Source organism: Pelodiscus sinensis, chromosome 11, assembly GCF_052426305.1.
Source record: "Pelodiscus sinensis isolate ZL-2025 chromosome 11, ASM5242630v1, whole genome shotgun sequence".
Taxonomy (NCBI): domain Eukaryota; kingdom Metazoa; phylum Chordata; order Testudines; family Trionychidae; genus Pelodiscus; species Pelodiscus sinensis.
The window spans coordinates 20,522,762-20,666,940 of NC_143062.1; the positions used below are offsets into that span (position 1 = coordinate 20,522,762).

Consider the following 144,179-nt stretch of genomic DNA (forward strand, 5'->3'; position numbering starts at 1 on the left):
AAATTATCATAAAACTTATGTTTTTTAAAATTGTGTAAGAAAACTGAGAATTATCTGTAATTTCCCACTTTTTAAAAAGGTAGATATCCAGAAGGCGATAGCTCCCACTTCATTAAGAAGCAACCATTTATTTGAAATGGAGTTGGGATTTTCCTGTTGCCCTTTGAAAGGAACATCACAAACAATTACCCTTTGAAAACAAACAGTGTAACTTACCCCAATACAAATCCAAAGGGCCATGGTGACTACAAGAGGTTATACAATGGCTATGGGCTTTCCTTACAGCTCCTCCTGGACCTAGGGCATTTTTTGTAATGCTCTGGTAATCTGAGCCATCCAAGCAGTGGTGTTGGAACAATTTATTTAGTGTGGCTGCTGAGAGCCATTGAACAAAATTATATGTCTAGTATATGCTGGAAACCACTTCAAGCCAGCCACTCCATCACCCCTGTTTCCAAGGCAGTCATTGCCAGGATATTTGTGGCAACTGTGCCACTTCTCCTCCATGTATGCAAATGAATTGGAGAGAGTCAGTGATGAGCGGTTGATTATCTCTGATGTCCGCTCAGGCCGCAGCATGGGGCAGCAAATGTGATCAAGAGGTTTTCCAATGTTCCAGTTTTCCCAACTTAAAAAACAACAACAAAAATCCAACAACATACAACCCCAAAATACACAGTGGAAATCATTCCATTCACATGTTAATTAGTGGCTGAAAATTGGTTCAAACTCTCCATGGCATGTTTACAAACCACAGTTCAGAACAAAGATAAAACACTGAGGTCCCGACCCTGTAAAACAGAAAATTCAGATATAGCTTCTCCCTGCTGCAAGATCACATATTCATTCATTCATTCATTCATTCATTCATTCATTCTCTCTCTCTATGTCTACAATGCACTGGCTATGTCTACACAGTCTACACTGCAATTTGCATAGCTTTTTCGGCTTCTTTTTTCAGAAGAGGCTTTTCTGACATTTGACCCATCTACTCTGGGCCAAATGTTGGAAAAAAACACTTTTTTGGAACATCCCTTCTCCTCATAAAAGTGTGTCTGCTCATCTGAAATTTTTTTTGGAAGAGCAGATGCATTCCCTGGACACAAAAGAGTTTCCAACATAGCCTCTCTCTCTCTCAAATTAAAGTTGGAGTTCTGCAGATATTGCTGAATCTTATAGGGCAGGGCTGGGCAAGATGTGGCCTCGAGGCTGAATCTGGCCCACCTAACACTTTGATCCGGCCCACAGACTGCATCTGGCTGCTTTTGATTTATATCCTGCTGCCCATGCCACCAAACTTCCAGGTAGTAGGATTGTGACGGACCCGGTGGGGTCCGCACTGGCCGCGTGGAGAGACCCCCCAGGCCCTCTGGAAAGCGGCTGCCGCGAGCGCCGACAGCCAGCCGAACGGCGCGGCGCCAGCATGGACCCGCCGGAGAGGGCGGGCGGGCACGCGCCGCGGGGCAAGGACGGGGGCTCGAGTCATGGGGACACGCTTGGCCAGGGCGCCGTGATGCGCCTCGTGGGGCGGGGCCGCGGACGCACGGTGGGAGGAGGGGTGCGGGCAGAACGCCGAGGAGGCAGGGCTTACCCCCCAGACGTCATCCACCCGCGACCATAAAGGCGGCGGCGGGCCGCCCAGCAAGAGGAAGGTCAGGGAGCAGCCACCCTGGCTTCCAGGGGCGTCAGAACCCCGGCACCCCGGGCGATGAGGAAGGACGGCGCAAGCAGCTGGCGACTTGCCTTGGGGCGGACTCGGCATCTTCAGAGGGGTAAGTGATCTGACACCGGTCTGGCCGCTGGGGCCGGCTGGCGGGGAGTGGAAGGGGCCTGAGGCGGGGCCTTTCTGGCGCCCGTGGGCAGGCGAGGGGCGAGTAGCAGCCCCGCCGGCCGTGGAGAGCTGTGCGTGAGCACTGACTCCACTTAGGACCTTGGTCTGGGACCCGGAGGAGAGGGCGGGCCCGGGTCCCCCACTCCCCACACCCCCCGCCCTGAAGCAATTCCCCTAAGCGACAACCCGGGCAGCAGGGGCTGGGGAGAACAGTAGCCACATCCCAGCCCCATGAATGTACTGCCCCCCCCCCGAGGCTCCGAGGGGGAAAGGACCAAGGACCGAGGAGAAGGTCAAGCACCCAGGCTGCACCCCGTTGGGGGTACCGCCCAGAGAGACAAGGGGAAGGGTCCACCGAACCCCCTCAGCCGTCAAAGGCGAGGGGTGATCGCACCCTACCCAGCCCCTCAAACCGATTCCTGCGGGGGCCGAACAAACAGAGTAAGGCAGTGGGTCCGCGGAGCCCCCTCCTTCCCCTGCTTGGGGGAGCGGGGGTGCGGGGCTCGCACCCAGTAAACCCGCTACAAGGATCCTATGTCAATGGCTCATGACTCATGGTCGTGGCAGGGGCTGGAGTCACGAGCCCTTTAAATAGACACAGCTACCCCGGGTAGGTGCCAGACAATGTGGTAGTGGCAGAGTCACAAGCCCTTTACTGTGTTTTTAATTCAAACCATCTGGTCCCAGATAACTCTGGGAAGAGGTTAGTTCCCAGCCCCACCTCTTCTTGGGGTGGACCTGGCCCATAGCCATGTACCAAAATTCATTAAGTGCCCCCCTGCAAAAATTATTGCCCACCTGTTATAGGGCATGGAAACGAATTCCTAGATCCGCCACTGAACAGAACATAACCTTATGCCATGCGACAGGCAAGTCCAACTCAGAGTGTTCAGGTGGCATGATGCCAGGACTACTTCACTTTCTTCAAGTAGAGAGTCAATTAAGTCTACCTCTGAATCAAAGTTATTACAAACACGTACTGCACATCCATGTACAAAGAAAAGCTGGGCAAGTTGAGTGTAACTAAATAAAGCAGCTCATTGTGCTCCCTACAAATCAGTGATGCTTGTAAAGCAAAAACACTCAAGCGTCCCGTGAAAACAAAAAACCTGGTGCACAGCAGCATTCTCTCCTCTTCCTGTTCAGATATTCAGTGTTTTCTGTAAACGCATGGGTGCACTGATCTCGCTCTATCTGCTCTTACTTACATTTTAACCATGCCTTGTAGTTTTCCACTCTTGGTTTTGCTGCCCTTTCTCTTTTCTGTGTCCTGACAAGGACTCTCTCTCTCTCTCTCTGATACACCATGTCCTAAATAAATTTTTAATTATTATAGTGCATAACAGGGAACATTCTTGATTGTTTCAGAGTGGCGATGCACACAGTGGAAACCCGTAACTTTGAATTCCTCCTAAGGAGAGCACAACCACAGCTCATTCAGCAGGCTCCCAAATATTCATTTATAAAGCTCGATAGAGGGAGTACCAGCACTCTCGTTAATATTTCACATATTTATTTAAGCACTTCACTTCTTCAACTGAGTGAAGGCTCCCTTGAGAAAAATGGTCTCCTCTCATCCCCAAGTATGTTCTTCAAACACACACGTAGAATTGGCAATCCCAAGTGTACAAAAGTGTCAGTTAACCCCATCCCCCATCCCCATCACAAAATTTAAAAATATACATTTGGGGTTCTTTCTATTTGCCTCCTAGAATTAGACTCCTTAGAACTCTTGTTTTCATGGGGTTTTTTCTCTGCAACTATGAGGGTTCAAAATACATTTCATTTTTCTATGAAAGCTGAGATTCACTTGGTTTCACTTGACTCCACCAACAGAAACCACCCATCAAATATTGTGAGATTTACAATCAGATCACAAGAGTTGGCAACACTGTAGTAGCTACAAAACCTAACCTAGGCAGTCCCTTTGGCAACAGGCTAGTACTCAATTGGGGCATGATCAAGCGACCCTCACTTTGTGGGTTCAGATCCTTCATGTTTCTTGGCAAATTATTTCTCTCCCATCAGAGAACCAATGTTCTCTTAATCTCAGTGTCATATTCTTTGATTCCCATGGCAAGGATTATATCAGCTGGCTTAGCCAACACCACCTATTGGAAGATGTTAAACCATGCATTTTGGCTCTCTGTAAGCAGCCTAAGCAAAGCAATCAGAGTGACATGGGCTGTCCCAGTACATGTGCTTGCATTAGGAAAGCAGTTTTAACCCATTCTCAGCAAAAGAACACAAGTAAGAGAGTGCACTGGTATTCACGTGCCATTTAGAATGATCCTATCTTATTGTCACGTATAGCATTTAAACAATTCGTAAGTATACCTCCATGGGGATTCTTTCATGTTAGTAGCATTCAGCTTTTTTTTTTTTCCAGCATAAGCTGCGAGTTCATTAAAAATATACAAGTCAATGTGAAACACCCTTTGGGAATTATTCTATAGCACACAGATGAGAGTATGAATCTATTTAAACTCATTAGCTTGTAAAAATTCTAAGGAGTTAATTTAATAAACCTGATTTTTTAAATGTCTGCTTAATATTCTCAACCGCTTTCATCTTCTTCCTGCAGAGCACTCGTTTCCCTTCTGAGGATAAATAATTTTTACATGAGCAATAAAGCCAACTCCAGGGGGCATCATTATCATAAACTAAACACAATCCCAGGGGTAACAACCACAAGCCTCATAAAACGCTATGGGTGTTGTTCCTTTATCTTGTTATAATTTTGCTGCCTATTGTGTTCGATTGCTTAAACAAATGATAGTAATCAAATGTTCCAGCACTGAGATAGTAAATCTACCTGGCTTCTGTCTCCCGTAGCTATCAATGGCCTTAACCTCCAGGGTTTTTAGTTTGTCAGACCTAGTGATTGATTGAGCTCCTTTCTTGGGCTGTGCATTGGTGTCACAAATAAGTGAATGTGCCTTTCCCCTTGTTGGCTTTAAATCATATTAAAGCATTGGAAAGTCACATGATACAGTTAAAACTACAGTGAGCTAAATCCCTATTCTGTGCCGATTCCCCATGAAAATGAACAGGAAATTGTATTTCATGAGGATGGTGGGAGTCTGTCCATAAATGTTATAGCCCAGAGAAACGACCACTACTCGGCTAGGCCAGTCATAGAATTGCCGGATGGGTGGGCAATAATTTTTGATGGGGGGCCACTCCAAGAATTTGGGAAGTGGTCTTTTATGATATTAATAGAGGAGGTGCAGGATCTGGAATAGGGGTTGGGTGCAGAAGGGAGCTTGTGGTAAAGGATCGGGGTGCAGGAGAGAGTGTGGGATCTGGGAAGGAGTTTGGGTGAAGGAGGAGGTTGGGATCAGGGGCAGGAGACTAGGGTGCAGAAGGGAGTGCAGGGTCCAGAAAGGGGTATGAATAGGATTCTGACCTGGAGGAGGAGTGTAAAAGGGGGTGCCAGGTCAGGGAGGGGATTGTGACCTGGGGCGGGAGTGCAGGAGGGAGTTCGGTGATTTGGGTTGTGATCTGGGTAGAGGATTGGGGTGCAAGGTCTGAGAGGGAGCTGTGACCTGGAGGAGTGGTGTAGGAGGGGGTGCAGGGTCTGAGAAGAGGTATGTGTGCAGCGGGTTTGGGTTACATAGGGTAGAGGTGTAGGAGGGGTCAGAGGAGCAGTTGGGGTGCCAGAGGCAGGCTCCCAGCCAGCAGCCTTGCCCAACAGGCTCCTCAGACAGGTGGAGGACATGTGTGCTGCTCTGAAGGCTGCAAGCCCAGGAGGAGGGGGACGGGTACTTCATGCACCACTGTTCCTGCAATAGGCAGAAACTGACCAATGGGAGCTGTGAGATTGTGCTGGGGGCTGGGGCAGTGTAAAAAGCCTCTTCCCTCTGCCCCCTCTTTGTTTGCAGCTATCACAGAAGTAGATGGACATTGCAGACAGCTTCTCTGAGCAGCACGTGAGGGCAGGGCAGGGATCTGACTGAGGCTCCTGCTGCGCCCGTGGGCCAGATCCAACAGCTTGGTGAGTTGCATCCAGCCCGTGGGCTGTATTTTGTCCACCCCGATTTAGACCATTCCTGACAGGTGTTTGTCTAATCTGCTCTTAAAAATCTTCAGCGATAGAAATTCCACACCCTCTCCAGGCAATTTATTCCAGTGCTTAAGCACCCTAAGGCTATGTCTAGACTACATCCCTCTTTCGAAAGAGGGATGTAAATTAGACATATCGAAATTGCAAATGAAGCCGGGATTTGAATTTCCTGTGCTTCATTTGCATAATCGCATCACGGCGTGTTTTTGAAAAATGCTATTTCGAAAGTGAAACTGCGGTCTAGACACGGTTCTTTCTAAAAGAAAAGCCTTTTTCGAAAGATCCTGTAAATCTCATTTGAGGAAGTTTTTCCTAATGTCCAACCTAAACTGCACTTGCTGCAATTTAAGCCCATTGCTTCTTGTCCTGTTTTCCAGTGGTGCAAGTAAATAAACGCTTTTGACAGTTCAGGATGGGGAGGGCACTCCAGGTGAGGGAGGAGCATGTGACCGCCTCATGTGACCCCCCATGTGACTCTGCTCTGTCCTTAGCCTAGGATCCCCAAGTTCTTCTGCTCTTCTTTCCTCCCCATCCCACATTAGCTGGGGAAGGGGAACTTGTGGCAGTAAGACAGACAAGAGGGGAGAGGTGCAAGGAGCTGATGATGCATCTGTGTACCGGGCTGGAGGCAGATTTCTGCCCTTTTCTCCGCTGGGTGGGGCAATGGGAAAAGGAGCAGAACTCCCACCCCTACCCCAGTCTCCCCATGGATCATGACAAAGAATAAACTGCCTTTTTCCCAACACCTAGTTAACGGTGCACAGGGGAAACTGAGACACACACTGTATTCATACAAAACATTAAGACAATTCCCACTTTGTCCCAGGAACTTTCAGGCCTTTTGCTCACTAGCACTATAACAAGACAACTGAGAGCTGGAGGAGCATTATCGGTGAAGTCACAAGGGCCAGATCCCACGAGACCTTCCTGAAGAAGAATGAGTGTTTGTCTCTCCAAGTAAAGTCAATGGAAACTGAGTGCTCAGCAATACTCCGAGAGCACTGATCAGACCACAACCAGCAAGCCACACGTCCACTCAGCTGCAGAATTCCAATAGTCACCATGGCCACCGAACGGCTCAATGCAACAAAGCACTGAAGCACATGTTTAACATCATTTCAGTGGGACTTAAGCACGAGCTTAACTTTAACACACACTAAAGGGCTTTTCTGAATTGGGGCCAAAATGAAGTGGGATTTTAAAAGACTCCTCGGTAAACTCCAACAATCTGAGTTGGTGAAAATAACTAAAAGTCTTTCAAAATTTAGTGGGTGAAGGTGGGGAGAGACATAGTGAAACATCTGAATTCATCATAACAAGGTCACACAATTAAGTCTATTGTCAGGGTTCAACTCACAATCATATTTTATAAGGGCTGGAAAGTGGGAACAAAGTGGCAACAAAGTGGCTTTTTCATTAAAAAGAAATCTTTATTGTAATTCTGATACTAGTGTGCAAAAATATGTTTTTTTTCCTGGAATGTTTACAAAAAGAACACAGGTTAAAAGAAGTTTGCAGTCATATGAATGTGTAGTTGTTATCAGTGACTTTACATGAAGCAAATATACAAATAGTTACTATTTCTCTTTATAGTATTTACAGGAGAATATTATATTCTTGCCGTGATTTTTAGCACTTTGTAGAGAATGGCTACTTATTGTAAGCATCAACATTCATTATTTTATTTAAATTACATCTGGAAGCATTTTTAAATAATCTTATGTATAAAATTTTCAGATTCATAAGAATAATTAAGTAGTTTTCTACTCAGTCTCTTAAGGCACATATTTCTAACCATGTTTCATTCTGGTCCAAGACAGCAAATTCTTTGTTTCTGACATTGACTATCCAGGTATACGAGAGATGGGTTTCTTATAAATATCCTTATGTCCATAGACCTCGGCAACATGTATTGTACTCACTGTATGTATGGGAATGATTTGATCTGACGATATTTGTTTATCAGGTGCGCTACTGCTTGTGTTTAACTTGGGCTGATAGTCATTTTCTCTGCAGCGTGCAGAAGCTACGATAGCCCCAGTCTGTTCTTGGTGGAATCTGCAAGTAAGAAGGCAAAAGTTATTTGGGTTTCACTTGCTTTAGCAGGGTCAGACCTTTCAATTCCATTTTATTTGCACATCAGGCATTTACCAAACAGTCTAGGCTGTAATTTATGGACTACTTTCTCTAGCATTAACACAGCGGGCAGTAGTCACCGAGGGAGCAAATAATTATATCTCAGCTGAAGCTGTGAGAGCTGCATAATTGTGAAGGATGCACAGCTTGAAGACAACTGGTACCTGCCAATGTAATGGGAGGAGGGGGATGGCTCTTTCAATTTGGTTACAGTTTTGTTAGCTGCCCTACTGGCAACTCATGCGAGTTGCCTACCCTATGTTATTGATTCTCACATATGCTCACGTCCCTTTGCACTATTCTGGGAAGCATGAAGAAGCAGCCTTAAAACAGGCATAAATTACAGCTACACTCACTCATCAGCTTTTTACTCTTCCAGAGCAACATAAAGGGACCTTAGGGTAAATGAGAATGAGGGCTGGTCTCTACACCAGGAAGTTGTACTAGTCTCACTAGTTCAGTTGGGAATGTCTGTGTGACTTTTTTTACTGATATAGTTGAGGATAAGCCCCAGCAAGGATGCAGTTATACAAAGATGCCTTGCACTGGGGTAGCTTACTCCCCTTCCCATACAGTATAGTGTGCAGACAAGCTGTAACACCTTCTTTCTGCTTGCACACAAATACATACACTGGAACAGGGCTGGCGACAAGATGCGGGGACTTGGACCGCATCACACAGGACACGGGGGGCAATTTAAAGAGCCCGAGGCTCTGGCTACTGCAGCTGCCGCAATAGCAGTGGACAGCCCTGGAATCTTTTAAATCATCAGTCCCTAGGGAAATAGCCCCCTTTTCTCCCCTCCTTCTGCAGCCCAGCACTGGAAGCTCTTGTGGCTGTAAGTAGCAGTCATGCAACTGCAAGGGAATCTGCAGGGGTTAGTGCTGCCGGTATCGGTTCCTGCTAGGACACCTGCTTGGCTGCTCATGGGCTGAGACTGCCATAGGACACAGGAGCTCCACCAACCTCTAGCTCTCACCCTGTCTCTAAGACATCAGCGGCCCCCTTCCAGAGGGCGCTAATTCAGAAGGGCTTTTATGAAGCTTGTGGCTAGGAAAGGTGCCAAGGAGAGAGCATCCCCTCCTCCCCCTTCTAGGCAGGCAGGAGTAATCGTGGGATTCCCTCAGCACATGACCAGACCAAACTCTCTTGCCCCACGTCCACATGGATTCCTTTGTGCCAGCGAGCTAACTACTCATCGTTAATGCCACCGTGCTTTTCCTTCGCCACTGGTAACCCACGGGCAGCACTTCAGAAAAACCTCGCTGAGGCACATCAGAGACCGAGCTGTTGCTCTGAAAGCACCTCCACCCTTCCGCTGAGTTAAATGTGCATAGCAGGAGAGGAAATCTTGCAGGAAACACCGCGGGGGCGTGGAGATCACATACCCATGCAAGACCGAGGTGCTACAAAAACACCAAAGTCAAGAGCTGGCGCTGCATGCTGATGCAGAACATACAATTGTAAAGAATTTCTAATCAAGTGCTAGAAATGCCCATGAAGTAAAAGGAAGCAGTTACCGGCACCATTTGTTGCTAAGGGCATCTGCTTTTTTTCTTAGTGCCAGAAACTGAACTCAGTGCTCTTTGGGTGATAGGCAGTAGTTACAGGGAAAAACAATCACAGCAAAACAGCAAATACAGAGAAGGCAGAGACAGGCCAGAGGTGAAGGAAGAGAGTAAATCTGGGATGGGAGAAGTGAAGAGGAACTCCGTAAAATGCACCTTTCTCTACGAGTAGTTGCATGGAGCGCAGAGTGCCTGCATTTGCAAGACTTGTCAACAAACAACGTTAATACCACAGCAAAGGCTTTCAAAACAAACCATTTTGCGTATCTGTGTATTTAATGTAGAGCTTGCTTTTGCAGCTGATCCCATAGTGAGGCTATTCTGTAAGGGTCTGTCTACACAGCAGGGCAAAAGTCAAATTAAGCTATGCCACTTCAGCCACCTCAATTTTAGTTTGTAGTCTGATTTACTGATGTGTCCTCCATTGCATGGATGCAGTGTAACACAGGTGATCCCCTTTTGTAATTTAATAGTGCTTCACTCCAGTTTCCAGCTGGAATATCCAAAGCTGCTTAGGGTATGCCTACCTGGCAATCAGACAGTTAGTTTGTGTTAGCTGACTCCAGCTCATAGGGCTCAGCCTACGGGGTTGCTTAATTGTGGTGTGGAAATTCTGGTTCAGCCCAAGGTCTGGGACCCTCCCACCTCACAGGGTCCTAGAGCCTGAGCATATATGTCTACACCAAAATTTAACAGCCCCTTAGCCTGAGCCTGGCAAGTACAAGTCAGCTGGCTGGCACAGCTGCAGGTTTTTAGTTGTAGCATAGTGAGTGACTTTGGGCCCATAACACCTGCTCATCTTAGCACGTACTTGAGAATAACTCAAACCTTGTTAACCCTGGTGATGCTGCTGTTCTCACATGGCTATGTTTGACTTTAAATTTGGAAAGGACAGATGCAGGGGGGGGGGGGGTGATCTGCTTGGATTTGTATGCGTGTGGGTTTTTTGCATTCTTTTCTCAAATCTATTTCTATTACAATATAAAATAGAAAGGCAGCACACCCCCACAGCTCTTGAACAATATTAGAAAACAGTTAATGGGGCTGGTGTAATGGAGGGGGGATGAAGAAATACAGATACAGCCATTACAAGGAGAAAAAAGGAACCGTGCCTCGATGGCTTTTAGATGAATTGAACGATTTCTCCCTTGTGAGCGCTGAGAATTGTTCCTACCTGGAGGAGATGAGAATGCTAATAGGTCCTCCTTGTTATGAGAGAATTCTAGCACAGTGGGACATTAGAAGCACATTTTGTATTTCCCATCTCTTGTTGGCAATGTCTTTGAAAAGTGATTTCTAATGGGAGTGGGAGGAACTTTTCTCTTGTTTTATGTCAGGTGACTTTGCATTGTTAATAATGAAGTCATTATGAAAACAATCATGGAACCTTTTCTGAAAAATATACACACACACACACACACACACACTGGAGTAGTTGCAACGATTTCCAGCCAAAGGAAAAAAATAATATAATTGAGCAAATATATATCTAGGGAATATTATCATCTCTCTTTTACCACTGGAAAACTGAGGGAGGAAGAGTAAATGAGTTGCTCACAATCACAGAGCTCTGGAGTCCCTGATTCCTAGGTGCATGTTCAAACCCTGACTAGCCCATGTCTCTCTCTGAAGGCCATATTAGTGAGTGGAAGTGGAGAGGGAAAAAGAATACTACGTTTTGGAGCATTCCCCGATTTGAGCTAAAATCACACTGTGACAGGGTGCAGTCACAGATGACCCCTCGGGGTGCCTCCGGGGGTGCTGACACGGCCACTGTCACTCGCCTTCCTGCTCTCTGGGGCTCCTCACTGCCCGGTCCTGCTGGGCCAGCTCTGCTGGTCTCCTCCAACCAAGGCCCCAAGCTGAGATCCCTGCCCCCACAGAGAAGCAGTACAGACACTGAACCACTTCAGGTCCAAGGAGAGTGCAGTTTAGGGCCCAGCCTCCTAGGAGAGAGCACTCCCCAGATGGGATCCAACCCCAAAGGATTACTAAGCCCCCTTTAGCAATGAAAGCGGGAATGTGCACACTGGTTGCCCCCCCAGGTAACAATCACTTATACTGGGTTTGATAGAAAATAAAAATGGTTTTATTAAGTTGAAGCAGTAGGATTTAAGTAGTAATAAGAGAAAGTAGGCAGAGCAAAGTAGGTTACAAATAATCAAAAGAAACAAAATCGCTGGGCTAATTCTCCACTGAAACCTCAGTGCAAACTTAAACTCACCCTAAACTCTAAACACCCACTCTAAACCAGGGCTTTCTTCCCTACCCTAGGGTCTCCGGCTCCTCCTTCCAGGTGTAGCCCAGCCAAAAAGACCAAGGCCTCTCCTCTCCTATCCCTTTTGTTAAGGAGTTGCGGCCCCTCCCTACCAACCACAGCTCAGACTTAAGGACAAAAGATTGCTTAAAAGAGGCTCATCTAGAAGTTGCAGGTAACACCCTTCATGTCTCCCATTCATACATTTGAAACTCACCAAGTATTTCCCATTCCATGTGTCTAATTTTCCACACACAAATGATACATACGAGTAAGATAAACAGAACCAGCAGATTATTACATGAAGATGGATGGGTTACATGAAATATTAGCTCAAACCACCTTTGAGTTATGTATATTCATGACCATGAGTAAATTTCCAAAAGCTTGCCGTGGGGGGTTGGGGGGGGGGGGGGGACACCGGAGTCCGTCACACACACATCCCTTTGCCCAGTCGTCCCAAGATTGGTGACTGGACTGGGTAAGATTGATGTGACAGACTGCATTTGGGGCCCTGCTGTGGGATTTAGATACTGATCCACATTGGGAGTGGTGCAGAACACCATTTCCTCCCGGGGAGAGCAGTGGCTAGGATTCTGCAGCGTGCTTCCCCTGGGCTACGTCTACATTGCAGGCTTCTTGTGCAAGAGTTTCTGCACAAAAATTCTTGAGCAAGAGCATGTCCACACTGCCATGTGCATTTGCACAAGAGCGTCCATGGCGTCTCTTGCGCAAGAAAGCTCTGATGGCCATTTTAACCATAGGGGTTTCTTGTACAAGAAACCCCTGTTGCCCGTCCATACTGCCTTCTTGCGCAAGCAAGCTTATTCTTTGTGGGGAGAGGAATAACTCTTGCACAAGAAGCTCTCTTTTCCAACACTTCACTGTGAATTTACTTGCGCAAGAACACACATGCAGCAGACACACTCTGCATGTTCTTGCACAAGAAGCCAGCAGTGTAGACATAGCCCTGGTGTTCCTGGCCAAATCTATAGCATGATAATGGAGCGAAGAGGGGACATAGTTCTACCTCCTCCTCTTCTTCCAGATAATTTGTGCCAAGAAAGCCACCCCTGCGCTGCCCAGACTGCTATTATCTGTTGTGGCAAGGTCCTCACTCAGGCCCCTTGCCCTGGGACACATTCTGGTCCATAAACCAGCCAAAGACCCCTTCTGGTGCAGTCACCATGGCTTTTATTGTCAGTTTCCCACCACCTTCTATTTACAAAGCTTTTGGACTACAGCAACCTCAGCCAGCCTCTCTTTTTAGCTTTAGCCTCAGCCACACCCTACTCTAGGCTGCTCCGCTCTGCTCTGGCTGCCTTATATAGACCTCTAGCTAATGACACCCACAGCTGATTCCATTAGCCCTTCAGGCCTGGGCTTGTTCAGCTGGTTCTAATTGACCTTTTCAGCCAGGCTGTAGTGGCAGAGCTCTGGCTTAGTCAGCCGTCTGTCACACTGGCGGCTGCGTCTAGACTGGCATGATTTTCCGCAAATTCTTTTAACAGAAAACTTTTCCGTTAAAAGCATTTGCGGAAAAGAGCGTCTAGATTGGCACGGACGCTTTTCCACAAAAGCACTTTTTGCAGAAAAGCGTCTGTGGCCAATCTAGACGCGCTTTTGCGCAAAAAAGCCCCGATTGCCATTTTCGCGATTGGGGCTTTTTTGCACAAAACAAATCTGAGCTGTCTACACTGGCCCTTTTGTTTGTGCAAAAGGACTTTTGCCCAAACGGGAGCAGCACAGTATTTCCACAAGAAGCACTGATTTCAGACAGTAGGAAGTCTGTGTTCTTGTGGAAATTCAAGTGGCCAGTGTAGACAGCTGGCAAGTTTTTCCGGAAAAGCAGCTGCTTTTGCGGAAAAACTTGCCAGTCTAGATACAGCCACTGTGTGTTCAGCTGACCCCTCACCCTTGCTCCGTCCTGCAACCAAGCTGATTCCAGGATTCACCTGCCAGCAGTGCAGAGCCAGGGGTGGTGTGGAGAGGGAAGAGCTGCAGTCAGGTGCTCCCCTTCTTCCATATCCCATCTCTGAAGAGCAGGGGTCCTAGATGGACACAGTCAGCACAGCTGCTCCAGCCTGAGGCCTGTGACTCAGAGGATTGCAGAACAGGGTGGCAGTGTGTGATAGGAGAGACACATGGTATTGTTTTGCACAATAAAGCCCCGATCGCGAAAATGGCGATCGGGGCTTTCTTGTGCAAAACCGCGTCTACATTAGCACAGACACTTTTCCGCAAAAAGTGCTATTGCGGAAAAGCGTCCGTGCCAATCTAGATGCTCTTTTCCGCAAATGCTTTTAACTGAAAAACTTTTCCGTTAAAAGCATTTGCGGAAAATCATGCCAGTCTAGATGCAGCCCATGACCCCCAAATCTTTTTCAGGGTCACTGTTTCCCAGGGCACAGTCCCTCATCCTGTAAGTATGGCCTAGAGTCTTGGTTCCCAGATGTATGTTTACATTTAACCAGTTATTACACCCAGTTTCCTTGTACCCAATTTTGCCAGGCAATCCATCTCTCTGACACAGGGACCTGCCCCATTCATTATTTATTACTCCCCCAATTTGTGTGCCATTTTCACAGTTTATCTGTGATGATTTTATGTTTTCTACCAGGTCATCAATAAAAATGTTAAATAGCATAGGCCTAAGAACTGATCCCTGTAGGGACCCATGAGAAATGGATTGCTTGATGGCGATTCCCAGTTTACAGTTACATTATGGGAAGTTTGTTTTCCATTTAATATGTGCCATGTTAACTTTATGTTTTTCTAGGGTTTGTTTTTTTAAATCAAAATGTTGTGCAGTACAGGATTAACCTCTCTTGTCCGGCACCCTTGGGACCTGACCGTTGCCGAACCAGAGAATTTTCCAAACCACAGGAGGCCACTATTATCGAGCAGCATTACCAACACTTCCACTGCTTCCTACGCCCTTAGAAGACATCGAGGAGTAAATTAGAGCCAACCACAGCACAGAACACTGAAAGTCAGGACTGGTAGCTGTAAACAAAATGTATGGGACTACAGGAAATTCGGCCACACTCATGATAAATGGACATGTAGTTAGCTAACCTCATGCTGGACCACAGATGTTGCTGGACTAGAGAGGTCCAACCTGTACCAAGACAAATTCCTTAAAGACGTCTGAGTATCGGATCTCAACATTATTACCTTTATCAAGCAAACCTGCAATCTTAACACATACACACACAATCAGGTTAGTTTGAAGGGATTTGTTTTTCATATGCTTATCTTGATTTGCATTAATTACATTATCCTTCTTTAATCCTTTATTAAACAAGTCCCGTATCAGCTGTTTCATTATCTTGCCTAGGAACAATGTCAGGCTAGCGGGTCTATAAATAGTTAGGTCATCGCATTTATCCTTTTAAAAAATTGGCACATTAGCTATCTTCCAGAAATTCTCCAGTGGTCCACAACTTACTGAAAGTCAGCACTGACAGTCTAGCAAGCTCTTCAGGCACTTCTTTAAAAAACACTCAGATGCAATTTATCTGGATCTGCTGATTTAAAAAACGCCTTACTTTAGTAGCTTCTGTTTAATGTCCTTCAGAGATACTAATGTAATGTTATCACAATAGGATGAGATTATATCATTTCCCCAAATACAGAACAGAAATACTTACTGAATACTTCTGCCTTTTCTGCATTATTGATTCTGCCCTTTTCACCTAGTAATAGACCAATTTCATTATCAGAATTCTTTTTACTCTTTATATATAGAGAGTAAAACCACCTCCTTATTGCCCTGAACTCTGTTGGCAATAGACTTCTGCTGTCCCTTGTCTTCCTTTATCACATTTTTACAGTTCCTATTATTGATTTATATTCATTTGTACCAAATTCCTTTTTTCTATTTCTTATATTTTTATAGTTGCCTTCACTTCCCCTATAAACTAGTTCTGGTTTTTAACACATATTGTCTTCCTCAATTGTTGGACTACGGCTTTCAGGAAGTCTAGTAAGGAATTCTTAAATGATTCCCAATTATCATTCACATTTTTTCTGTTTAAATTCTCCCACCTCCCCAGCTGATTTGGCTCATAATTGTTTTCAGCATTTGTAGGTGTAAAATTGCTGGAGTAGAACAGCAGCTGAACAAGCCTGGGAAAACATTGGAGGTGTGTGTGTTAGGGACATCACAGTGTAGTTGATTAACCAATAAGCAAAAGCTTATAGGTTAATGCTATAGACTACATGCATTTCCCGCCCCACCCCCCTCCAGTACATTTTTTTAGCAGGCTGGCCAGCAGCCCAGCTCAGTCCTGGCTCATGCCGACTCTGGGACCTACCCCTACTGTAGCTTTGCATTTAACATGTTTTAGGAGCCAGGCGGGAAGGCAGCTCAGCTCAGTTCTGGCTCACGCCAGGTCCGGGAGCTCAGACCCCCTCCCTCCACACCCGGGGGCTGCTGCCACCCCGCACTGTTGCCTCTTATCAGAGACAGCAGCATGGGGCAACAGGCAGCTAGTCTGTGAGGGGGGCTGGTTTTTACAGAGGCAGCAGTGTGGGCTGGCAGGGGGCTCCCCGGGAGTGGGGCTGGAGCACACTGGCTACTGGCCCCACCCCCAGGGACAATCGAATAGTCGAGTAATCAATAAGAATTCATGAGGTTAACCGACTATTCAATTAACTGATACTTAACATCCCGTGTGTGCATGCGTGTGTGTGTGTGTGCGCGCGCACGCACGTATGTGTGCATGGGTGTGTTTTCAGATAATGGAGGGAAAGGATCGGACTCCTTCAGACAGGTGACCTGTGGTTGGGTAGGGCAGAGGTGACAGCAGGACTCCTTTCTGCTCACCCAAGCTTGGGGCAACAGGAGGTCAATTCAGGCTCTAGCAGAACATGGATCAGCAGCATTCAGACAATGCCCAATATAGCACTTCTATGGAGGGTGCAGGACAAGAGTGATGCTAAGCCAGACAGGCTGGCTTTACACCACCAGAAGCTTCCCAGCTGTCCCTTTAGAGCAACATAAAGGAGATTTAGCGAGGGGCAAGGGTCTGGCTCTGCTTCTATGAGAACAGGATGAGACCCTTAGGCAACTGCCCATTCAGCCATACCTATGGCAGCCCTAGGTTGTTCTGTAAGCCAGGGCACGTAATAATGAAAACACAGACAGTGTTAACTCCAGCAGCACTTCCTGGCACTGCTGGAATCCCCTCCGGGAAGACTGGTCTTCAGGGATCTCTTGCAGTTTGGCAGTAAATTGCTACTAACTACAATAATTTACCCCATTTGATTTTTCCAGCAATATACCTTCCATTTTGCTGGCCTTACTAGCAGTTGAGTTTATAGTCACATCTTTGTGATTTTCATTCTGCTCTACTTATTTTTTTTTCTTTCTATCTATCAAAACTTTAGATCAGCTTATCTCCTTGCAAAGAAAAAAACATCTTCTTTTCTCACGCTGGTGTAAATCCACACCCTCCTTTCCTGCTTCTGTAAAGATCTCTCAGCCATGCTGTCCTTTACATTAGCATTCTGCCCTCTGGCTTTCCAATTTCCTGGCCTAAATATGTGCCATTCCTCCAGCTCTTTATACAAGGCACAAAGCAATAAAGAATCTGGCCCTTTACAAACTCTGTGTGTAAGAGGAAGAGAGAACATAGCTGGGATTTCTGCATTTGCAAATGTTGGGAGCTCATTTCGCTGATTTTGCTTCATCACTTATTACACAATTGCTTTAAATTCCAAAGCACATCTTGTTTTGCTGCAGTCACTTTTCTTGGACATCTTCTTATTGGATATTGCTTATCTGCTTTTTGCTTACCATACTGACAATGTGCAGTGACTGCCATCCTGTAGTTGGACAGGATCCAGGACAGAATTTCATGATCTAACGGTGTTACATACTCCAGGAAGTTATTCCAGAGTAAGGTAGGGTATGAATTTAAAATGGAATAGCTATTCCAGAGTAACTCCACTTTGGAAGAGCTATCCTGGTCAATTTCGCTGTGCAGCGAAGTCCTAACTACCTCTGCTACTGCCTTTGCATCACTGTTGCCCACACCATCTGTTGTTTGTACAGGCATCTTTCTCTTCTTGAACTGGACTCCTCCTGTACTAGTGACCTTATACTCCTCACTGCAGGTGCTGAGATTCATTCACATTGCTTTGGGCTGCATGCATAGCCCAGGGCCACATTCCTTCCTCCATGCCTTCATCCAAGGTAAAGTATCCCAGATCCCTTTTCATGGTGCTCCCTGTTATACACCATAAACTCTCTCTCTGTCCTTCGTCTGTACCCTCAACTTGGCACTTCTTGGCATCAAATACCAAGAAAACAAACGTTTCAGTCCCTTCTTATCTGGCCCGTCCTCCCTGTAAGTGGCTGTAAGTTATTCAGTCATTAGTTACTAATCACTGGACTATTACAAGAGACTGGTCTTGTTGCCATTATATGGAGCGTAGAGGCATGTGGCTTTATTGAAATATGTGTTAGTAAGTACCACACTGTTGCTTTCTTCCAAATAGCAGCTGGATGGCATAAATGGTAATCGCTAGCATGCACCTCACACTGAATCAGATGTTGACTTGCATATGTGTGTGCATCTCTCCCATCCCTTTTGTGTGATTTGCTCACATGTATCCAAAGTCAGAATGTGGTTCTTTGCTTCCGTGCACAGAGGTCACCATTGAAATCAGCAGCTGCCAACCCACAGCACACAGTGACCATGCTGATTTCCTGTTCTAAGCACAGTAGAAAATTGTGGGAGCTTAATACTGCTTGATAAGCTTGATACTGGCCCGCTCGGAGTTATTTTATGCACTCTCAGAAATGTCTGTTCTGCAATACATTGATGTGGGGTTTTCTTTTTTTCCTTGAACTATTTTTGGTCCCTGAAATGGACGGCTCTAAATATAGAAAAAAACAATTGATCAAAGAAACTTTGACAGAAATAAACTGCACACTGCACCCTTTACCAAGAAGAATGCATTTAACAGTCAGAAATAGGCTAAAGATTCACAAGAGGAGGGGGAGGTGTTTTCAAGAAGGTGCTTTTTATCTCCCACATCCTTCATGTTTACAGTGTATCTGTAACCATGTTGGTCCCGCTGTTCTAAAGAGACATGGTGGACAAGGTAACATGTTCCATTTGTCCAATGTCTGTGGTGAAAGACACAAGCTTTTGAGCTTACACAGAGCTCCAGGAAAGACCTGAAGAAGAGCTTTGTGGAAGTTCGAAAGCTAGTCTTTAACCCATAGAACACAGGACCTCGCTCGCCATTGTCCCTCAAAGGGTGTGTCTACACTGAAATAAAGCTCCAGGTCCAAGCTGACTCAGGCTGAAGGGCTAAAAATGGCCGTGTAGATATTTGGGCATGGTGAGAAGCACAGGCTCTGGGACACTCACTGAAGTCCGGACATCTACCAGCAATATTGCAGCACTGCAGCCTGAGCCCTGCAAGCCTGAGTCAGCTGACCTGGGCCATCCAGATAGGGGGTGTTTAACAGCTGTGCTGAGTAGATGTACCTCATGATATGTTAAGTATCGTGCAAAGGAGCAGCTGCTGTGAAAGGAATTCTTTTCTCCAGCGAAAGTCAATTCTATCAGAAAACTTGTGTAAGTCTTCAAAGCTACAATACGCTTCCCTCAGACATACACATGATTCACCTCTCAACTTTTCTGGTTAAGTTACCAGAGGGAACCACTTCCCTTTGTTATTTCACATAAAAAAAACAACCCACACACAAGTGATCTGGCAAGAGGTGGGGGGCGGGGAATTCAAGCAACTTGTGATCCACTGAGTGAGAGTGCATTGAGTGTTTTTTCTCGTTAACAATAGCAGGGAAAACCCAAGCAATATTCTTTGTAAGAATAATTCCACACTGGAAACAATGGGGAATTCTGATTTACAACCTGATGTTGCCAGCAAGACGACATTTCGAATAATATCAATTACTCCAATGATCCCAAATAGGTAATAGTGACTTCGGTTAGACTTGCTTTCACTTTGTTCCTGGACTTAGCAATTTCCTACACTTTAGGCTTGAATGCCCATCGCAACCATGCACTGTCAGCAAATACCCCAAAGGGTATTTACACTACAGAGTTTTGTAAAACTTGAGGAACGTCCACAGTACAATTGCATTCTTCTGCAAGAAAATCAAATGATCAGAGGGGTTTTTCTGGCATTGGTAATCCTCATTCTATGAGGAAGAAGCTTTTTTGTGAAAGAGCTCTTTCGCAAAAAAGCGTGTGTGGACGGGGAAGAGGGAGTTCTTTCAGAAGAAGAGTGTGATGGGGTGTGACGTGGTGGAGCAACCCCGTCACTCGCCGACGCCGCAGGATGTGGCCGGTGAAGGGAGAGCTAGCGACACAGGCCGAGCGGCCCCGGGAACGCCCAGAGCCTGGGCGCGCTGATGACGTCACGGGTGTGACGGAGAGCGTCGGGGCAGGAACCCGGAAGTGCGGGGGTGAGTGTAACCACTGCCAGGGAGGCAGTATAAAGGGCACGGGGGCACCAAGGGAAGGGGGAGGAACGCGGAAGAGGAAAGGCGGCGCGAACCTAGAGGTGGCCGCGAGGAAAGCGAGTGGAGGGGGGGCATGGAAGGCGAAGGGACGGCAGGAGCGGAGGGTAATTACGCCAGGCGGTAACCGGCGGCGGAGTGGACCAGCCCCAGGGCGGGCCGTGAACCCCGAGAGCAGGCGTGTTTGGGGTCTACACCCCCCTGCTACCACTGAGAGTCACACTCTTGGTGTTAGGGCCCTGGGTCGGGGTTTGGAGAGAGGGTGGGCCCGGACCTCCCACTCCGCCCAGGAGGCCCAGAACTGAGTGGTATCCCGCATTGCCCAGAGGGGCCTGCGAAAGCAGGGTGCGCGGACCAGATACCCCGTGACACGTGGTGGAGAATGTGGGCAGCGATTGGGGGCCCTGTGACATAGGGCACGTAAAGCAGGGTAGCTTTATTCTTGTTTTCTGCCTCTTCACTAGCGAGAAGATACAGGCGCCATGGACGCGGACAAGATCGTGGAGTGGCTGGTGGATAGCCAACGCCAGTTGCAGAGACAACAAACGGAGGCGTTACAGCAACTAACCTCCGAATTTCGGGAGCAGCAAAGACAGCTGGTACGGGAGTTGAAGGATGGAACGAGGGTAGCCGGGCCCATCGCCGAAGGGGACGATGATATGACGACACACTCGCGACTCCCCATTAGGCTCGCCAAGTTGGGGCCAGAGGACGATGCGGAAGCGTTTCTGGTAACTTTCGAGCGGGTGGCAACGGCAGCCCTCTGGCCCCAGGAACACTGGGCCACTATACTCGCCCCCTATCTCTCTGGCCCGGCACAGCTCGCCTATAGGGGCCTGTCCGACCGGGACTCCCTGTGTTACTACAAGGTCAAGGAGGCAATACTTGACCAGTTAGGTATTTCACCGGAGACCTATAGGCAGCCAAGTACATAGTGGGGGAACGACCCCGGGCGGTGGCCCAACGGATTAGGGAAGCGGGGTTGCGATGGCTGGAACCCGCCGCCAAAACCACGGCTCAGGTGGCCGACCTGGTAGTATTGGAGCAGTATTTGCAGGTGCTCCCCTCAGAAGGTCAACGGTGGGTTTGCTGACACTTACCAGGGACCCTGGAAGAGGCAGTAACCCTAATGGAGCATTTCCTGGCGGCGGAAGGACTAGAAGACCGCGGCAAGGTAGGAACGGGAACCAACCCGGTGGGACGTGGAGGCCCTAGCCCACGAGGGAAAGAGGGGCGCGACAGCGAGGGGACGAGCGTGAGAAACCCCCCGGGACAAGGCCTAGATCGACGGCTGGCCCCCGTATGGCGTAGCCCCAAGAGTCACGAAAGGAGGGAGACCCGGAACCATGACGAGAGGAGCCCGGAAGGCAAGACGGGCCCGCCACCGAGGCCAACATTCTTTCAGTGTGGTCAGGAAGGCCACTTTCGCAGGGAGTGCCCCATGATGGACTGCACGTACGGACAGCCTACCCCCAGGAGGGGCCCACGGCAAGAGGTAAGCTGAGCCCGCATAACGAGGCGAGTGCGCTTGAATGGGGAAATGGTAGAGGCCGTATTGGATTCAGGGTGCGGACAGACATTGGTGAGAAGGGATGCCCTAGGAGCGGTAGTGCCTACACTGCCCCAGGTATGGATCAAGTGTGTACACGGCGACACCCGGCCATACCCGACAACCCAAGTCAGGTTGCATGACGGACAACAGGGTGGAGAGCTACGGGTAGCGGTAACGCCACGGCTGCCCTGCCCCGTTTTGCTGGGCTGGGACTGGCCCGGGCTGCGGCGACTCCTAGGGGAGAGAGACCCCGACGGCCGGGGGGACGTAAGGGAAGTATGGGTAACCCAGGAAGAGGACAAGACGCGGCCACCCCAGCAAGGGGCGGGCAGGGTTGAACCCCAGAGGCTGGTGATGGACCTGGAGGTCAATACGGGAGACTTCCTGGTCCTGCAACGGGAAGACCCACGTGGGAAAACACGCTAGCACCCAGGGAAGGTGGCGAAGGGGTAGGCAAGCGGCACAGACAAGGCCCTTACTTCGAGATCCAGGGGGATAGATTATATCGGGTCACGGGGGCGGAGAGCGGAGAAACCCAGCTGATCGTGCCTAAGGCGTATAGGTGGCGAGTGATGGAGTTGGCCCACAATAACCACTGGGCCGGGCACCTGGGAACGGAGAAAACCCAGCAGCGGGTGCTCCAGCGGTTTTATTGGCCTGGGTTGTATCAAGATATTAAGAATTTTTGTATGTCTTGCCCGCAATGGCAGTGGACCGCCGGAGCCTGGGTGCCCCGAGCAGCCCTGGTGCCCATGCCACTGGTGACGGAGCCCTTCACGAGGGTGGGCATGGACCTTATAGGACCCCTCGAACGCACTCGAAGAGGGCACCAGTATATATTGGTGGTAGTTGATTATGCGACCTGTTACCCAGAGGCGGTCCCCTTGGGTAAGACCAATGCCGCCACCATAGCGGATGAGTTAGTAAAGATGTTCGCATGGGTCAGACTTCCTAAAGAGATCTTCACCGACCAGGGCACAAACCTGGTGTCCCGCCTAATGAAGGAGTTATGTAAGTGGCTACAGGTGAAGAAGATTTGCACAGCGGCCTACCACCCCAAAACGGATGGATTAGTTGAGCATTTCAACCAGACCCTAAAGGTGAAGCTGGTACAGGACGATCCACGGGACTGGGATAAGTTATTACCACCCCTACTCTTCGCGGTACAAGAGGTACCACAGGCCTCGGTGGGGTTTTCCCCGTTTGAACTGTTGTATGGTCGGCGGCCTTGGGGAATACTAGACCTGGTACGAGAAGGGTGGGAAGAGCAAGCTTCGACCGCATTAGGGGCGGTCCAATATGTAATTAAATTGCGGGACAGAATGCAAATGATAGGGAGGTGGGCCCACGAGAATTTGAAAAAGGCACAGGAAGCACAAGCCCGCCATTACAATGTGGGAACGCGAACGAGGACCTTTAGTCCAGGTGACCCAGTGTTAGTGTTATTGCCAACAGGAGAGTCTAAACTATTGGCCAAATGGCAAGGGCCATTCCGGGTAACCAAAAGGATTGGGGAGGTGGACTACGAAGTCCAAGTGGGGGGTAAACGACGGCAGAGCCAGGTTTACCACGTCAACCTGTTAAAACGATGGATACCCCGGGAGGCCCCCCTGGCAGAGGCCCTCAATACAGAGATCGAGTTTGGGCCGTGGGGAGAGGAAGAGGTCACCTGGGCGGCTAGCCCCATGGGTACGGAGCTAAATTGTGACCAACAGGAACAACTCCAAGCAGTGCTGCGACGATCGGCAGCCAGCCTGACGAGCCGACCCGAGAAGACGACTCTAGTATGCCACGAGATCAATACGGACCCTGGGCACAAGATAAGAGACCCGGTACGCCCCGTCCCCAGGAAGGTATGGGACACCGTTCAACAAGAGCTGCAAGATATGATACGGTGGGGAGTAGTGGAAAAATTGTGAAGCAAGTGGCGGAGCCCGATCGTATTAGTCCCAAAGAAGGACGGAGCCATACGATTTTGCATCGACTTTCGCAAAGTGAACGCGGTGTCCAAATTCGACGCGTACTCCATGCCCAGGGTGGACAAACTTTTAGAGAGCTTAGGACGGGCCAAGTATTTGTCAACAATCGACCTTACAAAGGGCTATTGGCAGATACCCCTGTCACCGGCGTCAAAAGAAAAGACGGCGTTCGCCACCCTGTTCGGCCTATTCCATTTCGTCACCAGGCCGTTCGGATTGCACGGCGCGGCCGCCACATTCCAAAGACTGATGGACGAAGTCTTGGAGGACCACCGGGACTACGCAACTGCGTATACAGATGACATTGTCGTCTTCAGCAACTCCTGGAAAGACCACCTACAGCAGCTGGAAGCCGTCTTGCGGGCGCTCCAGCGGGCAGGGCTCACGGCAAACCCGAAGAAATGCCAGTTCGGGAAACGGGAAGTATCTTATTTAGGGTACACAGTGGGGAATGGACGGCTAAAACCGCACACCAAGAGGCAAGTCCGCCAATTTCTAGGCCTCGCCGGCTACTATCGGCGGTTCATAAACCATTTTGCCTCACTAGCTGCCCCTTTAATGGATCTCACAAAGAAAGACCAACCCCAGCAGGTATTATGGACACCCCAAGGGGTACAGGCATTCGAAACACTTCGCCAATGCCTGATGTCGGGGCCGGTATTACGACCGCCTGATTTCGAAAAACCGTTCCTGGTACAGACAGACATCTCTGACGTGGGGCTCGGGGCGGTACTCGCACAGGAGGAAGGGGGAGTGGAATACCCAGTGGCGTACTTGAGTAGGAAATTGTTTCCATGAGAGAAAAGCTATGCCGTAATAGAGAAGGAAGCGTTAGCCATTAAGTGGGCAGTAGACTCTCTGCGCTATTTTCTTATAGGTAACCCCTTCACGTTGGTGACTGACCACACGCCCTTGAAGTGGATGCAGACTATGAAGGACACTAATGCGCGAATCCTCCGATGGTATCTAAGCATGCAGCCATTTTGTTTTGAAGTAAAACATAAACCAGGTAAAGACAACCTGAACGCAGACTGCCTCTCACGGATGCCGGGTAACGAGCAAACGGGGAGTGTAAGAACTGGGGAAAGGGGAGAGATGTGTGACGGGGTGGAGCAACCCTGTCACTCGCCGACGCCGCAGGATGTGGCCGGTGAAGGGGGAGCTAGCGACACGGGCTGAGCAGCCCCGGGAACTCCCAGAGACGGGGAGGGAGTGCGTCATCACCAAGCGCCTGGGCGCGCTGATGATGTCACGGGTGTGACGGAGAGCGTCGGGGCAGGAACCCGGAAGTGCGGGGGTGAGGGTAACCACCACCGGGGAGGCAGTATAAAGGGCACGGGGGCACCAAGGGAAGGGGGGGGGGGAACACGGAAGAGGAAAGACGGCGCAAACCCAGAGGGGGCCGCGAGGAAAGCGAGTGGAGGGGGGGCACGGAAGGCGAAGGGACGGCAGGAGCGGAGGGTAACTACGGGCAGTAACCGGCGGCGGAGTGGACCAGCCCCAGGGCAGGCCGTGAACCCTGAGAGCAGGCGTGTTTGGGGTCTACACCCCCCTGCTACCACTGAGAGTCACACTCTTGGTGTTAGGGTCCTGGGTCAGGGTTCGGAGAGAGGGTGGGCCCAGACCCCCCACTCCGCCCAGGAGGCCCAGAACTGAGTGGTACCCCGCATTGCCCAGAGGGGCCTGCGAAAGCGGGGTGCGCGGACCAGACACCCCGTGACAAAGAGGAAAGAGGAAAAAACACAAGCTCCCTGGTGGCCATTCCATCTATAGCAATCACAGCTTACATGTAAGAGGGCATCCATTCATTCTGGATGCTCTCTTTCAAAAAAGCAGATTGCTTTTTCGATGCACTTTTGTAATGTGGGCGCTCTCTTTCGGAAGAAGTTTTTTCTGAAGATCTCTTCCAAAAAATGCTTCTTCCGAAAGAAGCCTTTAGTTCCGATGTAGCCAAAATGAAAGTTGCCTGAGTGTGTATCTGCATTATATATAGAAATGAAAAAAATGGGAAAAGCTATCAGCTCATTTGGGGTCATTTATGTTCACCCACTGTATAAATACATCAGACAGCTTACCTAGCCATCCTTCAATACTGTCTGGCTGCTCACAGCAAGCTGTGTATAGGATGAAGAATAAGATGTGACTCTAATTCATTATACAACAAATAAACCTTCAAAGTGACACATAAAGCTGGCATATCATCTGTCATCTTCAAGGTTCATTTGCCACATAATACATTAGACAATTCCCACATTTCATCCAATATGGACAGATCCACTTATTAACATTAAACTGTAGCAATATATAGCTTTAATAATGTTTTATGGAATGGAGACTATAAATGCACATGCACAACTGACCGTACTTATACCAAAGATTGTTTGGTTTGCATTGTTAAAAGGCCTTGCTCTTCCTTGCAGTAACAGGATGGCTTTTTAGGCAATGTTAAGAATTGTCCAAATTCAGTGAAATCCTTTCCAGTTCTTAGTAGAAGAAACAGCTTTTCTTAACATGAATGGCCACTTGCAATAACCGGGCTTTTAACTCATATGCAGAGATTTTGATATCACTGCTGAAGTCAGGACCATCCTTAGGCAGACAGAATACAGCTGCATAGAGCTTCACTAAATTTGGGATGCCACTGGGCCCTAAATTAAGTAGAGCCCTATGGTGCATTCCCTACCTTTGGATGGCAGCGTGCTGGTTAATCAGGAATCAGACAATCAAGTTTCTACTGTATTTCACGGAAGCAGAGACACTGCAGCCAATGTGTGCACTCATAATTCAGATACAACAAAAAATCAACTAGACTTCAGCATGTTAACTACACAGAAAGGCTGAAAAGTTCATAAGCTCTCCCAGCTCTTTGTTTACTGAAGAGAGTGGAGAATTTAGAATGAACTAACAAACTCGTTTTCAGACCTTATAAAAGCTATTTATCTGAATCTTGCTTGTCCAGTTGACAGCTGTGTCTAGACTGGCAAGTTTTTCCACAAAAGCAGCTGCTTTTGAGCAAAAACTTGCCAGTTGTCTACACTGGCCGCTTGATTTTGCGCAAAAGCACTGACGTTCTACTGTCCGAAATCAGTTCTTCTTGAACAAATGCTTTGATGTTCCCGTTTGGGCAAAAGCCCTTTTCCGGAAATGCTTTTGCGCAAAAGGGCCAGTGTAGACAGCTAAAAACTGTTTTGCACAAAAAAGCCCCGATGGCGAAAATGGCGATCGGAGCTTTCTTGTGCAAAACCGTGTCTAGATTGGAATGGACGCTTTTCCGCAAAAAGTGCTTTTGTGGAAAAGCGTCTGTACCAATCTAGACGCTCTTTTCCGCAAATGCGTTTAACGGAAAAACTTTTCCGTTAAAAGCATTTGCGGAAAATCATGCCAGTCTAGACGTAGCTGACATATATATTTCTTGTTCCATTCAGTTAAGGAAGGAGATGCCGTATTTGGTAAACAAAATGAAAGAGTTTCTTCACCACACAATGGCGTGGGTAAGAATTTCTAAAGTGCTGGAAGCTCCCGGAGCAATAATAGTTATATTTAGTAACTGCTGGTTTATATATTTTATTTTAAAATATTTTAAAAGCTGATTGTGCTCTAACCCAGTGGTAATACTCGGGCACGCATAGCTGTTCAGAATTACAAATTAGTCCTTAATCCTTTTGAAGATCTTGTTTAAAGTACAGTCAGCATTATAATTAGCTTTAGAAGTCTTTCTGAATCCCTCCAAATCTAAAACAGCCACCAGACTTTTGTTTACATGCATCAGTTAAATATAATTTCTAGCTGCACTGTGGAACAGAAAATGTTTTATAAGCTGGTATAAAATTGCTTTTTACAGGTAACTAGTATAAATCATAGATATTACTGTGAGCAAAATCTAAGTAAGCAGCGAATTAATAATAAACAGGAACTGCAATATACATCAATACATATTAGTGCTAAGCGATAGCAAAAGGATAGTTCAGTGAAACAAGACAGAGAATTATGTGGGTGGCACAAGAGAAATTGAGATTAGACTGACCCACAGTATTATCATTTACCTTCACATATCTCTGGTCTGATCATTCAAAATTGGTGTAACTCATCTGCACCAATTCAGAGATGAGTGTAAGCTGCTGTAACTTACACCCCCTCTGTATGGTCCCTTTCATGTATTGGGTGAAATCTTTGCCCCACTGAAAGCATCAGCAAAACATCCATTGACCTCAATATGGACAGGATTTCCCACACAATTGTTGCTAGCATTTGTACATCACTAGCCCACAGAGGATCATGGCTCCCCGCTTTGCTAAGCATGTGTACAACAAAAAGATCTTCCCTACCCCAAAGAGTGTACACCATTATTTTGGGACAGACTGTGACACTCGCTGAGTGGTACCTTACTCCCCAAAAGGCTCTGTTGGCTTGTAGTCCTGCACAGTGTGGCCCTCAGAACAGCCACTAAACAACACGTAGCTTTGATACCTCCATTGTCCTGCCTGGTATCATTTAATGCTGCCCAGAGAAGCACTGTCTTCCACACTCCTCGGCTGGGAAAGCTGACAGGTTGGGAAGGGAGCACACCATGTACAATGATGGGCTGCATCTCCTCTAGTCCTAAGTCCAGGAAACCATAAGTCACACAATTTACCCTGGTTAAACTAAAGGTGTGTTTTTAAACCCATGTCACCGAACTAGTGCCAAGCCCTGTATGGACAGACTCAGACCAATATCTAGCTGATTATATCGACTTCCTGTAAAGGTCCTGACGCAGGATCAAGCCAGGTTTAAACCTATAAGTGCATTCACACAGGGCTCAGTGCCACTTTCACTAAATGGGTTTATATGCACACCTTTAATTAACCTGGTGCAATGTTGCATGTAGACCAGGCTTTGAGGACAGGACAGAGAACGGCTATGGGGGAGCTGGGGGTAAAGTCAGGCTGGTTTTCAAGCTGTCTCAAAATCCTGGTTTTGGAATATCATGAATTCCCACCGAAAAAGAAGCCAGCACCATGAAACCTTTAGGGCCTGACTCTGCAAGATGCCAAGCACCCTCAGCACTAACTGATTGTAATGCCAGGGGTGGGCCTGCAGCGCCCTGCCAGCATGAATGGTGCCTTGGAGGACTGCCCAGCACCTTGCAGGATGGAGCACACTAAGCTTGGAATACAAACTGCAAACCCCATGACCACAGACCATCAGCTTGTCATGTTTGGCTGCAGGTCGGCGTTGCCCAGAACCGGACAATACACTTATTTTATTTTTTCCCGAGGCAACTTTTCACTGATCCTCCTCCTCAAATCTATTCAGGCAAACACATTCCCTCGCCGCCCGCTCCCCCCAGCACACTGTCTTTTAAACATCTCACCTGCAGAAGCCTTCATTGTCATATGCCAGGTGAGTCCCATTGTCAAATCCTGTTTTATTCCTGATGTGTTTATTGTTGTTGTTATTTCTGCCTTTAAAACCAAAATAAGCAGCTTGCATGCTTTCCAGTTCTTCAGTTCTGAGCTGGTACCACAGCTGCATATCCCTGTAAACACAGCCTGATTAAAACTTACAGCCAGGGCAGACGTTTGTACAGTAGTTTGGCACAGATGATTCAGGAACACATGTGCTTGAAAGCATTCCCCCTGAGGAAAGCTCTTAAGCACATGCTTAAGGTTTATACTTAAGTATGTACCAATCTGAAAGGGGATATTTTCTTCAATTGGGGCCTCAGACAGGATAAAACTTATGCTTGAAAATTGAACCCAAAGTTTTGTACTGACTGTAAAAAAAAAAAATCCAATTCTGGGCAGTCCCTTATGGAACACTTAGAATCGTTCAAAGAAATATGTAGGAAGGCTATTTTTATTCAGCTCTATAGATTTTTAGAATAAATTTCAGAGTCCTATTGCTTTAGTAACTTTAGTCCCAATTAAATTCCAGACAACTTTCCCAGGAGGAACGCGGGGCTTCTGTCAACTTCATGAATTCAATACATTAGACCTAAATATCATGACTTTTAAAGCTGATGAGACTAAAACACACTTGGTCTGGATTTATTTACTCTCTGGTGCCTGACCCTTTATGATACCACTCAGGTCATATTATCTCCACTGCTATCAGGGTTAGAAATGGACTTTTCTTGGTTTTATAGGGAACCTGAGATTCTTACAACCTCACATGACTCCAGAAGCTGGGGCATTAAGGAAAGCACCACACATCCCAAATACTGTGCTAGAGTTGAAAGAGTATTGCTTATCCCTTGTTCTTTCAGGATACAACCCTGCTCCTAGTGAAGAAAATGGAGGTTCTCTCAGGGTACGTCTACACTACAACGTTAATTCGAACTAACTTAGTTCGAATTACTTAATTCGAACTAAGCTAATTCGAACTAACGCGTCTAGAACTAAAAACTAGTTCGAATTAGCGTTTTGCTAATTCGAACTAGCAAGTCCACATTGAGTGGACTCTGAACAGGGCTTAAGGATGGCCGGAAGCAGTGCCGGCAGGGCATCAGAGGAGGACTTAGAGCGTGGAGATGCTGTCTCAGGCTAGCCGAGAGCTGCGCTTAAAGGGTCCCAACCCCCACCCTGGACAGACAGTTCTAAGGGGTGCCCCACTTGCAAAGCAGTCCTGGCTTGGATTGCCCGGAGTACCCACACTGGGCACATCACACCACTCGGCCATCAGCCCGGCTGCACTTGCCGCAGGCTGCGATCTGGGGACAGGGGACAATCGGGGGGCTGCAGGAGAGCTTCCACCCCCAGAAGCCTGCAGAGCCAGCCCAGTCCTCCCCATCAGGGGCTCGTACCCCATTCCTCCCTCACCTCCTTCCACTTACCCTTCCCTAGCCCCCCTTCTTATTGATGTACAAAATAAAGATAACGTTTCTTCCAACATTGACTCTGTCTTTATTGAACAAAACTGGGGGAGACTGGGAAAAGGAGGTGGGAGAGGGGAAGAGAAAGGCTGGGAAAGGGGAGGGCAACTAACATGATCAGGGGTTGGGAACAGGTCCCAGATGAAGAGAGGCTACAGAGACTGGGACTGTTCAGCTTAGAAAAGAGGAGATGGAGCGGGGACAGGATAGAGGTCTCTAAAAGCAGGGGTTGGGTGGAGAGGGTGCATTCAGAAAAGTTCTTCATGCGTTCCCATAAAGAAGGACTAGAGGACACCAAAGGAAAGGAATGGGTAGCAGGCTTCAAACTAGTAAGAGAAAGTTGTTCACAAAGCAAATAGTTAACCTGTGGATCTCCTTGCTGTAGGAGGCTGTGAAGGCTACAACTGGAACAGAGTTTAAAGGGAAGTGAGATCAAGTCATGGAGGTTGGGTCCATGAAGTAGTCTTAGCCAGGGGATAGGAGTGGTGTCCCTGCCCAAAGTTTGTGGAAGGCTGGAGAGGGATGGCACGAGACAAATGGCTTGGTCACTGTCTTCCGTCCATCCCCTCCAGGGTCCCTAGGGTTGGCCACTGTCGGCAGACAGGCTACTGGGCTAGATGGACCTTTGGTCTGACCCAGGATGGCCATTGTAAGCTCAGGGCTCAGGGTCGGGGGTCTCAGTGGACCCCCTTGATTTTCATGCACACCTGCTCCTGGGTGGCCAGGCTGGCAGCTCTCCTGCCCTAGACGGCCACTTTCCTGTGCCTAGTGCGGAGATCGTGGACGAGGTCCACGATGTCCGCACTAGCCCAGGTGGGTGCCCGCCTCTTGCGGTCCAGGGCAAGCTCCCGGGAGCCGCCAGCCTGGTCCTGAGAAGAGGGGGTGGGCTGGGGGACATCGGGTGGGTGGCTCTGTGCCGTGCCAGGTGCAGGGTCTGCTGGCTGGGTGCTGGCAGGCTTGCACCTGGCACGGGCACCGTAGCCAGCCCATGCCCCTTTAAGGGGTCTGGGGCCGGGAGAGGGGCATAGAGTTTCCCTGGTGTTGGCCAGAGTGGCCACCAGGGAAACCTGGGGAGGGCTAGCCTCCCACTAGTTCGAATTAAGGGGCTACACACCCCTTAATTCGAACTAGTAAGTTAGAACTAGGCTTAATCCTCGTAAAATGAGGTTTTCCTAGTTCGAACTAAGCGCTCCGCTAGTTCGATTCAAATTCGAACTAGCGGAGCGCTAGTGTAGCGGCTATGAATGTTAGTTCGAACTAACATCCGTTAGTTCGAACTAACATTGTAGTTTAGACATACCCTCATTGAGGATAGGATCCAGAGGGAGCTATATTATCACTGAGGATGCTAGGATTATCTGGGATCTCCCCCCTTCATTTCCTCTCTCTCTCAGCCACCAATATCACTGAACTAAGTTGCCTTCCCTCGGAGGAACCTAGCAGCCAGTCTCTCCAGGATGTGCCATCATATGCCACCAGCTGCTCTCCCGCCTATAGGGCAGAGCCACACAATGTTCTCAGCTCCCTATAGCCACTGGGGCAGAAGATGAGCTTGGGACCTAAACTGAGAGTCACCTTGTGGCAGCACAGCAGAATGGCACTGGCTCAGCCTGAATTCAGTATGGGGCAGATTTGGCCAGCAAAGGGCAAGGTGATGGTATCAGCTTTGGCTCCAGGCTTCTTCTACTACAGCTACATCTAGAGCTGTGCAGGAACCGGAGTTTCTATTCCGTGGAAAGTTCAACAATGTTGAAGTTTGGTTTTGTTTGAAATCAGAACAAAAGCAAAACATTTTGAAAATTCCCACTAAATACAATTTTTGAAAATCATTTGGGGTCTGTCGAGGTATTTTGTTTTGATCTTGATTTTTTTCATTCTCTCATCATTTATACTATAATATCAAAATGAAACAAAGTTCTAACCCCCAAATCCTTTTGCAATGAAATATCAAACCTTTTTTGTTCTGAGCAGCCTGGTGTTTTCACCACGCTTGCTTTCAGTGTTTTTCCAAACACATTTTTTACTTCATTGGCATGTTCCCATGGCATGTTTCATTTTCAACTAACTGGCATTTTTTGATGGGAAAAATGTTCCACTAGAAAATTGTCAACCAACTCCAGTTACATCATCATCATATTAGACGATTCCTTCTCCTTAAATCCTCGGTTTGTTGCCACCGCCTCCCTATCCATTGCTTAGCTACTCGCTCTGTAAACACACCTTTCCCCCAACCAGATGTCTAGGTACTATCCTGCAGTTTACTGTTTTCAACCCATTCCACTAAAAATGTGTATCCATTGACTCTAGCCAGGGTGCAGCAGGGATGGAGGTGGAGACAGTGCAGAGTAAGCACCATAGTGGGGATTGGTGAAGAGGAAGCTGGCTTAGGGCAGGCGTGAAGGAGTCAGGAGGCATCAGGCCTGAGTATCACTCCAGATGAAGGAGGTCTGGGAATGGAATATAGCAGAGAAAAGCAAAGGGGACAGCCTACACTTGGGAAGTAGGAGTGCAAGAGGGTGCTGCAGCATCCCCAGACTTTGCACCCAGCTCCCCCACACCCACAGCCCGCTGCCAACACACCGCCAGCTTCACCAGGTCCCAGGCTCCGAGTGCCTCCCACCCAGGCCTCCAGGGCCCCGCTGACCCCACTGGCTTTACCACTGCCTGCTGTGAGTTCTGCCAGCCCTTAAAGTCTTGTCACCCACTGGCTCTGCCGGCCCCAGGATCCAGGCCACCGGTCCTTGGAGGCTCTGCTGCCAGCTCAGGGCTCAGCTCCTGGCTCGGCAGTTGCTCCTGCTGTGGTTCTTCGGTGGGTGGCAAGGGGCTAGGGTTGCCCACTCTCCCAGACCGTATGGACTGGCTGACATTGCCACAAATGGCATCCAAGCTGGGAAAGCTGGCAACCGTTGGAGGGTCACGAAAGAGGTGAAGAAGGGGGTGTAACTCAGCCACCCCAGCCTATGAATTGTAACAGCGCCACTGGGGGGGGGGCATCATCACGTCAGCAGTGGCCCAGATGCCATCGCACTCACTGTTGGGGGAGGAAGGGGGTATGTGCATGTAAATCTTTGCAGCTGGCAGATGGTGAGATATGTAGTGAGCTAGAGTGGTATCCTCTCAAGAGCAATAGGAAATCAGATGGCACCTGAAGCTCTAGTTGATCATTCAGGCACTTTTTGTGCCCTACAAGGTAGGAGAAGTGGATTCAAATCTTTGCCTGATTCAGAGGAGGCATATGAGCAGCGAGTGCCTTAATCCCAGGTGAGCGCCTTAATTCCCAGGCAGAGTCGTTCTGTCTACATAAATCCTTAAATATTCTCCAGGCTGAAGTGGAGCAGTTTCAACAAGGAAGACTGAGACTAGAATAGCCTGTAGACTGAGAGTTAGGCTGCTCATCTGACAGAAGTCAAGATCCAAAACTGGATCTCCTGCATCTCAGGTGAGAGCCCCAACCCCTGGGATGAGGCTATAAAGACACGCACAGAGATTGCTGGCTTGAAACCGGCTTTTCTGATTTGTCCACAAATTCCTAACAGAGCCAAGCCAAGTTTTTTTTCCAATGTTTCAGTCTGCTGGCCAAGATGGAAAAGTCCATTATTTTCCCATCTCGAGCCAGGAAACAAAGTCCACACACTCCTGTATGACCATGTTGGATTAACTTTACATATGGAGGGCACTTTAGTGGCTGACCCACTGGGAGGTTAATCTTCCCAGCAGACTGCTCTAAGCAGTAAAGTTGGAGCAGAGGGAAACAGGTAGATGAAAGGTCAGGGAATAATACAGTCCCATCCCATCAGAATCCAAGGCGAGGAAGTACAGCCCTGTGGCTGGGACTTGGGTTCAGCTCAGGTCTGACTCTAAGCATACATGAAATACGCAGCTGTTTAGGGCACCTGAAAATGTGGGACATCCCTACACAGCTGTGTGTGCTTGTATGCCTAAGTATGCCTCTACTGCAGCCTGCCTGGTTCCTCTCCATGCCCATTCCCAGGGGCTCTCTCCTGCTGGCAGCAGTAGAACTGCCTTCTTCCTGCCCCCCATGCTCCTCTCAGCTAGCAGCCAGCCGCTAGTGAGGGCTTCTTCCTGCAGGGAAACCCCGCCCCCTCCTCCCCCGAGCCCTGGTAGAAGCTGCACGGAGTTGGGGGGAGAAGCCCTGAGCCCCTGGCCCTGGCAGAAGCTGTGCTGGGAGGGTAGAGTGGGGAGAGGAAGGCAAGCCCTGATCTCTAGCAGAAGCCATGGTGGGGAGGAGGGGGAAGAGGGGGAAGAGGGGGGTTCATTTGTGTGGGGCCCCATAAGGTGTAAGAATGTCCATGGTTCAACTCATTCCTCCATCATGACTTACTGTGTGACCCTGAGCAAGTCTCTGTTCCTTAGTTCCCTGTCTATAAAATAAGGGCACTATTACTTGGCAGGGGTGCCATTTGGATGAATATGTTTAAGAGATGATGAGGTTCTCAAATATGACAGCTATGGGGGCCATAAGAGTAAAATACGTGGCTCTTCTTCTGTGATCTGTATCTTTGTCAGTTTCACAAGGCCTTTGTTTATGGAATGAGACGTACCTTTCGGTTCTCCTCCTTTCATTTTTCTTAACACACTTGATGAGACAACAGGTCAAAAAAGCCATAGACATCAGGAGGATGATGGCACAGCTCACGATGGAGGCAATCACTGCTACTTTAAATCCAAAAGCCTCGTATTTCGATATGGCTGCAGCAAAGCAAATACAGAAATAGGTTTCCAAAATGAACACCTGATTAAATGTAGCGCTCTCATTTCCATGAAATTGTGCTGACGTTTCCCTGCTTCGCACTCTTGCTAAGAATAATGCAATGAAAACTTTCACGTTAGTATGCCCTAAGACACTCTGAGACATTTGGCTGCGTTTCAAGCTAAGGATGTCTCAAAGGTGAACTATTAAAAAGTCTCCTATTTATAAGTGATTAATGAATTGTTCACAAGTAACTTTGCCAGAGCAATTAATCAAACATGATGCTGCCAGCATTGCAATGACAAAACAGCACAATTCTGTCAGTACCTGAAATGCAAATAATGTACCAGAGGTTTTCTGAAATTAAATGTTAACAAATAGAGCCCTGCGTGGATACAAAATTTATATCCACGTCTGCATCTGTATCCGCAAAAATGAACCACAGATATCTGATTCCACATCTGTGGGTGTGGATACTTGTGGATATAACACAGGTATCCAAACATTTTCAGGGTTCTAGATACAAAATTTGCATCCACATCTGCCATGGGTGTGGATATCCATGGACTGAAAGCAGATATCAGCAGATTTGCAGGGCTAAGGGCTGTAAAAACAAGGACTAGAGCTGAAAAAACAAACACTGGAAAGGAAAGGAAATATTTAAATTAGCTCCTGCTTAGGGGAACGATAGCTCTGTACGATGATTTCTTAGGACTGACCATTGGACAGACTGTGGAAGCAGGGCTGGTCATCAGGGATCTCTATGGATGTTGTAGGGGAGAGAAATAAATTATCCAAAAAATGAAGCAGCAGAGGTAGGGTGTAATCATCTATGCCAGACCAGTTCAAGCATTGTAGTGTCTTCTTAAAGCTAGTCCTACTTCTTACACTACCCTGCATGCAAGGACTAGAAATTATTTCTGTTGCATTCCATAGATAACTTTACACTTTCTCGGTCTTTAAAACTCAGTGTTCTAATTTACTTACTATAATGGAAGCCTCCTAAATCAGACGTAAGTATGGCTCGATTGGAGCAAGAATTCCCAGGGCACGGCAAAGTTATTCATCTACCTACCATGCTAATGTGAGACAAGTTCCCAAGCTTCAAACTTGAGGTCTATTCTGAATTTCAAACCCTCAGAAGTTCATGGACATTGAGACCCAGAGTTTTGCTTCGGGCCCATTTCTAGTTTAATTATTATCGTGTGAGTAATAAATAAGGAACAGCACTGAGTGAAAGGCTGCTAATATTGGTGCCATTGAAGCCCTATTTTTCAATATGATAGCTGCTGTGCTTTCTACCCACAGGCAAAAGAGTAATTGAACATTACAAATATCTCCATGTTCTTTGCCGCATGATCCCTCCTGAAAACACTGGAATTAAATAATGCAATATACAGGTGCATTCTCATTGATCATGTCTGTACATTGTCCTGACAAAGAACAGCACATTTTACAGCTAGCGAGCCAAATTCATCCCTGGTGTAACTCTACTGAAATCACTGACATTAGATGCTGCACAAATCTGACTAAAAGTCTTTCCAGCGTAGTAAATCATGATGTCTGGATGTGCGTGGAGTGCCACAATAGGCAATGGCAACAGCTCTGAATGAAATTCAGCATGCCCTCTTATTTCCACAGCCCTCTGGGATTAATCCCAATGTTATGCCACAGCAAAGCTTGAGAGGTTACCCAGGCAAACAGCTAGGGGCTAACCCAGGAGAGGCGTCGAGCAGTTCCAGAAGAAGAATCCTTACGTTTGCATGAGGGAACTCCGGCAGTCCACTGTGTACTGTCCCCCTTCCATACGCAGGTTACAGCTCCTTGTCCCACAAGCAGGTGCTCAGCGGAGCACTGGAATGTTATCACTGTTCCAATGGCGGTGCCATCACCATGAATTATCTGGAGTGTGCCAAGTTGAGGGGGAAAGATTTGGCTACACTGTCCTGCAAATTTAAAAGAACAGAACAAGACAATGCAACGTTAGGGCCAATTCTCTTGTCTACTGACGTTGAGGGGAATTTTAATTTTTACTTTAAGAGGATTGTATTTTAACTCTGCATGAGGAAATGGCCAAAAAGCAAACAAACTCTCAGCTGAGTGCCCACCTATGGAATAAGCATCACTTAACTCCAACGTTGGTAGCTCAAGCAGAATGTAGGTGGTGCATCGACTATGCTGGCACCCCTGGCACCCCGCACAAAGGTGATTTTATCTTTTGTGAGGTTCTTTATTAAGGATGCTACATTCAGAAAAATCTGCTTTGTGCCATATTATGCAGCAATATCAATTTGCTTGCATCCAAATTTTCTTTTGAGGCCTTACTAGTGTCAATTTTGTTTTATTTGTATGTCAAGAAAGATCTTAGTACCTCAGGGTATGTCTACACTAGCTCGTTAATTCGAGCTAGGTAGGCAAATCAGGCAACCGGAGTTGCAAATGAAGCCCGGGATTTAAATATCCCGGGCTTTATTTTCATGTTCCCGTCCGGCCGCCATTTTTAAATTCCCCGTAGTCCAAACTAACTGCCCACGGCTACACGCGGCAGTTTAAAGTTAATCCGAACTATGTCCTTAGGAGGAGTAACAGTTAATCCGAACTCAGGATTTAGTCGGGATTAACTTTAAATTGCCGCATGTAGCCGCGGGCAGTTAGTTCAGACTAAGAGGGATTTTAAAATGGCGGCCGGATGGGAACATGCAGATAAAGCCCAGGATATTTAAATCCTGGGCTTCATTTGCAACTCCGGTTGCCTGTTTTGCCTTCCTAGCTTAGTGTAGACATACCCTCAGAGTTTAATGCTAGAGTTGCTTATCTCTGTTTTTTAAAACATTTCTTTTTAACTCTGTAGTAACCTCTCTCTTCCCCCTCACTTTTCTCCTTGTACTAATATCTTTAGTTCAATATTGTTCTCCCCGGTATAACTGAATATTAGGTGCTTTGGTGGCCTATTTTGGCAGTTATCTCTATATACTGATTGTTACTGCCATGAAATGTCTCACTCATTTTTATATTATTTAATTGCTCCGTCATTAAGGAAATATACAGCATTCTGATATAGCTAAAAGACAACAATATGAGATTTTTCTATTCCCATATGTATGGACTGACATAAACCTGACATCATCCTATGCATCCTTTCATACATGTTTAGCAAACACCTATGTTTCTCTTTATCTGAGACTCTGAACCTTCCATTCATTCTCCCAAACATTTCAGTGGGCATCCATGCACACTCAGCAGCAGCTGCACAATTGATTGCAACACTGGAGTTTTAACCATTATAATAAAAATTATAAAGAAGAAGTGGAGTTGTTCTTGAACTGATTATAGCAGAGCAGAGGTTTACCATTACTAACAACATTTTTTGTTTTTATAACTATTTATTTAGGAACTTTAAATAGGTTTACATGTTTATATAAAATCTGTTTTATTTTTATTTTTAAAATCCCACTTCCATTTCCTATTTATATATTTACACAGCAAAATCCTGGTTGTCTTATACTCATGAGAGTTTTGCCATTGATTTCAAGGGGATTAAGATAGGGCCTGTTGGGCCTGATTCTTTTTTGGTTTACTTTCCAGCATTCATCAATGGATATAATTAAATAGTAGGTGCAAAATCTTGAATTCCATGGAAGTGGCACACGCTTCCATCTATGCAGAACTTGACCCTATGTTTAATTAATACTGAGCTTCCGATACAGAGAAACAAAAGACAGGTTGTTCAAAGTTTGATATAACTATCTGCCTTTGATTTATGCCCTTAAAAACAAACAAAAAAAAACCCTAACAAAAACCACAGTGACAATTACTGATTCAATCTATTCTATTACATCTACATATTATATTATATCTACACACATGCAAATATGTATAAAGGACTAGATTTTAAAAATATGACATTGGAAATCTGTGCAGTTTCTTTCTGTTTGCTATGTTTCTTTCAACGTTATCCCTTGTTGCAATAATTAGTACCAACTAGAGCAAATATTTTCTAGAGAGATTTCCCCTTGATCCTACCCTCCTCTGCCCCAAATACCTGATCATTGGTGCCTGCCTGATGTGCAAGTGGCACACCCTCTTTTTATTTAAAAGGACTATCGTGATTTTTCTTGAAAATGTGTTCAGTCTTGGCCTGAAAAGCAGTTCTCACACATTGCTTCTGATAATTTTAAGTTTCATGCTTTTCTTTTTTATAATGCCAGAACACTGAGTATGTACTAGCCGATAAAGTGATCAGAGTTGACATCAGGTTACACCGTTATCAGTGGAAAGTGCACAGTGCAACTTTGAGCAAAATTTGGTACACAGTATCTCTCTTTAGCGGCATAAAGTAGCCTTCATTAGAATCCCTCAGTAAATTTGTCTATTGGCCTGAAAGCTCTGACATCTTCATCCAACAACCATTCTCCAAAGAACTGATAATTTGCCATTTGAGTCTTTCCTTCAAGATAAATTTAAATTATTGGGTTGTTGACCTTCTTTGACTCATTTAGACTTCTGGGTCTAGTGAAATTACTCCTTGCTCATAATTGCATTATCCTGTCCAGTGTTTAATTTGTAATGAAAGAGATCATAGAATCCTAGGACTGGAAGAGACCCCAGGAGCTCATCGAGTCCAACCTCCTGCTCAAAGCAGGACCAAATCTAAAATGCTGGGACTCACACAATTTTTTTACATACATAATTGATGCAGCAAGCCCAGGTGTGCCAGGGCTATGATCTGCCAAACCGATAGGTGCTGGCACAAATTAAGCACAGATTCCTGTCCCATAATCAGGGGAGCCAGCACCCCTGAACAAGGGGGGGGCAGCTCCATACCCCTGGAAGGGGGGAGCCTCAGGTGGAAGGGGCAGGGCGGAGGGAAGCCAGCTCTCAGTGCTGCCCAGACCGTGGCACCCCCCCATGAGTGCTGCCTGAAGCGTACTGCGTGGCAATCCCGCCTCCTCCAGCAGCCCTAAGAGCCACTTGTAGTGTGTTGCACTGTGCTCTTGTAGCAATTTGAAGGGCTCTGGGCCCCTTTGAATCACTAGGGCCCGGGACTGTTGCCTCCCCCCCCCATGGGTGGGCCTGCCCATAATGATATATGTAAAGTGATTAAAATTTCTGAGCTCCAATTGCCTTGCTGCCATTCCTTCTTGAGCTGCTTATTTTCAAACATTCACTTGAGCCGTTCAGAATGTCTAAGTCTTTCTCACCAGCTGATGTGCCACTAAGCTGTGCGTATTTCCCTGGTGTGCCTGGGGTTGTGGTGGCATTACACTATCTCCTCAGGGAGCATTCCTAGCCTGAGGGTTCTTGTGAAAATGGCTTCTCTGGACAGTGGCTAGTAAAGGGCAAAGCTTAAAAGGTTGAGTTTAAACAATCATACTAAAGTTCAGATGCTAATCTGAAACTTCAACTACTCAAGTGTCTGTGGTCTGAAAACTCGGCTAGAAATCATGTCAGATCAGCTCTTGGACAAACAAAACATGCCTTTATTTTGACCAGGCACACTCTGAATTTCCTCCCCTGGCCAGATCAGATTCTCTGCATGGCAGTGTCGATTTGTCAGAGTTACTGCATTGTTTCATTGTCATGCTTAATTCAGGAAGTGCAGAGCTAGACTATGTTTGTGTTTCGTTGTTTCTTTTTGGTTTTGGTTGGGGGTTTTTTCAGAGCATTATACCAATGTCCAGATGAATCTGAGTTTATTCCAATTTGAATTTGGGGATAACGTTCAGGTCAGTCCTATTTTATCTAGAAATGGGCCAAAATCAAAAGTCTGTCTCAGAACATCCTTGAACAGTGAGGAAGTGCAGGTCCAGAGCAGAGCTCTATGACTCAGATTCACCTCCAATTTCACGTGCATTATTCCACTCATCCTTATTTTCTCCTCCTCTCCTTTATGTTTTCCTCTGCCCTATGTGGATCAAATACCCACTGATACCTATGACAGGCAATCTTTTTATAGCCATTTCTTGCAGTAACTTTCCTGACATTTTAACCTTACTTGTCTTCTGTTTCTAGAAAGATGATCATTGCTGTAAGTTTCCTGCCTCTCTATTTAGATAAGCAGATGTTCTGTAGCATTATCCTTTGTATACTCCTCAGGCATGTTCATCTGACTCGATCCATTATAACAAGGAAGTTAGTTTTACATGTAGAAATATTTGCTGTTGAAATGCCTCCTGAAGTAAAATGTAATAGCTGGATAAACACTGGTGATTGCAAAGTTTGCACCTGGACCTAAAATTTCATGTGAGTGTTCAGATCTAGGGTTTTAGTATACGTTTTTATCTAGAAAATATGAGTTAAAAACAGAATAAACTTCGCCTCTCCCAGCTATGCAGCTCCTTGTCAACTAGGGCTCAGTCCTGTGAAGAATTTGAGATTGTTTTGTAGTCTGTATCATTTGTAGTTAGGTTACTGTGAGAACTTAACATTCATGGTATCTTGGTTAGTTTTTATTGGTCAAAAGGTTTTATCTCTTAGTTGATGATTGCAACTTTTAGAATCCGATTACCATTCCAAATACGAGTTCAAAATTCACTTTCTATTCACATTTTCAAATATTATGTTACTACAAATATTTGCACAGACGCAAGCAGAGTGGACACATGTTCTTTTTAAAAATTTAGATGGAGTTTCGTTTGTTTGATTTCACAAAGCGGGTTAACCAAACTGCTTGACTAGTCCTACATAATACCTGTCTATACTGTGAATGGTTCTAGAAAATGATATCAGTTCTTATCTTTCAAAAATTGTAGCAAAAATCACTCAATTTTAGAAGATGACTCAAGCCACAAAGTTTAGATTCAGTTCGAATGTTGAATGTCCTAACATTCACAACATTTTTGTTAGTCTCTAAGGTGGCATGGGACTATTTGTTGTTTTAAAAGTTACAGACTAACACTGTTATCCCTCTGAGATTTTTATTCACAACTTTTGGAATTGAGTGTCAGTTCCTTGGGGAAATGAGAGCTAGACAGCTAGCTAGCTAGCTAGATATAATTTACAAGCATTCATTTCCCAGTTTGAATTTACAATTAGAGCATTCGCAGGATGTTCAGATCTTGCATGTTAATTTCAGTACGGGTCCACTGAAAGTATCACTTCGCATAATGAACAGATCAACAGCCCAAAATAAAAAGTATTATTCAAACCAGTTTTTTTCCAGAAGTAGACAAGCATATAATTTCCAGATACTGAAAATAAATAATATGAAGTAGTTAAAAAAAAGAAAAACAAAACAAAAAAACCTCTAAGATAAAATAATACTGAAATCTCCTCCCATAGCCAAGTCAGATTATCTGCATGGCAGTATCAATTTGTCAGGAAGAATTACCACATCATTTCATTGTCAGCAAGCTTTGGATTTATATTTTGCTGATAAGAGAACAAAAATGAAATGGCTCTCCAAGCACATTTGCCTAGAGGACATTACCTTCTCCCTGTATTATACAGAAAACCAGAAGAAACAGCCGGCAAACAGCTCACCCTGTGAAAAGGGACAAGTGGATCACTGTTCGTCACCAGTTCAGAAGTAGGAAGACCCTTGGCTTTCTCTCTCGATCCCCATTACTCGTGGAAACCTAGCTGTGCTACTTCTTATAGCTTGACTCTTAGGCTAGGTCTACACTGCAAAATAAATTGGAAAAAGAAACGCAATTTGCTTTACTGTCGAATTTGGCACCAAATTTCGGAAAAAAGTCCTCTTTTGACACATACTTTCTTCCTCGTAAAATGAGGTTTACAGGGATGGTGAAAGAGCGTGTCCACGCCAGGATACCTCTGGTATCCCGGCAAATCACTGCCGTCTAGATGTAGCCTTAGTGAAAAAAAACCCATAATGCAACAGCCTGATGCCAGTAAGGAAGAGAACCCTTCTCTCTCTCTCTCTGAACCATTAAGCCAGTAAATAAGCTGATGATTTTATTCCTGCAGGCAAATGTTTCACCACAATACATTCTAAAAACTTATGTCCCTAAGTCACAAACACATACCACCCCTCCATCAGGATGTCACAGAAGACGGAAGCTGTGATATCCCCCATGTAGGTCATATTCATGACGACATTATTTTCCCTTACATCATGATAGCCACCAAATACCCCCATGAGGACTGGGGTCCCAACTGTACTGGGCACTACACCCACACGTGGGAACTCAGTCCCTTCTTGCCAAAGCTTACACTCGAATCCAGGTACTTATACAACATGACACCTACCAACCAATATAACTGACAGGAAAGTCCAGGCCAATCAGGACTTGTACCACTGGAGAGCATTTTCACAGCTTTTGAGCTGTGCTATATCCATCTAGAAGTGTGTTGCCTGTCAAGGCTTGTTATGGTTTAATTATATAATAATGACTTGCTCCAACAGTTTCTAATAAAAGCGCGTCAGCAGTCTTAGACAGCTGAATGGCCTGGTATTTCTTGTCTATTATACTGCTTTGTTCATGTCATGTTTAAGGCTAAGTACCTGAAAAGCAATAAAAAGTATTGGCGTTTTCAGTACAGTGGGCAAAGGTGGATAATGGCTCAATGCCAACAATACTGCACGAGTATTTGTGAAATCATTTCCTTAGCTTATAAATCTTCTTGAGCTCTACATTCAGTGACACGGACACATTCTCACTTACAACAAGTGCTAGAATATGCACAGTTTATATGACAAAGAAGCAGAGCAGTCCAGGGAATGGGGCACTGAAAGGATCATTAGGACTCCTGGGTCCCATGCCTGGCCTTGACACTGACCAGCTGTGTGACCTTGGGCAAGTCATTTCATCCCTCTGTAGCTGCATTTCTACTGCCCTTTGTCTTGTCTATATTAGCCCTGATCCTGCAACATGTAAGTTGTAGATTATATAGGCCTGGTTCCTCAGAATACATCACTCATGGTGCACTATGGTCAGGCCTCTCCTCTCCTCACCCGGGGAGACTGTGGTGCATCATAAGAAATGTAGTCCAATCAGGGAGCCCAGCCTATAGAGGAGAACAGAAGTATGATGCACCTGAACTAAAATACCCATTACGCACCATGGCAATATTTCCAAAACAAAATGTTTCAGGTTTTGGACTAATTATTTTAGTTTTCAACTTTTCTCTGAAAAATTGTCCATGAGGGGAAAAGGTCCATTTTCCAACTAGCTCTGTACGTTAAGCCAAAACCTCAAAGAAGTAAATGTATGACTCAATTAGCCAGCACAGAAAGGCTTCATCAACTTAGAAGGATGAATTTACTTACCTTTTCACTGCTAGTTCTCTGTTAAAAAATAATCAGCTAAGGAATTCACCAGAATTATGTCTTTAAGCAAACCATTCATAAATAAAATTGCTCATGGAAGTGAAGTCAACTGTTTTTTTTGTGACTAATTTATTTAGCAAATAGATCTATTATTTCTGTAGTGACTCTCTCCCTCTTTTGCCTCTGGGTATTATTTAATCCTGTTATTGATTTCTGATCACTTCATTCCATTAGGGTATGTCTACACTACAGAGTTTTGTTGGAAAAATGGCCGTTTTTCCAACAAAATCTGCATTACGTCCACACTGCAATTGCATTCTTCTGAAGGTAAATTGAAAGAACAGAGGTTTTTTTCTGGCATTGGTAATCCTCTTTCTATGAGAAAGAAGCCTTTTCCCAAAAGAGCTCTTTTGGAAAAAGGTGTGTGTGGATGGGGAGGAGGGGTTTTTTTTGGAAGAAGAGGCCTCCAGGAAATAACACAGGTGCCCTGGTGGCCACTCTGTCCAAAGTAATCAGGACTGTATAGTTCCTGTTTCCTGCCAGCTCTTAAAGCTGCAGGCACCCTGGACAAGCCTTGTGGCAGGAAGCCGACCTAAGAGCAGCACCTCACCACGCAGTTCTTCCTGCCACGGGCCTTCTTCCGAAAGAAGCCTGCAGTCTAGGCGTAGCCTTAGAAGAGAGAGAAGGAAAGAAATAAAGTACATGCACTAATAAAATAAACAACCTCTGTCTTAGTCTCCAAAATGGAGAGCCTAAACAGGATAAAATTAAGAGCATATTTTAAAAATGGCATAGTAGTAGCTCTTTCATCAGTACTTCAATAAAAGAACTCAATCCATCCAATACTGCAAAGCACACACAAAGACCAGGCAGGCAGGCATGCCACCTAAAAGAACAAAATCATCACACAATAAATAAACCATTCTGGGCTGATAAAGCCCAGTCCTGCAGTTTTTTTGTAGGCAATGAAGGATCAAACTATTAGAAGGCCAATTAGGATTGATTTTTATAACAAGAGTATTGTCAATATTTACAAAACATGAATATTCATATTACTGTTTTTAAAATACCATATGTTGCCAGAACAGGGCCTGAACCAAATCCCTAGTCCTGAACACCTTTGCTAGCTGGCATCTCTCTTTATAAAAGGCTGAAACAAAACCACCCATGCAAACACAGTGAAACTCTGGGTCGATATCAGAGCACCAACAAATCTACTTTGGATCTGAGATTTGCAGCTCTGGTACATTGTTCAACACAACTTCCTTCCTCCAAAAAGAGCTAGATAAATTCATAGATCCGTCAATGGCTATTAGCCAGGATTGGCAGGAATGGTGTCCCTAGCCTCTGTTTGTCAGAAAATAGGTGACAAGTGCAATTACTTGTTCTGGTTATTCCTTCTGGGCCACCTGGCATTGGCCACTGTCGGCAGACAGGATACTGGGCTAGATGGATCTTTGGTCTGACCCAGTTTGGCCATTCTTATATCCTCACCAAGGAATAACAAAAATGGGAGAGATTTAAAAAAGGGTAATTCCTTTTGCTGGGCCAACTTCCCTTTGTCCTTTTTTTGATGGTCTCCTAGTTCATCATTTCATCTTTTCCACCGAATAAAGGTACAGATATCTTAACAAACAGACCATAAAAAGGTAAACAAATGTAATTAAATCACTCACTGCTGTCTGATGTTCTATACGGTATACTTTCCTCTGTAACTGATCTTGACACTTGCATCATCCACTCTGACACTAACAGCACTGTGTCACTCTCTCATAGCATCAGAATCACCAGGTCTCTTCTTAACCAAATTTGTGAGGCCTGAAAATAGCCTTTCTGGTGGGAATTTCATTTACAAGTCAGAAGGCAGGTGAAGTCTGTAGTTTTATACCTAAAATACGTTTAGCTTCCATCATTATTCTTCCCAGTGCTCATGAATAACATTTAATTAACTAAACATGTGCAGCCAAATGTAGGATTTCTGCAGATATTCCAAAATGGTGTGTTAACCAGAAGCCATATTTTATCACTGAAGCAATGATGACTGGAAATATTAAAGTTTTCTGTTATCCATAAGAAAGTTAATCTTTTATTTTGGGATAATGTTTAAACCAATTTGAGTCTCATACAAGAGTGACATGAAAACTGTCACCAAAAGCAGTTACCTCTACAATATATTTGTGACTGTTTCATTACAATTTAGATTTTGGTCTCCAGTTTAACACCTTGCTGACATATAGATCTAATCTCCATAGTGAAAAAAACAACTTTTTAGAGTGGGAGTCTTTGGTGAGTTTCTCATAATTCCTATATAAGAGCCTCAGGTATAATAGAACCAGTAGTCTTTTATGAGGCCAAAACCATTAAATCACATTGCTGTGTCTATAAAGGAGAAGACTATGAATAGCATGGGCCTGAACATTCTTTGGATTATTTGTTAAATATCAACTATTTGCTTGGTGCTTTATCAGCCACAAAAATTAAGGCAGCACCTGCCCCCAAAATGATGACCAAATGAAACAAAAAGTCAAGAATTCAAAATGGAGAGGGGAGCTATTGTTGGAAGACATCGAACAGAAAACTGCATATACACAGCTGACTAGCAAAAGGCTTTGGGGAGCCAGTCCACATCACGTTGAAGAACACAACTCTTGCAGCTGGTCAAAGCATTTTTGCAAAAGTGTTTTTCACTGAAAGAGGCTGCTTTGCTGAAGCTAAAACATTTTGTGGAGGTGTATCAAATGTGATGACTTTGCAACAGAAAGGGTTCCGGAGTCCCTCTGGATACAAAGGGTAAGTTTACGCTACAGATTTTTGTCAGAAAAATGGCCGTTTTTCTGACAAAACTTGAGTTACAGCCACACTGCAATCACGTTCTTTCAAAAGTAAATTGAAAGAACAGAGGGGCTTTTCTGATAGTGGTAAACCTCTTTCTCCGAGAACGATCACCTTTTTTGAAAGAGCTCTTTCGGAAAAAGGCGGGTGTGGACAGGGAGGCGGGTTTTCTTTCGAAAGAAGAGGCCTCCAGGAAATAACACAGGTGCCCTGGTGGACACTCCGTCCGTACTTAACACAGTTCTATAGTTCCTGTCCGCTGCCAGCTCTTAAAGCTGCAGGCACCTGGGACAAGCTTTGTGGCAGGAAGCCGGCTGTGGAGCAGCACCCTGATCGCGCAGCCACACAACTCAGAGGTATGGCTGAGCAACAAGCCCCCCGAGTCCCTTCTGGCCCACCCAGAGGCAGCAAATGCCATGCACCCTCCTGGTCTAGGGCAGAGATCCTGTTCCTCCTGCAGCTGCAGGGGAGGAGGCCACTCTGCCGGATCCTCGCTCCTAGGCTGTGTCCAGACTCAGGGGTTTTTTCGAAAAAAGTAGCCTTTTTTCGAAAAAACCTCACCTGCGTCTAGACTGCAGCCGCGTTCTTTCGAAATTAAATCGAAAGAACGCGGCTTTTCTTTCGATGGCGGTAAACCTCATTTCACGAGGAAGAACGCCTTCTTTCGAAAGTTCCTCTTTCGAAAGAAGGCGTTCTTCAATGTAAATAGGGCTTCTTCGAAAGAGAGCATCCAGACTCACTGGATGCTTTCTTTCGAAAAAGCAAGCCGCTTTTTCGAAAGTTCAACGTGCAGTCTAGACGCTCTCTTTCGAAAGAGCCTCTTTCGAAAGAGGCTTGCAGTCTAGACATAGCCCTAGAGGCACAGTGCTGACATTTATGGCTGGATGGCCGAGGCTCTGGCCAAGTGGGGACACCACTCCCGCACCTTGGACCAAGTCAGGAGCAAGGTCAAGGACCTGCGCCAAGGCTACGCCAGGGCCAGGGAACACAGCTCTCACTCCAGGGCAGGACCACACTCATGCCCATATTGTAAGGAGCTGCACAGAATCCTGGGGGGGGGCGTGAAGTTATTTCCCCACCTGTAACTGTGGACTCGGAGCTCAGTCGCCTGGCTGGAGCTTCTTGACAAGGAGGAAGAGGAGAAGGACAAACAGCAGCTGCAGGAGGAGGAAGACATGGCCACTACAGTCTCCCGCACCCTGGAACCAGTACCCCAGGCCCTGGACATCTCCCAGGCATCCTCTGATGCCAGGGAGGGATCATCAGGTGAGTGCTGTCAGTTCTCCACACACACACACAGGGCGGGGGAGGCGGGTGCAGAGGAGATGGGGAGCGATCGTCACTCGGCCTGGGCAGCGTGCTGCGCTCCGTGCATGTGCAGGAGCAGTGTGCACCACGCAGCCTCAGGAGCTAGCCCTGGAGCACCCTCAGGCTCATGGTCACAGGCTGTGTGGAGGCCCCACATACATCTGACCCGGGGGGGGGACCCTCCCACCACTAGACACCACTGGAAGCAGTCTGTGCACAAGGGCGCACGCACGACCCCGCGCACAGCACATGGCCATGCCTGCATGCTCAAGGAACCATCCGCTCTTGTGGACAGTGCTGCCAGGCGCAGGTGGGGTGTGGACCCCATGGAAGGCCAGGCTGCTCCAGGCCCCTCTCCCGCTCATGGCATCGCACTGTGGCTGGACACTTCCCTTGCCTACTTGTCCGTGGGATGGGGGGGTAGTGGGAAGTGTGGGCAGCTTGGGGCCTCTGTGAGTCAGGTCCTTCAGTGCAGGCCACACATGGCTTGGCCCACGAGATATCGCCGTCCTCTGGGCCGAGGACTGTTGATCGCTGCTCACACAGGAGGGTATGGTCTCATGCACAGTGTTTGCAATGGGGGTATGTCTACACTACAAAGTTAGTTCGAACTAACAGAAGTTAGTTCGAACTAACTTTGATAGGCGCTACACTAGCGCTCCGTTAGTTCGAATTTAATTCGAACTAACGGAGCGCTTAGTTCGAACTAGGTAATCCTCATTCCATGAGGATTAAGCCTAGTTCGAACTAGCTAGTTCGAATTAAGGGGTGTGTAGCCCCTTAATTCGAACTAGTGGGAGGCTAGCCCTCCCCAGGTTTCCCTGGTGGCCACTCTGGCCAACACCAGGGAAACTCTACGGCCCCCCTCCCGGCCCCGGACCCCTTAGCACCCAGCCAGCAGACCCTGCACCTGGCACGGATCGAGCCACCCACCCGATGCCCCCCAGCCTTCCTCCTCTTCCCGGGACCAGGCTGGCAGCTCCCGGGAGCTTGCCCGGGACCGCAAGAGGTGGGCACCCACCTGGGCTAGTGCGGACATCGTGGACCTCGTTCACAATCTCCGCACTAGGCACAGGAAAGTGGCCGGCTTGGGCAGGATAGCTGCCAGCCTGGCCACCCAGGAGCAGGTGTGCAAGAGAATCAAGGGGGTCCACTGAGACCCCCGACCCTGAGCCCTGAGCTTACAATGGCCATCCTGGGTCAGACCAAAGGTCCATCTAGCCCAGTAGCCTGTCTGCCGACAGCGGCCAACCCTAGGGACCCTGGAGGGGATGGACCGAAGACAGTGACCAAGCCATTTGTCTCGTGCCATCCCTCTCCAGCCTTCCACAAACCTTGGGCAGGGACACCACTCCTACCCCATAGCTAATAGCACTCCATGGACCCAACCTCCATGACTTGATCTCACTTCCCTTTAAACTCTGTTCCAGTTCTAGCCTTCACAGCCTCCTGCAGGAAGGAGTTCCACAGGTTGACTCTTTGCTTTGTGAAGAACAACTTTCTGTTACTAGTTTGAAGCCTGCTACCCATTCCTTTCCTTTATGGTTCCTTTCTTTATGGGAACTAATGAAGAACTTTTCTGTATGCACCCTCTCCACCCACTCCTGCTTTTAGAGACCTCTATCCTGTCCCTCCTCCGTCTCCTCTTTTCTAAGCTGAAAAGTCCTAGTCTCTTTAGCCTCTCTTCATATGGGACCTGTTCCCAACCCCTGATCATTTTAGTTGCCTTCCCCTCTCCCAGCCTCTCTCTTCCCCTCTCCCACCTCCTTTTCCCAGTCTCCCCCAGTTTTGTTCAATAAAGACAGATTCCATTTTGGAAGACACGTTATTTTTATTTTGTACATCAAGAAGAGGGGCTAGGGAAGGGTAAGTGGAAGGAGGTGAGGGAGGAATGGGGCACGAGCCCCCGATGGGGAGGACTGGGCTGGCTCTGCAGGCTTCTGGGGGTGGAAGCTCTCCTGCAGCCCCCCAATTGCCCCCTCTCCCCAGATGGCAGCCTGCGGCAAGTGCAGCCGGGCTGATGGCCGAGTGCTGTGATGTGCCCAGTGTGGGCACTCAGGGCACTCCAAGCCAGGACTGCTTTGCAAGCGGGGCACCCCTGAGAACTGTCTGTCCAGGGTGGGGGTCGGGACCCTTTAAGCACAGCCCTCGGCTAGCCTGAGACAGCATCTCCACGCTCTAAGTCCTCCTCTGATGCCCTGCCGGCACTGCTTCCGGCCATCCTTAAGCCCGGTTCAGGGTCCACTTAATGTGGACGCGCTAGTTCGAATTAGCAAAACGCTAATTCGAATTAGTTTTTAGTTCTAGATGCGTTAGTTCGAATTAGCTTAGTTCGAATTAACTAATTCGAACTAAGTTAGTTCAAATTAGTGCTGTAGTGTAGACATACCCTGGATGACTTGCTGCCTCTCCTTCTTTTCCTCTCCAGCTGGACCAGCCGTCTCGGAGGGGCGATCCACGCCATCAGAGGCACCTGCCCGAGCCCGGGGGAGTTGCAAGCGCAGGAGGGTCCACGAGGACCTCATGAAGGAGTACATGGCCGTCCTGCATGACTTGCAACAAACTCTCACCCAAAAGGTCCAGGATGACGCCAAGTGGCGCAACCGAATGTGGGACCAGTTTGTGCAGCAGGGCGAAAATTCTGTGCCACCATCCGGGCAGTGATGGCACACCCGGCTCCTGTTCCCATTCTAGCCTTCCCCACTCCAGCTCCTGTCCCCACTCCAGCTCCCCCTGCCATGCCTATATCCCTTCCCCCAGCTATCCCTGACCCTGCTCCAGCTTCATATCCTGCCCATCCCCCTGTGGTCCCAGACCCCAGCCACCCCTGAGTTCGTCAAGGTCCCTGGACCCAAGGTGGCTCCACCAGCTGCCCCACACGCCACTCCCGGCCCCGAACCCCGTTCCTCCCTTCCCCCCTCCAGGTTCTTTGCCCCCCTCCTTCCCAGTTACTGTTCTTTGAAAAAAAAATGCAAAGTTCTTGTGGTTCCACTCAAAACTGGGGGCTGTCTCTACACTGGCACCTTTTTCCGGAAATGATTAAAACGGAACAGTTTTCCGTTATAAGTATTTCCGGAAAAAGAGCGTCTACATTGGCAGGATGCTTTTCCGGAAAAGCCCTTTTTCCGGAAAAGCATCTGTGACCAATGTAGACGCGCTTTTCCGGAAAAAAGCCCCGATCGTCATTTTCGCGATCGGGGCGTTTTTACGGAAAAGACTACTGGGCTGTCTACACTGGCCCTTTACCGGAACAGTTTTCCGGAAAAAGGACTTTTGCCCGAGCGGGAGCAGCATAGTTTTTCCAGAAAAGCAGCTGATTTCTTACAGTAGATCATCAGTGCTTTTCCGGAAATTCAAGGGGCCAGTGTAGACAGCTCGCAGCTTATTCCGGAAAAGCGGCTGCTTTTCCGGAATAAGTGGCCCAGTGTATACACAGCCAATGTGTTTATTGGGAGTACAGGAAAGGGGAGAAGGGAGGGATTGTGGCTGGAAAGGTATGGGGGGCAAGGCAGAGGCCCTGGGGAGAGTATGACTGGGGTCCTTCAGAGAGGCTCTCCCTCAGGGCCTCCCAGATGCACACCCTGGCTTGATATACCTAGCGGATGGCCACTGTCCACGGCTACTTGAAGGCCCTCCCTTCACAGTTGGCCTCTGCCCCCTACCCCAGGAGGAAGGCCTCTCCCTTGCTCTCCACAATGTTGTGGAGAACACAACACACCGCGACCGCCTCGGGGATGTTGTGCTCTCCCACGTCGAGGCGGGTCAGGACGCACCTAAGCTCATTCAACCTGCATGCAGGCCCAGCTGAGGTGCACATTGAATTGTTCCCTGCTGGGGTGTAGGTGGTGGGACTAGGGCTTCATGAGCCATGGCATGAGTGGGTATGCCGCGTCCCTGACAATGCACAGTGCCATCTGGACATCCCCCACACGGAAGTCCCGCTGAGGGAAGAATGTGCCAGACTCCAGCTTGCGGTACAGGCTGGAGTTTCTGAATATGCGGGCATCATGTGCCCTGCCAGACCACCTGACGAAAATGTCTGTGAAGAGTCCACGGTGGTTGACCAGGGCCTGCAGCACCAAGAAATAGCTCTTACGATTGATGTATTGGGCTGCTCGATGATGTGGTGCATGGATTGGGATGTGGGTTCCATCAATTGCTCCCCCACAGTTGGGGAACCCCATGGTGGTGATGGGGTCCAGTTCTCTGTGGCTGATGACCCGGCGCTGCATGATGAAGTTAATGGCCCTCACAACCTGTGGGAGGAGATAAAGAAACAAACAAAACAGAGAATGGGAGGGAGTGCCTGAGCCCTTGGGAGGTGCCCGCTCCCCTTCCTTCCCCCCTTCAAACACTCCAGAAGCCACCTCCCATGAGGCTGCACCCCCCAGCTGGAGGGCTGTGTGAGGGCAGGACAGCACAACCCCCCGGGAATGGGGCTTGCCCCCCACCCCCAGGCCATCCCCGCACTCCCCACCCTCCTTTTCCCTAGGGTCTCCCCTTTCTAGTACTTCCCCTGTCCTCAGGGACTGCAGCCCAAGAGTGCCTTACCTCCATGAGGAGGGCCCCGATGGTGGACTTCTCCACACCAAACTGATTAGTTACCAACCGGTAGCTGTCTGGGGTGGAGAGATTCCAGATGGCAGTGGTGACCCGCTTCTCCAGGGGGATGGCGGTCGCAGGTGGGTGTCGCGTCGTCAGAGGACAGGGGCGAACCAGGCACACAGCTCCATAAAGGTGGCCTTCCACATGCAGAAGTTGTTGAGCTACTGCTGGTCATCCCTCCACCCCATCGCCTGCCGGTCCCACCGGTTGGAACTGGTGTCCAGCCTCCAGAATCGTCTCTCTACCGTGGGATGCGGGTGCAAGGGCATTGCTCCCACATCCAGGCAGAGGGACTCACAGATGAGCTCAGAGTCAAGCTGGGGCAGGACCTTCAAAACGATCTACACAAACTGTTGCAGAACTTGCAGCAGGGTAGTGTGGGGCCATCGCATGCCCAGGGGCAGTTCCGGCTCCATAGCAAAAAGAATGCTGTAGTGTCCAAAAGCTGGGCAACCAACTGCACAAGATTTGCTGTCCCTCAGGGTACGTCTACACTACAGCGCTAGTTCGAACTAACTTAGTTCGAATTAGTTAATTCGAACTAAGCTAGTTCGAACTAACGCGTCTAGAACTAAAAACTAGTTCGAACTAGCGTTTTGCTAGTTCGAACTAGCAAGTCCACATTGAGTGGACTCTGAACAGGGCTTAAGGATGGCCGGAAGCAGTGCCGGCAGGGCATAAAAGGAGGACTTAGAGCATGGAGATGCTGTCTCAGGCTAGCCGAGGGCTGCGCTTAAAGGGTCCCGACCCCCACCCCGGACACACAGTTCTAAGGGGTGCCCCGCTTGCAAAGAAGTTCTGGCTTGGAGTGCCCTGAGTGCCCACACTGGGCACATCACACCACTCGGCCATCAGCCCAGCTGCACTTGCCGCAGGCTGCCATCTCGGGAGAAGGAGTAATTGGGGGGCTGCAGGAGAACTTCCACCCCCAGAAGTCCGCAGAGCCAGCCCAGTCCTCCCCATCGGGGGCTCGTACCCCATTCCTCCCTCACCTCCTTCCACTTACCCTTCCTTAGCCCCCCTTCTTATTGATGTACAAAATAAAGATAACGTTTCTTCCAACATTGACTCTGTCTTTATTGAAAAAAAACTGGGGGAGACTGGGAAAAGGAGGTGGGAGAGGGGAAGAGAAAGGCTGGGAGAGGGGAGGGCAACTAACATGATCAGGGGTTGGGAACAGGTCCCAGATGAAGAGAGGCTACAGAGACTGGGACTGTTCAGCTTAGAAAATAGGAGATGGAGGGGGGACAGGATAGAGGTCTCTAAAAGCAGGGGTTGGGTGGAGAGGGTGCATTCAGAAAAGTTCTTCCTGAGTTCCCATAAAGAAGGACTAGAGGACACCAAAGGAAAGGAATGGGTAGCAGGCTTGAAACTAGTAAGAGAAAGTTGTTGTTCTTGACAAAGCAAATAGTTAACCTGTGGAACTCCTTGCTGCAGGAGGCTGTGAAGGCTACAACTAGAACAGAGTTTAAAGGGAAGTGAGATCAAGTGATGGAGGTTGGGTCCATGGAGTCCTATTAGCCAGAGGGTAGGAGTGGTGTCCCTGCCCAAAGTTTGTGGAAGGCTGGAGAGGGATGGCACGAGACAAATGGCTTGGTCATTGTCTTCGGTCCATCCCCTCCAGGGTCCCTAGGGTTGGCCGCTGTTGGCAGACAGGCTACTGGGCTAGATGGACCTTTGGTCTGACCCAGTACGGCCATTGTAAGCTCAGGGCTCAGTGTCGGGGGTCTCAGTGGACCCCCTTGATTTTCATGCACACCTGCTCCTGGGTGGCCAGGCTGGCAGCTCTCCTGCCCTAGACGGCCACTTTCCTGTGCCTAGTGCGGAGATCGTGGACGAGGTCCACGATGTCCGCACTAGCCCAGGAAGGTGCCCGCCTCTTGCGGTCCAGGGCAAGCTCCCGGGAGCCGCCAGCCTGGTCCCGGCAAGAGGGGGTGGGCTGGGGGGCATCGGGTGGGTGGCTCTGTGCCGTGCCAGGTGCAGGGTCTGCTAGCTGGGTGCTGGCAGGCTTGCACCTGGCACGGGCACCGTAGCCAGCCCGTGCCCCTTTAAGGGGTTCCGGGGCCGGGAGGGGGGCATAGAGTTTCCCTGGTGTTGGCCAGAGTGGCCACCAGGGAAACCTGGGGAGGGCTAGCCTCCCACTAGTTCGAACTAAAGGGCTACACAGCCCTTAGTTCGAACTAGCTAGTTCGAACTAGGCGTTAGTCCTCGTAAAATGAGGTTTACCTAGTTCGAACTAAGCGCTCCACTAGTTCGATTCAAATTCGAACTAGCGGAGCGCTAGTGTAGCACCTATTAAAGTTAGTTCGAACTAACGTCCGTTAGTTCGAACTAACTTTGTAGTGTAGACATACCCTCAGAGAGGTAAGCAAACATGTAGCAGAATCTGAGAAACGGCTGTCCGGGGGGGTCGCTTTAATCATGCGTCTCGGATAGCCTTAGGCAACAGCACCTGGAAGCAATTGCTGATCTAATGCCCTGCATGAAGTGGTTCCTGGTGGCCTTTTATGCGAGAGGGCATCCAATCAGTCTGGATGCTCTCTTTTGAAAAAGCAGATCTCTTTTTCGATGCACTTTTGGGTATGGACGCTCTCTTTCGAAAGACGTTTTCTTGGAAGATCTCTTCTGAAAAAAATTTCTTCCAAAAGAAGCCTGAAGTCTAGATGTAGCCAAAGAGAGAAGAGACACAGACTGGAATTCTGACGGTTCAAATCTGAAAACAGGATGTTTCAAGACAATTCTGTTTTATGGAAATGTTTAAAAGGTTTTAGTTTTCTTCCAAAGTGGAATGAAAACAAACTCCAAAACCTCGAAAACTGTTGTGAAGTGGAATTGTTCTCCAGCCAGCTCTAATAATAATACAGTATCAGCAATGGGCCACGACCAATTTGCTGTGAAAGGTATCTGGCTTTGCTTTTCAGTGCAAAGCTACTACAAACCTCTAAGGAGCATCACAAAATGTTTGTGTGGTTGGAAGGGTAGAGGAGGGGAGGAAGGTTGAGGATTTTTTTGCAAAACAGGAAAAAACGCAATCTCCTTCCCTACTATTCCCTATTCTTGGAAGCAGGGGTAAGAATTTTTCACACAGCTCTGATAATGAAGATGTATTAACACTTGATCATGAGGGCAATTTACAGAGCAGGATGACAGTGGGGATGGTAACAGCATATGTGCTGCAGATAGTTCATATATTAAACATATATTAAAACCTGTAACATAGGGGCAGATTTTTATTTTCTTCTACTTCTGTGAATTGTCACTCACATTACAACAGCTTATGACATTCTGTAAAATTGGCAAACCTTTCCAGGATCCCTGTGAACATTCTGCAAAGACAAAACTATGATTTTTGTCCTTACGTAGCTATCCCTCTAAATCAGGGGTGGGCAAAAGGGCCTCCGTGGGCCAGATTCAGCCCGCCAAGCGGGTGGATCTGGCCTGTGGAGGCCCTACTGTTTCCCTGCACCTAGGCCAATTAGGACCTGGGGCGGGGGAACACCCGAAGCCTTCTCTGCTCTTTGTCTGCCCTGAGAGCAGTGCGCGGCAGGGGCAGAGCAGAGAAGGCTTCGTGTGCTCCCCCGCCCCGAGGCCTTCGCGCGAAGACTCCTCCCGCCCCGCCAGGAGCACATGGCGCTTTGAAGCACCACGTGCTGCTCGCAGGGTGGGAGGGAGAGCAGAGGAGGCTTTGCGTGCTCTCCTGCCCCCAGATCCTGATGGGCCTGCGGGTGGGGGAGTGTGCCAAGCTTCTTCCAGGGCATTGGTACCTAGTGGGAAGGGGGGCAAAGGCACCTCCCCTTCCCATTTAGGCCCCACCCCTTCTGGGTGGCCCAGGGCTACTTCCAAAATTTTTGAAATGGTCCCCGGGCAAAAATTATTGCCCACCCCTGCTATAAATGCTTCAATAAATTAATCTTTGATCAGTTTACTCTTTCTTTGAAAACAAATCAGCAATATAAAAATGTAAACAATGTACTACTGAAAAAAAATTTATACCAGTACTTAAACATTCCAGTATCTCCAAAGGACAGAAAATATGTCATTTTCTATTTTTGCTTCAGATTACCATCATAAATTACCTAGGGTTTCAAACCAAGAATGGCTTACTAAAATAAACTACTAAATATGCACAGGTGGTCCCACAAATATCGGATCAGAAAATACTGTTATATTAAGCTATTATATACATCAATCAGCCTTATATTGTACTACATCATGCTGTTTTAGCCCAAAACATATTAATGCAGTCCCTAAACTAGACCTGGCTTGCAGGAAGGATCAGGTTGACAGAAGAAAAAGGCTAAATTATAAACTGAGCACAATATTATCCATAATACTCTTATGTATATTACACACACACACCCACACACACACACACACACACACACACACACACACACACACACACACACACACTCAAAACTGATGAGCCCTACTAAACCTCTGGGGATAAAACAGGGGGAGCTGTGAGCTGACTAGGTATGAGGGGCTGAGGATTTAAGGCATGAAATAGCCCTGGGAGAGAGGCAGACAACCAGAAAACAGAGATCTGAGCATGCATGATAGAGAAATGAATAAAAATATGGTTCTATAACAATATCAGCATGTCTGACATTTTTTCATTGGTTTCAATGATTCATTTCATTTGCAATGTGAGTGGTGGGATTCAAATGCTCCCAGCAAAAGCTCTCTGATGCAGAAGAAAAGAAGGCCTGACCGGAAACTAAGAGCAGACGGGATTCACTGGGATTCTTTGGACTCTATATATGCCAGGGCCAGATTCACTTACTGCTCTGTGCCCTTTATACATGGAGATCCTAGCTAGCACAGAGCCAGAAGAGCTGCCTCTGAGACCTCACACACAGCAGGCTCAATTGCAGGATCCTGCTGGGGGCAGGGCAGGGAAGTCCCCTTCCTTACACCTGAACTGAACAGGGGAGAAAACCTGGCTCCAGAAGAACTTTAATCCCATTCGACATATTAAGGGTCAGATCCTCAGGTGATATCAGCTGGGGTAGCAGGATGCAGGCTAGATATGGCCCATGGGCCGGATCCAGTGGCTTGGTGGGCCAGACCTGGTGGGACGAATCTTGCCCACAAAGCCGCTGGATCTGGCCTGCAGGTCACCTGATCTAGCCTCCGGGCTACCCCCTCCTCACCGGGACCCTCAGGCACACAGCAGCCATCTGCTTCAGAGCAGCCTTGTGCCGCTTTAAGAAGGTGACTGCCCCCTGTGGCTGTCTGCTTTGGGCACCAGCCAATGGAAACCAGCCAATGGGAACAGAGAGATTTTGCTGGAGGCAGGGGCAGCGCATGAAGCCTCCCTTTGCCCCCAGCACCCAAAGCAGACAGCCACAGGGAGCAGCCAGCCATTTTGAACAGCCTGGGAGCCTGCCTCAGGGTAACTGCAGGGCTGCTGGCTGGGAGCCACCTAAATAAACACCTCCCAGATACAGTCTGCCACTGGCAACCCAGCCCCTCCCTCCCTCCAACTCCCTGCCTCAGGTCAACAACCAAATCCTCTGTACCCACCCTCCCCTCCGCCCACAGGTCACAAGTCCCTCCCAGACTCTCCACCCCCTCCTACACCCTTCTCCCAGGCCAGAAGCCCCTCCTACAGCCACACCCCCCTCCCAGACACTGTACCCCATTCCCTGCTCCAGATCACAACCCCTTTCTTCACCCAAACTCTCTCTCAGACCCTACACTCTCTCCTGCACCCCTGTCTCCTACCCTAAGCTCCCTTCTGCACTCAACCTCCATCCCAGACCCCGCAAACCCTGCATAGAAAAGTGCGGCCCTTGACCACTTACCAAATCTTAGCGTGGCCCCCATCAAAAATGACTGCCCACCCCTGGCCTAGAGGCTGTAACAATACACACCCACAGGCTCCCCAGCTAAGAATCAGTAGGGTTAGTGCTGGCAGTCTATACCTTGCCCCCAACATGCTCACTGCAATCCACTACACTGGGAGGAGGAGCAGCTAGTGTGTGAGCTGGTCAGACCACTTCATAGTAAGGATGGGTACTTGGCTAACCGTGTAGTCGATACAATTTGTATCGACTACACAATTAGTCGACAAGGGGAGGCATTCTTCAGAGCCACAGCAGGGGTAGCTCCCATTGCAGGCATGAACCGGGATCAAATAGTCCCAGCTCACACTGACTCCAGGACCACTGCGGATCTGCCTTTTAAATATAGGAAGAGCTACCTGGCTCTTACTACATTTAAAAGGCAGAGGTGCAGTGGTCCCGGACTAGAGTGAGACAGGACTGCTTGAGTCCAGCAGCCCCCGTTTGCAATGGCCCAGGCTGGCCACAGGCAGAAGCTGCTCCAGCTGCAACCCCTGTCCATGGCCAGCCCAGGCCACCACAAATAGGGACTTCTGACAGAGTAGCCGCTGCTTGAGGCCGGCCCAAGCTGCCGTGAACAGAGGCTGCTGCTAGAGCAGCTTCCCCTAACTCCCACCCTCTCTGCTGCCTCTGTGGGCAGGCGGCACTGTGGAGACGGTGCTGGGGGAGACGGCACCAGCTCCTGTTCCCCCCTGCTTTGCTGCCTCAGAGGCTACGTCTACACTATGAGGTTTTTCCGGGATTCCAGGGAACATGTCTGCTCTTCCACTTTTTTTTGCGAAAGAACAGACGTGTTTTCAGAAGCCCTGTCTTCTTCCTCCCACGAGGAAGAAGGGCTCTTCTGAAAGAGGAGGCTTTTCCAAAATTTGGCCCAGTGTAGACAGGCCAAATTTCAGAAAAGCCTCTTCTGAAAAAACTATCGGCTAAAGGTATGCAAATTGCGAAGTGCAATTTGTGTACCTTTTTTCCGATAGATCATTGTAGTGATACAGAGGCAATGCAGCGAGGGAGTGAGTAGCTGTGTACTCGACTTGACTACTTGCTTACATCCCTACTTCATACCATCTGATACGCCCATAAACTGGGGTTATGCTCAGTTGTCCAGTTTGGGCCACGTAAGTCCACTTTAAGCCACCTGAGTAGTGTGAAGAGGCAGGCTCAAGGGATGAGAACCCCCTGCCTGAATCTTCTCTTCCATACTGGATACTGGCCTGGGCATGGTTGATTTTGCTTTTGAACAATGAGGGCTGGTTCTTTATCTGGTTTTCTCTTTCAGGCTGCTAGCGGTTTACTAAAAAACTGTGACCTAGCATTCGCAACTGTCAGCAAAAATGTCAGTGAATAATTGATTTTTGTAGAAACCAGTGTTAGTTAGCAATAACATGTAATTTATTATGGGGACAGAAATCACTCATGTATTGAGAACCTAACCAAACAGACAATCTCTGCAGTTAAGACTATGCACATTTTTTCACTGCTGAAGTCGGGACTTGAGGATTCCAGATCTTTTTCATGGTGGGGTGTTTGTGTGTGTATAGATAGATATGAATATAGTGAGATCATACACACATGTATGTGCGAGAGAGAGAGAGAGAGAGAGAGCGCAAAGGAAAATAATACTATTAACTAGAACAGAATTAACCCTATCCAAGGATTTAAAAGCAAACAGCAGCTTGAGCTAAAAGCCACAGAGATCTGCTTATGGACTTGATGTTGCAAGGTGCTGAGCACCTTTAATTTTAGCAGGACTTACACGTGCTAAGCTACGCATCTTGGAGAACTGGATCCTGTAATAGGAATTAATAGATCCCAAGAGATACCTCTCCTAATCTGAGAAGAAAAGCCCCAAATGTATCACAATACAATGCAATAAATGCACATTTTGGCTTCCCTGATCCTGAGGATTAGTGAAAGATGACAGGGGCTGAAAGCGGCTTACTGTTGTTTACCACTGTAATGAAAAGGAAAAGCAAAGTGAACTGTTGTAGATTAGTTGTAACAGCGCTGCTACTGTCCTGAACTACTGTACCAAAGCATTGCTGTTCCTTGTCCTGTCTTGCAGAATGTGTATTTGAGACACTGAAGACCTGCATCCCTCTCAGCTGCTCTTCCCTTTAGCATTTTGGCTTGAGTCTCGACTTGACAAAGCTCTGGCTGAGTTGATTTAGTTAGTCCAGCTTTGGATATGGGGCTGGGCTCGATGACCTCCTGAGGTCTCTTCTAGCCCTAGGATTCTACGATTCTACGATTCGTTTCATTAATTTATTGTTGACTTCAAGAGCGGCATACGATGGCTTGCTAGTCTGTGCGTTTGGACAGAAAAATACCAAGCGGGTATTCTACCATTCATTTTTAAAATGGCAGTCAAATCATAGTCCGTATCCAGGAAAGGAAAATAAAAAGCCAAGCGCTACAGTTCTTACTCACATAGGCCCTGATTTTTAAAGGTGGTTAGTAGGAATGTTAAAAATCGTGTATTTGGGTAACTATGTAATAGCTGAAAATCTCAGTGGAGACCCAGCTATCAGTGCTGCAGGCTTTGAAGAATAAAGCTTAGCTTAGCTTTACACTGCAGAGCCCACAGCGAAATCTTCCTGGGAGTGGAGCCCTTAGTCTCTGCCAGCCCGGCTTTGCTCCAGGGAAAAACACTTCGCTGAACTGATAAGCATCTGCTTATTGCTTAAACGGTTAGTCATTTGCACTCAAACATCTCTAGTATTTACGCATTGCCACACTCAGCATTACAAACACTGAAAATGCTGATTTAGGAGCCTAAATTGCATTGATAGCCAATGGGATTTTTGCTAAATGCCTACATTGCTTTTAGCAATTAAATTTAAGCTCCTAAATCAGTTAGGCATTGCAATGCTGGACTCAGCAACACCGAGTCTTTGCAAAACCACCTCTGACTTGTATGGGAGATTTGTCAGCACACTAGGAGTTTTGTTTATTCACCCCAACAGCTTCAGAGATTGTGCTTTGCTTTCTTTTCGTGACTGGTTCTGCATTTTGTAGCTTATGTACAGTATTTAAAAATATCTGTGTCAACTAAAGCAAAAACAAGCAAACAAAAAAAAGAGAAGCATGAAAACTTAGACAGATTTCAGCAATGCTGCAAATCATTTCAGCATTATTCTTATCTGTTGATACAGTCAATAGTGATCTGTAAAATAATTGTTGCTTATCTATTACTGTAATTGCAGGGGGGGGGGACCACATGTCAGAGTCTCCAAGCTAAAAGTGGCATAGGAGTGAACAGGTTCTACTGAAATAATGTATTCCAAATATGAAGAGCTGAATCCTGTACTCTTTAGTCTATGTGGAAAATAATGGGAGTCTTGCCTGAGGAGGGAGAACAGACATAAATACTAGATATACTCAACCAAAAGCTTCCAATCCTCTCTTAATTCAGCTTGTAGGCTAGAAATCTTATGTCACGGTCTCTCTTGGGATTTCAGAGATCTCCTGGTTCTGACATGATGGGAACACCCAAGCCAGTGTTCCTTCTAATTTTTCCACCCCTGAGTAGAATGAATTTTCTTATGTGCACCAACGTGGAGGTGAATTGCAACACTTTAGTTCTGGTGCACATAAAAAAGTTCATGTGGTGGGAGTGGGGCCAAGAGGTTCTGAGTGTGGGAGGGGGCTCAGGGCTGGGGCAGAGGGTTGGGGTGCAGGAATGTGAGAGCTCCAGCTGGGGATGCTGACTCCCAGGTGGGACTGGGGTTGAGGGGCTCAGGACCAGCACAGAGGTTTGGTGTGGAAGAGCTCTGGCTGAGGCTGCAGGCTCTGGGGTGGGCTTGGGGATAAGAGGATTAGGATGCAGCTCTGGGCTGGGGGTGGTGTGAATAAGGGGGTCCAGGCTCTGGGGTGTAGAAAGGAGTACGGCTCTGGGCTGGGGGTGTGGGCTTTGGGGTAGAACCGGAGATGAGGGCTTTGGGGTGCAGAAGGGTACTCAGGGATGGGGGGAGGACTCAAGGTGGGGCAGGAGCTTGGCCTTGGGCTTACCTGGACAACTCCCTGCTGGGAACAGTGAGGAGGGGCCACTTTCCCCTACTGCGGCAGCTCCATGCTGGGCCAGCTTCAGGGTTTGGAGAGAAATTTCTCTCCCTGCCATAACACCGAGTCCCTGCGTGGGGCTTAATAGGACATGCACAGCCACTTAGGGGGAACTGAGACCCAAACCAATAGTTTTCTGGCATTGCACCTTCCTGGTGACCACCAAAACCAGGAATTACAGAGCTATGTGACTTTTTATAAGGGGACTTCAGATTTTTAAAACCTCAAAGTTTCAGGTCCAAACCAATTGGCTCCATCTCTGGCTCAGAGGTTGAGATGTAGTTCACCTGAATAATCAGAGGGATTTAAAACTGAGCCAAAGTACTGGCTAATATACCGCAGGGAACAATCTTGCACTGGCAGTGACAGGACTGCAGGAGCTAATAAATGTTGTCCACCTCTGTCTTATGCTATCTAGGATTTTATGACCTGTACAAAAATTGTTCCCTCCAAGCAACAATAACATTTGGTCTGAATGTCTAGGTGCTGATATTACCCGTCACATAGACAATAAATGCACAAACCTATCAGCTGGAATACTGTAACCTTTGCTTCTTTATGTCATATAATCAAAGATTTTACTTTGAGCTCAAAGGGGGGGAAATGGGAGAAACCACCAGCCATGCATTTCAAATTTTCTCACATTTTGCCCAGTGGAAATAGAAGTTAAGTAGAAACCTGGAATCTTTTTCACTCTAAACTCAAATGGATCATGGGATCACAAGAAAATAGCAAGCGCCCTGGTCTCAATCTTTGCACAGAGCAAAGTTGTTCATAGCTTTGAAGAAGGACAAGCTTGGCCTTGGTCTTCCTGGACAAAGGAAGGGCAAACATAAAACCTCTGTATGCATGTTCTCTAGGTTTCTTCACTGCTAAGGGTACCAACATCCTTCAAAACCGGCCTGCATTTCTATCAACAAGCTCAGAAGTTGCTTTTTTGTGGTGCTGCCTCACTAACCTCCAACATAGACTCATTGGCTACGTCTAGACTGGCATGATTTTCCAAAAATGCTTTTAACGGAAAAGTTTTCCGTTAAAAGCATTTTCGGAAAAGCACGTCTAGATTGGCAGGATGCTTTTCCGCAAAAGCACTTTTTGCGGAAAAGCGTCCATGGCCAATCTAGACGAGATTTTCCGCAAAAAAGCCCCGATCGCCATTTTCGCGATCGGGGCTTTTTTGCGGAAAACAATACTGTGCTGTTTACACTGGCCCTTTTGGGCAAAAGTCTTTCGGAAATAGACTTTTGCCCAAACGGGAGCAGCATAGTATTTCCGGAAAAGCACTGACGATCTTACATGAGATCCTCAGTGCTTTTCCCGAAATTCAAGCGGCCAGTATAGACAGCTGGCAAGACACAGCCATAGACTTTAAGGTCAGAAGGGACCATTATGATCATCTAGTTAGAGAAATGGTCAGAGGTAAACAGGATGAGGTTTAATAAAGAGAAATGCAAAGTGCTCCACTTAGGAAGGAACAATCAGTTCCATACATACAAGATGGGAAGCGACTGTCTAGGAAGGAGCATGGCGGAAAGGGATCTAGGGGTCATAGTGGACCACAAGTTGAATATGAGTCAACAGTGTGATGCTGTTGCAAAAAAAGCAAATATGATTCTAGGTTGTATCAACAGGTGTGTTGTAAGCAAAACTCGTGAAGTCATTCTGCCACTCTACTATGCACTAGTTAGGCCTCAGCTGGAGTACTGTGTCCAGTTCTGGGCGCCACATTTCAAGAAAGATGTGGAGAAATTGGAAAGGGTACAGAGAAGAGCGACAAGAATGATTAAAGGTTTAGAGAACATGACCTATGAAGCCAGGCTTCATGAACTGGGCTTATTTAGTTTGGAAAAAAGAAGATTAAGGGGGGACATGATAGCGGTTTTCAAATATCTAAAAGGGTGTCACAAGGAGGAAGGAGAAAATTTGTTCCTCTTGGTTACTGAGGACACGACAAGGAGTAATGGGCTTAAAGTGCAGCAGGGGAGGTTTAGATTGGACATTAAGAAAAAATTCCTAACTGTCAGGGTGGTCAAATATTGGAATAAATTGCCAAGGGAGGTGGTGGAATCTCCCTCTCTGGAGATATTTAAGAACAGGTTAGATAGACATCTGTCCGGGATGGTGTAGACGGAGCTTGGTCCTGCCTTGAGGGCGGGGGGCTGGACTCGATGACCCCTTGAGGTCCCTTCCAGTCCTATTATTCTATGATTCTATGATTCTAGTCTGACCCCCTGCACAATGCAGGCCACAGAATCTGACCCGCCCACTGCTAGAATAATCCTCTCACCTGTGTTTCAGATATTGAAGTCCTTGAAATAATGATTCAAAGACCTCAAGATGCAGAGAATCCTCCCGCAAGTGACCCATGCCCCATGCTACCGAGGAAGGCAAAAAACCTCCAGGGCCTGAAATGTTTCCATGTGGAAGATCCACAAAAGATCTACAAATTCCAAATCAGGGTATGATCTGACTCAGCATGTGAGGAGTCTGGGCAAAACCAAAGTACAGATGTGCATACCCCACAATGAAAAAACAAAGGACCAAACCGCAGCTGCACAAGTGCTGTACATGGCACAGTTGGGGTGGTAAGACATCACCAGTACATGTTCCTGCTTCCCGCACCTATTCAATTAATCAAGATGTAACTTACAGCAGCCTCGGGGCTGTTCTCATTTGTGTTAGGCTGCAAAAGACCTCCTGGGGACACTCTAGCACAGGCTTGGGCAAAATACGGTCCGCGGGCCAGATCCAGCCTGCCAAGCCACCAGATCCAGCCCACAGAGGCAGCGGGGAGCCCTAGGCAGGCTCCCCAGCTTACCCCGTGCTCAGTGCAGAAATGGGGCTGCAGGGCTCCATTTCTGTTTTAAAACTGGAGGGGAGGGGGGATGTTTTAGGAGCCGCCCCGCTCCCAGCACATTCCCATTGGCCATTTTCTGGCAGAAACCAGCCAAGGGGAGCTGCTTGTTAGAATAACAGGCAGCTAAGAAGAATCACGCCCTCTCTCCTGGGCTCAGTTATTCATGGAGCACGTGGCTAGGCAAGCAGGCTGGCTGGGTGGGAAACATTTTAAGATAGGCAGGCAGGCAGGCAGGCAGGCTAGTTTGGCACCTCGCAAGTAAGTCTCTCGGACACAGCCTGCTTTTGGCACCCCAGCTCTTCCCTGCCCCAATTCTCCCCCCCCCCCACACTCAACATAACCAAACCCTCTGTCCCCCTATTACACCCATACCCCCTCCCAGATCTGGCACCCCAATCTCCTGCCCCAGTTCACATCCCAAACCCCTGCACTCCAGTCCCCTGCCCTAGGTAACAACTGACTGCTTCATCCCAACTCCTTCCCAGACTCCAGTCTCCCTCCTGCACCCCAGTCCCTTACCCCAAGCTCCCTTCTGCACCCAACCTCCATTCCAGACCCCACATCTCCATTAATATCATGAAAGAGTGAAGCCCTTGACCACTTTACAAAATCTTGGAGTGCCCCCCCCCCATAAAAAATTATGCTGTAGCAGCTGAGGGGCAACAGAACAGAAGGGCACTCTGACCATGCTTCCTAATGCCACTTGCATTAGGGACCACACACTGGAGAAGGGCAGATATACTGACTCCTTCCACTAGAAGCCTCCCAAGGTAGCCACTTACATCAGTGTTCCAGACACTTTTTCAGAGAAGTGCAAAGGAAATGGGATGGTATCGGAGGGGTGGACAGTGAATATCTGCCCACCAGTATAAATACTAACAATACATTTGTGCTGCTTTGGGGAGCATCAGCTTGTTCCTGGCAAAAATCTACAGAGTGATATGGAACAGGTTTGTGGATGTTTAATCACACGAGCAATGGGGTCAGGGAAAAATGTCATCTCAGCTTCAGCAAAGGAACCTGGCACTGCTTATCTCTCCTTTCTGTACACCATGCCCCCTTTACTGCAGACTCTTCCGCCCAACATGTCCAGTAATGCAATGCTTTGCATATTTTCCAGCACAGTTTCTGACTTGCAGTAATACTTCGATCTCTTAAGTGTGTGCCTCTACCTCTACCAGGGGGTAGCCGTGTTATATCATGAGCTTTTGTGGGCAAAACCCACTTCTTCAGATAAATGGAGAAAAAAGAAAAAAATCTCCCAATTTAAAGCAGAAAAAGAAGGGAAAGGGGGAACAGGAACCCCCCTGTCAGTTACAGTGCAGGTGCTAAATGAGACAAATTGAGTGGGCAGTAAGCGTTCCATACTTAGCTTTTGATGTCATTTGCATGTTGAATATAACGGCCCTTCCTGTTCTGTCTTTGTTCAGTCCCTGAGAGAGAGTTTCAAATTTGCATATAAAGTCCAGTTTCGCAGCCTCTCTCTGTAGCTGGTTCCTGAAATTCCTTTGTAGAAGAATGGCTGCTTTTCAATCCATTAATTTTGTTACTCTCTAAGGGTACATCTACACTAGCCTCCTAATTCGAACTAGGGAAGCTAATGAGGACGACCAAAATTGCAAATGAAGCACAGGTTTTAAATATCTCGCGCTTCATTAGCATGTTCCCTGGCAGTCGCCATTTTGGAAACTGACAAGCCTGGAATAACTGCCCGTGTCTACACGCAGCAGTGAGACGGGAGTTCAAAATAAACCCCTAACTCGAATTAGCTGTTAAACCTCATTCCATGAGGAGTAACAGCTAATTCGAGTTAAGGGGTTTACTTCGAACTCCCGTCTCACTGCTGCATGTAGACGCGGGCAGTTATTCCGGGCTAGTCAGTTTCCAAAATGGCAACCTCCCAGGAACATGCTAATGAAGCGCGGGATATTTAAATCCCGTGCTTCATTTGCAATTTTGGTCACCCTCATTAGCCTCCCTAGTTCGAACTAGGGGGCTAGTGTAGACATACGCTAAGGTGCTACAGGACTACTCATTCTTTTTGTTTTTCTTGTGACTGAATAGTATAAATGGAGTAATATACACAGCTCAGGTTTAAAGTACCTTTTTGAGGATCTTAGCCCACCGTCCAACTTTTCATTGCAAAGGAGAAAGCAGCAACCTCTGTTGGAGTTTATTTTAGGTCAAGATGAGACAAATGTACCAGACAAAACAACACTTAGAAATGTGGGGAGGTAGCATCATAGAAAGCGGAGCATGTTTGAACTTCACCGCTGGGAATTTTGAGGAGCTATAACTCCCTTTGAGTTAAAAATGTTTGTAAAGAAGTTAGACTGTGCAGATGAACATCTCTTAACTTTTCTTTAGTCTTTTCTCATTAACATATTAACAGACACAGACATGTTCCATCATTTTTCCCATGGACTGCAAAAGTGAAGCCTGAGGGAGTTTGTCTATATAGATCATTATCACCAGCTTCTCATTGTGGTCTGTAAGTTTACAATGAAGACACTTCACTTGTGCAATATGAAAAATGATCACCAGGAGTATGAAACAGGAAAAAATACCCTGAACAGTACAACAGTTTGCCTGGGGGAAACTCAGTTTGTCATTAGCACTCTGCATATATCATGTCTCCTACAAATATTCTTACATAAATAATGTGGTCTCATTTTAAATTAAGTGTTTCAAATAAAGATATAATTTAGGGGTATATGACAACTAGTCCATGATAATTAATTCTGGTTGACTCTCCAAACCACTAGTGCAGATTTAAGACTGTGTCAGAGCCAGCTAATTGAACGAACACTTTTATGACAATGAATTGGGATTTAACTAAGATGAAATTGATGCAGATGGAGAGGATCAGGGCAAGGCTCCCAGCATTAGAAAAGCCCTGCATAGAGATCCCAGGGGAACCTGGTGGCACATCTGTGCACTGCCAGTCTCTGTGCCAGTCAGGGCCAGATTAGTCTTTGTAGGCCCTAGGCAGTCTCATAATCATAGGCCTTTAAATTAGATTACTGTATATATAAATATATAAGGGAGAAATGCCTTATCACCTATACACCTATTATCACCCACTTTAATTTTTGCTCTTGAAAACGGCACACTGTGTGAGCAATTCATGATACTTCATTCTAAAATAAGAAGGTGAGACTGATGACAAAGAAAGGCACATTTCCTTGCAAGGTGAACAAAACCATCAGGAGAGCAAGTAGAGACAGGGGATCACTTAACAAACTTAACAAGGATGGAGACTGCACTAGGAAGCCTTCCTGCCTCTTGAGACAGGGTAGCTGAATTTTGGGAAGACAGCAAGGCATCTCCACCCCAGCAAGAGAGAGGCTTTGTTTGGGCTCACTTCTCAAAGAATACATTGAAAGACTTACTGGAGTATAAAAAGGAAGGGAAGAGAACCCAAATCGTATCTGGCTGTTGAGGGACCAAAGAAACCAGCACTTTGATTCTGTAAGAGTGGATCCTGGCTGGAACAGCCAGTCATGTTGGAGAAGCTGCTGTAAGTAAGTAAATCATCTTGAACAAGAACTTTAGCTGATCAAGTTGAATTTTAGTCTTAGAAACATTTTTTTTTTACTTTTGTTGGTTTGTAACCATTTTTATCTCCCTTCTTTCTATTTGATATCAATTAAACCTATGTCCTTTTGTTAAAAAACTTGCTTTACTTCTATCATAAGCCAACACAGTGCTTTGACCAAAGTGGAGCAGTTATGTTAATAAACTGCAGGGCACTCTCCCTTTAAAGGAGCAGTGAAATTAACTTCTGCAAGTGTTCAACGAGAGAGCTGGACACTATGAAGCTGACAGCTCTGAAGAAATTTGGGACTGGGAGGATGTTGTGGTCATCCTGCAAAAAGTAAATAGCCAGGGAAAGACAGAGTATGATCTGCATGCTTGTCTACCGGCTGTTGGTGTCAGCCTGTGAGCCACAGTAGCATAGCATTTAAGAAACCCAGAGTTTTGTTGCAGGCAGTGATATCCTTTTGGGGATAGGATGAACCCCAAAACATCACAGTGGGTAACCCAAAGCATTGCACATACAGCGAAGGTGCTTAAGATCATCAGGTATAACCTGTATGTTGTTTGTTGACTAAAGCCAGCAAATTATTAAGTTTGATTTAGCAGTTTTATTTTCTTATTTTTGAGTCAATTATGAATTTTTTTGAGGCCCTAAACTTTTTGTAGGTCCTAGGCACTGTGCCTACAGGTTGTACCTCCCTAAACTTGGACTCTCTGGTCCGGCAACATCCATGGTCCACAGAGCCCAGGTATTTGATGGCAGGGCAGGAACATTGCAGGGAGGGGGTGGGCGGGTAGCACAGTGGGGAGTTCTGGCCCCAGCAGCTGGGTGGTAGTAGGGCCACAAAGCAGCTGTGGAGCTCTGACCCCAGCCACGGAGCTCCAGTCCTGGCAGGAGCAGGACAGGTGGCAGCTAGATAGCTCAGGGAGCCATGGCCGGGCCGGCAGCAGCAGGGCCAAGCTGGAGCTATAGCTCAAGGGCAGCATGGGCCATGAGGGGAGGAACCTCCCCTGGTCCAGCAAATCCCCTCATTTGGGACCGGAGAGGTCCCAAGGGTGCCAGACCAGAGAAGTCCAACCTGTATTGTGCCTAATGGATAATCTGGCCTGGTGCCAGTCCCACATAAATTGGCAGGGAAGGTCACATCAGAAGTGGAACAAGAGAGGAGCAGCAGATACACATTTAGGCCCCAACTCTGCAAATACTTTCATATGCTCTCAACTTTACCTCATCCTATTGACTTCATTGTAGGGCCTTAGTCAAATTCTCAGGTGCCTGCATTAGTGTAGCTGGTTTGGAAGATCAGTGGTTTCCACTCAGTTGACCATTGGTGGGGAAGGGAAGAAGGAGAGGTAAGGGAACTGACCAGAAGCCCCAGACTTGACCCTGAGCTGGGAGGTTGATTTCACATTCTCTTTCTCTCACACTTTCCCCTCCCCCTCTTCAATAGTCAGACTCAGGGTGGGTGGAGTGGATTTCAACATTGATTTTACAGCAACAAAATGTATTACTGTCAACATATTATTCTACATTAATACACATAAATTGGTTTTTTATAACATTTACTGAGGCCTGCCATAAGTGCAATAAGATGGGCTGGTTTGATAGCCCACGAAAGTGCAATATGCTACCAAGAAATTCATTAATTCAAGACCAGATCACCCCAGTGAAACCAGACTTCTGGCTCAAGGACGTCAATGGGAGTTTTGCCATTGTTTGCAGGGGGTTCAGGATTTCACCCATAGGCCGCAGCCGTACAAGGTCAGAGCAGGTTCACAGTGAGACAAGCCAGCTACAAGCCCTGTTTCAATTGTGGGCTCAAAACAAAGAAACACAGCTTCAAAACGGACCTTACAGTCCAGGGAAAGTGAGCTGAGCTCTACAGTGTTACAGACGTCAATGATGAATGCTATTAGGATAAAATCAGAGCAATAAAATCTGTGTTTATACACAGCTCTTAATACATGTTTTCTAGAACATTGTTATTTTTAAAACGAACTGTTTTAATAAATCAAATGGAGGGTTAAACATGTATAGTGGATGTAATATAAAGCATTACCAAAAATGCTGGACTTAACACGTTTGATCACTTTTACCTGTACGCTAAAATCAGATCATCAATATAGGCTGTTAGAAGCATGCAAACAAATTAAATCAGTGCAGGAGCTTCAGGGGGTAGCCGAGTTAGTCTGTTACAGAAAAAAACAGCAAGCAAATGGTCTGGTAGCACTTTATAAACTAACAAAACATGTAGATGGTATCATGAGCTTTCGTCGGCACAGCCAAGACATGCTGAATTGTGAACATAAAGGCTGGGATTTTCAAGAGCATTTAGCCGTTGGCTACCTCTCTCCCACTAAAGTCAATGGTAAATCTCCCTAAATATTTTAGGGACAGATCCTGCATCGGGATCCACTAACATCAAGCCTCACTGAAGCTAAAGAGAATCTGCACAGGTGCCAGGATCCATGCTATCATATTAGATTACAGAACTGGCGCTTTAATTTGTGCCTTATATCTTTTTTCAGCATGTATGTATTCTATTCCACTAAATCACTGTATCAGGAAAAATGAGATGTTTTCATTTTCTGCCAGGTCAATCCATGGTTGTCAGGACATTATTTCATTTTAATAACATAGAGTTTAGAATTTGATATTACTATCAAGATGTATTTCTTTCCCTTTCAAAGTGATACTCTCATTTTACATGGGTCCTGTGATGGTCAATTAATAGATATATCGTCCCCTACTTACACACACAAATAAATGGACTTCAAATTTTTTGTACCATGATTTAATTCCATTCCATTATATTTAAAGTTCAATAAAATTATTTCTGGAGCAGCCTATTCAGTAAAGTTAGCTAAAGCGGCCAGTTTGTCCTACATGTGTTGACTAAAAAATATAGTGCATTCCTGTTGTTTGTTTCTTCAAAATACTTGCACAGTTCAAACACACCAGTATTGCATAATCACAAGTGCATAACATAATGAATAAAGTGAACTCACCAGGCCTTGCCTGAGTAAGGACCACACAATCAGGTCCTAACTAGTACTTCAGTGCAACAGGACAGATTTCGTTACACTTATTCTAGTATGACTGGTGTCCCAATAATGGAAACAATGGTCTAGTGCATGCAGGCTGTTAAAAACATAATACAAATCAAGACAATGGTTGTTGATACCAAATATTTGATCAAAAGTATCATAACAAGTGGAGAGATTTAGGAATAGAATTTTTCCTCTAATGGCAGCATTATTTATTACTATGATTATTGCAAATGGAATCACAGCTCTGTAAAAACATCTTGCTAGTGAATATGTTTTACAAGTCCCAAAGCAGCTCACATTTTTCTAAGTATATTATGTCGACATTGCACCTTATCTTTTTCAAAGCTTTTAATCTGAATAGAGTCTTGACAGCTTTTCAATATTATTACCCCAACATACAAGAACCTTTCCAGCCATTGCAACCACTAAAAGGCTATTATGAAATGATTACCATGGAACTGCAGCTGTATTAGGGCCAAGTCATTTGCAGATACTTAATTTTAAAAACTCTTTCATTTTTATCTGAAAAACTTGAGATGGTGGCGGCTGGTTAAAAGAGATGGGGTCAATTCTTACAGGAATGAATCCTCTGCCCACTGAAGTCAGTGGCAAAATTCCCGCTGAGTACTGTACAGTGGTGCAAACACAGCATAATTACCTGCATAGAAAGGATTTCTGTGTATGAGGGGATACCAACAGAAACAGACATGCACCTTCATGTCCCTCAAAATGAGTGCTGGGCCTCTCAGCTTGCCCCAAACAGTAACTCATCTTTGGGTTTGATTGGAAAAGTGCAGGAAGCAAAGCTGAATACTGCAAACTCTTCTTATAAGTCTGCACCATGGTGTGAACCTCACTGGAGACTAAAGGAATTAGTTATCCCAGTGCCTGACAGCTTGGTCGCTTATTGCCCTCAATATCTTGTATTCTGTTATTTCCACTCTGATTCATCTGATGAAGTGGGTCTTACCCAGAAAAGCTCATGATACTATATACATCTTTGATTAGTCTCTACGGTGCCACAGGACTATTCGTTTTTATTATTGCCCTGTGTATTGTAACAGTGTGTTCTGCCCGTCGTGACATTCATGAGAACCTTCAGGGCACTTGCCAGCACATCCTCCCCCTGCATGAAGCCTGCGTGTGCAATAACCTTCCTTGACACCACTTGCCTCCATGAAGCCAAGAGCCCCAAATCCAACGAAGTGCAGCGAGAGGCAGGAATTCGGTGCCAATTAAGGCCGGCTAAAGGGATCCTGACCCCTCGACAGTGTTTGCCCGTCCAAAAGCTGCTCCCCTCCGGCCTGGCGCCACCGCGCAGCGCAGAGTGCGAGTTCGGGGCTAATTTCCACTCCCCGCTGGAGAGAACCGCGACCTGACCCGGCTGTAACCCCCTTGGCCAAAGGTGACCTCAAAAGCGAGGCGGGCGGCTGCTCCCTGGTGCTGCGAGCGGAGCGGATCCCCAGCAGAGGGACTAGCCCGGCGCACGACTCGGACCCCACCGCTTGCCTGGAGCGCGGCGCCGGCCACACGGAGGGAAGGAAACGGGTCCCTCCGGCAGCATCCCCCACGCAAATCGCAGCGGCGGGCAGAGCCGCCCAGGGGCACCCGGCGCAGCGAGCTGCCCGCCAGCGGGGACACCAGTCGCAAAGCCCCAGCAGGGCCGAGGGGCGCCGGGATGGGGCTCGCACCAGTCGCCCCGGCCCCCAGGGAGCAGCGCCGCCCCGGCCGCCTTACCTGTGTAGTTGCTCGGGACGCCGCGCCCGTCCCCGCGGAGCACCACGGTCCGGGCCACGTCCAGCCCCGAGGCGGTGGCCGCTGGCATGGCTGGCGCCCGGCTGCCCTGCACGCCGCTGGCGCGGAGACCGGCGCGCTCTGCCCGGCTTCGCCGCCGCCCTTCGCCTCCCGCGCCGGCCCCCCGAGGCGGAGCGACCCCCCCCCCTCCCGCGCAGCAGCGCTGTCCCGGGCGCGGGGAGAGGTTGCAGCCGGGCCGGGCCGTGCAGGTCCCCCCCGCCCCGCAGCCGCGCTCACTTCTCCTTCCCCCGCTCTCACTTCCCCGCGCCGCCGCGGGCAGCGGCACCTGGCGACGCCCCCTGCCCGCGCCGCAGACCCAGGGACTCGCCTCCGCCTCTCAGCCCGTCCCCTTGCGCCGCGGGATCCCCGACAGCCCTGGCGGCGCGCCACGGAGCTGCCCTGCCGGGCCTGGGGCGAGACCCCGGCGCTGAGGCAGCAGGCGCCCCCGGGCTCAAAGGGCGGGAGGGTCGGATACAGCCCGGGAACCCAGCGCAGCGCCACCTGTCCCCGCGGTGGCTTGGCTGTCGGCTCCTTTCTCGCAGGGCGGGCGGAACTTTCCCCGGGGCTGGGACTGCAGGAGGGGGCTGGGCAGCAGCGGGCGAGGGGCAAAGGGGGGGGGGGGTTGCTGAATGCCACCCCGAGCCCTGTCCTTAGCACTGGTCACATAACCCGCTGGCTGCAGGAAGCTAAACTGAGCTGGGCTGAGGCTTCCACAAGCACCGTCTTCTGCCCTTCAGGTACCCCGTGATGGGAGGGGGGCCCAGACAGCGCGGGCAGACGGTGGCCACCAGACAACTCTGCCTCAGGAGGGTGATTGTTTCTCACACCCGCCCCTATGCATGGGGGAAGGTGCAGAAAAGGAAGAATCAAGGAGTGGAGCTGTGTCTACCCAGGGGGCAAAGGTTACTGGGTACCAGCGTCTAACTTCAGCAAGTGTCCCCTTGAGTGGCTCCATTCATGGGTAAAAAATGCCCACTATTGCATTACTTGAGAGCAGTGGGTTTTATGGAGCATGGGAGAGTTTCAAAGGGCTTGTCTAGGCTACAGAGAAAATCAAAGCTGCCACAGTCCATCTTCCAGGGTTTGAATTAGCCTGTCCAGTGAAGACATGCTAATTCAAACTGAGAGGGCGCTCCTGTCTCATGAGGCGTAAGGGATGTCGACAGGACAGGCGTGTGTGTGCTCCGGTTGACCTCCCATTGTGTGGATAGCCCCAAAACATGATTTTAGATACTTTGACTCCAGCTGCACAAGGAACGTTGCTGAAGTTGCATATCTTTTAGTCAACTTTTTTGGTGTACACCAGGCCAAAAAGTCCCACTGACCAGGAGAACTTGGATCTAACCAGATTAGGTGGAGAAAGGGTAGGCGCGAGGAAGCACTATGAACATTTTACACATGGGGAACTGAGTTGCAAAGATTAAGTAGCTTGTCCCACATTTCTCAATGAGACCCTCGTCTTCTGAGTTCCAGTCAGAGCCTTAATCACAAGATCAACTTTCCTGCCTTAATGGGCCACTCAGTACCTCTTACAACAGTGTGGGAGCCGCTGCTGGAGAGCACTGGAGAGTTTTTAGGATGACGCTTGGCTCATTATTTCAAAGACCTCTTCAGAAGGAACCAAGATTTTCCGTCTGTTCCATATCACAATGGCAAGAACCTCTTTTTGTGCTGCTTCTATAGACTGTGGCATTGTTTCCACTAGCTCTGTTTTCCTAGTGATGATAGCTCAGACTCTTCACTCCCTAAAGATGCTCTCAAATATAAGTCTCCACCTGAGAACAATGCATGGATTTGCCATGTATATATTTAATGTAAGATTTAAAACTAACTACCTACAGAAGCTGTCAGTGAAGGAAGGGCGAGAGGCCTCAAGTTATTCTGAGTATAAAGCACCACCCAATAAGACAAAATTGGCCTAGATTCTCAGCCATGCTGTGGCTACTTTGTTTCTATCTGCAAGCACAACGTGGTTATAAATTCAGCAGCTCCAGCAGCTGGAAATTTTCCCCATTGCAAAGGGAACCTCATGTGGCGCAGAGCAATCTAATTTGTCTGGCATAGTTTGTTCACTGTAAACCATTCTGCTTCTTGCTCATCATGCCAGTGTAGTCTAGGATTCAGATCTGCTGCCATATGTGTCACCATATGGTCACAGAAGTTTGTTCTATTATGTTAAATTAGGGCACAAAGTTAAAGATATTGGATACACAGTGCCCTGATCACTTTTCTTTTCTGCTTCGCAGCAGCATGGGACTTACTACTGTGCATATCCTGTTTCACAGAGCAGCAACCCATTAGGTTCACTGCTTTCACAGAACCCCTACAACTTTCAATTTGGTGATATATTAACAAAAGATCACCAGTGGTTCTTTACTTACTCACGTTCCAGCCAGTGGACGAGCATGGATTTGGTGATCTCTCTGGTTTGCTGAAGTTGGACCCACTGCTGATTTGGAAACAATGTACTTCAGCAGGTTGCGTTTGGCGAGGCAGATGGAACAGCAGGGACCGAAGAGAGAGTCAGTCGATACTGCTGAGCATATGGAGCTGGGCCCAGACTAATTGCCGCGGCCATTAACATTCACTCTGGTGATTTACCGTCTTGTTATTTTTCAGCCAGAGCTTTGTTCCAGAACCATAGTCCATAGCAATGGACTGGAGAGATGAGATTCTGCAAAACAGCAAATACACAAACAGTATAACAAATTCCATTGACAGGATTGTTTTGGCAGCATATACTGGGGTGAAGTAAAATCCACAGGTATGATATGCTACTGAATATGGGCATTCTTCACTGTGAGTTCACACACTTAGTCCACAAAGAATACTGCAGAGAGATATGCCTGGGATTTCTACACCAACAACTAAATTACACCTACACCAAAAGATTCATGTGGGTTAGAATAACAGATCAGACTTCAGGGAAATGCTATAGCTTGTGATGCACTGCACTGAAACTCCCTTCTTCTCTCTATGCCTATACAACAGACGCAGGGTTATGGCACATGCCACAGAAAGGCTGGTTGCCTTTTAAGATTCTACACTGAATAAAAACATTTTTAATGATCATAATTAGCACTTACTGTACATAGTAACTTCCATCCAGGATCTCAAAGCAGCACAACCATTACTTGCTAAACCCTTAGGCTGTGTCTAGACTGGCCAGTTTTTCCGGAAAATCAGCCGCTTTTCCGGAAAAACTTGCCAGCTGTCTACACTGGCCGCTTGAATTTCCGCAAAAGCACTGACTTTCTACTGTAAGAAATCAGTGCTTTCTGCGGAAATATTATGCTGCTCCTATTCGGGCAAAAGTCCCTTTTGCGCAAAACTTTTCCGTTAAAAGCATTTCCAGAAAATCATGCCAGTCTAGACGTAGCCTTAGGGTATGTCTACACTACAAAGTTAATTCGAACTAACAGTAGTTAGTTTGAATTAACTTTCATAGGCGCTACACATACAAACCGCTAGTTCGAACTTAATTCAAACTAGCGGAGCGCTTAATTCAAACTAGGTAAACCTCATTCTACGAGGACTAACGCCTAGTTTGAATTAAGTAGTTCGAATTAAGGGCTGTGTAGCCACTTAATTCAAACTAGTTGGAGGATAGCCCTTCCCAGCTTGCCCTGGTGGTCACTCTGGGCCAAGCCAGGGAAACTCTTCTGCCCCCCTCCCGGCCCCGGAGCCCTTAAAGGGCCACAGTGTGGCTACGGTGCCCGTGCCAGGTGCGAGCCTGTCAGCACCCAGCCAGCAGACCCTGCACCTGGCACGGCATGAGCCAGCCACCCGCTGCCACCCAGCCCTCTGCCTCTTCCCAGGACCAGGCTGGCAGCTCCCAGGAGCCTGCCCAGGACTGCAAGAGGCAGGTGCCCGCCTGATCTAGTGCAGAGATCGTGGACCTCATCCAGGTTTGGGGGGAGCCTCCAACGTCCACAATCTCCGCACTAGGCACAGGAAAGTGGCCATCTAGGGCAGGATAGCTGCCAGCCTGGCCACCAAAGGCCACATGGAAACCCAGGAGCAGGTTTCCATGAAAATCAAGTTGGTCCAGGGAGACCCCCGACCCTGAGCTTAGAATATAAGAACATAAGAACGGCCATACTGGGTCAGACCAAAGGTCCATCTAGCCGAGTAGCCTGTCTGCTGACAGCAGCCAACACCAGCTACCCCGGAGGGGATGGACCGAAGACAATGACCAAGGCATTTGTCTCGTGCCATCCATCTCCAGCCTTCCACAAACAGAGGCCAGGGACACCATTTCTACCCCCTAGCTAATACCACTCCATGGACCCAACCTCCATGACTTTATCTCACTTCTCTTTAAACTCTGTTCTAGTTGTAGCCTTCACAGCCTCCTGCAGCAAGGAGTTCCACAGGTTGACTATTTGCTTTGTGAAGAACAACTTTCTTTTATTAGGCTGAAGCCTGCTACCCGTTCATTTCATCTGGTGTCCTCTAGTCCTTATATTATGGGAACTAATGAAGAACTTTTCTTTATGCACCCTCTCCATACCACTCATGATTTTATAGACCTCTATCATATCCCCCCTCAGTCTCCTCTTTTCTAAGCTGAAACGTCCCAGTCTCTTTAGCCTCTCTTCATATGGGACCTGTTCCAAACCCCTAATCATTTTAGTAGCCCTTTCGGAACCCTTTCCAAGGCCAAAACATCTTTTTTGAGGTGAGACCACATTTGTACACAGTACTGAAGATATGGCGTACCATAGTTTGATACTTCCCCTCCTCCTTCTTCCCCTGGCTTCCCCCTTCCAGCTCCCTCCTTCCAGGTTTCCCCCTCCCCTCTTCCACCCTCTCTCTTCCCCTCTCCCACCTCCTTTTCCCAGTCTCCCCAGAGGCTCATCCCCTCCCACCCCCAGTTTTGTTAAATAAAGAGAGTTTCTATTTTTGAACACACGAGCCCTTTATTTTTTACATCAGGAAGAGGGGCTAGGGAGGGGTAAGTGGAAGGAGGTGAGGGAGGAATGGAATGAAGCATACACACACACACTGCCCTGACCGTCGGCTGACAGGGTCCCTTTAAGCACAGCCCTCAGGCTAGCCTGAGGCTGCAGCTCCATACTCTAAGTCCTAACCTGATGCCCTGCCGGCACTGGATTTCGGCCAGCCTTAACTTCGGTTCAGGGTCCACTCAATGTGGACATGCTAGTTCGAATTAGCAAAACACTAATTCGAATTAGTTTTTAGGTCTAGATGCACTAGTTCGAATTAGCTTAGTTCGAATTAAGGTGCATGAGGTAAATTAGCCACATTTACAGATGGGTAAATAGGGCTCAGGGAGGTTAAATTTTTTACTCAACTTCAAAGAGGTGACTGGTTAAACTAGGATCTAGAGACAATTTTTTTAAAAAAATTGGGCAAACCATTGACTTCTCTGGGAGATGCCAATGCTTAGAAATTCTTGGGATTGGGTCTATAGAGAAACCCACTGTATCTGGAATAGGCTACTCTCTGGACAGAAAACTCAAGGGATAATTATTACCTTTGGGATCAGTTGTCAGAGTGATTTAGTGAGGTATCGAGGTGCTTGTTTGCTAATCTTATACAAAATTAAGACTCTGTCAGCTACCCGGAGAAATGCATTTCAAACCCACGAACAAGCACCTGTAAGAGGACCGTTGGGGCAATGCACATGTAGTGGGTAAGAAGATTCTTGTGTGACACGTTCAGAAAGTGACTAAGAGTAGTGTGTGTAGCAGGCCTGAAGACAATGGCGGAGTAGCGGGGGGAAAGAGGGCAGCTGCCTGGGGCCCAGCAATTTAAAAGGGCCTGTGGCTCCCAGTTGTATTCACTGCTGCAGCAGCAATGGCAGTGGTCAAAGCCCCAAGTATTTTAAATCAGGCTGCACTCCGGGCTTTGAGGGCGGGGGGGGGGGAGGAGGAGGGACACACTGCACTCCAGGCAGTGTGGCAGGCTGACTGTCCCCTGCCCCACCCCTTCCAGGAGTGCAGAACTGGCCCCTCCCTTGCCCAGGGGTCGTTGGAGGCTCTCGGCGCCCTGGTTGTAGCTGTATTGATCCCAACATGTGAGAGAGACACAGGGAGTGAGATGTCTTTTATTGGATCAGCTTCTAAAGAACTCTGTGGCGCTCGAGAGACTGTCCCTTTAACCAGCAGAAGTTGGATGAATAAAAGATATTACCACACCCTTGTCTCTCTAATAAAACAGTACACATTTGAGTCAAGCTTCAGGATAGTGACTGCTTTTTAATGGGTGTCTGTAAAGCCTCTAGCATAGCAGAGTCCCAGTCTTGGTGAAGTCCTCTGGGTGCTGTGGTAATATCAATAAATAATCTTATGAGCTGGGTGAAGTCTCATTAAGGATTGAGTTAAGACTTCATTGACATTGATGGGGGCAAACATATCCTTCAATTAAGATACATGAGTGGGTAAATTCATTACAATCCCCCACCTAAAACAAAAAGGATTATGTGAAGCCACGCTGGCATTTTGGATTGCACTGGGGTGGGATTGTATGTGTATGAGGGTATGTCTACACTACCACCCTAGTTCAAACTAGGGTGGTTAAGGTAGACAACCGAAGTTGCAAATGAAGCCCGGGATTTGAATTTCCCGGGCTTCATTTGCATGTTGCCGGGCGCCGCCATTTTTAAATGTCCGCTAGTTCGGACTCCGTGCCCGCGGCTACACGCGGCACGGACTAGGTAGTTCGGATTAGGCTTTCTATTCTGAACTACCGGTACACCTCGTAGGAGGCACGAAAAATCCACATCCTGACTGCTGTAGTTATGTTAACCTGACCCTCAGTGCAAATGCTGCTCTGTCATCAGAAGAATGATTCTGTCAAGCCAGCTACCATCACTTGGGCAGTTAGTATCCTACAGCAATGGGGAATAAAACATTCTGTCATTGTAGGCTATGTCTATGCTACAGGATTATGCCAGCATAGCTTGGGAGCCATACTTAGCCCCCTTGTAGCATAGACATGGCCTACTCCTTTGGTTCTGCCTGAATTCAGGGGAGCAGGGCTTTTGTACATTCCTTGTACAGAAAGAGGATTGCATGAAAGATAACTCCAGATTTTTCATCCATTTCCACTCCTATACAGAATAGCCTCAGGCTCTGAACTTTGATTAGCCGCTCAGGTCAAAGAGGAATAACGACAACAACAGGCTGAGTGAAATTTAGAGCTGAGTGAAATTTTTAAGCCAGAACTATATTTGGTGGGGGAAAAAATACATTGAGATGTTTTGCAAATTAGTGTTGGTTTCAATGACTGTTTCAGATTTTAAAAAATCTGAAAAAACACTCGGGGGTGTGGGAGATTGAAACATTTCCTTTTGATATTTTCAAAACAAAATAATTGATTTTTCAGCTCATCACTTTCATGTTGAAATTTCCTTCAGTTTTATTAAACACAATTAAAATGTTTTTAAATGCTCATAATGATGCATTTAATTTCAAATAAAACATTTTGTTCAAACCAAAATTATTTTCCCCACTTTGTGTTTTTCTGAACATTTTGAATTTTTTTTTCAGAATAGCCAGTGAACTGAAAAATCTGTTGTTTCATTACAGCTGGATCACCACCTTCATAGCTATTGTGCAATTTTACAGCAGAGTGAAAGAGAAAACACGTGACAATCAAGAGCCATAACGAGATGATTCACTGATAAAAAAGAAAAACAAAGGCTCTGCCACACTGAGGAACCTAAACACCACATGCCTGATGTGTCCACTCACCACTCCATGCCAAAATGCAGTGACTTGAATAGATCAGAAGTTACTCAATCAGTTTTCTTACTTCCAGTAAAGTTTATCCTATGTTTCACCAGACTATGATGTATGAAAATAAACTGCTCTAACATTCTTTCAATATATTTAAAAATGACTATTCCTTTCAAAGCACAAGTCCCTAAGAGTTGACACCTTTTACTGTTAAAACAAAAACAGGTATATTTCAAGAAAAGACAACTCTTAGGCCTCCTCCTACCTTGTGCTCATGGGAAGAGCTGCATGTAAAAACACATGGGGAAAAGGGATGAACAGGGAGCTTGGAGTCCTCTGATCCTGCATTTTTGAACGCTCTGATGGTGACCACGCTGTGACTTCTATCAGTTGCAGGAATAAGACCAAACATGGCAATCTACCCCACACTGGAATGCCCACGGGCTTTAACTGGAGCTAAACCAGGTATTAAAAGGGAAGCACGTACCCTAATTGGTATGAGATGGGCCATGCTTAACCCCCATTTTTAGACTCATATCCCACTCTGATCTCAAGGGCACATGGGTACTGGAACTAGGGGTGCTCATTGGGGTGCTGCCACACCTCCAGGCTTGAAGTGGTGTCCATCATATCCGGGCTTTACAGTTCAGTTCAATGGCTCTCAGCACCCCCACTATACACATTGTTCCAGCTCCCTGCAATGGTAAAGAAGTGGGCACACAAGCGGCTTGATATTTATTTCTATATGGAGAGGTGTGTGCTGTGGGCTTCCCCTGATTTACAACCCACTTGCTGCCCCTTTCCTTCCTACCCATCCACAGTGGGGCAAAAGCACAGTCTTGAACTCTGTGCTGTACACAGGCAATAACCCAGGAAACACCCACTGAGCTGTATAGCAAAAATGGGGTTTTCTTATTACCTAAACCCTCTACACTTTCTTTACAGGGCAAAATCCAATATTATTAAGGGCTTGGGTACAGGATGTAGACATAGATCAATGCATTTCTTGTAAATGCTGCTATAAAAAGCACTGGTGGTGACTTATTGTACTAGAGCTACGGCAATATGTGCCCATGGATCTCCAATCAAAACAGAATATGAGAACAGTACATTAATTTAAGGAGAGATCTAATTCATCCCTTTGGAACAGCAATGAACAATACAGCGCAAGAGGACAACGGCTACCAATATCTGTGCATTTTTGCTTGAGAAAAAACAATAACCATTTCTGTCTCCAGTACAATACAGCTTTATTTTCATGCACAGTCTTTCATGCAAACTTATAGAGAGAGAGTGCAGTTACAGTACTGCAGAGATAGACTGGCCAAATGGAGTTTGGTTTTGGATTCGGTGCCCATGGTAATCTGCACTTTCTAAGTTTTCACAGTTCACTTGTGAAAATTTTAATAACAAATAATTTGTTTTCCCCTTGTGTTGCTCCATTTTTAGGAATAGGAGGGAGACAAAGGTTTCAAAAGCATGCAAATCCCTGTTTTACAAACATGCATACTGCATAGCCTCATGAAGTTAGACAGGGAATCTATTGCAAACCCGCCCCAGGTTGCTTATATTAACATAGACAGATACAGCAAAACCAGTCCAGAGCAGACTCCTTCCTCACTGCCACCCAGACCAATCCATTTCCCTCTTTCCTGCATAGACTCAGCACCAAAGCTGGTGCTCTCACTCCCATCACCCTCTTTTACATCCAGGACCCTGTAACACTTCCTGGTATCTTTGGGGTGGAGGCTCTGGAGACTTCCTCTTTGCTGCTCCATCAGGCTGGGAGGAGACCACTAGTTAGTCCTTCCCCACTGAATTATGGTGAGGACTTGTCAGACAAGGGCCACCCCCTTCTCATTCAAGAGCCTTTAAAAAAGACACTAAGGGCACTTATAAAGTCTGCGGATGACACCAAGTTGGGAGGGGTTGCAACTGCTTTGGAGGCTAGAGTTATAATTAAAAATGATCTAGACAAACTGGAGAAATGGTCTGAGGTAAATAGGCTGAAATTCAAAAAGGACAAATGCAAAGTGCTCCACTTAGGAAGGAACAATCTGCTGCACAATTACAAAATGGGAAATGACTGTGTAGGAAGGAGTTCTGCAGAGAGGGATCTAGGGGTCATAGTGGACCACAAGCTAAATGTGAGTTAATGGTGTAACCCTTGCAAAAAAAGTAAATATGATTCTGGGATGTATTAGCAAGACATGTTGTAAGAAAGACATGGGAAATAATTCTTCCGCTCTCCTCTGCACTGATGAGGCCTTAACTAAGCATTGTGTCCTGTTCTGGGTGCCACATTTCAGGCAAGATGTGGACAAATTGGAGAAAATCCAGAGAAGAGCAAAAAAATTGATTAAAGCCCTAGAAAATTATCTATGAAGGAAGATTGCAAGTATCGGTTTTATTTAGTCTAGACAAGAGAAGACAAAGGGGATATGATAATAGCTTTGCAGATGTTAAAAGGAGGAGGGAGAAAAATTATTCTTCTTAACCTCTGAGGATAGGACAAGAGGCAATGGGCTTAAATTGCAGCAACAGAGGTTTAGGCAGGATATTAGGAAAAACTTAACTATCAAGTTGCTTAAGCGGTAAAATAAAATAGATAACCTGTCGGAGTGATCTACATCAGTGTTTCTCAACCAGTGGTACTAGAACCCTTAGGGGTACTTGAGAGAAGTCTGGGGGGCACATCAACTCAGCTGAAATTTGGAGAAAACTGGATTTTTGTTTTAAGTTTTACAGCGCTGTATTATTTTTGTATTTTTTACACCCAAAAATTTCATCGCCCACCTGGCTACAATTAAGCTGTTTAAACAAATGCATTGCAATGGTAGAAAAAAATTGTGTGTCTGAAAACTGTAGGTACTGGGGGTACTTATAATTTTTTTAAAGGGGTACTTCATAAAAAAAAGGTTGAGAAACACTGATTTAGAGTGTGGGCGGTCCTGCCATGAGAGCAGAGGACCTTTGAGAAGACTTACTAACCTTTCGAGGTTCCTTCCAGTTCTATGATTCTATGATTCCGGTGAAAGATAGGCACTCACTAGTCAGCTGGAAGTGGGGCAGTCAGCCATTGCATAACTACATAATCCACATACCCAGAGACTGGGTTGTTGCATTTCTACTGCCCCACATCTGGGATGGGGAGAGAGCCTTCAGAAGAGGCAGTAAGACAGAGCAGCAAATGGTGGTTTAAAGAGGCATAGGTTGGGAGTGAGTGGGGGCAGGCCTGCTGACAGAGGAGCAAAGGGGGCAGTGGCCCTGGGGCCTGGTGACTCAAAAGGACCCAGCACTCCCAGCCACTGCCACCGCAGTAGTAGTGGTGACCGGAGCCCCTGCGTGGCACACTCCAGGCAGCACTAAGGGCAACCTGGAGTAAGTGTGGCACATTCTGGGCTGTGCTGAAGCTGCTTGGGGGAAGCTAACCCCAGCCCCTCTTTCTGCTCAAGGCCCTGCCCCTTCTGGAGACATGGAGCTGAAGTCAGTTTGAGAGAGCAAGTCCAGCAGAGAAGATGTCCCCAGTGGATAGAGTGATTATGTAGATGACAAACAGGAAAATGGTGCTAGAAATGGGAGCAAGTGGGCGTGCAAGAGATTCCTCTCAGCTAAGAATAGTGCTAGGCTCCGCAATATCACTGAAGACCTAATAGCTCCTGGAAACAAGATCTGTAGTAAGTACTGAGAACTGTTGCCTTTAAACATGAAAAGAACTTCTTTAAAAACACACGATCCTCAGAATCCTAGTGTTATCAACAAGTTAGCAGATTTCGCCATGAAAGAAGGCAAGAGGATTTGCTTCTCACAGAGGATGACAGCCTGTCCTTCCCTCCCCCCACCCAGTGGGAAAAAATAGATGAGAGAAAATCAGAATGACCTTGAGCTAGGGCACCTCTTAATCAGTAGCTGGCACAAGCTGACGGTTCTCTGTTTTAAATCTTGCAGCATTAAAGAACTTCTAATGGAGGGCTTAAATTGGTGGGTGCACAGTCTAAGAAAGAGTGAGCACATGTGGAGAGCTTAGCATGGAACAATTTTAAAGACACAAAGTTCGTCCAAATAGGTTTCCCATCCTATACCATACACTGACCACAAACCCCTTATTTGTCTATATAACAACTCATATCCATTTCTTTTTAAAGCCCTGTGTTTGTTTAAAACAAAACAAAGGCCATAGTGAAAGAGGCTTCTGAGATGCCTATTAATAAATTCAAGACTCAGTTGCTCACTTTTTAAAAAACAGACTTTCTCAAAGTCTCTTTAAGTGAGTTATTTTCCCCAATGGGACATGTCAATGTGATCTAATACACCTAAAGAATGAACCAGATTTCGTCCTCATGTACATTGGTGAAACTTCCTTTGTCGGTGGGAGCTGTTGCTTCAGATGGCAGGGTTGCACTTAGATCTATGTATCTTACCCTTTCAGAATGTTTTTCAAGTTAGATTCTAAGCAAAGGACAACAAAATACATACCTGAATTTACTTACTTTGCTTTTTGTTAAATGTCACTTATGTCCTTCTGTTGTACCCTTTGTGTGATGGTGTGAACCAACCCTGCACTGGGATTGTGAGGGTTAAATCTGGTTACCTGCCTGAGGCTATGTCTACACTGCAGAGTCCAGGGAATACATCTGCTCTTCTGACATTTTTTTCAGAAGAGCAGACACACTTTTTCAGCATCCCTGTAAACCTCATTTTACGAGGAAGAAGGGATGTTCTGAAAAAGGGTTTTTTCCCAACATTTAGCCCAGTGTAGATGGGCCAAATGTCAGGAAAGCCTCTTCCGAAAAGAGAAGCGGAAAAACCTACGCAAATTGTGGTTCGCAATTTGCATAGCTTTTTCCAGAAGAGCAGTGCAGTGTAGACATAGCCTGAGAAGGCCACATCCCCACAGCCCTACTGAGCATGCTCTAGCTGGAGACCAGATATAAAGGCCTGTGGAGCAGTTCACTCTTCTGATGGGGAAGGAGGAGCTGCAGCTGGACCAAGATGAGGCCAGTCCGTGGAGAATGGCAGAAGAAACCACCAATCTGGAGGGAAGAGCTGAAGAGGACTGCACCACAAATACTGGTAGGAAATTGCCCAGGAGCTTGGTTTCAGTTGGGTTCTCTGCTGAGCTAGTGGTGGACCATTCCACCACCGACAGGGCCCTGGGTTGGGACCTGGTGGAGAGGTGTGGGCCCAGGTCTGCCTACCTCATCAACCTCATGTGGGGATCTACACCCATTGCTAGTGACTCTGGCTACTAGGCCACGCTGCCCTAGGGAAGGAGGGTGTTGCTATTGACTCTGGCTGCTAGGCCTGACGGCCCCACAGAGCGGGAGAATTGATATTAACTCTGTGACTGTGGCCACTAGGTCCCACTGCCCTTCGAGAAGAGGGTGTTATTAGTGACTCTGGCTGCTAAGCCATGCTGCCCTGTGGGATGGGAGTCTTGCTATTGATTCTGGTAGGTAGGCCACTCTGTCCTGCATGAAGAAGGCAAGGTTATTGACTCTGGTCATTGGACTACACTGCCCTACAGAAGAAGAGCATTGTTACTCACTCTGGCCATTGGGCCACACTGCCCTGCAGAAGGAGGGTATTGTTATTGACTAAAGCCACAGAGCCTGGGATGAGTGGGAAGGAAGGCACAGCACCCCCTGAGGGGCCTCAGAGGGCTGGCATGCTTGCCCCACGACACTCAATATCTATAAAATACCTGAAAACGATAAGCCGTGCCCTTGAAAGTTCAAATTCATAACAGCAAGAACAAACGCAGTGGCGATCACTTTCTCAGAGTCTCTTTAAGTGAGTTATTTTCCCCGACGGGACATGTCAATGTGATCTAATACACAAGAAAAGTAATTATTAGAATATTTATGCTAATTTTATTTTCCCACTGCAAGTGAAACACTAGCATTGGAAACATTCAAAACACACTGTGTGACTTGGCAGCACTCCAAAACCTGCCAAGCGACTTCCATAATTAGTATCTTTTGGTTTCTTTGTATCCACGCAGTTTAGGCACCTTGATAGTCTGAAAATTCAGGAGTGTTTTCTTCATGAGTGCAGGCAAAGAAAGAAACATATTCCTGACCAAATTGTGAGGCAGTCCATCAGCAACTTCAGTAAGTGCAAGCTATACATCTGCTAGTGGCTCAAATGAGTCAATAGGAGCTATTTGTTCTCTGTTTATTATTCTGTATAAAATATAGTTATGCTTTCTTCAAGCCACTCTCTGCAATAACCATTTATCAGGCTTTCTACATGTTAATGTGAACAGAAAAACTATAACTTAAATATTTGGCCTGAAGTGAAAACCTGCTCTCTTACCAATGTTCAGTGTTGCTAGGATTGTGTATTAAATCCTATTAACAAGGGCTGTTAAGAAAGAGCATCTCATGTCCATTTGATTTAATCATGAAATGCTGCACCTCCTTAGATAAAAATGAAACAGAAGAGCAATCTTCCTGGTGCAAATCTGCCAGCTGTGTACTGTACAAACCGTATTTAATTCTACAAGCTGAATCCTCTTAATAGCCGACTTTGGGCTTATTCAAAGGAATCACTTGTACATTGACTACAACTCACCAAGGGCTCTGTTCTCAAATAAATAGCTTCTGAGGCAGGCACAGATGTTAGACATTAGGTGCAATTTCAAGGCCAAAAATAAAACAAGTTTCCCTCTGCAGCAGGCACAGAATCCACAGTGCGCATACTGCAGCCCCAGCCCTCAGCATGAAACATGGAGATTTGTCTGGATTGTCAGGGCACTTTGGTGAGTATACTCAGTGCAATCCTGCAAACCCTGCCATGGGGCCGATTTCATCTTTGACCAACAATTTTTTCCTTCAGTGAGTTGAATAGAACATTGTGCCCTTGTGCCAGAGTAGAAAATTCAGAGGCACTTCTTTTTGTGATATGAGCAATTTGTCGAAAAAAGCTCAGTCTTGCATTAGCAGTTCAGGGAGGCACCCTGACTACAGTCAGTGAACTCCACTAGCTCTTGGCCTTAGAGTTGCCCAACCTGCACCTCATATCCCACCAGAAATGAAGATAAGTGATGGGCCAGAACAATCCAAGCAAAGGGTCTGCATGTTACAGGTGCTATTTTTAAAAAAGCTTGCAGGTATTACGGCATGAGAGAAAGAAGAAAGGCCATATCCAGCAGGAAGCTTTCTGAAAGACACATGTTTTTCCAGGCAGGATTTTCTTATTTTAGACTTTTTAGGGGATGCACAATTTTGAAGATTCAACTCTCAGAATTTTATCTTCCCAGCTTCAGTCACACAAGAAATGTGCTCTAGCCGTTAGCTTCAAATACCTCCCAAACCTAAAAAATAAGCGGATAGCCGTGAATGAGAGAGAAAATATTCCACAAAACCAGATTCCATTTAGAAGTAGATTAGACAAAACAAAAGGTTTTGGCAGACCTACTGATTTTTCTTTTGCAGAAGACAGGAACAAATGTATAAATATTTTAGCTGACAAGATCACTGACTCAGGTGGGCATCTCTCAAGACTCAGCACTGTAAGGAAATTCATGAGGTCTCATACAACCACCGGGATTCACAATGGCTATCTGTGAATCCCAAAAATTCACACATTGTAGCATGAAGATTTATTCATTCCAAAGCAGTTCCCCGAATTTGTAGAATTCATGGTTTGTGATTCTAGTGTCTAAAGTGCTTCAGTCATCCAGTCATGGCATAGAATCTACACCATGTGACAAGACTGACCAACCACACAGCACAAATAAATAGCTGAAGGTTGAAACAAAAAGCCAGAAAGGGTAAGTTGAAAATTATTTTTCCAATCTGTTTACAGAATATCACAAAGAAAACATCAGACAATCCAGATCAGGTCATGAATAGTTCAATGACTGAAAGAGACTATATTTGTAACAGCCATTATTAGTAACTAATAATTTGATCACATATCTTGCTTACTTTTCGAAAGGTGGGAGAAAAGCATGAGAGAGATGCCTCCAAGTACTACTTTTGATCTGTGGGGCAAATGATCAGTATAAATATAAAATGGATTGCACAATGGTCTCACTAAGTAGGAAATACAAATGTTTCCAAAGTAGTTTTTCTAAATGTGGCCACACTTGCAGGTCCCTACTAAACTGCACGGGCACATAAGGTGTCTATTTATTTTGTTCTCTGTTCAGTTAATATTTATCCAGTACTAAGTGAAAAAAACAATAATACAACAGCTGTCTCTCTAATAAGGATTTAAAATTGTAACCGTGTAAACAGTTAGCTTAAACTGATAAGCACTGGTTTCCATTACGGTTGTGTGTCAGCTCCCCAGGGGCAGTTGCTGGCCCTGTTCCTGGGGAGCTGGCTTTGTTGCAGGTTCTGCAATATAAAAGTTAAATTGCAGAGCCCTCAGCATGTGTAACCACTAGGATTTTTAGCTGTTACCCAATTACATTTTTACACAGTTTTTAATATCCCAAGTCCCTGGTTCTGTCTTTTTGGTACTGTATGTTTATAGCTGAGTAATCAATGAAAATGCCTGAAAAATACTGTGCAATCCAGTCACAATGATATGCTTTCCACTTCCACATACTGAAGAGTCTAGACTGCAGAGTTTTTCCGGGATCCTGGAAAAGCTCTGCCGCGTCCAAGGAACACGTCTGCTTTTCTGAAAAAATTTTTTGGAAAAGCAGACACATTTTTTCAGCATCCTGTAAATCTCGTTCTACAAGGAAGACGGGATGTTCCAAAAGAGGCTTTTTTTCTGACATTTGGCCCAGTGTAGACGGGCCAATTGTCGGAAAAGCCTCTTTCGGAAGAAAAGGGGGAAAAGATACGCAAATTGCGGTTCACAATTTGCATATCTTTTTCCAATAGAACTTTGTAGTCTAGACACAGTGGTATAGTTGAAAAAGCAGCACTGTAATGGGCTTAACTCACTGCCACGGTGCCTCCTGCTGGTCACTGCAGGAATTAGCTCTTCTCCAGATTCAGAGTTCCTTCTCCTAGCTGTGTCTTACCCACTGTTACCTGCTTCCTGTCAGTCTCCACCCTGACTGGCAAGGGGGGGTTAGATCTGTTACCTTTTCCTTCTCTTGGCTCCCCCTGTGCAGCCCTAATACCTTCTCAGGTCCCCATATCAAGCACTTAGCTTGGGGTTTGGCCAGGCCAGTGCTCTGCTGGCTCGCCCAGACCTTCCTCAGTGCTGCTCTGTCCAAGATACTTCCCCCTCTAGTAGACAGCCAGTCCTTTCTCCAAAGCTTCCTGTCTCCATTGCTCTACAGCCCTTTTTATAGGGCCTAGCCCAGCCCTGACTGGCTCCTAGGATTAGCCCTCTCCCAGGCTTGTTTTTAGCCCCTTACACTCCAGTGCACAGCAAACGCCCCATCACAAGCACATTCACATGTACTTGTTTGCCTTCTGTGGATGGGTGGATGACAAAGCTGAAAAAGAAGCTCAAGTCTCAGTGAAGTCAGTGGCAAAACTCCCATTGAATTCAATGTGGCCAGGTTTTTTTTTTCCACCCTACAGCTCCAAGTGCATGTCTATTTACAGCAGGACTACTCAACTTTGGAAGCTACGGGGGCCACAACAATACAGCATACACCGAGGGCCACAACTTATGTGTGGTTGCATATACATGCAAATATATGCAAATAGCTTCTTTCACACTGATGGGCATGAATACAAAGTTTAAGGCAAGACTACTGAACACACAGACCACATTTAAGTCAGTTCTGCTGATATTAATAAAATGCAATATTTACCCGATTTCCACCCATATGACAGCACTTTTAATGAGCAATGACAGTCCAGGAATTTAACTTCTAAAACACATATCAACAGAAGACCATTATATTGACAACTTTTGTTTTGGCTCCCACCCACACACCGTGTGTTGAGCCCTGCATAAACCCAATCCACACAATGGACCGCAAATAAATGAGCATGGGCCACGTGTAGAGTAGCCCTGATTTATAGCCTAAGCCTTTATGCCTAAAGAGCACAAGGGAGCACCCCATATGACCAGGTGTGCCTGCAGACAGACAATTTGAGTGCACATGTGGATTCACACACACAAATCAGGTATTATGCATAACTACATTAATCTGGCACAGGGCAACAAATTAGTGAGTAATAATAAATATTGCCAAGATAAACAGGATGGACTTCAAATCAGCAGGCAATGAAAACTCAAATCCCAAACAGAAGATGCAGCTGTATCGGAGCAATGATATCATGGCAACAAAACCTTAGATGCCCACAGCATTTTTAGCATTTCTTCTTTTTTACCTTCTTCCAAAACCAATAGAGTAGGTCAAATTCTGCTTTCAGCTATATCATGCACTTTTCAGTACTAATGCTGTATGCTCGACAGTCCACCATGTCAAAATGGTAGAATGCCTGATTAGTGTGAAGACCCTGTGGTATTCTCTGGCTTGCTCACCAACACAGTGTGTGCTATCTAATGCTACCACATGGTTCCTCCACAGGTCACCACCCAGATCAGTCACGAAAGAGATTGCTGAGTGCACAACCAGCACAATGTTCTCAGCCCTAAATGAATTAAGATCACAGAGGTCCCTGTTCCCTAAATTAACAAATCTAAAATAATTGTTAAAAAATAATAAACAAATAATAAACAAAGGAAGTTGTCAGTACTAGCTGCTGCCATTCAATCTAAAGAAAATAAACAGAGCCAAATACAATCATTTCCTCTTTATCCAAACAGCCCTGTACCAGAATTCTAGGTGCCATGGTATTTAACAGTTCTTCATTCTCTTAAATTAGATTTCAGATTTCGCCAAAGAAAAGTGTGGCATCCGCAGCAAAGAAAACAATCTGAAACTATGCGAGGTTACATTGGACTTGATCGAAAATTCAGGGAAAGCAGCATTGCATCAAACGGGAAGCTCCAGAGATAAGTTCAAATTCATCTTTCCCTCCTGTGTTGTGAATGAGCTCAAGGAAACTTTTGTATGTTTATCCCCGGGGGGAATATTTCCTTTCCTGTTGCTTTCCCATAATCTGAAAGATCTTTCAGTTCCCGCATAGGTAAGATTCAGCCATCTCGGTTTACCCAACTCTAACAGTTGTGTTATTTCTTGAACTGGTACTGAAGTGTCAGTGTGCACAGGTGTGTAATGGAATCTATTGTAGTATAGACATACTGAGTATAAGACCCCTGGCAGTGAGTCCCAGAATCCGAGTCAATTGACTTGGGCTGGTAGGATTTCGGGTGTGGGGCTAAAACTAGTGAAGGTGTTCTGGCCCAAGCTGGAGTCAGGCTCAGAATCACAGGTCTTCCCCCTATGTGCCTTATTTATCAGCTGTAATTAGCTGTTAAGGAACCAGCATTAATCCCAAGAAAATACATGCACACATCAATTTACATATACTTGTGCATATGTATTTATCACCCATTGCAAGTCCTCCTCCCCCAAGGATCTTATCATCAGATGGATTGTTATAAAGACAAATCAGTGTGTGTAAATATACTTTGGAAATGAGAGTGTTTTATTGGCTGTTGAAGCATTTAACCTTCAAGATAACAGCCTCCCCACTACTGTGTAAACACTTGAGTGCTGAGTGCAAGAGGGAAATCGACTTTGTACACATCTAACAAAACCAGGCTGCCTAAAGGCAGAAAAGAGACTGTTAGAAATGTACCCAGCCAGCAGCTTGTCTATCTGCTGGCCTTTGATGGCACATTGTTTGTGAGGTAACCAAAGGGACACGCCAGTGATGCTTCTGCTGCAGTCATTTTAACCTCAGTGAAACAATGTTCAGCAGTTAGCATGCAATTTCATGTGGTAAAAAGTGTTCCAAAGGTGAAGTTTATGGCTCTCCTTACTCGATGCTTCTTTCCTTTTTGTAAGATTCCTTGTTCATTAAATTAACCTGTCACCCAATGCCTGGAATCAAATTTCTCACCTGCAGGGCTGCCAGGGACAGCCTTGGCAAGTGATCTCACTAGTACTTGAGGATGAATTTAGATCTCCAACCCAGCAGAGAGAGTTTCTTTTTGTGGTTTATTATTTACAGCAATAGCATCAACATTCCCCACTAAAATATGGGGTATGGGAACTGAGAAAATGGAATCATATTTTGTCTAGATTATTAAATGTCAAATGTAGATATTACAGCAGTTTGTGCTCAATGGGTTTTTAAAACATATGGCAAATGTGCCCGTTGTGTAAGATGCTGTGCTACATCTATAATAAACAATAAGCTACAAAGGGAAAAAATAGATGGAATTCATTTTTCATTTGAAAAGCAGATAGAATACAAAGAGAATGTTCCCCCCAGAAGAGCTCTCTTGCTTTTGGTTAATAGGATACAATAAAAGAGGCAAAAGAGAAAAGTACTAAAATAAGTTCTGCCAGAGTCTTTCATATTCACCACAGTTTGGGTCTGGTCCCACGAGTCATAGTTCAGGGCAACTGCACCTGCATTCTGCCTCCATGGTTCACCAATGGCACCTACTTTAGGCTCCAGCTTTTTAGTTGTCATCTCTCTTGGTCAGAGACCCACTTCTCTCTCCCTCCTCACCAGTGGTTATTCCATCCTGCGCGCTTCCCCACCTACTCTGTGTTATTTCCAGCAAGTCAGACTGCCTAAGCAGGCCAGCATCTGTGCTTTGCTCCCTCTTTCTGGATCCTACTCACAGTTCTTTCTAAACACACACATTCAGTCGTATGGTAAAAGCCTTACAGAGAAAAATATATATTAAAGCCATAAATGAATCTACACATATGCTAATAAGTGTACCAGAGGCTACCTGTCAATTTTAGAAAACTTCAATAGGCCAAATTTCTTCCAGCCCTTCCCAGAAAGGGTTGGGTTCCTTTAGGCAGAAGGTCCTGTCTGATCTTGGGATCAGAGAGCAGGCAGGCTCTGGATCAGTGCACACCCACGGTATTTATCCAAAAGTTCTTTCTTTGTCTGCTGGTCTCTGAAGAATCCAGCCTGACTCCAATATAAGAGAGTCTCTCCAAAGGGTGATTTCTCCCACTGCTCATAGTTCCTGGGAGGTTGTGGGCACTCTCCACTATGGAATTACATACAATCCCTAGCCCTTAATGATGCATGGCTTAATCCCATAAAATCTCCTGAAGATATTGTGGGATGTAGCCACATTTGTCATATCTTACCACACTAAAGAAGTGGATATAATAGGATGCTTGACCAGCATCCTAGGGGAACTCATTTCTGCAGTTACTTTTCATAATATCACGTCAACTATTCAGATACGGACTAACACGGCTACCCCTCAGACCAGTCTGCAAGCAAGCCATCATACACCTCTCAAAAGTCTGCACAGTCATTTTACAACCAAATTTATCTCTCTAGAACTTATGGGTGGAGCTCTCACATGATCTATACCTGTCTCACTGGGCAGTCCACTATGGCACATCTGGAGCATGAAAGAAAAAGCTGATATTAGAAGAGAAAAAAACCAAGCAATGACTCATCTGTCTTGCTTAACAGGCGGTAGAGGCAACAAAATTGAAGAGATCACTGTGGTGCACCAAAGTAGGTTCCACAAGGTGTTTATATTTCCACCATTTAGATAAAAAACCAAGGATTTATTCAATATGATTTTGCTTTGGAAAGCTTTTTTGGTGAAGAATTCTTGGGGGCATTTCCATAGAACACTATATGCTAAAAGGATGGGTCAATTCCTGCAAAAAATATTTCCTGCAAAACCCTGTTGGCCACATCTTCACTACGCAGAAGATCGACACTGCTGCAGTTGATCTTCCAGGGTTTGATTTAGCGGGTCCAATAAAGACCTGTTAAAGTGAAATCAGAGGGTGCCCCCAGTTGGTTCCAGTACTTCTGCTCCTCACGAGGAATAAGGGAAGCCAATGGCAACGTTTGGTCCCGTCGACCTCTTGCTGTGTGGTCGGCGTGAAAATTCGATTTAAGATACGTTGACTCCAGCTGCATAATTAACATAGTTGGAGTTGGCGTATCTTAATTTGATCTTGCGCTGTACCGTAGACCAGGCTTGTATGTTTCAGAGAGTATGTCTACACTAGCTCGTTAGTTCGAGCTAGGTAGGCAAATGAGGGCAACCGGAGTTGCAAATGAAGCCCGGGATTTAAATATCCCGGGCTTCATTTGCATGTTCCCGGGTGCCGCCATTTTTAAATCCCCCTTAGTCCGAACTCCGTGCCCGCAGCTACACGCGGCATGGAGTAGGTAGTTCAAATTAAAGATCCTAATTCGAACTACTGTTACTCCTTGTGGAACGTGGAACGAGGAGTAACGGTAGTTCGAATTAGGATCTCTAATTCGAACTACCTACTCCGTGCCACGTGTAACCACGGGCACGGAGTTCGGACTAAGGGGGATTTAAAAATGGCGACACCCAGGAACATGCAAATGAAGCCCGGGATATTTAAATCCCGGGGTTCATTTGCAACTCCGGTTGCCCTCATTTGCCTACCTAGCTCGAACTAACAAGCTAATGTAGACATACCCAGATAGTGTTGGAATAATCCTATGTACTCATTGTTATAATCTCCATGTATCAATTTCTCTGCAAGAAGCTGTCTGCCAGAATCATGATATCCAGTCTGATTTCTCCCCTAGGTCTCAAAGCAAATCCTTGCATTTAGCCTGGGCCAGAATTAAGTTTGCATGCATAAAAGCACCATTTAATGATTAAAGTTGCTCAATGGACATCAGAAGAGAAGTACATTCTGGTCTCCGAGATACTCAGATGACAGGTCCTGAAGTATTATTGTACCATCTGTTTCACTCCCTCAAATGCAGACTTCTTGCTATCACCTTCAAAAGGCCTTTGCAACCTTTCCCCTTGCTAGTGTCCGCTCCATGTCACTTCCTCCATTTCCTTTGCTCCACTGACAATGCCAGTCTCATCCATTTGTTTGCTAGACTCTCGTACAAACCTCTGTATGCTTTCATCCACCTAGCCCCTTATGCATGGCTCCTCCTTTCTGAAGGGATCCCTCTCCTCCAAATCTTTCCTTGAAACCCATCTCTACCATGACATTTGTAAGATGAGCAAAAGGAAAAGGCTGGCACTTATTTAGTAAAAAAAAACTGTGCAAATGTTTATTTACATATAAATATTGCATATGATGCTGATCCTGACTGGCATGTACCTCTTATAAACAGTAAGTAGCATACAAAATGCCTGACTTCTACCTTCAGTTTCCCCAATTACTTTAGAAACTGTGACTGAGCAATGGGAATCACTGTCAAAAACTTTTGTTAATTCTCTCTCAGCAATGTGAGCAGAAAGACTGGGGCATTTCCATTGGCCTCAGTTAACCTAACCACAGACCTGCTAAGTATCATGTCTCCAAGAAGACCTTGAGATCCCTTCCAGTCCTACAATTCTATAATAAACAATGGAATGGATTTAGTGCTGACTAAACACACAGAAAAGCCAGCTCTCTCAATGGTTGATAACGGTTTCATGAGTTTAAATACATGATAAATGCTAACTTGAGGGTATCTATTAGTAGGATAAAGCCTGATATACAGTAATAAGAAAAAATATTGCTTTTATCAAGTAGGAGAAAATGTCCTCATTTGCTTATTCTTCCCACCTTAATTTACTCTGTTGCAAATTGAAATTCCAGTCTTGGTACTATAGGTAAGTTTCCAGCTAACTGTCTAAGTGATAGTAGGGGAATAGAGATGAATTTAAAGGAACTATTAACAGCTGATAAAATTCTGAGAAAGAAACTGTGTCATTAGTTTGTTCATCCCAGGTAACTGGAATTAGTTCTTTGAGGGGATTTTTCTTCTTGATTAGTTGTAAAATGAATGCCTTAACCTTCAGAATTTCTATTATTCTTTCTCATGAATCAACTCATGCATATAAGCACCTCTCAATTGTCTGTGTTTTCAAATTCACTAACTAAAATAACAACAAGGATGCCTGGCATTGGAATCTACTCTGTCTAACTCCCTCAGGTGTAGTTTCCCTTTTTCTGCAGTTTCCCTTTTCTGCAGTTTTGTGGCCAAATTTCTGCAGTTTTGTGGCCAAATTTCCTGTACTCCATAAAGTTTGTTTACAGCCACCAGTCCTAGCGGACAGTGTTCTGTGCTCTTATTTAGCTCAAATTTAAGAGCCCAGTAAGCAGGGGAAGTGTTGGCAATGCTGCTAGACAATATTGACCTCCCATGGTTTGGAAAATTCTGTGGTTCAGTACCGGTCAGGTCTCAAGGGTTCTGGACTAGAGAGGTTGAACCTTTATCATAATACATTGCTGTAATAATTTGTCTCATCTTTGCTGTAAAATGAGGAATCAAGTTAACATCTAAAAGTCTGAAATATTAAAGAACTTGTTTCCAAATCACTGCATTAAAAATGTGTGTGAGGGAGAGATGAAATACATGGTGGAGGGCTTTAGGCAAATATATCCACTTCAGAGTGCTGAAGGAGAGTATGCAAGGGGCTATCAGTATTCTTCATGGAAGGACTGGAAAAGGGTATTCTTTCACCCTCTTTCACAATTCAGTGCCTCCCAATTTCTGCAGTTTCCCTTTTTTCACCCCCAGCAAGTTTTCTTACTGCTCTAACCTCCCCATGTAACAATAAAAAATGCACCCCCACCAACCTTCTCCTTCTCCAAACCTTCTCTCAGATCCACTGACTCCCCCCACCCCTGACCTCTCTGCTCTTTCTCTGGCTAGCTCCACGTTTCAACCTGTTGATTCCTGGCCTCTGTCGGGGCTGGGGTCAGGAAAAAGAAATAAGGGGAAGCGTGCCAAATCAGGAGGGAGGCTTAGGGTGAAAAAGGAAGTTCTCAAACAAGTGGTGCATGGAAAGGTTGGACTCTCTCCAAGAACCCTGAGATGCGTCATCTTCTATGTCAGAAACCACCTCTCCCCCTTTTCCCCTCTGGCACAGCAGATATACTGGAATTTAGATACTGTTCATAATTATTCACTTTCAATATCAGCTTGCAGGCATATCCAGTCTTCTCTCCTAGGCTATGTCTAGACTGCAAGCCTCTTTCGAAAGAGAGCGTCTAGACTGCACATTGAACTTTCGAAAAAGCGGCTTGCTTTTTCGAAAGAAAGCATCCAGTGAGTCTGGATGCTCTCTTTCGAAGAAGCCCTATTTACATTGAAGAACGCCTTCTTTCGAAAGAGGAACTTTCGAAAGAAGGCGTTCTTCCTCGTGAAATGAGGTTTACCGCCATCGAAAGAAAAGCCGCGTTCTTTTGATTTAATTTCGAAAGAACGCGGCTGCAGTCTAGACGCAGGTGAGGTTTTTTCGAAAAAAGGCTACTTTTTTCGAAAAAAACCCTGAGTCTGGACACAGCCCTAGAAGGATACTTATTAGGCAAGGAGGAATGTGGTGCGTATTATTTGTATAACACCTAGGGTGACCAGATGTCCTGATTTTAAAGGGGCAATCCTGGTATTTGGGGCTTTGTCCTATAGAGGTGCCTATTATCCTCCACTCCCAGGCCTGATTTTTCACACTTGCAATCTGGTCACCCTAATTAGAACCTAGAGTGTGCAAGGGACTTTTCATACCCATACAGACCCTACCTCAAGGCATGCACAGTCTCAGTATACCACATACAAATGCAAATGAAACTTGATAGAAATTTAAAAAAAGCACTTTCTGTCTGCATGCTTGAGGGTGGTTTGGATTTTCACATGCTTATGAAACATCAAAGTTTGTCTGGGACTGAGAACAAAAATACCGAGATACTTCCTTGTTCTGGTTTTTCTTGCAATAGCAAAAGTCTTGCTATATTTCCTTCCCAACTCGTAGGGCCAAGAAGCATCCTGACTGAAGCTACAAAAAGCAGAAACATTTCAGTACAGGACCAAACAACTAGACCTGGATATACAGGAAGTCCCCAACTTACAACAAGGTTGTGTTCCAAAGGTTTGTAAATAAGTCATGTGGAACTCAGAATGCATTTCCCCACAGAAACAATGTTATAAATGGTAGTTAGGTTCTCAGGCTAGCCCACAAGAGCCTTTTAAACCCATAATGTAGCTGATATACTGCATATTTGCATTGAAAAATAGTAAAAATAGTGTTTTATTGAACCTTGATTGCTGGTGCTTGAGGAAAGGCAGGTTTAGCTAAAGGAGGATGACAGGTAGGTGGAGATTCATAAGGAAACTTCTGGGCACCCCGCCCCTCCAGCTGCCATCCCACTGTGGGTTCTGCACCAGTTCCTGTGGCCAGCCCCGAGTCACCCTCCTCACAGGCTGCACCCAGCCCCTGCTCACCAGGAGGCAGTGAGCAGCATGAACACAGACCAGCAGACTGCGGAGGAGCAGAGGGCAGACATGCAGCTGGCGGCTGGAAAGAAGCAGCAGTTTCCTCTTCAAAGCATCACTTCTCTCTAGCCCAGGGTCCCCAATGCGGTGCCCGCGGGTGCCATGATGCCCGCCGGGGCCTTTATGTGCATCCGTGCCGACTATTGGAGGGAGTGCATGCCACCACGCAACAGCTGAGAGGGGAGACGCTGGTTCGCGAACACACCGTGCATGTGGTCCCTCAGAAGTCTTGCAAACTGGGCGTCTCAGCTGTTGCGCGGTGAGTTCGCTGTGCATGCGCTCCCTCGGATGCCTTATGAACCAGCATCTTCCCTCTCAGCTGTTGCGCGGTGGCATGCATTCCCTCCGATCGTCTCGCGCACCCCCTCCGCAGCTGAGAGGGGAGATTCCAGGTTTGCAAGACATCCGAGGGCGCTTATGCACGGCATGTTCAAATGCCCATGCAACAGCTGCTGAGAGGGGAAATGCCCAGCGTGCCGTGACGTCACAGCCCGGGACTTTACATTTTAAAACTGCACAGCCCAGCTCCAGGCCCGGTACGTGGTCTGGAGTCACGGAAGCAGCTGAGGCTGGGCCCAATCCCAGACTCAAACTGGAAGACAGAAGGTGGGGGTGCGGGAAAAATAGGGGGAAGCGGTGGGAGAGGAAGGAGCTTGTGCTGAGGGGAATGGGCAGGTCAGGAGAAGAAAGGGGAAGGCACCAAGGGACAGTGTGGAGGAGAGACAAATTCCAGGGGGCCAAGTAGAGACAATGAGGAAAAGGGCAGGAAGGGAGGTGTCAGTGGGAGGGGTACAGGGTGATGCTGGGAGAGGCGAGGGTAAGGGCATTGGAGGCTAGAGGGGGAAGGGGGAGGTAATGGGAAAAGGCTTGAAAGAAGGGGTGGGCATGAGGAAGGTGGGAATGGAGCAAATCATATGTGAGGGCACAGAGGCATGAGGGGAACTGGGGTAGAGGGTGGTGAAGGGGTGGGCATCAGGGAAAAAGAGGGCAAAGGGGGAAGGGGCAGAGAGGGAAGCGGGAGGCACCAGGAGGGTGCAGGGCTAAGGGAAGGTGCAGGTGCCAGGGGATTCTGGGTGTGAAGCAGAAGAGCAGACACCTGCAGGGGAGGGACAAGCACCAGAGGTGAGAGGCAGGGCAGGTGTGTAGAGGGAGATGTTAGGAGAGGGGATGAGGAGGGGTAGTTGACGTGATCACAGTGGAGCTACTGGAGGAGTGGGCACAGGGGGGAGAGAAGGGCTGGTGGATGGGGGCAGGTCTCAGGAGGGCTGAGGGCAGTGAGAAGGGCAGGAGACAGGACAGCAGAGGAGGGTGAGAGGTTGGGGGGGCAGCAGGCACCAGGGGAGCTGATGGAGCAATGGGAGGAGACATGGCAGCAGATGGTTGGGACATGGTGGGGATATGGAGTGTGAGATTTAAAGGTGCCATGATTTTTTTGGGGGGGCTCAATATTTGGACATCCCCCCTTTTTATTAATGCAGAATTTTGTTTAAAAATGAATTACAATATAATTAAAATAAAAATTATCCAACTAAATTAAGTTTCTATCAAATTTACCCAATTCATATGAAATGTTCGCATTTGACACTTTCAGTTTGCGCATTTGACACCTTTTTTCTATTTTTTCTCCAAAGGGGGGAGAGCGAATAATTGCAGAATAATTAAATTAATTACTTTTACATGTAAAATTACCTTTTTAGCTTCTGGATTCACATATTATGTAATATTAAATATGATTTTTTGTATTATTTAATGTACAAATACAAAATAAGCCTTGAAAAATTATTGGCGCCCGCAACACTCATCTGAAAACATGAATGTGCTATTGGCCACAAAAAAGTTGGGGACCACTGCTCTAGCCACTGGCTGCATGACTGCCCCTTTCTCTTCCAGAGTGCTCCACCATGCGCTCAGCCTGCTCACCACCCTCTGTGCCTCTTGCCTTGTCCTCCTGAGGCAGCCGTTGAGCTTTTGTTAGTGTGTGCAAATGTTGGTAAGGCAGATGTTTGTAGCTCAGGGAGCGCCTGTACAGCTATTTCACATGCCACCACCGCATAACAAACCACAGCAATAGTAAGCAACCAGGCAGAGGGACGGGACAAAGAGAAATGTACATCCTTTTGTCTAGCTCTCCATCCACCCCTTTGGCTATCATGTCCATTGAAGACTTCTGGGCACAGTCTGTAAATTTACTACTGCAATACACAAAATAAAATCGACTAATGGTAAAACTTCTAGGCTTTTCTGTATGTTTATTTTTTAAAATGTAGCTTCTAGGACTAAATAAAACAGCCAAGGTAAGCCAGTGGGACTGTCTCAAGGTGAGAGGGACCCATACAATATTTTAAACATATTTTCTAACTCAAGGAAGCTCACGTTCACAAGGGCACCAAGGTGAAGAGGGAAGGGCTAAAGGAATTAGTTCAGTTAAGAATCAGAATCTTTTCAGGGTTCCTTCACTCCCAGGAGAAGCTGAACAATTTCACTCTCTTCCTTTGATAGATGGCTGAGCATGCTCAGCTTGGTGTTGATTTATATTGGACATTAGAAGACTGTGCTCCGGTGCTTGCTAATCTTTCAAAAGCGCTTCAGTGCATCAGCTTTGTCCAGGATATTTTTTTCCTTGTGAGAAGGCAGTACTTTTGACAGGTAGAAAGGCTGTACAGTTATTCAAATTAATGTGCACAAATGAGTGTCATGGACCACGACAATAATATTCCAATATTTTGCTATTTTTGGAGCTAGATCATGAGACTCAATGCAGGGATCCAGGGGAGAACTCAGACAGTAGAAACAGAAGGTTTGATTTGCAGACAACTGAAGTAGAAGAAAAAAATACTTAAGAAATCAAGGAAGCGTCTCACACTAAAATTTAGTATTCCAGGACAGAGAATGGAGCAGCTCCTACATTCCTTCTGAGTCAGTACTCACATATAATGCTTCCTGTGTCTTGACATAATATAGAATCCATAGAAGGCGCCAAAAATAGAGGAAGGGTACAAACCTCACACAGTTATCCTTTGCTCTTTTTAATTTGGTCTTGAATAAGATTAAAAGAGTGTTTTAAACCAAGTATTCCTTCTGATAGACAGACTTAGAAAGTTTATTCCATGGGTAACAAAAAAAAATCTCCGGAGCTAATAGTGCTAGCCACTGTGATGGTGTCTTATACCCTTGAGTTCCCTGGCTCTTAGATGCCCACAGTGCAGGTCTAGTGGTTTATAGAGTCATAATTCCCAGGCCAAAAGGAACCACTGGATCATCTATTTGAGCATCCAGTATAACACAGGCCAAAGAGCTCCCCCAAAATAATTCCTAGCTCAGGTCTTTTAGAAAAGCATACAATCTGGATTTAAAAATGGTCAGTGACAGAGAATCTGCCAGAACCTTTGGTAAATTGTTCTAACAATTAATCCCCCTCCTGTCAAAAATGTACATCTTATTTTGAGTCTAAATTTGTCTAGTTTCAACTTCCAGCCATTAGATCATATTATACCTTTCTCAGCTGGACTGAAGAGCCCATTGTTAAATATTTGTTTCTACCCATGCTGGATACTTTTACAGACTAATCAAGTCATCCCTCAGCCTTTTCTTTAAACTGAAGAGATTGAGCTCTTGCAGTGCATCACTATGAGTACATCATCCTTTAATTGCTCCTGTGGCTCTTTTCTGGCAAGGATGCTAGCTTGGGATTTACAAAGACTCAAGTTCAATTCCTTGCTCATTCATAGGCTTCCTGTTTCACCTTGGGCAAGTCGCTATGTCTCTCTCTGCCACAGGTCTTTGTGGATACAAAGGGGTAATAGCATTTCACAGGCCCACAAATGGGCGGGACACAAAGGAGGCAGTTGCCCTGGGGCTGGGTGAGTCAAAAGGGCCCGGTGCTCCCAGCTTCCACTGCCACAGGTGTAGTGGCCAGAGCCCCAGGCCCTTCAAATCACTGCTGGAGCACTGGGTGGCATGCTCTGGGCAGCCCTCAGGGCTCATATGGGTGAGGGGATGGGCAGCCTGGTGCTGAGGACTGGCTGCCCCCAGCCCGGACCAGTCCCTTTCAGGAGGGTGGATCTGCCACTCCATCTTGCCCAAGGGCCTGGCAAGTCTGTCACCCCCCCAGCATTGCCCTACCTCACAGAGATATTGTGAGGATAGGGACAGTGAAGATTATGAAATTTTCAGATACTACAGTAAAGGGTCATGGGAATGTAGGTAGTTATGATCTGCTGCGGAATTGCTTTGGACAACAACCACAATCCTCCAAAGTATCATTTATTTTGTCCCCTCAAGACGGGTTTTATATACATTTATTGGGGAGTGTAACTAAAGCCTCGGGGTAAAGCTCTGAGAGCTCAGTTCAACCCTAGCCCAATAGAAGAACTTATTTACCTTTTATAGTAGGAAGGGACTTCTTTTACTGGCATGTTTGTAGGTGGTTCTTTTATTGTTTTGACATTTTAGCGGTCATGCTTTCACCTTAAGAATAAATGTGCTTGCTTAGAAAGAGCTGTGTGGTAACTTAACTGGGCAATGCTATGGTTTATAGCCTCTCAGCAGGAAGCAAAGTGTAACCCACACACCTAGGCTATGTCTATACTCGCGGCTTCTTGCGCAAGTAATATGCAAATGAGGCTAAGCGTGGAATATCGCCAACCCTAATTTGCATACCTAATGAGCCACCATTTTTTTCAGAAGAGGCTCTTGCGCAAGAAGGAGCATCTACACTGCCCTTTCTTGCGCAAGAAAAACCCTCTTGCGCAATGCCATTACACCTATTACTTTTCAGGAAGAAAGGCATTGCGCAAGAGGGTTTTTCTTGCGCAAGAAGGGGCAGTGTAGATGCTCCTTCTTGCGCAAGAGCCTCTTCTGGAAAAAATGGCGGCTCATTAGGTATGCAAATGAGGCTCAGCGATATTCCACGCTTAGCCTCATTTGCATATTACTTGCCCAAGAAGCCGCGAGTGTAGACATAGCCCTAGTGTGGTTACTGAGCACTGCGAGTGGCACCTAGATCATTGCAACAGTTAAGATCAAGAGACCTCTACAGCATGAGCTGGGAGCCAGCTGGCTTTTAGCTCAGAGGGTAGAAGCTCCTAGAGTAAGGTCCCAAGTTCAAATCCGCCTTGGTGGTAGTTACAGAAGCAGGCTTGTTCAGGCAATCTGACTTGGTAGCAACTCACAGTGTAAGCAGGAAACTATGCAGACTAGAAAATAATCTTGGCCAGAGGGGTGAGAGATACAGGTCTCTCCACCCGTGAAGGGTGAGGGGCCTGGACCATAGAGGGGAAAATACAGGTGCAGTTGCCCTGAACTGGGGCAAGTGTCAAAGGCATCGGTGTTCAGAGTTAGTGCCCTTTTGTTTTAGTACAAATTAAAATAATCTAAAAGTGAAGTATACTGCTTACCTAGCTTAGATTGGAGACTGTTTCCTTATGTAGGTGTGTTTAACACTTTCCCATCAATACCAAGGATAATTGTGTTGACATGTTCTGATTAGATGAAAATAGACTTCTCAACGGAAAAGATAAAGTTGCACTTCAGGTTTTAGAAACACTTCATAAAAAGGGAGTTGGTATTATTGCAGCTGAGGGAATTTTTTGGCTGAAACAATTTACTGGGGGCTGAGGAGGATAGTCTGCCATACCAAGTACTTTGCAAACTTGTATTGGCTGCAAAAATAAAAAAAAAATTACTGTTAACCAAGTGTTGTGTCTTCAGACCTTTTATGAAACTGCATTTTACTATTTAAGGCTGATTATTCTTCCCTTGAAGTCGATGGCAAAACTCACAGCGATTTTACTGATTTCAGGATTCAACGCATACTTAGTATTAAAAGAGTGGAGTTATATAATAAAATGTGCCTTTTATTTGGTGCAGACAAGGGCTACGTCTAGACTGCAAGCCTCTTTCAAAAGAGGCTTTTTCAAAAGATACTTTCAAAAAAGCCTCTTTTGAAAAAGAGCGTCTAGACTACAACCAGTACTTTTGAAAAAGCAAGCTTTTTTTTCCGAAAGAGAGCACCCAGGCAGTCTGGATGCTCTCTTTCAAAAAATCACAGTTTGCATTACATAACACCTTTTTTCGGAAGGGCACTTTCAAAAAAAGGCATTCGTCCTCGTAAAATGAGGTTTTCCATGGTCGAAAAAACTGCTGTGTTCTTTCAATTTACTTTCGAAAGAATGTGGTAGCAGTCTAGACACAGGAGAAGTTTTTTCAAAAAAAGGCCACTTTTTTCGAAAAAAGCATGTAGTCTAGACACACTCAAGGACTACCATGCCTTCAAAATTTCTTTACTTTAGATATAAAATTTGGGGGTTCCCTTCTCCACTATCCTGAGTTCCAATAATTCCAGTGTTGCAGGCTCTTCCTTCCCTGTCAAGAGGGTGATTAGTTATCCAACAATATGCTTCTTCAGTGTTTGCAAACAGTTTGGCCCATAGTCCTTATTGACTGTTAACTTGCTTTATTGAATTCAGCTGTATGCCAACACACATATTCCAGTTTGCTCTGTTTACTTTCTATACATTCTTCACAGTATTGTTGTAGCCATATTGGTCCCAAGATAGTAGAAAGATGGTGGGTGAGGTTTATTGGACCAACTTTTGTTCCTGAAGAAGACAAGAATTAAATATAGCAATTGTTCTGGGATCACCACAACATCGTAAAAGCTGGTTATATGATGTATATTATAATATAGGACGAGGAAACTGAGAGCCAAGGAACATACTACTCAGAAAAAGAGCTTGTGTAGCTTGAAAAACTTGTATTTTTCACCAACACAAATTGGTTCAGAAGAAATATACTACTTCACCCACCTTGTCTCTCCAATGCCTTCTAGAAGCACAAGCTAGGAAAATCCCTGCTCAGGTAGTCACATCAGTGTTTTGGTTTTACCAGTGCATTTGTTCTCTAAAAATCTCTCTCCCAACTTGGGTTGGCAGCAACCTAGCTAGTCTGTGGTACACTGTTCATATCTTTCCTGAGATATTTAGGATGAGTCTCTTAACAATACCCAAACAGAACCAGGGTTGCTTGAAACAATTCTCTTGACACTGGCTATATTGTTGCCACTGCTGTTAAATCTTATTATTAAAAATTTATTTTCATAGATTCCAGTTACTATAGCCTTATTTAAGTAACAGTTTTGAAGTTTTATGGACAGCTTTTGTATGTTATTAAAATTGAAAATTCCCTTCCTAATGGCCTTAAGTATTAATTGAAGACACCATGAACATGTAGCAATGAGGAGTCAATATGCTGCATTACTGTATTTCTTTCTATTAATGCAGGTACCCTTTAAAAATGCCACTACATTTCTAAAGCACAACCTCACAAGCTCTTCTACTCAAATTCAGCTGTAGAGCATTACAATATGGGAAAGCTGTCATCTTGTCATCCTAGGAGCCATGTTGTTTCATAGAATGGTGTATCACACTATAAGCCTCTCTGACATTATGTGACAAGTAATGTGCAGATTTTTAAAGAACAGATTGGATAGTCACTATCTTCATTCAATATGCTTAACTTTGTAGCTGATCTGAATTTCTGGGGGTAATAATTTGATTGATTGCCCGTAAGAAAAAAGCAAAATAAAAAATTCATGACTTATTGCTTTCATACTTCCAGTTCTGTTAAAATAGACTTGTTCTCAGATTTAATACACCAGTCAACGGAGTATGCCAGGATCAGCACAGAATATGCTTACCTGTGGAAAAGACTTCAGGGCATCATAGTTTTATCAGGAGGTGTCAGAAAGTACGCTGGAGCCATGATATTTATAAGATATGCAGAAAGATTGTAAAAGTATTATAGGCAAAGGCTGATACCTTTTGTTAAGCTTGCCCAACACTTCCTATTCTAAGACCCTGTTTTCAATTGCCTATAGCTATGCCAGACATTAATTGTTTGGGCTGATATTTGCTATGTCACACGTGGCTGATTGTTCTTGGAAAGTTTTAGTGGAAACATTTTGGCTGTTTCCCAGAACACGACTAGTGAAAAAAAAATTTCCGAAGACCTTCTGCTGCATAAACTCATGTTCTGTTCCTCATTACAAATCACGAATACAAGAGAGTTATTAAAGAAGAGCCTTCTGTAAGTCATTCATGGTAGGACAAATTTTACTTCCTTTGTCCTGCCATAAAAAGACAGTGTGCTAGATGCTGGTCTTAATTACACAGTCCTAGAGTAAGTCGCTGTGGATTTAGACCTATGTAACTGAGAGCAGAATCTGGCTCAATTAATAGAGATGCCTGCTCCAAAAAGCTCAAGTGAGAGGAGCGGTGCATTTTTCTTATGCAGTGAAAGAAGCAATCAGGGGAAAACCTGTCTGATTAACACTACAGTACTATTTTGCTACAAGTCTAATGTTGATCTCAGAGCTCAAGAGAGAAATGCTAAATTTGTGGTAAATGTGATTCTTAAGAAGAGACCATAGCTATAAAAATGCTTGCTAGATACTCTGCTGATGTAAATTGATCTAAGCAGTATTAAGCAATCACGAACAGTGGAAAGATTACACAGAACTAGTACAGTCAAATTAAGAATACCAGTCATTGTAACACAGGAGCTTCATGATCAAAGAAGTTAGGTAGCTAATTGCAGAAGACCATGATAGCCTGTTGTGGATACAACTATGGACATTCTTGCATTCTTATTACTTAGCCATGGCAGCAAGGGCAGAGATCCAGTGACTTTTCCTTTCACCTCAACATTAACCTGCTTTTAAACGTGATTCCCAGCGAGAGACAAAAAAAAGGGAAAAAAACGCACTGAAATAGAACTACGGCTGTAAAGTCACAGCACACACGTATGCTAACGCCACATGTAAGGATACTTTCCTATTAGAAATAAGCACAGAATGTACACCAAGAGCATTGTCCAAGCTCATCCCACACCTGAGCTTTGTCTTTATTCTGAGAATAAGAAAACCCTTAAGAGGGGACAGAACTTGCAAATATTGGGCTAGAGTGTTACAAGCCTTAATGCCCAGTCCCTGCCCCACTGAGTTTCCCTCCTGAGAGCCAGTGAGGGGAAAGTGGAGTGGACAGAACTAACTTTGCCCATCCAGCACTCCTGCCTACTGCATTGCTCAGGCCCAGGATGGAAGTACATTGTTTCCTTCTCAAGGCTGCAGTAAGTTAGCTCCCTGTTGTCCAAGTCAGACAGGACTCACAGATTTGTCAGACCACTCTGTTTATTAGCAAAGCCACTCTGCTAATTCACTCAGAAAATGTGAGTATCATACAAGGGTCAAACTCCTTGATTTATACAGTCAAAAGAAAGCCAAGTTAACAAGATTAAAAGAGAGGCAAAACTTCACGGTATTAGCATGAGGCTAGTCAAGTATCTTCATTTCCACATCAAGCACACAGTAATCTCCTGTCCATATCTCCCTGGTTATCTCAATTGCTTTCTGCCTTACACCTAATGTTCCGTTTCCTATTATCCCAGGCCCACCTGGCTAGCACTCTGATCTGCATACCTACAAACAACATTAACATACTTTTCTCCTTCCTATTCAGAGACAAACAGTATTCCTTCAGCTTATTCAATTATTACAGCATAATTCATCTTTCTCTTACACTGTGAAGCAAAAGGGAGGGAAGAGCCAGGGAGGTCATGTGCTTCTTCCATAGCTGAGCAACGGCCTTATATCCAGGACTGAGCCTTAAGGCTCAATCTAGCTCATACGACTTCACCTTCAAGTGGTCATGGAAGGAGGCTGATTAGGGTTTCTCCTTGTATTGCCTTCAGAACGCATGCTTATAAGAGGCACTTACCCATACTGGCCTCACACTTTGCTGCTGCCTCAGTTTTCCCATTCTTCAGACTCTCAAACCACCCTCAGGATCTTGTGCACATTGAATAATCAACCAGGCCTCAAGCAGGGGAGTGAACAATGCAGGTCACCCAAGGGTCAGCGTAAACCAAAGCATGACTCCACAGGGTTTTTTTTTTCCAACTTTGCTGGGCTCAACAATTCTTTCCCAAAGCCCAGGTCTTGCTACCTGTCATTTCGCCAGGCTTCTATTCTTCCCCCTCCTCACTGCACCGAGCTCTGGACAGCCTTTCACACTTCGCTGGTGTCAAGATTCATCGCTAACCCAGCCCTCCCCCCAGCCGCTTTCCTAGGCTTCTTAAAGCAATCCCACCTCCATGCTATTGTTAAGTGATCTGAGTCACCTCACCCAACCCCATGAAACCAGACAGGAATGATTGAGCCCAATCCCCATAAGGAGCCAGTCCAAACCGTGACAATGTGCTTCTAGCTCTTGCAGGCCTTCAGAGGGAGGCTCAGCTGTTTGTTTCCTTGAGCAGGACTGACCAGACCCACGTGGGTGAGTCAACAAAAACATTATCTAGCAAAATACAGAGTTGTAGGACCCAAAACCTGACTTCATGCAGATTCTAACAATCCAGAATGGCCAACTTCCACCAGAGGAAAGCAGGCAAAGGCTGGAGAGGTTGCAATTCAGGCCTGGGGAATGTGTTAAACAGGGAGAATCGAATACCAAACAGCCTTTTGTAAACTGAGCAGCATACCCTAAAGTTAGAGGTGTCAACCTTGCAGACTTTGAGATCCCAGCTTGGCAGTTTGAGTTCACATTCTGCCAGCTCATTCACAGTGTGTGCAAGTGTTTTTCAGAAGTGTTGAGAAGGCAGGTTGTACACAATTAGTAGAAGTAACCATTAAGTTATACGTCTCTACACTGGATATCTGGAGCCAAATTGACCTGAAGTGTAAATGGACACAGTTCCATTTGTTTATTGGTTTTGAGCACATACATGTGCAACATACCATTTACACTCACATTCTTGTCAAGATGCAGAGTAGCTAGACCCATTCCACCGTTAGCTGCACCTAGTGATATCACAGCTAGAGGGTGTAATCCAGGGCTATTCAACTTTGGAAGACCCAGGGCCACAGTGATACTCACAGCACATGTCGAGGGCCACAACTTAAATGTGTTTGCATGTACATACAAATATATATGCGAATAGCAACTTTCACACTGACGGGCATGAATACAAAGATTAAGGCAAGACTACACAACGCGTAGGCCCCATTTAAGTCAGTTCTGCTGATATTAATAAAATGCAACAGTTACCCGATTTCCCCCCACATGGCAGCACTTTTAATGTGCAATGACAGTCCAGGAATTTAACTTCTAAAACACATATCAACAGAAGACCCTTATATTGACTCACTGTTGTGGAGCGTGTTCCTAGGGGAGGCCATGTTCAAAGGATCCCGCCTGCAGGCCGTGTGTTGAGCCCTGTGTAAACCCAAACCGCACTGTGGGCCACAAACAAACAGGCCGGGTGTGGCATGTGACCCGCGGGCCGTGTGTTGAGTAGCCCTGGTTTAATTCAGCTTTTACTTCCCAGGTAATGTGCTTTAATCTCTTTCAATTATATCCTCCCTCCCTCATGGGTATAAGTCTACCCGAACATCCATATTTACTGTGTTTAATGAACTAATAATTATTTTTGCAAATATTTTATCATCCATAGCCAGATGCAGAATAAATTTGTCGTTTCAACAGAGAGCAGTCCTGGATTCCTTGGGTACAGTTTGGAAGGAGAGCAAAAGGTGACCTGTAGCCATACTTCATCACGACACAATTTTTTACTCATTATAATAGTTTGAGGACAACATTATAAAAACCCAAAAAGATTAAATTATGCAAGTCATCTGTTGCATCAGTTACTTCTTTGTGATTAATAAAAAAAAGAAAAGGAAATTCTCCATTGTCTCGGGTGTAGGGTTGCCAGATGGTTTAACAAAAAATACCGAACCGCCCCTCCCCCCCAAAAATAACACCGGGAAAAAATTCTGCTGAGAAAAAAAAAAGGGCACTGCAGCTTTAAATGGTGCTGTGCTCCTCACTCCCCTGCTCCTGCCAAATGCTGCAGGGGAAAATTGTCCCCAATGGTCTTCCTTCTGAGGGAAACAGGAAATACCAGACATTTCACATGTCCATTATTTTCTGTTTTTTTTTACCAGACGGGGGACCCAAATAAAACAGACAGTCTGGGCGAAAACCAGACACCTGACAACCCTAGATTGGTGTCAGTTGGACAGTCTGTTTTGAAGAAATACTCTGGCCTAGTCTACACTAAACAGGAAGTCGACTTAAGATACACAACTCCAGCTATGTTAATGACGTAACTGGAGTCGATGTATCTTAAATAGTGTTTTTGCACTGTCCACACACTAACCTAGGCTGCTCATCACCGATCTAGGGACAATTACATCCCTGATGTAGCTTCCTGAACTTCAGTAGTCTCACATGATTCACAAATATCACCCATTGAACTGTTTCAGAATCAATTCAAAAAGTGGATCCTTACACCAGCTGAAGATCCTAGCCCATTGTTCATTTTTATAAATGAATGCTTTGCTGAGCAAATTTGCAGTGAATGTATTTAATAATGCTATTCTTCCTTTCCACAGTTTTAGTGTCTATCATGTTAAATCATTTTTATTTAACCTTTTTATCCCTTTTATAGATTTATCACAGTCACTATTGGTCTAGTCAATAATTGGTTGCCCCCTCGATGCTCTGCAGTAACATCAATTTTCTTTACAAATGGAAACTCTTGAAGAATCTAATTCAAGCACGAAATTAGCTTCATGAGCACTCGGTGTTTATTGGTCAGTATTTCTTCCTTCAACTTGTTAAAGGAACTGAACAAAAGAAAATAAGGCGGAGCAGCAAAACACTGCTGCATTACAACTGCTCAGGGTCAAATTACACCAGACGAAAAGTAAGGCAGAAAGAAAAAACTTGGCCCCAAAGTGCAGCGGGATGGTGGTAGAAATGTGAAAATAGAATATTACAAAGGCTGCATCCACACTTGGAAGTGTTAAAGGCCTACTAAGGACATTCTAGCTCTGAAATAATGCAAACAAAGGAAAGGAGCTGTTTGTAACTCCTCTTTGAGGCTTTACTCTTTCATTCTGCATCTCGTTATCCCTTTTGGGTCCCTTTACACAGCACGATGTGTGCACAGGCTGCATATGTTCCAACTGTGCACCTGTGTCCTTTTCCAATGGAGGAGCTGAGAGCAGGCTGGACATGTGGATACAATAATTTTCTTGTGGCCTATCAGGCCACATCTGAAAGCAGACTACGTGCGGGCTGGACATGTCCTCTAGGCACTGTCTTGTGGGCACTGTGGGTCAGGTATACCTGTGCCTCCTAGATCTCCCTGGCACGCAGCAGGAACACAGCCACTAGGCCACTGTGTAATGTGGTATGGCAGTAGGGAGGGGATGGTAAAATGAGGAAAGGGCATGACCCTCTTCTTCCCTGCCCAGTTTGGGGTAACTAGTCCTTGCACCTGGCTGAGCCCAAACAGTGGGATTGTGCGGAGGCCTTGCTGCACCCTGCACACTCCTGCAGAAGTTGAGCTTCCTTTAATAACCACTCTCTGCAAAGAAGCAAAGGTCAGCAGTGAAGTGGCACAGTGAGAAACGACTGACACTCCAGTACCTGCTGCAATGCAGACTCCAACAGCCTCTCTTGATACCACCTTTCCTCAGGCTTTCAAAGCTGCTGCCTCCAGAAATGCTGCAGCTAGGGGTGCCAGAGGGACTGCTGCACCCCTTGGCTGAAAGTGGTTTCCATCGTATACAGAGTTTACAGTTTGGTTCAATGGCTCAATACCCACCCCTCCAGAAATTGTTCCTGTGCCCCTGGCTGCCTCCACAAATTGTGCTATTGCTTTGGATTCCCCTCCACTCATTTGGGCAGATTAAACAAGGTCCACACTCTGGCTCTTCCCTTACCGATCCCCATCACTGACGATCCCCATCACCCCAAAGCAGATCTGTTGCTGAAGAAGAAAGTGATCACACCCAGTTGCTAGGCTGTGTTGTTGCATTGAATGAGACTCTCCTAAGCAGTGGTGTTTGCCCAGAATAAGATCCTTTAGTGTATCACACCCAATGTTCTGCATTATGCACAGTGGGGAACACAACCACTAATGGAGGAAAGGTGCATTCAGGCAATGACCATTATCTATCAAAAGGCTGAAGAAAGAAAATATTTAGGTGGGGGAAAGGAGGGAGGAGGGGGAGAGACTATGTACGTTTGCATTTAGTACATACCTTTGTGACACAAGGTAAGGAGAATCCATTTGTTCAACCTTATCTATCCTTAGGGCAACCCCCAGTGGTGCTAAACACTAGTCTGCCTCGGCTGCAGTGTATCATATCAGAGTGTTGGCTGTGATGACTGAGGTGAATAACAGAATTCAAAAAAGGATCGGACATTTGTATGGAAAACAAGAACATCTACAGCTGCATTAGCTAGGATTGTAAGGGCTAGTCTATGCTGTAAGTGTTGCATCAACACAGCTGTAGTGTGTCTGATGAAGAGTCTATGGAGACAGGAGAGAGCTCTCCTGTTGGTAGAATAAATCCACTTCTTATTCACACTCCCGTGAGACTTAAATTATACCGATATAAGGGGCAGCATAGAACTGGCCCAACTTTTCGAAGACTGGATGCAAACTCTCATGTTTCAGGGAGTGAGCCTACCACTGACGTAGTTTATTTTATGGTAAGATTTTTCCTTAATTAATTGTCCACTTTGGAATACTTGTGCCTTTCTCTGAAGTATTTGTTACGGCCACAGAAAGAAAACGGAGCACTGGTCTGGTCTGGCAATTACTGTGTTATTTGGAAAGCTGTCTGTAATGTACAATACATGAGTACACATTCCTCAATTCCACTAGTCTTCAATATTTTCTCTCTCAGTTACTCTAATGCAAAACATGAAATCCCCAACTTTGTCTCCTTCCCATAAGAACAGCCAGTAGCAAGTCAATCGATGAGCAAAAAAAGATTGGAGACTCACCGGGTTTTTTTTCTTGCTGTTAGAAACTGAATTACCCTGCACAGGTTACAGTTCTCTGACCCTGTTAAACTCCTGGGTGTCTTATGTTCGGATTTGGCAGAAAGCCCCACTGCCCACAGCAGGATTCTGCAATGATACAGCTAGAGAACTAATTCTGTAGAAACCTTCCCTTCCCCCCATCCCTTCTGGAGCAGAGAGGAAGAAACAGATTTCCAATTATTGAGACTTACTGTGCTTCCTAGAAAGCAAAATGCAGAAGGTAGAGTTAACGAGTCAAACAAACAAATAAGCAAACAAACAAACAAAAATGGAACTTAGAAAAAAGAAAAAAATAAGCAGGATGTGAGATAGACAAGTGCTTTGAAGATTAATTGTATTTCCATTCAACTCTATCAAAGATACCCTGGCTCAGATTATCTTCTCGAACCCCATTTTCACTGGGCACAGCAGAGTGGGGACCGATTCACCAAGTAGCTGACTGCAGCTCTCTCTCATCATAGATTTGAGCCCGATTCCTATTGGAGCTCAGAGCAGTGCTTTATAATCACATTACTCTGGTTGGACATTTTCCTATAACTCAGGACCACGGGGTAGCATGGGGCAAAAGTATTTTGAGTGCCCTCCCCCAAACTAACACCCCCATTTCTGTGTGTTTCATGTTTCTCATGATGCACATCTTTGGGCTGCACTGATTTAAGAAAAATCCCCCTTTTCCCATAGACAGGGTGATTTTCCTGTCATCTGCACCTTGTATAGTCATTTAGAAGGTGCAAAATGAATGTGAAGTGGATTAAAAAAACTATCATTCTAACTGAATCATGTTTCACATCCACTTTGTGTGAATGACTGCACAAGGTGCAAGGCAGCATGCAGAGGAAAAATCACACGCATGAGATTCAGAATAGAGGATAACAGTTCCTGGAGTTCCACCACTTTTTAAATCATTAATGCAGGTTATTTTTCCTTCATCATCATATTTCATACTATCTGGTGAATTGGACAGCTGTCAAGTTCCATCACCTTCCTATGAATGGGAATAAATAATTGGATACTATCCATGTGTCTGTATTGTCACTTTTTCTCTTCCCCTTGGCAGCAACTCACTTAGTTTTGCTTCTGTCAGCCTCCTGCTACTGCCAGCACAATGCTACATTTTAGTTAGATTGAAAAACCACTGGCACTGAACATGGCATTGTAACAATATTAAGGACAACTAATTGATTTGTTAATTAATGCCACCAGAAATTAAAATGTTTTTGTTCCAGACTCTTAATTTGCAACTCTAGATAATTAAACTGCTAAAAGTGTCATTTTTCTCTCTCTTTCTTTTTTTTAAAGTACAAGGTACAAGTGACAGGCAATAACAAAACTAAGCCGCTATTACAATAAAAATGGTGCCAAACAAGTATCACAAAGTACTGTAAGATTACCTCCAAACCCAAGGAATTTGGTAATATGATACTCTGGTAATGCAGAACTCTCTGCTGCCTCAGTTCTCTGCAGACACTATACACTTTTATTCCATTCTTGGAAGTGCTGCTCTCAGAAATGGTACTCCTAGAAATCACTTTGAAGCAGAGGAAGACTCTTACAGGTGTGATGTTCCCCCATCTGTCAGTTTGTTGTCTTGTCTTACATATAGATCATAAGCTCTTTGAGGTAGGGACTATCTTTTTGTTCTGGGCTTGTGCTGCTCCTAACACAATGGGTCCATGACTGGGGCTCCTGGAGGCTACCCCAATACAAACAACAAATAATAAAAATAGTTAACGACTCCTTCTGCGGCATTATCTCCTGGCCCTACAAGGAATGATTTCAGACCCCATATTCCTCAAATGTAAATCAGTAGTGGATGAATATTTTGAAAGCACAGTATCAGCTATTTTCATCACATCTCACTAATGACACATCAAGTACATTTCACCCAAAGATTCCCCCAAATGCAACACGCACAAGGAATGCATCACTGAAGAGTTATCCTGAGGAAACCTTGCAGTTATGTAACAGTGTGTAGCCACACTCACAGCACTTCAGAGCAAAAGGACCACTTTCAGCTAGACCAGCAGACGAGCATGGAGGAAGGTAAGAGAAGTGCCAGAAAGGAACTGTGCAAGGATATTGAAACAACAAAGGAGCTTTTATACACCACATTTCTATACCATAGGTGACTCTTCCAGAAGCACATTGCCCCCTAGTGCTATGATGGGCCAACATTTCAGAAGGGATTCGGAAAAAAGTAATTGCCTATTGAAGGCTATGAACCACTTCCTGCAGCACTCTGGTTTTCCATGGAGATGTTACAGACCAGTACTGACCATGCTGAATGCTGCTTACCTTCTGAGAAGATTGGATAAGAGTGCAGCCCAAGGAAACTGCTGGCATCGATAGTTTAAATGCACATCTCATTTTGATCATGGGAGGTTACAGCTAAATTCAAACTCCCTGTAACCAGATTGTAAATCACCTTGTAGTTCTTTTGGATTTTGTAACAGGAAGATCCCAAGCAGCTGCGGATGGCTATTCAGCCCTCTCCACTAGGTCCTAAAACAAAAGGAAAAACTATGTAGTAGTTTAAAGACTAACAAGATGGTTTAATAGGTTATGAGCTTTCATGGGCCAGTGCTACATAGTTTTTCCTTTTGTTTTAGCAAGATCAGACTAGGTCCTAACACCTTCTTAAATGCCGCTTAATTAAAATGCATCAGCTAATACATAGCTTACAAATATCTCCCCCTGTCTCCACAAGATAGACATGCCCTGTGGGTACCTCAGAGGGGTAGCTGTGTTAGTCTGTATCTGCAAAAACAATGAGGAGTCCAATGGCACCTTAGAGACTAACAGATTTATTAGGGCATAAGCACTTCCGCCCTGACTTGATTAGCCTCATTACACAAGTACCCTCTTTCTTTTATTGTGCTTATATATATATATATACACACCCAAGACTCTGTAAACTCTCCTCCAATTCAGCTAATGAAGTGGGTTTTACCCATGAAAGCTTATGGCCTAAAAAATCTCTCAGGCCATGTCTACACTAGGAAACTATTTCAAAATTAGTAAATTTGAATGAATAAGTCCTGATTTGAACTAGCATGTCCACAATATGAGGAAGCCTCGAAATTAGTTGGAGGCAGGTTCTGTTAATGTGGACGCGCTACCTCAGACTTAGAGCACCAGGAAGCACTGGGGAATAATTACTTTGAATTAGTCTGGAGAGTAATTATTTCAAATTAGCAGCATCACCATTATTTTAAAATAAATATTTTAAAATAAAATGATAATTTAACTAATTTAAAATAAAATGACCATTATATTAAAATAACTGATGAAAAGCAGGAGCACAGATTTTGAATTCCACAACCCATTATTTCAAAATAACGGGCTTGGTAGTTTGGACACTCTGATTATAAATGTGACCTGGAGGAATTATTTCAAAATAAAGTCCTAGCGTAGACCAGGGCTAAGGTGCCACAGGACTTCTTGTTGTTTATGTCCCATGGGTGCAATTCAAGCTCTGTGCAGAGAGCCAGAAAATGATTATCCACAACTTATGCCCTAATGTGAAGGTTTAAGTAGGAGTTATGGGATGCACAGGCCACATACTGCTCTCTGCACAAGGGTGAATTGCACTCAGAAAGAACAGCTTCCAGGATTAGATAAATCCTTTCTTTAAACAAAGCTTTTTAGACCAGCAGGAGACCTCTGTTGTAGGACCTTGCAGGCTCCTGCTTCCCACTAGCAGAGGGAGTGGTGACAAAAGAATGTCATTAAGGTCCTCATTCTGCATTTGTTACCAGGCAGGAAGAGGACCATACTGTCATCACTTCCAGGTTTTCAGAGAGGAGAGAGCCATGATATTCAGGGGAAACATTCTGGGCTCTGTGTGCTGGGGCACTAGTACAGCAAAGGAACTGGACGTGATAGAGCAGTCTGCCGCAACAGCTTTTTGATATGGACCTTTCTGCCCACACTGCTTTGCTCATATATTCTTTTTGATTAAATAGATTTCCCAGTATTTGTTTCGCATGCACATCTCTGAGAGATTTTTATTAATAAAGTCATGGTAAATGAGATTCAGGCCTCCTGCTGCATTTCCTGGCACATTCAACACATTTCGACTGACACGGTTCCAAGATTACAAAGTTTGCGTACAAAAACATTGCAGAGAGGAAATAGGTTTTGTCAGTAGCAAGTGACTGCAGCGGTTAACAATCCTGGCATTAAACGGGGAGGGGGGGGGGATCACAGAGGTTTTTAAAAACAACAGCCAAAAGGGGTATTGTTCTGCAGCTGAGAATGTGGCATACATGAACATAATCAGATCACTTCCAGTCGATCAGCATATGCAGTACGCGCAGATCAAAGCTTCCGGTTTAGCCTTGAAACAAGCTGTCACCTTCAACAATAAGAAACTAAGCAGGTCACACCTCTGCTCCCTGGGGGCCAGGTCTGAAATGGGTTGCTAAATGTGAACTAACCTATTGTTGTATTACAGGAGTAGTGTCACCAGAGGCCACCTCCAGTCTCAGTAGGGGAGGGGTATTATTCCTAAAACAAAGATTAATATGGTCTTAAGTCAATGTCTGGCCCTCATGCTTCAGGGTCACCCTTTTCCAGCGGTCTCTGACACTTCAGCTCCTGGCAGCTTACTGTAGGCTTGTCTACAGTAGATGGTGGATCAACTCAGTGATGATCAATACACCAGCAGTTGATTTATTGTGGCTGTTCAGATGCGATGAATCGACCTCCGAGTGCTCTCCTGTCCACTCCAGTACTCCACCTGGATGAGAAGAGTAGCCATCTGCCGACCGATGGTGAGTCCATAAGTCCTATTCGCGTAGCTGAAGTTACATAGGTTAGATCAACAGGGGTGGGAGCCTAGTGTCGTTAGTCTTGGAGTTGCAGTCACAAAGTTGCTTCCTTTGGTCTCTTCCCCACTTGCTCCAGGACCCACTACAGGAGTTGCCTTTATTGGCCACAACTCAGCCTGTCCCAGTCCTTCCCTTCTCCAGCTGCCCACTTGCAGCTTTTTATAGGGCCAGGTGTAGCTCTGCCCTCTTTAATTAGCCGGATTAGGCTCACTTGATGCTCCAGCCTGGGAAGCTGGGCGTATAGGCACAAAGACCAGCTGCCCTGTGACAAGCACAGGGCATGTTCACAAAGCCTCTGGTCACCAGCCTGAGTCTATAGATGTGGGCCTGTGGGGCTCACACTAGCACTCTAACAACAACTGTGTAGACAGTGCTTTGAAGTTCCAACTCCGGCTGGAGCTCAAGCTTTGAAACCTAGGAATAGGGATGGGCAAAGCACTGCTATTTTTAGATCACGAGTGCAAGCCCAAGTCCCTCGATCCAGCTTGGGAGGTTCGCTGCCAGGGGCTGTGTAGACATGCTTCTAGAGTCCCTAACTGGGATCAGAGGCAAGTTATGCTAGGGGCTGTACAAATGCATAGTAAGAGACAGTCCCTTCTCCTGCCTCGGAAAGTTTACAAACTCAATGCAATAGTCAAAGGGAGGAAGAAGGAGTAAGTGACGGGACTTGCCCAAGGTCACACTTCAGGTAGAGGGAGGTCTAGGAACTGAATCCCTGTTAAAGTCCCAGTCGACTGGCCTAATCACTAGACAAGGCTGCTTTTCATCTTGTCAAAGCTCATTTAATACACAAATGATGGACACACTCATAAAGTCCTCTGAGTTGTCTGGACTATTCGTTCTTTTTCTGAGGAAAAAAAAAAGCAGTGCAGCCAAAAGCGGGAAAGCATACAAACAAAAATCCCTAAAAGCCCAAGGATAGCCCATAAGCATTATTTCCTCTTCAGCTGAATGTGCTTTTCAACTGCTGAGATAAATGGAGACCCACTTACCATGAAACGTCTTCATCTAGCTTCCAATTATGCACCGAATGGCTTTTCTATCTCAGTGAAAATATCTGCATCATACACTCCAGTCTGGTTTTCCTTAGAAAAACTACTGAGACCGCATTGCCTTGCTTAGTGCAACGGTCTGGCAATTCATCATTTATTCTTATGATAATACCTGGCAAAGTAGTAGCCTGTTAAGAAACGTAAGAAAAAAAGACCCACCATCTGTGCTGCTTGGCTTGGCTCATGTTGATACAAGGTATATGAAGTTAACTCATCAGGAGCATTTCTTCTGAGAACACATAAGAAGAGTCATTAGAAATAGCAGTGATGATAACTAATGGAAGAGAAAACAAAGCACTTACCTAAGAGAATTTCCAATGAGTTCAGAATATTCAGCAATTATTTTAAATGTGGAAGTGTTGGTTCAAAGTTTATCCTGAAGAGAAAAAAGTCACTTTAAGATGGGGCTATCTTAAAAAAATAGACTGTTGCTGGGATTAGAGATCAAATTGCGAAAAATGACCAAGTCTGGGATGTGTATATATGTGCAGAACACATTGGTAACACTTTCTGTCAAACTCCCTTCCCGGCATCACCAATTGTGAATAATGTGAGCAATGTTGAGTTCCTTGGCTAGTCTCTCTGTGCACATAAATATAACAGACACTGTTAGGAGGAAACTGCCTCTGTTTGATCAGATTTGGAAGAACAAGAATGGGCCACCTTTCGCATACAAACGGTGGTGAAGCAAAATTTTAAAAAATTAACAACGGAATGGGGTTGATAGAGGGGAATTATTTTTTAACATTTATCACTTACTAGATTTACCTGATGTTGGCTGAGTCCTTAACTCAAATCAATTTTGTTTTTCTTATTTAAACAATTGTTCTGGAGTGGGGCTGGGGACAAATATGCAGGTTGCCTCAGGGAGAGAGGACAATCCCAGCCCTCTCTCACTGCAGCAGGTTGGGGCCAGGTGAGAAGCACCTGTCCATGGGCGCTGCAGCGAGCACAGCCAGGGGAGGGGTGCATGTCTCCCAGCAGGGAGACAGACGCACAAACAGGCATTCAAACAGATAAACTCTGAATTATATAATAGATGTCTGTCTCTTTCTCCACTCCACCCTCTGCTGATGCAATGGGCTTATATAGCTGGCCCAGTCTGCATCTCTGGCCCCTTGCTGCCCCTCTGTGGTCATTCTACATTATTACTGTCCCTTCTACCAGACCTCCTCCTTTTCCATTTTATGAGAAACAATAGGTCTCCAGGCACAGCCTATTGTCCTGGCACAACCAAATCCTTACCTTGTTTTAAATTATAAGAGGAAGCTGGTGGTTCTAGCTCTTACTGTTTAGTTTTTGAACAAATGGACTAATAGATGGACAGACAGGTGCACATTTCTAAAGGAGGGTATGTCTACACTACCACCCTAGTTCGAACTAGGGTGGTAATGTAGGCAACCGGAGTTGCAAATGAAGCCTGGGATTTGAATTTCCCGGGCTTCATTTGCATCTCGCCGGGCACCGCCATTTTTAAATGTCCGCTAGTGCGGAGTCCGTGCCGCGCGGCTACACGCGGCACGGACTAGGTAGTTTGGACTACCTAGTCACGAGGAGTAACGGTAGTTCGGAATAGGAAGCCTAGTCCGAACTACCTAGTCCGTGCCGCGTGTAGCCGCGGAGTCTGCACTAGCAGACATTTAAAAATGGCAGCGCCCAGCGAAATGCAAATGAAGCCCGGGAAATTCAAATCCCAGGCTTCATTTGCAACTCCGGTTGCCTACATTACCACCCTAGTTCGAACTAGGGTGGTAGTGTAGACATACCCATATATAGTAAGACTGAGCAATCAAGAAAGATACCTGGTAGCATGGTAGCATGCACTGACAAGGGACTAATAATAGCATTGCAGATTTATATAACTGATAGTCATAAGAACATAAGAGCGGCCATACTGGGTCAGACCAAAGCCCCATCTAACCCAGGATCCTGTCTTCCACCAATGGCCAGTGCCAGATGTCCCTGGGGTACGTCTACACTACAGAGTTTTGTTAGAAAAATGGCCATTTTTCTGGCAAAACCTGAGTTACATCCAGACTGCAATCACGTTTGTCCTAAAGTAAATCGAAAGAACAAAGTTTTTTTTCCAGCGTTGGTAATCCTCTTTCTATGAGAAAGACGCCTTTTTCCAAAAGAGCTCTTTCAGAAAAAGGCATGTGTGGATGGGAAAGAGGGAGTTCTTCAGAAAGAAGAGGAAAGAGGCAAAAGCACAGGTGCCCTGGTGGCCACTCCATCCATAGTAATCACAGCTTAAATGTGAGATAGCATCCATTCAGTGTGGATGCTATCTTCAAAAAAGCAGATTGCTTTTTTGATGCGCTTTTGTGTGTGGATGCTCTCTTTTGGAAGAAGTTTTTCAGATCTCTTCCTAAAAAAGGTTCTTCTGAAAGAAGCCTGCAGTCTAGACATAACCAGAGGGTGTGAACAGAACAGGTAATCATCAAGTGATCCCTCTCCTGTCATCCATTTCCAGCCTCTGACAAACAGAGGCTAAGGACACCATCCCTGCCCATCCTGGCTAATAGCCATTGATGAACTTAACCTCCATGAATGTATCTAGTTCTTTTTTGCACTCTGTTAAAGTCGTGGTCCTCACAACATCCTCTGGCAAGGAGTTCCACAGGTTGCCTGTGCACTGCATGAAGAAAAACTTTCTTTTGTTTGTTTTAAACCCACTACCTCTTACTGTAATTTCATTTGATGACCCCTAGTTCTTTTATTATAAGAACAAGTAAATAATTTTTCTTATTCACTTTTTCCACACCAGTTGTGATTTTATAGACTTCTATCATATACTCCCTTAGTCTCCTCTTTTCTAAACTGAAAAATCCCAGTCTTTTTCATCTCTCTTTATATGGGACCCATTCCAATCCCCAATCATTTTTATTGCTCTTTTCAGAATCTTTTTCAATACCAATATATCTTTTTTGAGATGAGGCGACCACATCAGTACACAGCATTCAAGATGTGGGCATACCATGGTTTTATTTAGAGGCAATAAGGTATTCTCTCTCTCTCATTCTCTATCCCTTTTTAAATTATTCCTAATATTCTGCTTGCTTTTTTGACTTCCACTGCACATTGAATGGATGTTTTCAGAGAACTATCCACAATGACTCCAAGATCTCTCTCTGGAGTAGTTAAAACGAAATTAGTCCCCATCATGATGTATGTATAGTTGGGATTATTGTTTCCAATGTGCATTGATTTACATTTATCAACATTAAATTTCATTTGCCATTTTGTTGCCCAATCACTTAGTTTTGTGAGATCTTTTTGAAGCTCTTCACAGTCTGATTTGGTCTTAACTATCTTGGGCAGTTTAGTATCATCTGCAAATTTTGCCACCTGACTGTTTACTCCTTTCTCCAGATCATTTATAAATAGGTTGAATGAATTGGTCACAGTACAGACCCTTGGGGGGCACTACTAGTTACCTCTCTCCATTCTGAAGACTTACCATTTATTCCTACCCTTTATTTCCTGTCTTTTAAACAGTTATCAGTCCATGAGAGGACCTTCCCGCTTATCCCATGACAACTAACTTTTCTTAAGAGCCTTTCGTGAGGGATTTTGTCAAAGGCTTTCTGGAATCTAAGTATACTATATCCACTGGATCGTCCTTGTCCACATGTTTGTTGACCCCTCCCCCCCCTCAAAGAACTCTAGTAGATTAGCAAGGTATGATTTTCTTTTACAGAAACCATATGGAATTTTCCCCAACAAATTATGTTCATCTATGTGTCTGACAATTTTATTCTTTACTATAGGAAGGAGTACTGCAGAAAGGGATCTAAGGGTCATAGTGGACTATAAGCTAAATATGAGTCAACAATGTGACACTATTGCAAAAAAAAAGCAAACATCATTCTGGGATGCATTAACAGGAGTGTTGTAAGCAAGACACAAGAAGTCATTCTTCCACTCTACTCTGCACTAATTAGGCCTCAACTGGAGCATTGTGTCCAGTTCTGGGCACCACATTTCCAGAAAGATGTGAAGAAATTGGAAAGGGTCCAGAGAAGCGCAACAAAAATGAGTAAAGGTCTAGAAAACATGGCCTACAAGAGAAGACTGAAAGAACTGTGTTGTTTAGTTTGGAAAAAAAAGACTGAGAGGGGACATAACAACAGCTTTCAAGTACCTAAAAGAGTGTTACAAGGAAAAGGGAGAAAAATTACTCTCCGTAACATCTGAAGACAGGACAAGAAGCAATGGGCTTAAATTGCAGCATAGAAGGTCTAGATTGGACATTAAGAAAATCTTCCTATCAGGGTGGTTAAGCCCTGGAATAAATTGCCTACAGAGATTGTGGAATCTCCATCATTGAAGATGTTTAAGAGTAGATAAACACATGTCAGGAATGATCTAGATCAGGGGTGGGCAATAATTTTTGGTGGGACTCCACATTTTTGGTGGGGTGCTAGAGGCAGACTCTGGCTGCCACACACTTACCTAAGTATCTCCTGGACGGCACCCCCAAGGCAGGCTGGACTTCCTGCCTCCTGCAGCCCCAGACCACTTGAAACTGTAGGCTGTTCCCTCCACGTGGCTCTCAGCTCTGGGAGGAGGAAGAGGGCTGTGTTGGCCCTCTTGCCCCCAGGCCAATCTCTCAGAGATTGGCTGGGATCAGTTCCTATTGGCTGGTTGTTTCCAGCCAATCAGAGCTGAGGATTGAGCTGTGGGTGGGGAGATCACACAATGCCTCCCCCTGCCTGCACAGCAGAAAACGGTGTGGACTGTGCTTTAAACCACAGCAGATGCGTGCCTGAGGGTCCCAGCGGGGTGGTCCCCGGGCCAGATCCAGTGGCTTGGTGGGCCAGATCTGGCCCCCAGGCCGTATTTTGACCAGCCCTGATCTAGATGGTGCTAGATCCTGCCATGAGGGCAGGGGACTAGACTTGATGACCTTGAAGTCCCTTCCAGTTCTAGTATTCTGTGATTCTATGATAATTTTCACTGAGTTCTATAACAAATGTGCTCAGTTTACAGCTAAAGATGTTTTTTTCTAACTGCCAGCCTCACTAACTCAATGCTAGGCTGAGGGAGTCAAGTGGAAATTTAGCTTTTCATACATCTATCCAGAAATAAAGATTCCATGGGCTAAATTGGACCCCAGACTGCACCCATTGCCTTCAAAGACACCTGTCTGATCGTTCTGCTTTTGAGGCGTTTGCACAGATTGGAGCCAGTAAGCAGTTCTTCTGCTGATTTAGAAGGAGTAAAATCCAATTCATTTTCTCCCCAGCAATGATGGCTCTGTAGTGCTAAGAGGAAACTGGAGCAAAAGCTGTAAAATCTTATTTTAGTTACTAAATCTGAGAGACACGGCTCTGAGCACAGACTGAAAGTAGATCTGTCAAGAAAGAAGGTGAAATTATTACACCATCTTTTTTCAGAGAAGAGTTCCACTCTAAGGAAAAGGGGGAAATGGGAAAGAACCAGGAGTTCTACTGGTTTCCCTGAGATGTGTCCATAACAATTTCAGCTCAGTCCCTGAAAGGCATCAGATGGGAAATGGGTTAATTCAATGGTCCATCAAGTTCAGTTTGTCATACATTCTGGATATGAAAGTACCATTTCCACTTCAGTTCAATCCTAAAATAGGATGGGTGGTTAATTTACCTGGTCCCATGTTTTCTTGTGTAATTTGGGATCTTGGATATGAATGGACATGAAGGATCATATAGCATCTCTAGCTTAGTACAAGCACTTCCTTTTCCCTGCTCACAGACCCGGCCAGACATGGACTCATTGCTAGACTCTACTTTCCTTGGATTTGCAGAGGATGCCTGCCCCAGACATTGGGTTAGAAGCTCTAGCTTCTCCTGGCATCCAGTTACAATACTTCGCACTGTAGCTTGAGTGGCAAAGGCTTGGCTACTCAGGGCTCAATCCTGCAAACTTTTAACTCACACAAGTAGTGCCTTACTCACCCCGGTAATACCTGGAACATCAGAGGAAGTACTTACATGAGTAAGGGGGTATGGGACTGGGATTGGGACCAGTGTTCCCTGTAAGCTATACGCTTGTGCAGCCACTCAGGAGAGATTCACATGCCACCCAGCTGATTAGCAGAGTGTCCACAGCTGGGTTTGTTTCTACACATTCACACATGCATCAGTACACAAAAAAATTATTCTGCACATGGATGGAAAAGATTAGAGAGAACATTGACTGGGACCAGTTACAAATGAAGGCCAGCTTCTACCTTGACAATACTCAATATGCAAATACACTACAGGAGATGGAAACAAGTGCCAAGGGGAGTGATAGCTATAGACGTACACTCTAGCCTTTGTGAATAACTGGACAGTCTACATTGGCTATACCTTTATTATAAAGACACAGGAGAAGCAAACTGCTCTCTCCAGAAGGTGATGTTTACTCGCCCGCCTGGATGAAAATATTCAGCTCATTTCTCTTGATGGAAGTGTATAATACCTGTGGAGAGAGGCCCATTGATATGAGCCTGCAATTCTGCCTTCACTTTGCACTGTACTGAGTTATGCTGGGAGGGGGGGGAAGCTTGCAGGGTGGAATATGAAGATTTGACAAGGCATTTTATGCCATAATTGTTCAGTATGGAAAAAAAAATCTCTTTTTTCAGCTAGTAAAGCGGGTTCCGGACAAGCAGAAGAAAGCTTAGTGACTGTTAGGTAAGTCACTTCCTTGTTGCTATAGAGCAGAGCTACAGAAATGTGCATCTAGCTGGGGCTATGTCCACACTACACTATGTCTACCTCTGGTATTCCGGAAAAACTCTGCCGCATTCAGGGAACGCATCTGTTCTTCCGCTTTTTTTTTTTGTGGAAGAGTAGACACATTCTTTCAGAAGCCATGTCTTCTTTCTCCCACGAGGAAGAAGGGCTCTTCCGAAAGAGGAAGCACTTCTGACATTCAGGCCAGTGTAGATGGGCTAAATTTTGGAAAAGCCTCTTCTGAAAAATCATAAAAAGGTATGCAAATTGTGGAGCGATAGCTCATTGTAGTGTAAACATAGCCTGGAGGAAGGCCCAGGTGTCCCATACTATCAGCTTTTGCTAGAAGAAAATAAAGATGATTTGGAGCATTGAAGGGTAGAGGGGATCTTCAGTTTTGTTCTCACCTGCCTCAGCCCTCCAATATTGAGCCCTTCATTCCTCTCTCTTACTTACATGTAAAATATCTAGCATCAAAGCACCTACAAAATAGACATAAGACTCAAAATGCTCCCCTCCCAGCTTTGTAGATACACTTGAAAACAACTTTAAGAACTTTAACTCCCCAGCAACTCCTCAGCTAAATGCCCCCAGCGAGGGCGACTTGTGAGGAAAAATCGGGAGCAGGCAGACACTGGACATGTGACCAACTCAGCCCCAGCCTAGGGAAGGGCAGGGACAACTCCCACTGCCCCAGGCCCTGTCCTGCCAGTCCTCGCCCCTTACCCACCTCATCCTGCCTTTCATCCATCCCTCTCCCTCCCAGTGCTGCATCCCAGGTGACTGGCAGAGCTGGCATTCCAGCCCCCCTCCCTGCACTCACCAGCATCAGCTGGGAAAGTGAAGCAACATGGCCACAGCTCACTCTGCTCTCCCAGCCCTGTCGCTCCGCTTCCCACCACTGAGATTGGCAGAGGTTCTGCCCCTCCCCCGAGCAATGCGGCTGAAGGAGCAGAGCGAGCTGAGGCCTCGTTGCTTCGCTTCCCCAGCTGCTGCGGGTGAAGGGGAGGATCTCTGCTGTGGGTGCCAGGCCCCAGCCCACTAGTTCCCCAGCTGCTGGCTGGCCCCTTACCCTCCTGCCCCTGGTGGTTGAGGGGGCACGTTTCCTCTTGGGCCCCACACATCGCCCCTGCCACTAGCGCCTACTTGCTGCAGTCCCCTCAGAGTGGGAACGACTGAGCAGGAGAGATGAGGTGGGGAAGGAGCCTATAGCTATGAATAAGCAATTTTCACTTTTTCCTTTTCTGGGTAGCCAGTGGGGGATGGTTTTTCCCATCTCTCTCTTTCAGGGCCACTTGACTCCCTCAGACTAGGGTTGAGTTAGTGAGGCTGTCAGTTCGAAAAATGTCTTTAGCTGTGAACTGAGCGGGAAGCATCCCTTGCCTCTCCTGCCAACCTGGAAGGAAGAAGTGCAGCCACAGGAAGCTTCACTCATCTCTTCCTCCTAACCAGCCCCTAAAGGTAAGGTGGTGGGGTGGGTTCTGGCGTAGCCTAGGGGATAGGGCTTTCACCCCACCACAGAGGCGAGAAGAGAGCAGACAGGAGGGGCAAAATGCCTCTCTCCTCTCTTTCCTGGAGGCCACAGGGAGGAGAGATTCTGCTCTGCAGTATGCTTGTGAGAGAAGTGGACCGGTGTTATCTTAGGGACTGTTTCAGCCAGGTGTGACCTTCCATAGCATTAGAGCCGCCGCCATGGCTCTGCAGGGTCAGGTTTCCACAGGGCGGCTCTAGGAGCAGACACCCACCTTGTGAACAGGTGGGTGGATAGACACAGCCCATGTGTCTGGGTGGGTGATTAGGCCTGGACCATAGCATGTATGTTTCCTCCTTTGCCATTTCTCATGAAGAGGTGACTAAGTAGATTCTCCTCACACATTTCAAAAGAAAGGCCCTAGATCGGACAAAGCTGACTCCCTCATGCCATTGTGGGCACTGAGGTCACAGGAGAGGAATGCCTTGAGATCCTAAAGCAAGAGCTACTCTTGGCCCCTAGAGTAGATTGGCCTCGAGGCTGGTACACTTGGGAAGCTAGAAGCATGAGCATGACACCTTCAGTGTTCTGGTTTATGCTCTTTGAATGAACCATTGTCTAGAGAAATAATATTTAGTTGTAATGGGGGTGACTCCAATTCCACGTTGGGAACAATGCTACACAACAGGTGCCTTAAGTCGCACTTTCAAGTACAACAAAGAGGCAGAGATTTGACAAGAATCATTTCCCTGCGTGCTCCTAGGTTTGGCTGACCCACTTCCATTTCTGAAAGAACTGTCATTATCATTCAAACATATCCTTGAAAACAAGCAGCTAATCTGAGAGCTGACAATGAGGTGCTGAAATATTTATTTTAGTGCTGCAGAGAATTAAAATTAGATAGCAACACAATCAATACAAATATGCTGAAGAACTATATGGAAAGGTGACAGATTTATTGGGCACGTCACAGGTGTTTTTGGACATTATAGTCTCAGACTAGAGGCAGTGAGCTACATTATTTATGTCTTTGGCAAAGGCAATATTAATTCATAGGCTAGTACAATTTTTCATTTCTAATCTCATACTGTACCTGTGTTTAATTCACCGCAGAAGACAGTCCTTCAAAGACATGTTATAAAATATGAGAGTGTTCTCTAAAGGATTCCACATGAGTTGTCCCAGTGTCGGGTCCTTGAACCCTGCACACAGCTGCAGGGTAGTTGTTACGATTTCATAGCAGCCAGTGCATTTTTTTTATCCCTAACCAAGATGAGACGAGGTTGATGGTAGGGATGTTAACTGTCGTGTATTGGTGTAAACATGTAACCGCTAGATATTTTCAGCAGTTACAGGTTTAAATGCGGGGGTGGGGGAGGAGGAGGCAGGAGCTGGCTCCCCATGAGCAGTGGCTCCTGCCTGATGCCCCCACCCCCGCTGCCTCAAGAGGCAGCAGCGCAGGGGGCAAGCAGTTCTGCAGGAGACAATATGCATAGGGAGCCAGCTTGAAAGCTGCTTCCTGTGGGTACTAGCTCCTGCCTGCCACCCCTCCCCCAATCCACTGCACTGCTGCCTCTCTATCAGAGACAGCGAGGGGGAGAGGGATAGGAAGGCAGCTCCACGGGAGTCGGTGCTCATGGGGAGCCGGCTTTTAAGCTGACTCCCCACCAAGCACTAGCTGCTGCCTGCCCCCCATGCTGCTGCTAGCATGTGCCAGCCCAGGCTTATCGGTTAATTGTGTAACCAACTACACACTAACACCCCTAGTTGATGGGTCATTCAGAAGAGGCACGGGTGATAAGGGGCTGAGCCAAGAACAGCCAAGTGTTTTGTTCTTTTGTTTGAATTACCAATAAATCCAAACTCCAGAAGCAGGGTATAGCTATACAATTTACAGTGTTCAGAGCAGTGTGGAAACTCCAGCTGCTTACACAGAACAGAAAATTCAGTGGTGAAAATTACATGTGGAGCTTAGATGCAGGGTAAAACAGCTCATTTCAGTATAGAGCATACAGAATTCATCAGGAACATTTGCAGGATTCTTATTACATACACAGATCTTCCACGCATGGAGCTGTGCTCACCCGCTACCATTGGCTAGGGGCTCTAAATGGCTGGAAAAATGGGGCACAGTTAGGGAAACTGGGAAAAAAACCTCTTTCTTCCTTCTTAAAAACTTTTCTTCCAATAAACTGGTTTTTTCCCAGTTGGGGATTTTTTAAATTTAAAATGGAATTTTGCCCATTGGAACAAAATGAATGAAAAAAATGTTCATAAAATATTTTAATACAAATACTCCTACATTAAGTAAAGCGGGTTTTAGAGATTTTACATTTTCCATATAACATACTTCTCTTTTATTCAACCATTTTAATAATAAATCAGCAAACTCCTCCTAACCTGCCCTTCTCAAACACAGAAAGTTCACACAAAGTCCATAATGAGCCCCCAATAAACACATTTGATACTGGGATGTAATCAAATATACTGCAAGACTTACATGGAGTCTTTGTAACTTTGGGTTGTTGTAGGGCTTCATGCTACAAACTACTGAGTGCCCTGATCCAGCAAAACTCGAAAGCATGTGCTTTACTTTAAATATGTGAAGAGTACTGTTGACTTTAGGAAGCACTTTTCATCTTTAAATGATTTACTGAACTGGGCTATTCAAGTACCAGAAGCTACACTGAACAAATCAGCTTATAAATTTTGCGGTAAAATATTCCACGGCACTACCCACAGTAAAGAAACATATAATCAACAGAGGACAAATGAAGTCAATGGGAGTTTTAACACTGGACTTTGATGTGGTCAGGCTTGGCCCCAGATCATGACACCAGACCTAAGAGAAACATGTCTTCATTTTCTTCTAGTCCAGAAAAGTAGAACATTATTTTAATCTGAACCACAAGCTTCATCATGATTGCAGTAGCACTTCAGAGTTACGAACACCGGAGTTAAGAACTGACCAGTTAACTGCCCACCTCCTTGGAACTGGAAGTACACAAAAGTCAGGCAGCTGCAGAGGCAGAAAAAGAAAAAAAATTAAAAGAAACTACAGTATAGCACTGTGTTAAACACACTCACATTACTAAAAAACAAAGGAAAACCACCATTTTCCTTCTTCTTTAATAAAGTTTCAAAGTTGTATTAAATCAATTGCAACTGCAAACTTTTCAGAAGAACAACCATACCAGTTACAAACACTTCAGAGTTATGAACAACCTCCATTCCTGAGGTCCTGCTGTGTTTTGCTGTGTAGTTTGGTCTGCTTGCAATGTGTGCAGACTATACACTTAATTGCGTTCCATATTAATCAACTCCAGTACTATATTGCTGTGCTCATTGGGAACATATAATTGGGTCTATTAAAAATACTATATTATTAAACAGGTTGCCTGAAGCATTCTCAGGAGGGATACATATGCTAGCAGATTGTTTGTGATTGCAAAAGGGTTTTATAGATCTTATTCTAATTTTATTGGAGCTGTGCAACATCCTGCGTAAACTGAAAAACTTATTGCGACAACCTTGAAGCACAAAGAGGTGTTTGAAACAGATCCTTGACTATAGAATTCAAGGACTCAGTATCGGTAGAATTAGCATGTTCCTTGCATAAATTCAGAAGCTTCATACAACTGGTGAGCCTAAAGTGCTAACGTAGCTTAGCTCTATTTATAAGATATGTTTCATTCTAGCCCACCGGAAATATACTGAAAATAAATTGTATTTGAAATTAGCGTTTCAGTATGCACAGTGAGTTCAGAAAACTCCCTCAGAAAGAAAATGCAAAACAAAGCCAAACGCTTTTTTAATTCGTTATTTTCTTTGCTAGTGTCAGCACCTCTTTTTGTTGGTCATTTAGTAGATGATTTACCCAGCATTACCTGAGGCAGAGATGGGGCTGCACACCCTGGTTGCTGGCTTCTTCCTGATACCAGCTGGGAGGGGGGTGTATGCCAGCCTCCAGCTTCGCTCCAAGGGTGGCAGTGGGGCCAACTCAGGGTTGGGTGAGGCTGCAGAGACCACCCGCCGTTGCTCTATGGGGCCTGCGCAGGGGCAGGGTAAATGTGCAGGCCTCCCACTAGTGCTCTGTGGGCCTGGCCCAAGAGTGGGGCGTATGCATGCAGGCCACCTGCCTATGCTGCCCTAGGCGGACCCAGGGACAAAAGGGTGCAGCCCTCCCACAGAAGCTCCCTGAGCCCAGCCCAGGAGCAGGGGGCTGTGCAGGACACCTACTGATGCTCCCCATGACTAACTTGTGGGTGGGCAGGAGCCATGCAATGGCTGGCAGCTGCTCCTCGGGGCAGGTTGGGATGGTAGCTGCTGCCAGCCACTGTCTTCTGGCTGGGGCACTTGCTGCCCCCATGTGGTCATTCCTCAGTATAACTTCCCTCCTACCACATACCTCCCTTTCCATTTTATGAGAAACAATGGAATTCCAGGCACATTCTATTGTTCTGACACAACAAAATCCTTACCTTGTTTTAAGTTATGATAAAGAGGAAGCTGAATACCAAATGAAGTGGTACTAGCTCTTATTTAGGAGGAGTTCTTGAACAAACGGACTCAGAGATGGAGAGACAGACGCACATTTCTAAAATATATAGATGGTTCATGTGCAGCTTTCTGGTGCTTATGAAGAGCTCTTTATTAAACCCGCCATTAAGGGAAGTGTTAATGAAGATCATTAAACCTAAGGACTGTTGGCAGTTACTAGAAATTGCCATTTGGATTATTGGGTACTTCTAGTTCCTTGGTGTAGTTTTTATTATGTATTTTGCTGCCTCATGAACACAAGAACACAGCCATGCATTCTACAGGAAACATACCAGTACCTAAAGCAACCTTACAACTAATTTATGAGCAATGGGGCAGAAATCTTACACTTTCCATGTGCTACAGTATCTCCTTTTATGAAGATTTCCTCCCCCTCTCTCCGCTCCCCAAAGCAGCCCTGGGAAAAGAGGTGTGTGTGAAGATCCCAAGTGGAATGGTGAAGTTGCTCCAGGAGCCTCTCCAACATCACTGTAGAATGAAAAGACAACAGCAGTGTGTACTTGCAGCTCACTCATTCTAGGTCCATCCCCATCCACACTCAGGGTCAAATTCTGCTCCAGCATTAAAGGGAAAAAGTCTTTTTGAGTTCACTGGGCCCTGGTCTACACCAGGGCTTTATCTCAAAATAACCCCCTTTAGGGCGAATTTATAAGCAGAGCGTCCACGCTACTAAGCCCGTTATTTCGAAACAATGGGCCACTTATTTTGAAATCTGTACTCCTGCTCTTCTTGAGGAGTAATGCTAATTTTGAAATAGTGGTAGTGTAGACACTCCGGTGCCACTATTTCGAAATAACTATTCCCCAGAGTAATTTGAACTAATTACTCCCCGGTGCTTCCTTGGGCTCTAAGTCGAAGTAGTGAGTCCACATTAATGGAGCCTGCCTCAGGCTAATTTCGAGGCTTCCCCGTAGTGGGGACACGCTAGCTGGATTTTGTGAAATGGGGAATTATTAAATTAATTTAAGTTATTTCAGAATAGTTTCCTAGTGTAGACACGCCCTGGGAATTGTGCAAATTGAGGCCAGCTCTGAATTTGGTCCCCATATATTACCATCAATTAAACCACACTGGGGTTCACCTGGGTGTGCAAATCAAATTCCAGTTAAATTACTTCGCTGCTTTCTCCCAGCATATCACTAACGTCAGGGGTGGGCAATAATTTTTGGCTGGGGGTCACTTGAAACATTTTTGAAGTAGTCCCAGGCCGGGCCAGAAAGGGCGGAGACAGAATACTTCTGGGCTTCCCAACCTCCAGACCATAATAGGTCTGAGGGTGGGGTGGCCCCTTTGCCCCACCCTTCCCACTAGGCATCCATGCCCCTGGCAGGTTGTGAAGAGGCTTCACACACACCCCTGCTCCCCAGGCTCTGATTGGCCTGGGGAGCGAGGGAAGCACGGGAAGCCTCCTCCCGCCCTGTGAGCAGAGCATGGCACTTTGAAGTGCTGCGCACTTCTTGCAGGGCCGGGACAGGGTGAAGGAAACTTCACGCAGCTCCCCCGATCCCCAGGCCCTCATTGGCCTGGGGGCAGGGGGAGCATGCAAAGCTTCCTCCCACCCTACCTCCACCCTGCAAGGAGCATGCGGCACTTCAAAGTGCCACGCACTGCTCACAGGGCGGGAGGAAACGCCACGCGCTCCCCCGCCCCCCAGTCCTGATTGTCCTGGGGGAAGGAGGCGTATGAGAAGCTTCCCTCGCCTTGCCTGAGCATACGGCACTTTGAAACGCTGTGCGCTACTTGCAGGGCGGTGGGGAGGGCGCAGGAAACTTAGCACACTCCTTCTGCCCCCAAGCCAATCAGGGTTTGGGGGCGGGGGAGCATGTGACGTCTCCTCCCACTCTGCGAGCAGTGCGTGGTGCATCAAAGTGCTGCGTGCTGCTCACAGGCCAGAAGGAAGCATCGTGTGTTTCCCCACCCCCCCAGACCCTAATTGGCTTGGCGGCGGGGGAGCAGCAGGGCCTCCACGGGCTGGATCAACCCATTTGGCGGGCCAAATCTGGCCTGTGAAGACTCTTTTGCCCACCCCTGAGTAAGGTGGAGAGCACACCAGCTCGAGCTCAAAGAGCAGCTCCTGTACTCAGAACTGTAGTAAGCTCACATCCCCTAGGGCACAGAATAAGAGCGGGGAACACACGTGACCAGTGGGTTACATTAATACCACCATATATTCTGCCACAGAATTTGTCCTTGATTTTAGTGACATTGGCCTGAAACTCATGTAATAGCCAGATTCCAGGAAGGCATTTGTGGGTCCCAGAGACATGCAGATGCTTTCAATGTTACTACTCAAATGGACACTGCTATTTTTATAGACACTGCTGATTGAAACATAAAAATAAGAGAGACGGAGCCTAAACTATCCGTCATAATTTATTGCATGAGACAGTTTAATACACAAGTACCATGTTGTTCACTTTACTAGATCAGACCAGGGCAAATCCATGCATTTGAATAAGTCTGTTTATTAGCATGGTAACCCCATCCTCTCCACTCCATGCTCAACAAGTACTCACTTCTCTGGAATAATAGACAAGTCCAGATGCTACTGAATACCTTGGTTAATTATGGGCAACTGATGGAAGTTCTCTGGGCACCGGGTAAGTTATTTCAGAACAATTACTCTGTTCTGCCCTATCGTTTATACCTGTGTAGACAAGCGCTAAACAATGGATTTTGTCCGATATGAAGGCTCAGTGCTTAATTTGTGATGGAAGAGGTGCTTAAGCCAGGAGCTGGGCTTCAGACAATTTGTTTACATTCATAACTAACACAGCAAGCCCAGAATTGCTGGGGCTATGAACTGCCAAGCCTAGAGTTACTGGGGCTACAAACTTGCCAAGCCCAGAGGAGCTGGGGCTGTGAACTTACCAAGCTTAGAGGTGCTGGGGCTCAGCCATAGATTAAGCACAGTGAAGGACAGGATGCTGCATGCTTTGCCCACAGCTACGTCTAGACTGGCATGATTTTCCACAAATGCTTTTAACGGAAAAGTTTTTCCGTTAAAAGCATTTGCGGAAAAGAGCATCTAGATTGGCATGGATGCTTTTGCGCAAAAGCACTTTTTGCGGAAAAGCGTCTGTGCCAATCTAGACACGGTTTTGCGCAAGAAAACCCTGATCGCCATCCAGGCTTTTTTGTGCAAAACAGTTCTCAGTTGTCTACACTGGCCCTCTTGCGCAAATGCTTTTGCACAAGAGGGCTTTTTCCCGAACGGGAGAGTCATTGTATTTGCGCAAGAACACTGATGATCATACATTAGATCGTCAGTGTTGTGGAAATTCAAGTGGCCAGTGTAGACAGCTGGCAAGTTTTTCCACAAAAGCAGCTGCTTTTGAGGAAAAACTTGCCAGTCTAGACGCAGCCACAGTGTTTTAGTTACTATCCAAGAATCTAAAAAGAGTAGCATGTTGGCTATAGTCACTGAAACCAGTAAGAGTGGATCACATTACTGCAAAAGGGACCTTTCGAGGCCATATGTGAAGCTGCTAATGTGACAGCAAGATCAGAAGAGAGCAATCATGTAAGTTGTAAGAGAGGTTGAAAGACACAGAGGAGATATAAACTGTAGATGTCTAAGTTGCTCTCTTCTCTTGACTTTTAGGAAGTACTCTGGACCTAATGTTCCTTCTAATCTTTTCCATCCACGTGTGGATTTTTTCCCATCCATGTGCAGAATACGTGTTCATGTGCACTGAAGCATGTGCAAAGGTGCATCACCAGTAGAAACACAAAACCTAGCTGTCGGTGCTCTGCTAATCAGCTGGGTGGCATTTGAATCTCTCCTGAGTGGCCACACAAACACACAGTTTAAGGAAACATGGTCCAGACACCTTCCTCTCCCTGCAGAAATTGAACTGGTCGAACCAAACCAGGGTTCTTGTCCCTTTCTCATATCAACGGCAACTGAAAGGCAAACACCTGACCATTTCTTGTTTTTTCTGGAACAGACTAACTTGGCTACCCCCTGAAACTCTCTAGTACAGTAACAAGGGCCTGGGAGTCAAAAGAAGGGGGTTCCACTGGTGAGAGAGAAAGCATGGGGATTTCTTTGGGAGCAGATGCTTGGCCGTGGGTGCTGGGCAATACACAGGTGAGAGTGATGATTGAGAAGTTGCAGGGTCATCCTCCTGGTGCTGGTGCCCTATTCAGCCCAACACCAGCACTTCCCCACCCCCCAGGAGCCACTCTGCATGGGGCCAAAGCTGTGGGTAAAGAGGGTGCCAGCTCTCCCAGACTGGACACCATTTACTGCAATGGTGCCCGGTCCATCCTGACCGAGAGAGTTGGCAATGCAGAAGCAGGGCAGGGAGGGAGGCACAAGGCAATGGAGAAGCAGGCAGTCATGCCGCTGGCCAGAGAGAAGAGGTGTTTTGAAGGGGAAAGTGCAGCTTCTCTCCAGCTGCCTGCTGTGCGGCTGAGCCCTCCGGCCCTGCAAGTGCCACTCACCACTGCTTGGTGAGCAGGGACTGGGCGCTGAGGGAGCAGCCACAGGATGGGGTTGAGGGCCGTTGGAGCCCCTGGTGGGGGGGCAGGGGGAGGAGAGGGAAAGCCAGAGTCCCAGCACTGAACCTTCCGGTGGGGATTAGGAATGGAGCTGCTGGAGCCCACAGGCAGCATGCAACTCATAGGACACCATGAAATTTCAGGCAATGTGGTGCCCCAAAGTTTGTGGTGCCCTACATGGCTGCATGTTTTCTGTATGGATAGGGACAGCCCTGAGAAGATGGTTAAAAAAACCAAGATGGGAATCGAGGCCAAGTCTACAAATAAACACTCCGGTGGCAGCACTGCAGCTGCATTGCTTCAGTGTGGACCCTCCCCCTACACCTACAGCAACAGGAGGGCTTCTCCCATCGGTGTTGTTAATCCACCTCCCCAGGCGGGGGTAGCTCAGTGAAGAATTCCTCTGTGGAGCTACCTCTGTCACTCTCTGGGACTGGGCTGACTAAACTACATTGCCACTGAACAACATATGTTGTTACTGTTCAGTGTAGACCCACCCCTCATGGTGAGTGACAGGTTTGGGAGCAGCAGAGGGAAGGAATGAAGATGGCAGCATAGAAGGGATGGAATGTTTGCCTATTTTTGTACGCTTGCATTCCTTCTGATTTTTTTTTATTCCACTAACACAACATTTTCTTTCCTGCTCGGCTGTCCAGCAAGGGTGTGCAGCCATTGCAGAGACCATGGATGCATCTTGTTCATAAGCAGATTTGTCTCGTCAGCAATTTCTCCTCATTTACATTTGCTCCAGTTACTGTGAGCGGCTGCTCTTAGGTATTTTTAAAGGCAGTATGAGAGAGGACAGTGGAGGCAATGCACATGGATTCTTCTGTGACACATTCAGAAAGTGACTAAGAGTAATGTGTGCAGCAGGCCTGAAGACAATGGGGGAGGAGGGCAGCTGCCCTGGGGCCCAGCGATTTAAAGGGGCCTGTGCCTTCCAGATGTATTCACTGCTACAGCAGCAATGGCAGTGGCCAAAACCCCCAGCATTTTAAATCAGGCTGCACTCTGGGCTTTGAGGGCTGGGGGGGAAGGCACATTGCACTCCACGAAGTGTGGCAGGCTGACTGCCCCTGCACAAGGTCTCCGCTGGTCTTACCCCTTTCCTCTTCTCTTAATTTTTTCAATGTGAGAGAGAGCTCACCTTACTTTTGCTGCCACGGTTCCCAAGCCCAGGGCTTTGCCCAGTGACTGAGGGCAAAGAGCAATGCAAAAAGGGGGCAGGGGGAAAATAAGAAAAATTTGGAGTGCCATTTGGAAGCCTACTTTGAAGAAAGATGTAACTGCACCATGTTGGCTTCTACGTGGTATCAGATCAGTGTAAATCACACCTGTGCACTGGCTGCATGCCAGATGGTTGCCAGTTATATTATTTTGCTGCTTGACAGAAAGGGTTGTGTAGGGTTTTAATGCACTTTGCGTCTGGAGGCCTGAATTCAACTCTAGTTTATTTCCACCAGCGATTTTCATACAAACAACCCTTCCAAGAAGCCACCCAGCTGGTTGCACAGGACCCAGTGGGTCTGTTAAAGATGAAGCGTTTTGAAACTGGAATTATAGAGGGGAGGGGGGTTGCCTGGTATGGGGCAGGGGGAGGGACTGTGGAGAAGAGGAAGGGAGTGGAGTAGCGGGACTGACATGGAAAAGAATGCAGAGTCAGAGAAAGGATCAACGGTGGAAATGTGAAGGTAAAGTTGCAGGCAAGATGGCAACCCCCAGGCTCCAAATAGAACCCTCCATCTATCCACCCATTTCTAAGATTGGTGCCCATCCCCACGACATCCCAGCAGAGGACAGTGAAATGCCAGGTAAAATATTGTTGCAAACAGACACGTTCAGGGCCTGATCTGTCAAGGTACAAAGCTTTGGCAGCCGCATCCACAGAATGTTTGCTGAAGCAGCTCCCATCAGCTCTTATCTTTGCAGCGTCTGCAGTTTTTATTAGACAGTGAAGGGAGAGGGAACAATCTTCTTGGTTAAATATACCTACTTTTTTTTTTTTAAATATGCTCTGGTCTTCAGGTTTTCTGTTTCCATTAAAGTTGGTTCCAATCTCTGCTAACCATTTATATCCATGTGCATTACTTATTTACATTCCTTTTGCATCCCTTTAGGCTTCCTTGTTTAAAGTCGTGCATGCTTTTAGTAATTGCGGATGATTTCCAGACTGCAGAAAACACCATATTCATGTTGTGGTTTCTTAACCTGTAATTCATCACCTCCTGTACTTCTATAGTATGTCTGTGGATTTGAAACCATTTGTTATGACCAGCTCTGAAATTCTCCTTCATAAGTGCTCCCTCACCTCCTGGCCAAGGAAGCAACAGATCCATCATACCTCTTTGTATCAGATTCCCAGATTAGTGAAACAGCTATTGGCACAGCATGACACGACAGGTGAAATTAAGTAATGAAATACATCAGGGTGGTATGCTATAAGACATTTAACTTAGGCCAGGTCTACGCCGGTGGAGAAAATCAATGCAAGATCACATAGCTGGAGTTGTGTATCTTGCATTGATTTTCTGGGGTGGCCCCACAGCAGGAGGTTGACGGGAGAAACACTCCCCTCAATTTCCCTTTCTCCTTGTGACAGCAACAAGTATCAGCACTGACAGAGGTGCCCTCAGCATTTGATTTAGCAGGTCTGGCAAATGGAGACAAGGCTTTAGCAACCCTACCTCTGCTTCTTGCCCATGTGACCTGGCTGTGGCCCAGTGCCAGTGTTAGGTTGATATTAATGCTCTGTTTTCAACAAACTATTTTGGCAATCACGCTATCAGTACAAGTTCCTAGGGTGCTCTGTGCATAGGGACATTCTCCTAAGGTGTCACCAGCATGCCCAGTGCCAGGAAAAAGCCTTTGCAGCTCTAATAAAGAAAGGAAGTAGAGAAGCTGCCACTGTACTTTTTCCATTGCTGCTTCCAGCACGTTCCTGTATCTTGGCACCTGCCCACTTATCTGAAGCAGCTGGAAGGGAAGGTCTACAGTACATGGGAAAGTCGAGCTAAGCTACTCAATTTGAGTTTTGTTACTGGTCACGACCCAGACTGGGTCATGGAATGCAGGGCACTGGGTCTCATTGCTGTAAGGTGATCAGGTGACTAGTGCAGGTGCTACCTGCCTGTCCTGCACCACAGACTGCGCTGCACCCCAGAAGCATCCTGCAGCAGGGTCAGTTCCTAGGTGTGGGGTGAGAGTGCACAGGGCTCCATGCTCTGCTCCTGCCCCAAGAACTAGCTCTGTACTCTCCTTGGCTGGGAACCTGCTGTTGGCTGCTTCTGGGGCAAAGCATGGTCTGTGGTGCCAGGAGGGGCAGGAAGCCTCCCTTAGCACCCCCATTGCACCATTGACCAGGAGCCGCTCAAAGTAAGCCCCTTCTGCCCCAGCCCCGACCCCACCCCCCAAGACGGAGTCCCCTCCTACATGCTAAAGCTCTCATCCACAGCCCTACCACAGAGCCCACACTCTAGTCAAATTATGCTGGATCATGGGCATCAACAATTTTCTTCAACTGGATCATGAAAAATCACTGGCTTAGATCTACCTACTGTGGGGTACACACTATGCTGGGATAATGCGAGAAATTCTCCCATCAACTCCCCATACTCGTCTCATTCCAATGGATACTGGAGTCAACAGGAGAGTGATCGGCGGTTGATTTAGTGGGTCTTCACTGGACCCACTTAATCAACCCCTGGTGGACTGATCACCATAAAGTCAATCCAGCTGGTAGAAGAGGTGAGCCCTCAGAGCAAAGAGCAGTGACTATCACCTGTGAACTCCCTTCTCGCATAACCAGAAAAGAAATGCTAGGAAGCAAGCATGCCACGTGCATTGGGGATGCTTTGTCAGTGATACAGTGGCCTCAACTTCCACTCCCAAATTTCTGAAACTTGAAATGGAGAGTACAGCTAAAGGGACAAGGTTACTTTCCATGCCCTCAGGTAAGAATTAGCCCTTTGCTTACCCTCTCCCCCAGAGATCCAGAATCCACTCATTGCTTGCTCTCTCCCTGCAGTCCTATATGTATTACAGGGTGCAAGACAATGAAAAAGGATGGGGGGATTGGCTAGCCCTCAGAGAGACTCCAATATCAATGAGAATACAAGAACAGCCACAAGGGATCAGACCAATGGTTTATCTAGCCTAGTGCTCTGTTTTCTGACACAGCTAGTGCCAGATACTTTGGAGGGAATTAACGCAACAGGACATTATTGATCCATCTGAAAACATCCACGCAGGGTGCAGCGGCAGTCAAAAAAGCAAATAGGATGTTAGGAATCATTAAAAAAGGGATAGAAAATAAGACCCAGAATATCTTACTGCCCCTATATAAAACTATAGTATGCCCACCTCTTGAATATTGTGTACAGATGCGGTCTCATCTCAAAAAGATATTTTAGCATTAGAAAAGGTTCAGAAAAGGGCAACTAAAATGATTAGAGGTTTGGAACGGGTCCCATATGAGGAAAGGCTAAAGAGACTGGGACTTTTCAGTTTAGAAAAGGAGACTGAGGGGGGAATATGATAGAGGTATATAAAATCATGAGTGACGTGGAGAGAGTGAATAAAGAAAAGTTATTAACTTTTTCCCATAATATAAGAACTAGAGGACACCAAATGAAATTAATGGGTAGCTGGTTTATAACTAATAAAAGAAAGTTCTTCTTCACACAGCAACCTGTGGAACTCCTTGCCAGAGGAGGCTGTGAAAGCTAGGACTATAACAGAGTTCAAAAAAGAGCTAAACACATTCATGGAGGTTAGGTTCATAAAAGGCTATTAGCCAGGGGGTAAGGAATGGTGCCCCTGTTTGTCAAAGGCTGGAGATGGATGACAGGTGACAAATTGCTTGATCATTGTCTTCGGCCCACCCCCTCTGGGGAACTTGGCACTGGCCACTGTTGGCAGACAGGATACTGGGCTAAATGGACCTTTGGTCTGACGTAGTATGGCTGTGTCAGGGTGCAAGCCCCCACTGTGCCTCAGTGACCCCTGTCTGTCCTCATATAGCCCCTCTCAGGGTAAGTTACAGTCTGTATGGGTTGCTCATTATTGGCATTGGGATTATCTCCACAGCCCCGCTTACCTAAGCCACGCTGTGATCCGCCTCCAAACCCAGGGCCTTGCCTTCGGCCCCTAGCTAGGGGAACCTTAGCTGGCCTTCTCCCAGCCCTTGCTGGCTATCCCCAGCGGGTCTCTTTCCTGGGAGCTCCTGCTTCCTCTGCAGTCAGCCCCTCACTAGCCTCCTCTCCTAAGCACTGTGCGTCTCTATATATAGCTCTCAGCTGGGCTCTCCCTCACCCTAATGGCTTCAGCTGGGCTCTCCAAGCCAACCGGGCTTCTCTGTATAGCTGCCAGCTGGGCTCTCACTAGCCTAACAACTTCAGCTGGGCTCTCTGTTCCCAGCCCCGGCTCAGGACCTGAGTCCTGGTCTTAAAGGGCCAGTGCAGGGCAGGCGCCCTGTCACAGGCTGTTCTTATGTTTTTATCCAGTCTCAGCTTCTTTGACTCTTCAGAGTGACCCCTTCCCATCTCTGGTTCCTAGAGAGAAACATGAGACAAGGAAGCTGCGAGTTCAGCAACAAAACAAA

The 144,179-nt window shown here is 46.1% G+C and overlaps 1 protein-coding gene across 1 annotated transcript; it reads right to left on the reverse strand.

The window, feature by feature from the left end:
- Window positions 1–7,306: 7,306 nt before the first annotated feature.
- Window positions 7,307–74,900, reverse strand: SUSD3 (sushi domain containing 3). Its single transcript, XM_075938923.2, has 5 exons — window positions 74,530–74,900; window positions 37,217–37,405; window positions 35,311–35,458; window positions 29,249–29,413; window positions 7,307–7,955 (listed from the first exon to the last, which is right to left on the reverse strand). The coding sequence occupies exons 1-5, from the start codon at window positions 74,615–74,617 to the stop codon at window positions 7,742–7,744; spliced, it is 804 nt and encodes a 267-aa protein (XP_075795038.2). The 5' UTR covers window positions 74,618–74,900; the 3' UTR covers window positions 7,307–7,741.
- Window positions 74,901–144,179: the final 69,279 nt, after the last annotated feature.

What these genes read in the sequence shown, in the direction of transcription:
- SUSD3 (XM_075938923.2), bottom strand. Translation starts at nt 74,617, where the DNA reads ATGCCAGCGGCCACCGCCTCGGGGCTGGACGTGGCCCGGACCGTGGTG. An exon ending in CGTCCCGAGCAACTACACAG is followed by an intron (nt 37,406 to 74,529) that starts GTAAGGCGGCCG and finishes TTAAATTTGCAG; the next exon opens with GACAGTGTAGCCAAATCTTT. An exon ending in GACAATGAAGGCTTCTGCAG is followed by an intron (nt 7,956 to 29,248) that starts GTGAGATGTTTA and finishes TCTTACTTGCAG; the next exon opens with ATTCCACCAAGAACAGACTG.